The 123,126-nt window shown below is 42.1% G+C and overlaps 2 protein-coding genes across 2 annotated transcripts; one reads left to right on the top strand and one right to left on the bottom strand.

Moving 5' to 3' along the window:
* The first annotated feature begins 9,281 nt into the window (after positions 1-9,281).
* Positions 9,282-24,335, top strand: LOC110522135 (transmembrane protease serine 9). The gene is made up of 12 exons (XM_036975460.1): positions 9,282-9,417; positions 14,121-14,141; positions 14,271-14,433; positions 16,095-16,363; positions 16,551-16,699; positions 17,018-17,314; positions 19,188-19,212; positions 20,760-20,780; positions 20,910-21,072; positions 23,122-23,390; positions 23,578-23,726; positions 24,045-24,335. The coding sequence occupies exons 1-12, from the start codon at positions 9,360-9,362 to the stop codon at positions 24,333-24,335; spliced, it is 1,875 nt and encodes a 624-aa protein (XP_036831355.1). The 5' UTR covers positions 9,282-9,359.
* A 7,348-nt stretch (positions 24,336-31,683) lies between these two features.
* On the bottom strand, positions 31,684-98,707 carry LOC110522134 (heparan sulfate glucosamine 3-O-sulfotransferase 5). The gene is made up of 3 exons (XM_021600267.2): positions 98,139-98,707; positions 34,047-34,188; positions 31,684-33,935 (listed from the first exon to the last, which is right to left on the bottom strand). Exons 2-3 carry the CDS (start codon positions 34,151-34,153, stop codon positions 33,002-33,004), a joined length of 1,041 nt encoding a protein of 346 aa, XP_021455942.1. The 5' UTR covers positions 34,154-34,188; positions 98,139-98,707; the 3' UTR covers positions 31,684-33,001.
* Between the last annotated feature and the right edge of the window lie 24,419 nt (positions 98,708-123,126).

The following is a 123,126-nucleotide window of genomic DNA, read 5'->3' as shown; positions in this document are numbered from 1 at the left end:
TGGTATCCATGCAATACTTGCATTGCATTGCCTTCAGCGTCTGATACCAGCATTCGAGAGCCCCTTGACTATCTGGATGATACGGACTGGAGACCTGATGGGAAATACACAGCGTCTTTAACACATTTAAAAACAGTTTGGACATAAAGTTGGACCCCTGATCAGTTTGGATTACTTTAGGGAGTCCAAATGTAGAGAAGAACTTCACTAGTGCCTTCACCACAGTCTTAGCCATTATCGTATGGAGAGGAATAGCCTCTGGGTATCGAGTAGCACTGCACATTATTGTTGGTAGGAACTGGTTACCTGGCCTGGTTTTCAGCAATGGACCTACACAATCAATTATCACTCTTTAAAACGGTTCCCCCACCACCGGAATCGGGCAGAGCGGTGCTCGAGGAACTGTTTGATTCGCTTTCCCAGTGAGTTGACATACGTGATGTTTTACAAAATTGGACCACGTCCGACTTCAAACCTGGCCAGAAAAAATGACAAAGGACTCGGTTATAAGTCTTTATGATCCCCAAATGTCCGGACCAAGCCTGGTCGTGGGCGAGGGACAGCACCTGTTGTCGGAATGGTGTAGGAACAACCACTTGACACACTTCACTCCAGTCACTAACAGTGTCATGAGCTGCCCATTTACACATCAAATCACCTGCTTCCATAAAGTAGGTGGTCTCTCTGGTTTTAGCTTCCTCAGTGGAAATTTGCATTGCCCCCCCCCCCTCCCCTCCTACGCTGCTGCTACGCTCTGTTACTATCTATGCACAACCAATTAAATAAATCTACCTGCATGTACCTGTATCTACATAATTGCCTCAATTACCTTGACTCCGGTGCCCCCACATATTGACTCTGTATCAGTACCCCCTGTATATAGCCCCGCTATTGTTATTTACTGCTGCTCTTTAATTATTTGTTTTTCTTATCTCTTACTTTTACATTTTTTAAAATATTTTCTAGAAACTGCGATTTTGGTTAAGGGCAATTAAGAATTTCACCTGTTGTAACGGGGCATGTGACAAATACAATTTGATTTGATTTGATTAGCTAGTTCAGCGATTTTACACATTTAATATTTGTTTTAGCATGTATTAATAACATCAGTCCACTTTCTCTCCCCCAGGTGGCCATGCACAGCTGTTAAAAATGATTACATGCTTCATATCGGCTTTTTTTCTTGTTGCTTTTTTCATAATTTGAGGGATTTGTGTGCTCTAGTATGAGCTGTCTCCCCTCTGTCTGTCTGGCTTCTCCAGTGTGTGGCTCTGATTCTCTCAACAAAGATTGTGGGGAGTCAGGATGCAGTTGCAGGGAAATGGCCATGGCAGGCCAGTCTGCACAGATAGAGCAGCCATTTTTGTGGAGGCTCCTTTATCAACAAATAGTGTGTCCTGACTGCTGCTTATTCCTTCTTCTTCCTTCTTAAGCCCATTCCGTTTGTACCAAAACAGTTGGAGCAGACCACAAAATATCAAAAATTTACAATAAGTGTGTTTTAATTCAGTGTGACTATGAATCTACTGGTAAATATGTTCTTGTGATGTAAATAATTAAGTTGGCAAGCAAATGTAATTTTGTAATGCTACATTTGGTTGTTCATCAGAACTCAGTTCCAATGACTGTTAAATGCTTTTTTGTTTAGTCATCACACTTGATGATTAAATGGAAACATATTGTTTGTATATTGCGGGACTAAGCACACACCCCTGAGGGGCCCCCGTGTTGTGGGTCATTGTGGTGGTGTTGTAGCCTACCCTTATTACCTGGGGCAGCCTGTCAGGGAGTCCAGGATTCAGTTGCAATGGGAGGTTTTCAGTCCCAGGGTCCCGAGCTTGAAGGGTATTATGGTGTTGAACGCTGAGCTTTAGTCAATGAACAGCATTCTCCCATACAGCAGGTATTCCTCTTGTCCAGGTGGCAGAGAGCTGTGTTAAGTGCAATTAAGATTGTATCATTTGTGGATCTGTTGGGGCGGCATTCGAATTGGAAGAAAGAAGAAAAAGGAAGAAAGAAAACCACGGTGGAAGCAAGCATGGAAAGAAGGTTGTACTTAAATAGTATTCCAAGGATCTCTGTTTTGAATTTATAAGTCTGCTGGATTAGGTTGGTCCAGGTCTCTTGTGGTCTGCCCCCGAGGAGGGAGGCACTGCCTCTAAAATTAGTCTCTCTGGGGATAAAGAGAAGGCGGGCATTGTCTTTAACATGAGATAGAGGGGAGCACTGCCTGTAAAATGAGTCTCTCTGGGGATAAAGAGAAGGGGGGGCATTGTCTTTAACATGAGATAGGGGGGCACTGCCTCTAAAATGAGTCTCTTTGGGGATAAAGAGAAGGGGACGCATTGCCTTTAACATGAGATAGAGGGGGGCACTGCCTCTAAAAGGAGTCTCTGGGGATAGAGAGGAGGGGGGCACTACCTCTAAAACAAGTCACTCTAGTTGACATGCAAAGTTATGAGGTAGGACAAGAGGGAGTGTGTGTGAGTGAGTGAGAGCAGCTGCATCCACACAGGTGTGGTTTTCTGAGTTAATTAAGCTATTAACATCCCATTATGGTTAGGGTCCTGTATAAAAACACTGGTTGCCCATTATTTTGGCTACAATGGATAGTAGAAGAAATCGCAGTGACTTTGAAAGGGTGGTCTCAAAGGGGCATAGGGGGTTTAAAGTGTGTGTGTACGTGTAGGTATGTATGTTTACTCTTTAACTGTAAGGATGATAGAATTACAAATACACAATGTTAATTTAATTGAGAATAATTGAAAATTATGAATGTTGAATGAGGCAAGGTAGGGGAGGACACAGAGAGGGAGAGAGATAGAGAGAGAGTTTTAGAGTTTTAAATAATCTTTATTGGGTCTGCGGGCCCAACACACAATAAATACTCATACAAAACCACAGTTACACATCAATTAAAAACACAACACCAATTCCTCCTCCACAGTAACTAAACACAACAGCCTCTGAATACCCCATATACTCAAAAACAGATAAATATTGTTGACAAGTTTATAATAGGCAATCTCAACCCTTAGTCTCGCTGCCAACATTCCCTCCAGCATTCCCACCACATCCACAGATCCCTGTCCCCGAATACTGTTCTTTCGGGTCTTCCATAGGGCTAATTTTGCTGCCACTAACACAAAATTAAGCAACACAACTACTCCCTTTTGACTGAACCTGTACTTTGGCCCAAATATATACAGTTGGGAAGAGAAAACCTCTCCCAACGTTGAGAACCAATCAGTGATCAGTTCAATCATCCCGACCAACCTGGGACACAGTAAAAACAGATGTGCCAGAGATTCAGACTCGGCACAGAATGGACACCCCTCCCCAACAGTCGGGTCCAGGTGTACCAGATGCATGTTGGTGGCTATAGCTCCATGTATTATCCTCCATTGGGGGTCAGCTGTCCTCTTATCAATAGGCAGTTTGTATAATGATCGCCAACAGCCTTTTGGAGAGGCACGTGGACCAAGCACACCCGCCCACCTCGTCGATTTTACCCCTTCCAGGGAAGAGGCATGGGACACCTTTACACATATTCTGTACATGGCCTTCTTTCCCACCTCCTTGAACCCCCAGCTCCGGGGTATCGAAGGAAAGCAGCATCCCCACATCCTCCTCGAATGCCCCCATCACAGCACTAACAATCAGTGCAGGGAACACATAATCCAGACCCTCCTTCCACCGATCAGAATTGGAAGTGTCAGTCACATACTGCAGATGAAGCCCTGGCAAGGAATCGCAGACCTCATCGACGACCTTCCTCAGTAGGCGAGATGATCGGATCCCCGCTCTTTCTCCCAGCTCCTCCAACGATCTGCTCCTGCTACGCATCAGATGACCCAGCTTGGTACACCCCACGCCTAACAGGCATGAACATAGGCTGGCTGAACCCAGAACACGGGACTGGATGGCAGTGTTGTAAAAAATAGGCTCTTTTGACCCAGCTAGAACCGTCTCTGTACAACAATCTCTGGGCTGCTTCGAGCAGGAAAGCCATGATTCTAGAGGAAATGTCCACCAGGCCTTGCCCACCCTCGTGCAGTGGCAGGTACAGGGCTGCAGCTTTAATCCAGTGTTGTCCAGACCACAAGAAATTGACAAGGGTCCTCAGAAGCTCTTGTATCAGACCCTTTGGTGGCTGCAAAATCATTAGTCTGTGCCACAGGGTAGAGGCAGCAACCAGGACCCTTCCCCAAAAAGACAGCTGGGGCAGCACCCATTTCCACCTTGACAGTCTGGCACACACTTTCTCCGCTACACCCTCCCAGTTCTTTTTCTGAAAGACATCGGAGCCTAGAAAAACCCCCAAAGTCTTCATCCCATCTCTGCCCCACTGAAGTCCCCCTGGTAACCGTGGAGCGGACCCCGTCTGAAGCCCCCCTGGTAACCGTGGAGCAGACCCCGTTTGAAGCCGACCTGCCCACAGCGCTTCACTCTTTCCCCAATTGACTCTAGCTGAGGAGGCCCCCTCATACACCTTTAAAGCGTTTGAGAGAACCTTAACATCCTCACCCCCTGTAATAAAAACTATCACATCATCTGCATACGCAGACAGTGCTATCGTGGGACCCTTCATTACACCTGGCACAGAGAAATCAGTAAGCTTCGCTCTTAAAAAACAAAGCATTGGTTCAATCGCCAGACTATATAACTGCCCTGAAATTGGGCATCCCTGCCTGATGCCCCTTTGGACAGGGATGGGGCAACTCAAACCACTCCCCACCTTCACCATACACGAGGCCCCAGCATACAGTAAATTCATCCAAGACAAAAAAACATCCCCAAACCCAAAGGCTTTCATTGTTTTGAACAAGTACTGGTGGTCCACACGATCAAAAGCCTTCTCCTGATCCAAAGAAAGTAAACCCACATTTACATCAAACAGTTTACAAATGTCTAAAACATCTCTTATCAGAAACAAGTTGTCAACAATGGAGGGATCAGGTACACAGTAGGACTGGTCCTTGTGGATCAACAATCCCAGATACTCTTTCAACCTGTTTGAGAGACATTTAGAAACAATTTTGTATTCAGCGCACAGCAAAGCAACAGGTCTCCAATTTTTTATGAGAGTCAAATCACCCTTTTTTGGCAACAGTGAAAGCACCGCCCTTTTATAACCCTCCATTTTTCCCAAAACAACAAAAACCTGTCACAAAACATGACATCATGTAACAATTTAACATTAAAATACCAGTAAGGTGATGACCTTCGTGGACAGGACAAGTGAATATCAACAGTAACCATATGATGATCAGAGAAACCCACAGGAGTAATGGCACACTTTCCAACCCTACTACAGTATTGCTCAGATACATACAACCTGTCTAACCTTGCTGCACTGACACGACCTTCATTAATTTTTAGCCATGTGTACTGCCTAACTTTTGCATTCCTTACTCTCCACACATCAGAAAGCTCAAACTCAGTTAATAGGCCAGACAGGCAAGTGGCTGACCGCAGGTGAGGTTCTTCAGCGGTGCGATCAACAGTAAAATCCACTGTACAGTTCCAGTCCCCCCCTAAAACCATACACCCCTCTTGGTCACACTGTCTTAAGGTTTCCGTTATTTGATCAAATATAGCAATACGCTCTGTACCCTCATTAGGAGCATAAACATTAAAAAAAAAAAAAAAAAAAACCCATAACATCCACCTTGACCAATAAAACCCGACCCATGACAATCTCTGTTGTAGATACCACAGTCACCCCTAAGCCTGAGGAAAACAAAATTGCCACCCCAGCACTGAAATTAGTACCATGACTGAGTACATGCTGCCCCTCCCACCACATACCCCAGTCAACCTTATTTTCCTCATCACTATGTGTCTCCTGTAGGAAAACTACATTAAGCCTTTTCTGTTTTATTACTTCTAATACCTAAGCCCTCTTATTCCTGTCCCTTCCCCAATTCATATTGAGAGAACCTACCCTTAGTACCTCCATATAGAAAAGAGAAAAGAAAAGCAGAAGAAACCAGAGAAATCAAGGAGAATAAAGACACCCTATGAAGCATGATCATCATCATTATTTTAATCTTAATCTGACTACGTTTCCCACCACCTTTTGCTGCTGCAACAGCAGTAATAAATTTCCTCAAGCGAAACCGCTTCTTCTCACTCAATTGGTCTAACCCCACCGTCTTCTGTAACATCACAGCTGACCTCACAAACGTATCAACATCAAAATAATCTGCCAATTTGACAGATTTCCCAAAAGTCTGATCCAGAAACTCATTTACCTCCTCTAGATCATAAACTGAGTCCTCACCAGCAGCTGTCATATCAAAAGAGATATCCATATCATTCTCCTGATCCTCAGCTGAGACCACAGACAACTGACTCCCCTCTACCACATCCCTTTCAACACTCCCCACTTGCACCTAATCACTCGTACCAGGCATCTCCTCCACTACCTGGGAGTCTAGCTCCACATGAACCCCAGCACACTACCCCAGGTCATCTTAGGTTTCATTACATACAGTCAAGAAGAACTACTGAATATAAGATCAGCGTCAACTCACCATCAGTACGACCAAGAATATGTTTTTCGCGACGCGGATCCTGTGTTCTGCCTTTCACCCAGGACAACGGAATGGATCCCATGCAGCGACCCAAAAAAACGAGTCCGAAAAAGAGGGAAACGAGGCGGTCTTCTGGTCAGACTCCGGAGACGGGCACATCTTGCACCACTCCCTAGCATTCTTCTTGCCAATGTCCAGTCTCTTGACAACAAGGTTGATGAAATCCGAGCAAGGGGAGCATTCCAGAGGGACATCAGAGACTGTAACGTTCTTTGCTTCACGGCTCACTGGAGAGACGCTATCGGAGGCGGTGCAGCCAGCGGGTTTCTCCACGCATCGCGCCGACAGAAACAAACATCTTTCTGGTAAGAAGAGGGGCGGAGGCGTATGCCTTATGGCTAACGAGACATGGTGTGATGAAAGAAACATACAGGAACTCAAATCCTTCTGTTCACCTGATTTAGAATTCCTCACAATCAAATGTAGACCACATTATCTACCAAGAGAATTCTCTTCGATTATAATCACAGCCGTATATATTCCCCCCCAAGCAGACACATCGATGGCTCTGAACAAACTTTATTTGACTCTTTGCAAACTGGAATCCATTTATCCGGAGGCTGCATTCATTGTAGCTGGGGATTTTAACAAAGCTAATCTGAAAACAAGACTCCCTAAATTTTATCAGCATATCGATTGCGCAACCAGGGGTGGAAAAACCTTGGATCATTGTTACTCTAACTTCCGTGACGCATATAAGGCCCTGCCCCGCCCTCCTTTCGGAAAAGCTGACCACGACTCCATTTTGTTGATCCCTGCCTACAGACAGAAACTAAAACAAGAGGCTCCCACGCTGAGGTCTGTCCAACGCTGGTCCGAACAAGCTGACTCCACACTCCAAGACTGCTTCCATCACGTGGACTGGGACATGTTTCGTATTGTGTCAGATAACAATATTGACGAATACGCTGATTCGGTGTGCGAGTTCATTAGAACGTGCGTTGAAGATGGCGTTCCCATAGCAATGATTAAAACATTCCCTAACCAGAAACCGTGGATTGATGGCAGCATTCGCGTGAAACTGAAAGCGCGAACCACTGCTTTTAATCAGGGCAAGGGGACTGGTAACATGACCGAATACAAACAGTGCAGCTATTCCCTCCGCAAGGCTATCAAACAAGCTAAGCGTCAGTACAGAGACAAAGTAGAATCTCAATTCAACGGCTCAGACACAAGAGGCATGTGGCAGGGTCTACAGTCAATCACGGACTACAAGAAGAAATCCAGCCCAGTCACGGACCAGGATGTCCTGCTCCCATGCAGACTAAATAACTTTTTTGCACGCTTTGAGGACAATACAGTGCCACTGACACGGCCTGCAACGAAAACATGCGGACTCTCCTTCACTGCAGCCGAGGTGAGTAAGACATTTAAACGTGTTAACCCTCGCAAGGCTGCAGGCCCAGACGGCATCCCCAGCCGCGCCCTCAGAGCATGCGCAGTAGTTTTGGAATTGTTAGTTAGATTACTTGTTGGTTATTACTGCATTGTCGGAACTAGAAGCACAAGCATTTCACTACACTCGCATTAACATCTGCTAACCATGTGTATGTGACAAATAACATTTGATTTGATTTGATTTTGGCTGCTCTACCGCTGTTGGTCCACCTCTCCCTACATCAGAGGGCCCAGGCGTTACGATGACCACCTGCGCCCCTCCCTCGGCCTTCTCCCATTTCGGGCAAGCAAGCATGTCGCTTATGACCAACATCCCCACACTCAAAACACTGTTGACTAACCGTACTAGCATAAGCCATATACATTCTATTGTCATACTTGATTTTAAACGATAACTCTAAAGTCTGCTCCGGTGAGTCCAAAAACATAAACACCTGTCGCCGAAACGACATTACCTGTTTCAACGCCGGGTGTTTGCAACCCAACGGGACAACCTTAATTGAACTGGCGAACTTCCCAAAGCGCAATAACTCGCGCTCCAATAGCTCATTTGGAATAAACGGCGGTACATTTGAAATCGTTACCCTTGTTGACGGAGAAAAAAGAGGCGTAACTTGAATAAACATTCCTTTAAGAAGTACACCATGCTCAACCATCCGATCAACTAGACACTCTTCTTTAAGAAATACCACCACCACTTTATTCATCCGGGATGCATAAGCAACATTCTCATAGCCTACCTTCTCTCCTACAGCGACCAGAAACTCCTCCACCGTGACAGTAGCTTCAGTAACACACCTAAAGCCTTGCGGAAGTGACAGGGACGGCATCCCCATTCGGGCTGCCATCCCCGCCAAAATCAGGGTAATTTCAATACGACAAACTAAATACTTAATTCTACCACAACAAAAATAATAACCTTAAACGTGCACAGAAGAAAAACAAAAAAATGCCACCAAGAAATAGCAAACTGAAAGAAAGTTGTGAGTATCTAACTCTCCACAACACACTCACTCCTTCACTCAAACAATTCCCAGCATGCACCAATCACTCCCAGCATGCAGAGAGAGAGAGAGAGAGAGAGAGAGAGAGGGCCAATGACATGTGTCATGAGGCATGTGTCACACCCTGACTCAACAATTCAAGCTATTACCTACCTATGTACATACCACAGGAGGCTGCTGAGGGTAGGACGGCTCATAAAGTCAGAAATGGCGCTAATGGAATGGGTCAGTGTGGTGAGCCATTACCACAAGCCCATCCTCCTCAATTAAGGTGCCACCAACCTCCTGTGGTACATACCTCCTCCAACCAAAGGTATTTTAAATACAGGACACACACAAAGCCGTAGCAGCTAATAGGATGGAGTCGGGGTGGGTATTGTGTGCTGTTGTATTTGCGTTGACCTGCATGGGAAAAGGTAATAGAGAATTATTATTATTATTATTATAGACTAGCAGTCCACTTTGAGTTACTTTAATACATTTAGAGAAAACTCAACAAGTTCACACTTTACTATGAAGTACTGTACTTTTCCAAGTAAATTATTTTACTGTTTGACTAGATTCCTATATAGACATTGGGTTATATTGGGTTCTTTCCCAAATGATTAAAGGAAAGTTTAGACTGCATTAAAACGGTGAATATGTTTGATATCACTGGTTTTACAGTACATTACAGGAATATATTATATTTTGGACTGTGTGTATATTTGCTTTGTAATGATTACTGCCTCATTTTGAGAGAGACCCCCCCCCCCCCCCCCAAAAAAAGTTGAGTATTTAGGAAGTTGAAATTATCTATGAAAAGTAATTGAAATTATACGTCTTTTGAAATGATGTAATCATTCTTATACTGAACCTTTCAGTGTAATGCAAGTCTTGCACATAACACCACTTTAATCGATAATTAATATGATAGCCAAAACATTCTCCACAGCACTGTCCCAAGTGATATTACTGTTTAACAAAAAACAAAGTGGTTTACACACTGACTAAATCAAAGATTCTCACTCAAACTACCGTTATATCTACTCCTTATTATCAAAAGACAACAATATATATATACTTTAAATTGAACCTTTATTAACTAGGCAAGTCAGTTAAGAACAAATTCTTATTTACAATGACGGCCTACACCGGCCAAACCCGGACGAGCTGGGCCAATATTGCACCGCCCTATGGGACTCCCAATCACGGCCGGTTGTAATACAGCCTGGATCAACAATAGGCTAGTCTAACCCAGACCACCTTCCTGTTGTTCAATGTTGAGTTTCACCCACTTTACACAGTGATACTATTGGTTTAGATGTTAAATCAAATCAAATCTAATTGTATTTGTCACATGCGCCGAATACAACAGATGTAGACCTTACAGTGAAATGCTTACTTACAAGCCCTTAACCAACCATGTAGATTTAAGAAAATCCCTAAAAAGATAAGAGATAAGAATAAATAATTAACGAGCAGTACAGGACTATAACAATAGCGGGGATATGTACAGGTGGTGCCGGTACAGAGTCAATGTGTCAATGTGTGGGGGACTCCAGTGTCGAGGTAATTGAGGTAATTATGTACATGCAGGTAGAGTTATTAAAGTGGCTATGCATAGATAATAACAGAGTATAGCAGCAGCGTGGGGGAGAGGGCAATGCAAATAGTCTGGGTAGCCATTTGATTAGCTGTTCAGGAGTCTCATAGCTTGGAGGTGGAAGCTGTTTAGAAGCCTCTTGGACCTAGACTTGGCGCTCCAGCACCGCTTGCCGTGCGGTAGCAGAGAGAACAGTCTATGACTAGGGAGGCTAGAGTCTTTGACTATTTTTTATGGCCATCCTCTGTCACCGCCTGGTATAGAGGTCCTGGATGGCAGGAAGCTTGGCCCCGGGGATGTACTGGGCCGTACGCACTACCTGTAGTGCCTTGTGGTCGGAGGCCGTGTAGTTGCCATACCTGGCAGTGATGCAACCCGTCAGGATGCTCTCGATGGTGCAGCTGTAAAAATCAAAAGGGTCTTGTCAGCCTCCTGAGGGGGAATAGGTTTTGTCGTGCTATCTGCTTGGACCATGTTAGTTGGTGATGTGGGCGCCAAGGGACTTGAGGCTGTAAACCTGCTCCACTACAACCCCGTGTGCTCGGCTCTACTTTTCCTGTAAGTCCACAATCATCTCCTTTGTCTTGAGAAAGAGAATGAGACTAAGAACATAATAATGGGTGCTCCATTGTTATAACTGGAAATGCCAGTTTGCTTGTCTATCGTCTTTTCGCCCTTAGAAGGACATCCACTGAGCGGCACAAAATGGTCTATAAACAAAGGGTTGATATGACAAAAACCCTACCAGCATTAAGTTTCACCTAGTGAGCCAAGTATATTCTTGACCATTGGGTTGTTTCTGTGACATATATATATACACATATACACCCGTTGAATTATTCCCCATTTAGTCTTGAACATACTACACACGTTTTTCCCCCTCGAACATACTACACACAATACCCTATAATGACAAATGACAAAGCGAAAACAGGTTTACAGACATTTTTGCAATTGTATGATTTTTTTTTATGTCCAATCATTTGAATTTACCACACGTGGACTCCAATCAAGTTATAAAAACATCTCAAGGATGACCAATGGAAACAGGATGCTCCCGAGCTCAATTTCAAGGCTCATAGCAAAGGGTCTGAATACTTACAGTTGAAGTCAGAAGTTTACATACACTTATGTTGGAGACATTCAAACTTGTCATGGCTTTAGAAGCTTCTGATAGGCTAATTGACATAATTTGGGTCAATTGGAGGTGTACCTGTGGATGTACTTCAAGGCCTACATTCAAACTCAGTGCCTCTTTGCTTGACATCATGTGAAAATCAAAAGAAATCAGCCAAAACAAATTGTAGCCCTCCACAAGTCTGGTTCATCCTTGGGAGCAATTTCCAAACACCTGAAGGTACCACGTTCATCTGTACAAACAATAGTACGCAAGTATAAACACCATGGGACCACGTAGCCGTCATACCTGTAACGATTGTCGTTGGGAGAAGGAGAAGAGGACCAAAGTGCAGCATGGTACGCATTCATAATCATTTTAATAAATATGAATACTGAACAAAAACCACAAACCGACAAACAAACAGTTCTGTAAGGTGCAACAAAAACACTAAACAGAGAATAACTACCCACAAATCAGAGTGGGAAAACAGGCTGCCTAAGTATGGTTCTCAATCAGAGACAACGATAAATAGCTGCCTCTGATTGGGAACTATACCAGGCCAAACACAGAAATACAAAAACATAGAACACATAGAATGCCCACCCCAACTCACGCCCTGACCAAACTAAAATAGAGACATTAAAAAGGAACTAAGGTCAGGACGTGACGATACCGCTCAGGAAGTCTCCTAGAGATGAACGTACTTTGGTGTGAAAAGTGCAAATCAATCCCAAAGGACCCTGTGAAGATGCTGGAGGAAACAGGTACAAAAGTATCTATAGCCACAGTAAAACGAGTCCTATAACGACATGACCTGAAAGGCCGCTCAGCAAGGAAGAAGCCACTGCTTCAAAACGGCTATAAAAAATCCAGACTACAGTTTGCAACTGCACATGGGGACAAAGATTGTACTTTTTGGAGAAATGTCCGCTGGTCTGATGAAACAAAAATAGAACTGTTTGGCAATAATGACCATCGTTATGTTTGGAGGAAAAAGGGGGAGGCTTGCAAGCTGACGAACACCAACCCAACCGTGAAGCATGGGGGTGGCAGCATCATGTTGTGGGGGTGCTTTGCTGCAGGAGGGACCGGTGCACTTCACAAAATAGATGGCATCATGAGGTGGGGAAATTATGTGGATATATTATAGCAACATCTCAAGACATCAGTTAAAGCTTGGTCGCAAATGGGTCTTCCAAATGGACAATGACCCAAGCATACTTCCAAAGTTGTGGCAAAATGGTTTAAGGACAACAAAGTCAAGGTATTGGAGCGGCCATCACAAAGCCCTGACCTCAATCCTATAGAAAATTTGTGGGCAGAACTGAAAAAGTGTGTGCGAGCAAGTGTAACGGATGTGAAACGGCTAGCTTAGTTAGCGTGGGCGCTAAATAGCGTTTCAATCAGTGACGTCACTTGCTCTGAGACCTTGAAGTAGTAGTTCCCCTTGCTCTGCAAGGGCCGCGGCTGTTGTGGCGTGATGGGTAACGATGCTTTGAGGGTGACTGTTGATGTGTGCAGAAGGTCCCTAGTTCATGCCCGGGTATGGGTGAGGGGAAGGTCTAAACTTGTACTGTTACACAAGGAGGCCTAAAAACCTGACTCAGTTACACCAGCTCTGTCAGTTGGAATGGGCCAAAATTCACCAAACTTAGTGTGGGAAGCTTGTGGAAAGCTACCTGAAACATTTGACCCAAGTTAAACAATTTAAAAGCAATGCTACCAATTGAGTGTATGTAAACTTCTGACCCACTGGGAATGTCATGAAATATTTTTCTCTACTGTTATTCTGACATTTCACATTCTTAAAATAAAGTGGTGATCCTAACTGACCTAAGACAGGGAATTTTTACGAGGACTAAACGTCAGGAATTGTGAAAAACTGAGTTTAAATGTATTTGGCTAAAGTGCATGTAAACTTCTGTCTTCAACTGTATGTAAATAACGTTTTTATGTTTTTAATACATCTGCAAAAATGTCCAAAAACCTGTTTTTTGCTTTGTTTTAATGGGGTATTGGGTGTTGATCGATAAGGAAACGTTTTTATTTAATACATTTTAGAATAAAGCTGTAACGTAACAAAATGTGGAAAATATTTTGATAGAGCCACAAACTGTAAGATTCGCAGCTACTTAAACGGATAGCATGTCTCTTTAAGCCCGAGGTATTGAAACTTTTTCAGCAACTTTAGAATCTATACATTTAGATTTGTTTTCACATCAACAACAATAAATTCATAAAATGTTCATCTCTTATCAAATTATGATCATCAATAAATACTTTTACTGTATACATTTTATTTTTAAAATTATACTTTTATTTTTACTTTATCACGCTTGAATAGTGCTTAAAGCACTATAACCAGGTAACTGAAAACCCCTTTTAATAACACCAATCCACTCTCTCTCCACCAGGTGGCCATTCACAGGCAAATGGTAAGTTATTATTGCATGCAACTGCAGTGCTTCATATCAGCTACGGTATCTTCCTCAATGCTCTTTTTATGCTGTGAGGGATTTGTGTGTTCAATCATGAGCTGTCTCTCCTCTGTTTGTCTTCTCCAGTGTGTGGCATTGCTTCTCTCAACACAAAGATTGTCGGGGGTCAGGCTGCAGTTGCAGGTAGCTGGCCATGGCAGGCCAGTCTGCACCGCTCCAACCGCCATTTTTGTGGAGGCTCCCTTATCAACAAAGAGTGGGTGCTGACTGCCGCTCACTGCTTCCCCAGGTAGAAAGACATAACCTTACCCGTCCCCCAACCCATATATTATGTCATGGTGATATTTTAATATCTATATGCTGTCTTTGTCTATGTACTGAATGATCTATTTTAATAATGTATTAATCACTTAATTCAGAGAACTAATTGAAAGTATAATGTATTTTGGTAATTTTTTCAATTAAATAAATGTAACTTAATAAATATACCTGTAACTGCCAAAATACAGATCTTGTGCTGAGAGACACACATTCAAAACAGTTTGCGCATATATATATATATATATATATATGACAACATTTTGTGATATTGTAGTTAATTTTGGTGTTCGGCAGCATACAGCTGCTACGTGTTTATTCGGCTGTTCAAGCACACCATTTTATTTTTCTTGAGGCAAGCCGAAGTTTAGTAGCCGAAGTCTACGATTGGGTAACAGTAGGGATTCTTCAATGAAGTGTGTGTTGTCATGCAACGACAGACAACTAGTTTTCATTCACATTTTTTCCTTTGAGAAATACTGTGTTAAACATCTTAGTTTGATGTGAAATTGCGCTACTAAGCCCTCTTCCAAAAACTCAAAATGAATGACAGATTTCTTGATTTATCCTAGATTGATCAGGCTATTTTGAGGAAGTCTTAATGTATGTTGTTGCCACAGCGTCTCAAGAGGGACAAACAGTAACAGCATTTAAAAAACACAGACCATAACAGAATGTGCGTTTTAAACCATTTCACCTGCGTTAATATTGAACCTCATCAGTGTTTTTTTTATTCAATTGAGGGATAAGTGGCGTGCAACTATAGTTTTTCTTCACACAAAATATATTAGTGCAACACATTGGGCAGAAAATCGTTTTAATCAGATGACAACAGAAGTGCAGCGCTATTTGGCTAACAGCCACACAAGTAAATTAACTTACAATTAAAGAGCAATGTATTTTTTCCGAAAACGATGCATGAACATAATGTTTATAATGTTTATCATAGAAAGAATGTAGCCAGCTACATTTCCTAATGTTTTGCTTGAAGTTAGTCTTGCATTTTATGTTGCTACTACAGAAAAACTAGACCTGAGGAAAGTACCAGAGAAAAGTAGCCTACACATCAGTCAGAGCGCTGTCTGGTGATCCAATGACAAGAGCAAAGACATTTCATCTGAGTGGAGAAGTGCAACTGCAACTGCAGACCTTTTATATTTATGATTTTGAGCAAACCGAGGCCGAGCAGAATGTACAATAAGAAGCATTTTATATGCGTTTGCAAAATGCAGCAAGATATCTTTTCTGCTTTTTATATTTCATTTTCTGCTTGAAAAATACAAAATCCTGCGTTAATTCGGCCCCTGGTGATGGGATGTTAATTGCTTAATTGACTCAGGAACCAAACCTGTGTGGAAGCACCTGCATTCAATTGACTTTGCAGCCCTCATTTATTCAAGTGTTTCCTTTATTTTGGCAGTTACCTGTATGTGCTTGCTAGTTTGTACTGTACTTGTTTTAAAGCACAGTATTAATGGTTGTCAAATAAGTTGTAGGAGTGGTAATGACTCCAGTGAGGTGACATTGTCTCTCTAAAATACATCACTGAATTGTGTAAATGGCATCAGCAAGGACACTAATAGTCTAATAATCACATTAATAACAGTTATTCCCAACTCTCTTCATTCTCAGCACCAGCACATCCGGCCTGCTTGTCTACCTGGGCCGGCAGAATCAGCAAAGCATAAACTCCAACGAGGTATCCCAAACGGTCTCTCAGATCACCCGCCACCTGAACTACAACAGTGCAACCAGCGACAATGACATATGTTTGCTGAAGCTCTCATCACCTGTCACCTTCACTGACTACATCCAGCCGGTCTGCCTGGCAGCAGTGGGCAGCACCTACTACACTGACACTACTAGCTGGGTCACCGGATGGGGCGATATCAATAGTGGTGGTGAGATCTGATTGTCCCGATGCTGACTTTGCATTGACAAGCCATACATACCCTTTATATACCTGCACATATATCCACTTTTTTGCAAGTAAATGTTGTTCCAATACAGTTGCAGCAGAAAAGAAAGGATCAGAAATGTATACAACAGAATATCATCAAAGTTGATTTCATGGTCTCTCCTCCTCAGTGCCCCTTCCCTCACCCGGGACCCTACAGGAGGTGACTGTGCCGGTAGTGGGGAACAGGAAGTGTAACTGTCTCTATACTGGATTTAGTTCAATCACAAACAACATGATCTGTGCTGGTCTACTGAGTGGAGGAAAGGATTCCTGTCAGGTGATGCATGGCTGTGTTTCATTCCAGATAGTTGCAGAGCTAAAGCTGCAGTTTAGCTGCAGTTTGCAGAGCTAATATTCAATGGTAAGAAAGAGATGATCATGAATCAAACTCATGAAGACTTCTAAAGATCATTTCATTGTTCACTGACCCTGATGATTAACCTGGTGGCTCAGTTGGTAGATCATGGCACTTGAAATGCCAGGGTTGTGGGTTCAATTCCCACAGGGGACCAGTATGAATAAAGTATGCACTCACTTCTGTAAGTCACTCTGGATATGAGCGTCTGCTAAATTACTAAAATGTATCTGTCTACAGGGAGACTCCGGGGGGCCAATTGTGAGCAAACAGGGTCTGGTCTGGATCCAGTCTGGGGTTGTTAGTTTCGGAAAAGGCTGTGCCGAAGCAAATTTCCCAGGAGTGTACACCAGAGTGTCCCAGTACCAGACCTGGATCAACAGCCAGATCAGCACTGACATGCCAGGCTTTGTCACCTTCTCCTCCAGTGGGACTGACTCTGATCTCAATGTCACCTGTAATGCACTGTCCAGTGGGGCCACACTCTTCTCCTTTTCTCATCTTTCTCTATCTCTTCCAATAGAGGACACACTACAAGTGGATGCTTAACTTTACTCACTGTAAAGTTAAGCATCCAGAGGACCAACCATTCAGTTTTAAGAAAATAAAAAGATAAGTGATAAAAAATAAATTATTAACGAGCAGTACAGGACTATAACAATAGCGGGGATATATACAGGTGGTGCCGGTACAGAGTCAATGTGTCAATGTGTGGGGGACTCCGGTGTCGAGGTAATTGAGGTAATTATGTACATGTAGGTTGAGTTATTAAAGTGGCTATGCATAGATAATAACAGAGTATAGCAGCAGTGTGGGGGAGAGGGCAATGCAAATAGTATGGGTAGCCATTTGATTAGCTGTTCAGGAGTCTCATAGCTTGGAGGTGGAAGCTGTTTAGAAGCCTCTTGGACCTAGACTTGGCGCTCCGGCACCGCTTGCCGTTCGGTAGCAGAGAGAACTAAGACTAGGGAGGCTGGAGTCTTTGACTATTTTTTACGGCCATCCTCTGTCAACGCCTGGTATAGAGGTCCTGGATGGCAGGAAACTTGGCCCCGGGGATGTACTGGGCCGTACACACTACCTGTAGTGCCTTGTGGTCGGAGGCCGTGTAGTTGCCATACCAGGCAGTGATGCAACCCGTCAGGATGCTCTCGATGGTGCAGCTGTAAAAATCAAAAGGGTCTTGTCAGCCTCCTGAGGGGGAATAGGTTTTGTCGTGCTATCTGCTTGGACCATGTTAGTTGGTGATGTGGGCGCCAAGGGACTTGAGGCTGTAAACCTGCTCCACTACAACCCCGCGTGCTCGGCCCTACTTTTCCTGTAAGTCCACAATCATCTCCTTTGTCTTGAGAAAGAGAATGAGACTAAGAACATAATAATGGGTGCTCCATTGTTATAACTGGAAATGCCAGTTTGCTTGTCTATCGTCTTTTCGCCCTTAGAAGGACATCCACTGAGCGGCACAAAATGGTCTATAAACAAACGGTTGATATGACAAAAACCCTACCAGCATTGAGTTACCATAAGTTTCACCTAGTGAGCCAAGTATATTCTTGACCAGTGGGTTGTTTCTGTGACATATATATATATACACATATACACCCGTTGAATTATTCCCCATTTAGTCTCGAACATACTACACACGTTTTTACCCCTCGAACATACTACACACAATACCCTATAATGACAAATGACAAAGCGAAAACAGACATTTTTGCAATTGTGTGATTTTTTTTTAATGTCCAATCATTTGAATTTACCACACGTGGACTCCAATCAAGTTATAAAAACATCTCAAGGATGACCAATGGAAACAGGATGCACCTGAGCTCAATTTCAAGGCTCATAGCAAAGGGTCTGAATACTTACAGTTGAAGTCAGAAGTTTACATACTTTTTTTTTTACCTTTATTTAACCAGGCAAGTCAGTTAAGAACAAATTCTTATTTTCAATGACGGCCTGTTCAGGGGCAGAACGGGGCAGAACGGCCTGTTCAGGGGCAGAACGACAGATTTGTACCTTGTCAGCTCGGGGGTTTGAACTCGCAATCTTCCGGTTACTAGTCCAACGCTCTAACCACTAGGCTACCCTGTTGGAGTCATTCAAACTTGTCATGGCTTTAGAAGCTTCTGATAGGCTAATTGACATAATTTGGGTCAATTGGAGGTGTACCTGTGGATGTACTTCAAGGCCTACATTCAAACTCAGTGCCTCTTTGCTTAACATCATGGGAAAATCAAAAGAAATCAGCCAAAACAAATTGTAGCCCTCCACAAGTCTGGTTCATCCTTGGGAGCAATTTCCAAACACCTGAAGGTACCATGTTCATCTGTACAAACAATAGTACGCAAGTATAAACACCATGGGACCACGTAGCCGTCATACCTGTAACGATTGTCGTTGGGAGAAGGAGAAGAGGACCAAAGTGCAGCATGGTACGCATTCATAATCATTTTAATAAAGATGAATACTGAACAAAAACCACAAACCGACAAACGAACAGTTCTGTAAGGTGCAACAAAAACACTAAACGGAGAATAACTACCCACAAATCAGAGTGGGAAAACAGGCTGCCTAAGTATGGTTCTCAATCAGAGACAATAATAAACAGCTGCCTCTGATTGGGAACCATACCAGGCCAAACACAGAAATACAAAAACATAGAACACATAGAATGCCCACCCCAACTCACGCCCTGACCAAACTAAAATAGAGACATTAAAAAGGAACTAAGGTCAGGACGTGACAATACCGCTCAGGAAGTCTCCTAGAGATGAATGTACTTTGGTGTGAAAAGTGCAAATCAATCCCAAAGGACTGAAGAACACCAACCCAACCGTGAAGCACGGGGGTGGCAGCATCATGTTGTGGGGGTGCTTTGCTGCAGGAGGGACTGGTACACTTAACACAATAGATGGCATCATGAGGATGGAAAATTATGTGGATACATTATAGCAACATCTCAAGACATCAGTTAAAGCTTGGTCGCAAATGGGTCTTCCAAATGGACAATGACCCCAAGTATACTTCCAAAGTTGTGGCAAAATGGTTTAAGGACAACAAAGTCAAGGTATTGGAGAGGCCATCACAAAGCCCTGACCTCAATCCTATAGAAAATTTGTGGGCAGAACTGAAAAAGTGTGTGCGAGCAAGGAGGCCTAAAAACCTGACTCAGTTACACCAGCTCTGTCAGTTGGAATGGGCCAAAATTCACCAAACTTATTGTGGGAAGCTTGTGGAAAGCTACCTGAAACATTTGACCCAAGTTAAACAATTTAAAAGCAATGCTACCAATTGAGTGTATGTAAACTTCTGACTCACTGGGAATGTGATGAAATATTTTTCTCTACTGTTATTCTGACATTTCACATTCTTAAAATAAAGTGGTGATCCTAACTGACCTAAGACAGGGAATTTTTACGAGGACTAAACGTCAGGAATTGTGAAAAACTGAGTTTAAATGTATTTGGCTAAAGTGCATGTAAACCTCTGTCTTCAACTGTATGTAAATAATGTTTTTATGTTTTTAATACATCTGCAAAAATGTCCAAAAACCTGTTTTTTGCTTTGTTTTAATGGGGTATTGGGTGTTGATCGATAAGGAAACGTTTTTATTTAATACATTTTAGAATAAAGCTGTAACGTAACAAAATGTGGAAAATATTTTGATAGAGCCACAAACTGTAAGATTCGCAGCTACTTAAACGGATAGCATGTCTCTTTAAGCCCGAGGTATTGAAACTTTTTCAGCAACTTTAGAATCTATACATTTAGATTTGTTTTCACATCAACAACAATAAATTCATAAAATGTTCATCTCTTATCAAATTATGATCATCAATAAATACTTTTACTGTATACATTTTATTTTTAAAATTATACTTTTATTTTTACTTTATCACGCTTGAATAGTGCTTAAAGCACTATAACCTGGTAACTGAAAACCCCTTTTAATAACACCAATCCACTCTCTCTCCACCAGGTGGCCATTCACAGGCAAATGGTAAGTTATTATTGCATGCAACTGCAGTGCTTCATATCAGCTACGGTATCTTCCTCAATGCTCTTTTTATGCTGTGAGGGATTTGTGTGTTCAATCATGAGCTGTCTCTCCTCTGTTTGTCTTCTCCAGTGTGTGGCATTGCTTCTCTCAACACAAAGATTGTCGGGGGTCAGGCTGCAGTTGCAGGTAGCTGGCCATGGCAGGCCAGTCTGCACCGCTCCAACCGCCATTTTTGTGGAGGCTCCCTTATCAACAAAGAGTGGGTGCTGACTGCCGCTCACTGCTTCCCCAGGTAGAAAGACATAACCTTACCCGTCCCCCAACCCATATATTGTCATGGTGATATTGTAATATCTATATGCTGTCTTTGTCTATGTACTGAATGATCTATTTTAATCATGTACTAAACACTTAATTCAGAGAACTAATTCAAAGTATAATGTATTTTGGTAATTTTTTCAATTAAATAAATGTAACTTAATAAATATACCTGTAACTGACAAAATACAGGATAAAGTGTCTTAATAGGGTGTTGGGACACCACGAGCCACCAGTAGCTTCAATGTGCCTTGGCATAGATTCTACCAGTGTCTGGAACTCTTTTGGAGGGATGTGACACAATTCTTCAATGAGAAATTCCATCATTTGGAGTTTTGTTGATGGTGGTGGAAAACAAATATTCTATAAGTGTTCATTTGGGTTGAGATCTTGTGCTGAGAGACACACACACACACACACACCACACACCACACACACACACACACACACACACACACACACACACACACACACACACACACACACACACACACACACACACACACACACACACACACACACACACACACACACACACACACACACCTCTGAGACTCCTCTTCAAAGTCACTTCTAACCACTTCTAGCCATGGTAGCCAAAATAATGTGCAACTGGACGTATTTATACATGACCCTGAATGTTACGGTATGCTTCCCAGTCAAAACAGTTAATTTTGGTGTTCGGCAGCATGTGTTTATTCGGCTGTTCAAGCACACCATTTTATTTTTCTTGAGGCAAGCCGAAGTTTAGTAGCCGAAGTCTGCGCCCCTTCGTTGGTGATTGGGTAACAGTAGGGATTCTTCAAAGAAGTGTATGTTGTCATGCAACGACAGACAACTAGTTTTCATTCACATTTTTTCCTTTGAGAAATACTGTGTTAAACATCTTAGTTTGATGTGCAATTGCGCGACTAAGACCTCCTCGGCCAAAAACTCAAAATGAATGACAGATTTCTTGATTTATCCTAGATTGATCAGGCTATTTTGAGGAAGTCTTAATGTATGTTGTTGCCACAGCGTCTCAAGAGGGACAAACAGTAACAGCATTTAAAAAACACAGACCATAACAGAATGTGCGTTTTAAACCATTTCACCTGCGTTAATATTGAACCTCATCAGTGTTTTTTTTATTCAATTGAGGGATAAGTGGCGTGCAACTATAGTTTTTCTTCACACAAAATATATTAGTGCAACACATTGGGCAGAAAATCGTTTTCATCAGATGACAACAGAAGTGCAGCGCTATTTGGCTAACAGCCACACAAGTAAATTAACTTACAATTAAAGAGCAATGTATTTTTTCCGAAAACGATGCATGAACATAATGTTTATAATGTTTATCATAGAAAGAATGTAGCCAGCTACATTTCCTAATGTTTTGCTTGAAGTTAGTCTTGCATTTTATGTTGCTACTACAGAAAAACTAGACTGGAGGAAAGTACCAGAGAAAAGTAGCCTACACATCAGTCAGAGCGCTGTCTGGTGATCCAATGACAAGAGCAAAGACATTTCATCTGAGTGGAGAAGTGCAACTGCAACTGCAGACCTTTTATATTTATGATTTTGAGCAAACCGAGGCCGAGCAGAATGTACAATAACAAGCATTTTATATGCGTTTGCAAAATGCAGCAAGATATCTTTTCTGCTTTTTATATTTCATTTTCTGCTTGAAAAAAACAAAATCCTGCGTTAATTCGGCCCCTGGTGATGGGATGTTAATTGCTTAATTGACTCAGGAACCAAACCTGTGTGGAAGCACCTGCATTCAATTGACTTTGTAGCCCTCATTTATTCAAGTGTTTCCTTTATTTTGGCAGTTACCTGCTTGCTAGTTTGTACTGTACTTGTTTTAAAGCACAGTATTAATGGTTGTCAAATAAGTTGTAGGAGTGGTAATGACTCCAGTGAGGTGACATTGTCTCTCTAAAATACATCACTGAATTGTGTAAATGGCATCAGCAAGGACACTAATAGTCTAATAATCACATTAATAACAGTTATTCCCAACTCTCTTCATTCTCAGCACCAGCACATCCGGCCTGCTTGTCTACCTGGGCCGGCAGAATCAGCAAAGCATAAACTCCAACGAGGTATCCCAAACGGTCTCTCAGATCACCCGCCACCTGAACTACAACAGTGCAACCAGCGACAATGACATATGTTTGCTGAAGCTCTCATCACCTGTCACCTTCACTGACTACATCCAGCCGGTCTGCCTGGCAGCAGTGGGCAGCACCTACTACACTGACACTACTAGCTGGGTCACCGGATGGGGCGATATCAATAGTGGTGGTGAGATCTGATTGTCCCGATGCTGACTTTGCATTGACAAGCCATACATACCCTTTATATACCTGCACATATATCCACTTTTTTGCAAGTAAATGTTGTTCCAATACAGTTGCAGCAGAAAAGAAAGGATCAGAAATGTATACAACAGAATATCATCAAAGTTGATTTCATGGTCTCTCCTCCTCAGTGCCCCTTCCCTCACCCGGGACCCTACAGGAGGTGACTGTGCCGGTAGTGGGGAACAGGAAGTGTAACTGTCTCTATACTGGATTTAGTTCAATCACAAACAACATGATCTGTGCTGGTCTACTGAGTGGAGGAAAGGATTCTTGTCAGGTGATGCATGGCTGTGTTTCATTCCAGATAGTTGCAGAGCTAAAGCTGCAGTTTAGCTGCAGTTTGCAGAGCTAATATTCAATGGTAAGAAAGAGATGATCATGAATCAAACTCATGAAGACTTCTAAAGATCATTTCATTGTTCACTGACCCTGATGATTAACCTGGTGGCTCAGTTGGTAGATCATGGCACTTGAAATGCCAGGGTTGTGGGTTCAATTCCCACAGGGGACCAGTATGAATAAAGTATGCACTCACTTCTGTAAGTCACTCTGGATATGAGTGTCTGCTAAATTACTAAAATGTATCTGTCTTCAGGGAGACTCCGGGGGGCCAATTGTGAGCAAACAGGGTCTGGTCTGGATCCAGTCTGGGGTTGTTAGTTTTGGAAAAGGCTGTGCCGAAGCAAATTTCCCAGGAGTGTACACCAGAGTGTCCCAGTACCAGACCTGGATCAACAGCCAGATCAGCACTGACATGCCAGGCTTTGTCACCTTCTCCTCCAGTGGGACTGACTCTGATCTCAATGTCACCTGTAATGCACTGTCCAGTGGGGCCACACTCTTCTCCCTCTCTCCTTTTCTCGTCTTTCTCTATCTCTTCCAATAGAGGACACACTAAAAGTGGATGCTTAACTTTACTCACTGTATGTGAAAAGTACTGGGATAGTATGTTTATACGCTGAACAATAAGTGATGGGTTTCATTTAATATGAATCTACTGTATCTAGTAATACTTGTTGATTGTGATGTAAGTCATTAAGTTGGACAGCAAATATAATTGTGCTATGTGATTACATTTGGTTGTTTATCAGAGCTCAGTTTATGATTGTTGCTTGCAGTTATGCTTAGCTATCACACTCAATGAATACAACTTGTTTTTCTCCATTTAATCATGAAGTTATGTATATTTGTCCATCTTGAGTGTACTGTATCTGCAAATAAATACACTATTTACAGTGAACTACAGCTATTTACCATTGAGCTGAGAATGTCTCTCAACAATCTCCTATCATGTAATGGTGGGCAGGCAGGCAGGTAACTACCAGCAGTCTGCCCACTTCCTGTAGCGTAGAATGTTAACAGACTGATATATATTCCAGGGGTGCCTTTATTTAGACCAAGACCATAGTAAATTGTTGCGCTACTGTTTACTCCAATGGGAAAATGTTTCGCAAAGAAAACAAGAGTTTCTAGTGGACAAATTCAGGTAGGTCCCTAACAAACCATTCTGTTCGCTTCTGTTGGCTTCTATTTGGTTTGTTTGGTTCCTAGTGAATAGACCCCAGTTGTTAAACCCTCCTACCTGGATTGGGCCATACCAACTCACTTCTCCAGAGAGATGACATCATCTCTCTAGCAACACTGAACAAAAATATAAATGCAACATGTAAAGTGTTGGTCACACATTTCATGAGTTCAAATGAAAAATCCCAGAAATGTTCCATACACAGAAAAAGCTTGTTTCTCTGAAATGTTTTGCACAAATTTGTTTCCATCCTTATTAGTGAGTATTTCTCCTTTGCAAAAAGAATCCACCTGGCTGGGTTTGCGAGAGAGAGCTTTCAATTTTGTGCAGATGAGGGATATACATTGGAAAATAAATTATACATCTCATGATGAAACGGTTCCCAACCCTATACACCCACCTATGCGAACTGTACACTAAAGAAAATACCTTATCTGTTTTATGGGCTTACTGTAAATTTCCTAAATGCAGCGAAAACAGAAAGAGGAATGTGGACAGAGATCTACTAGAGCAGCACAGCCCCCTCAAGATGCTGAGCCTGCCTGGCAGGGTTAGTCTTACAAAGCCAAAGCACCCTGATGGGAGACCATAATATACAAGGAAATTGTCAAAGCTGCTAATGAGAACCTTGACGACCGTGTACCTAGCCAGTGGGGATTCCGGTGGGGTACCGGGGCGGCAGGGTAGCCTAGTGGTTAGAGTGTTGGACTAGTAACCGGAAGGTTGCGAGTTCAAACCCCCGAGCTGACAAGGTACAAATCTGTCGTTCTGCCCCTGAACAGGCAGTTAAACCACCGTTCCCAGGCCGTCATTGAAAATAAGAATTTGTTCTTAACTGACTTGCCTGGTTAAATAAAGGTTAAATAAAAAAAAATAAAAAAATAAAAAGGTAGTGGCAGGGCTGGCAACACTGGCTGCAGTAACCCATGGGGAAGGGGTCACACTCAGACAATCAGAAAGGGGGCATATTATTGTGACCCTAGTGGGTCTGACTGCACAGAGATGCTTGGGGAAACGGTGTGCGTGCGTGTGTGTGTGTCCCACATCTGTTGCTAGGGGGTAAGGATGTTTGGGACAATATAGGATGAATCACAATAATTGTTTTCTAAAATAAAAATAGCTTGACAAAAATGTAATGCAATGGCAATCCTGGTTATAGTTATAGGTAACAATCCTTTGCATGAACAGTCAACATTATTACGCATATTAATTGTTAATGATGGATATTAAGATACACAAGATTTTTGAAAATACACCGCAAGCGCAGTTATTAGGTGAGTATTCTGATCTTATCATTATTTCTATGCACATTTTCCAACTCCAAACCATATAAATTTGAATGCTTATTGGATTGAATCATTTTCAGGTGATATGTATCTGTGTAATGGGGGAGGGTGTCGTGAAAGTGAATAACACCTTTTATCAAGGTGTGCATAATGATTAGGGTGCTTCATTATCTCAGGTAAAATGGGCCAAAAAAGAGATTTCACTTACACTGAAAAGTCAAAAATTGTAAAAATGCCTTTCAGACGGATGCAACATTCTTGAAAGAGCTAAACTATTGAGGTGTGACCACCGGACAATTAAACCGTTTTGTTGCGAATAGTCAACAAAAAAACGCATGTGGACGAAAAGCCGCAAATAAACTGCAAAGGACTTGAGAGGAACCCATTATCCCATTATCCTCCATTGTCACCATATTCCAGAACTGCAACCTACCTGGTGTGTCCAGAAGTACAAGGTGTCAAGTGCTCAGAGACATGGCCAAGGTCAAGAAGGCTGAAACACGACCAACGCTGAATAAGATTCACAAGTTGAAGCATCAAGATTGGGCAAAGAAATACCTGATAACAGATTTTTCAAAGGTTTTATGGACAGATGAAATGAGAGTGACTCTTGATGGACCAGATGGATGGGCCCGTGGCTGGATCTGTAATGGACACAGGGCACCACTTTGAGTCAGGCGCCAGCAAGGTGGAGGAGGGGTACTGGTATGGGCTGCTACCATTAAGGATGAGGTAGTTGGACATTTTCGGGTTGAAGATGGACTGAAACTCAACTTCCAAACCTAGTGCCAGCTTCTGGAAGATTATTTCTTCAATCAGTGGTACAGGAAGAAGTCCTCAGCATTCAATAAGGTCATGATCTTCATGCAGGACAATGCTCCATCACATGCATCCAAGTACTCTACTGCTTGGCTAGAGAGCAAAGGCCTCAAAGATTCTCAAAACTGGACCTTGTCCTTTTGTGTGATGAGTTCAAATTTGATATTTTTGGATCCAACCGCCATGTCTTTGTGAGACGCAGAGTAGGTGAACGGATAATCTCTGCATGTGTGGTTCCCACCTTGAAGCATGGGGGAGGAGGTGTGATGGTGTGGGGGTGCTTTGCTGGTGACACTGTGATTTATTTAGAATTCAAGGCACACTTAACTAGCATGGCTACCACAGCATTCTGCAGCGATACGCCATCCCACCTGGTTTGCGATTAGTGGGACTACAATTTGTTTTTCAAAAGGAGAATGACCCAACACACCTAAAGGCTGTGTAAGGGCTATTTGATCAAGAAGGAGAGTGATGGAGTGCTGCATCAGATAACCTGGCCTCCCCAATCACCCGACCTCAACCCAATTGTTATGGTTTGGGATGAGTTGGACCGCAGATTGAAAGAAAAGCAGCAAACAAGTGCTCATCATATTTGGGAACTCCTTCAAGACTGTTGGAAAAGCATTCCAGGTAAAGCTGGTTGAGAGAATGCCAATACTGTGCAAAGCTGTCATCAAGGCAAAAGGTGGCTACTTTGAAGAATCTCAAATATAAAATATACTTGAATTTGTTTGACACTTCTTTGGTTACTACATGATTCTATATGTGTTATTTCATAGTTTTTATGTCTTCACTATTATTCTATAATGTTGAAAATAGTACAAATAAAGAAAAACCCTTGAATGAGTAGGTGTGTCCAAACTTTTGACTGGTACTGTATGCGCTTGTGCAAACATGCCTTTGTCTTTGCAGCTGTATGACCCAGTGGGGGAATAAACTTGGGTGGAGCTTTTCCTAGTCATCCGTTTGAGTTTTTACTCTGTTTGTTTAAAACCTAGCACCATCAAACCTCTGGCATTCCATTGAAGGATTAACACCATCATCAAAATTAAATGAACCAATACATGATTCCTGGCTGGACTGATTCTCATTCTTATTGAGGTCATCCTCTGCATTTCCCCATTGTCAGTCCAGTGATCCCAAGACACCTCACTGCCTGCTTCACTATGATCTGTATCTTCTTAGTCTTCGAGTGTACTTTTTCCTGTGCAATTGATTGCTGCTGTCACAAATGTAACAACCTTCCTGGTGTCTACTACCATTCTTGTCTTCGCCCCCATTCTGCTCCCCACATCATGTCCAATCTGCCCTGGAATGCCTGCTCCTCTAGGTGCCTCGATTGTTTCTGGGTGAGCTACTTTTCACTGCTTCCGTATAAGATTTTTCGCTCACTCCTCACCTGCTGCACTTCCACCTGTCTTTTCATCACTGAATAACTCCCACACTATGGGCAACCCCACGGTTACGCCAATTTATGCGTGATAGGGAAAATGTGGTCGGAAGGCTTGGTATGGAGGATGTGATGCAACTGCAGAGCCTCCGGAAGCATGCAAAGGCCAAATCGAGCTCTGTACTGCGTCGCTGTGCGCCTCTCAAATGTTTTAACAATGTGGAGGGGCTCCAAATAGCACCGTATAGCGCCACATTGACATGATTGGTTCACGGTAGGTGGGGCCGGGAGGTCCTGTATAAACACTATTGCCGTGTATTCATGGATGGCAAGGGATGCCAGGCTTCCCCAAAAATGTTTACCAAGAGAACAATTAAAAACATCAAATACGTTTTCTTTCGTCTCTGCGTTTCATAAATGTCCTTCCCAAGAGGCTGAATGAATTTCACTGGAGAAAACATCAGAGTGAGCAAAACAACGCCCCCCTGTGCTGTCTGGTCTAAACGAGTATGACATTGTTGCCGCCTGTAACATTGAAGGCAAAGGAAGACAGCGTGCAGAGAAAGCCTGGCCTCCCTTCACAAAAATCTATATGAAAAAAAATGGCAATCAGCGTTGAGCTAAACTGAGCGAGCTCAACTGTGAAAGGTTCTGGCGCACCAAAAAAGAAGTGTAAAGGGAAGCTAACTTGGATTTGGCGTCACTCCTATCAAATCCCATTGAGAGTAAATGTCATTAACAGAAAAACGTGAATTGTTGCATCTCGTGCTGTTGTCCAGCGGTGGCTAGCTAGCTAAAATGGCCCCTTTCCTAAATTAGCCATGGATGGAGATAGGGATAATGGACTTCTGGTTTTACTTAATTCTCCATAATGGCCAATGATTATAACTGCGATTCTGATCCATCCATTAATTAATACATTGTTGTGCCCCTGGCCTGAGAGGATGGAAGTTCAATATGTAGCTAGATGTAGAAGGCTAGAATTAATTAGCTAACATTGCCCATGAATGGAAGTTAGGCTAGCGAGCATGCATTTTAGCCAGGTAGCCTAGGACAACAAAAAACGAAAGCCGTGTACTTTATAGCACAATGATAGACCGTTTCGTAAACATGAAAGTGAGGAGGATGGTATTGGAGTTTCTCTACAAGTAGAGTGAGTCAACATGTTTTTCTACTTGAACGCACACACACACTCAGAAATCAAAACCATGGACATCCACATCATATTTAGCGTGGACTAAATTGTTTTGCTATCTTTTAGTTGTCACTGTATTAGACTAAGCAGAGGAAATTTGATTATTTTGAATTTGAAATTGTGCTTGAATAATGGAGGCAGCGTCTGTTTTCTTTGCGACTTGTGGTAACTCTCTGTGGTTCTAAATCCATAGATGTTTAGTAGTCCAAAAATGTCGGAAACATTAACTTGCTTGACCATGCTGTAGGTCATATAACTAACTGTATGTTACTGTACATGAAATATGCTTTGTGGACTTCACTGGGCATTGGTTGCTATCCGGTTTTGTGATAAAACAAAGGTGTGGTTGAATTTATTCTGCAGTTTCTCCAATAAATGTAACTAAGCACCACTACTGATGAACACAAACTCACTTCCTTGACAACTTCCTTCACAACAGCTCTGTCCAAAGCGCAAGATGTATGACTGCCGTGACTTCTGCAGAGGCCGTTTCGCTGTAAATGCTGCAAGTGATGTTGTGAGGCAAACTGTAATACCCATGACATGAACTGGAAAAGCAGTGAAGGAGGAGCGCCCTTGTCAAAGCAAACAGAAATCTGCACCACTCGATCATGTTGTCAACAAAGCAGCATGATGCATCGTTCAGAAACATACATCTCTTTTCTATAAAATATGTTAGAATGTTCTAACTAGTTTTCATTTAAGAAGGCAATGAACAACTATTTTATCAAAAGCAAACACTTTTGCATGCAAGAACACAGAATCCTTATTAATCTGCGTGTTTAACCTACTGTACATCACCTGTTTTGACCTAAATTCGTCGGCCAAAATGGGCCATCAGGCACAGGTCGTTTCCAAAACTAATGCAACCAACGTTAACCCGGTTCACCGGGGGAATTAATGGAATCCCCTCATTGAAAACTATGTTGCTGCTCATTCTGTATTTAGTTGATCAATCGGTAATCATCATGCAAAACCCTAGTCTTTCTCTCCATGTAGCTAGGTATATAATATAGACGTTTTCCTTATTGCCTGACCTTGTGGATGTGTATAAAACTCATGAGTCTTGGGCCTCTAAACCATGTGATGCAGATAATCTTTACACTGAACAATCTGGCAATGATAATACATTATAGAAAATAGAGCCTTTGAATGTTTTTTTGGTTCCCGCACTTAATTCAATGTTTGTTGATGCTAGTCTACGCTGTGTATTAAGTTGATAAAGTAGGCTAGCATTTGTCACATCACATTCCTCCAGTCACTAAATGATTATATAACTCACCCGACTGTCATTGTCCATCCAGATTATTTTCTAGTCTCTCTTCTTACAGAGGCGTCGAGAAGACACTAATCATTTATCACGGTTGTCTCTCCAAATGAAACTTGCTCAAGAACCGTGGAGGAGGTGAGGAGATGAAGGACCGTGGCATGTCATGGAAAAGCATCCCCAAAAAGGCTGAAGATCGGCAGAAGTGGCACTATTACATGGACTATATGTCTCCAAATTATAAGCATCTTCGTTATTGCACTGAGGATGAGCAACCTGCTCAGACTTTTGTGAGAGACAGGGTATTGAGTCTATTGCCACTGCATTCCTATAAGATTCACATCACATTCAACTGCACAGCAGGTGCCATTATTTACTTAGATTAGACTCTAAGCACAGCCTGACTCAAATGCAGTCGAAACAAGTCAGCACTGAAGCGTGGAAAGTAGACATTGAACCATCTCAGCAGCTAGTCTGTGACTGAGCAGCTGTTCCTGCAATGCAACAGATCAGAGAATACCACCTTTTATTTTACATTGACCCTCTAATAATAAGATACATGGAAATATGTATTTGCTGAGCTGTGGGCAATTAATGAAGGTACCAGGAAATATGTCTCCAATTGTGATTTAATTCAAATGACAGACTCAATAGAATGACTCAGTACTTACTGAAAATGAACACATCCAGGAAGTGTCTTTAAACCCCAAGATAAATGACGAGACAAAACAGAAATAAAATACTCAGATGACACATGTTTAAATGTTATTTTAATGAAATCCTTTTTTTTTTGTTACAGAACAATACACTTATGATACAGAGTGGCTATTTGCACATAAAACAAATCTGCTAATTGTAATAGAATAAGCATTAGATGGTTTGACAGTAACTAACAAATAACTTTTTACAATGGCTTTTGGCCAAGGGCAATGACAAACAATTTCAATACTGGGGGGGACAAAGTTACCACTCAAATCCCTTATGCAACATTTAAATGCTTGACATACAATACCAATTTTTTTTTTATCTGAGTCAGAATTTGGTGAGAAATGCTATGCTCCTATTCCCTCTTGACGATCTAGATTTCTGAGTTATATTGCAGATACAAGTGCTTCATGGTAGTGGAGAACATGAATAAATCTAAAAACAACATAGAAACAAATAAAGGTTTAAAGAATGATACTGGAATAATGTTTAAAGAATGATACTGGAATACATTAAAAAAAACAATGTTCATTGCACATATGAAACAACATCTAAATGAGAGGGAAATAAATGCATGACTATCACATTCAAAACGGTAAGAACATGTTGGCTTACGTCTTCGTCAAGGTTGTTTTAACATGAAACATTGTCACACATATAGGTTTATGAACGCTTTTCAATCTGTAAAATATGTGTGTCGATGACTGACAAGTCTCCTTTTAAAAGCCACACCGTTCTTAAAATAATCTCATGTCTATCTCACATTTGAGAGTATACCCTTCATTCAATATTGGCTGAGAGATGAGTGGGTCAGTGTTTTTTTGTCATGACACCTGTTCTGGAGGCAGCTCTGCAGAGTGGTCACTAGCTGGCACAGCCATAAAATCAGATTTTAAATCTAACCTTAACCCTAACCACACTGCTAATCCTAATCTTAAATAAATAATTATTATAATATAGCGAATTTTGACTTTGCCACTGGCCCATCTAGCGGAAATCGTTCAGTTCTGCCTCAAGGACAAGACTCACCCCAATAAATGTCAAACTGTGAGCGAGGATGGCAAAATGATGAGTTTATAAATGGGGAAAGTGTCAAACAGGTGAACTATTACACATGAAGATCAGGCGCAATAAACTGAATTGTTTTGTAACTCACAAACCATTTTTCCTCCGCCCCCCCCTTACATATTTACAAACAAACATACATTGATTCTGTTACATATTTGGTCACATTGTCATTCTCATAGGTGTTCAATTCAATCAAAGTGCTTTTTAATATCCTTTAATATGTTTGAGGTTGACATCTTAAAAATGTCAACAGAACAACATTAGTTAACACATTTATATAGACCTTCCCTTCGTTTCTCAGGGCCAGTTGAATGTCCTGCCAGTGATCTGATAAAACTTCTGATTGAAGGGGTGGAAGAACTTCCTCAGTTTGGCCACGACCGAAGGGTCCACCTCAGGGTGGATGCGCCCCTTGCTGCCTGCCAGGCACTTGTTGAAGACAATGTTAAATCGCAGGCAGTAGAATCCCCTGGTGGCATTGAAGTACAGATTATAGTGGCTGATCCTGGATGGTAGGTTGAGGAAGCGCTCGACGAGCTGCAGCTCCGGCAACGGGTCCGTGATCAGACGGTCCCCGTCCACAATGTGGAATTGTTCCACGGGGAAGTACTTCAGCCAGCGCTCCAAGTGCTTGGTGTAAATGCTGGTCCGTACCGCCTTATACTTTGTGTTCACCTCACACGTGTTTCCGTCAATGGCCAGCTTCTCAAACTTGTGGTAGGTCTTGTTCTTGCGCTCCTTGCCCTCCAGCACCTGTGTGTAGTCGGACACAGCTCTGGTGGTGGGCTCGCGCACAATAATCAACAGCTTGATGGAGGAGTTCATCTTGAAGATGCGTTCAGGGACCTCCTCTGTGATGAAGTAGGCGGGGCTCTTCTCAATGGTGATCTGATGGGGGAAGGAGAATGGCATCTTCTCCCGGTACCAGTCGATGCCACGGGCGTAGTTCTGGTCGTTGTCAAAGAAGTGGATCTCCTGCGAGGCCTTGACCACCGCCGGGTGCAGGTTGAGCATCTCCAGCAGGGCGCGCGTGCCCCCTTTGCGCACCCCGATAATGATGGCCCGGGGCAGCTGCTGCACCAGGTTGTGCAGGCGGATCTGCTCTTTGGTGGCATTGCCCTTGCGGAGCTCGTGGAGCAGACCACGCTTATACTGCAGGGTCCGGAGAGGGATCTGCTCCGGCAGGTGAAGAGGGCCCAGTCTGCTCTCTATGGGGCAAATAGGCTGCAGCCTGGAGGAGGGAAAAACACAGAAAGATACATTCTGTACTTAACATTCAACAGGCCTTGCTTTCAGACCGAAAACAAAATGTGTTAGCTACTATGGACACCAACCAACATACCTATCCAAGCTCCCAACCCTGGCCACTAGATAGAGGAGACTCCCGATAGCAAGGCTGCCCAGCACAAAGAGCTTCTGTCTCAGCAACGCCTGCTGTTTGAATAGCATGGCCCTCCATCAATCTTCAGGACTGCGTCTTCAGCCTGGGGATAGGAGAGCAGAGCACATAAACCACTAATCACTGGCAGTCTAATGTTTATTAACATACACTCAATCAAGCCTTACAAGTGATTAAGCCACCCTCACAGGATTCTGTAAAGTGCTGCATTGTCATTAGAGCAGACGTCTGCCTTCCTCAGTCATACCCACCCTTTATTTATTTCATTGTTTCTGCCTACTAACTCGGATCTGATTTGATCAAATGTATGACAGGCAGACCCACTCGGTGAGAGCCTCGTCACGGTATCATTCTCTTTCTTTTTTGGGGGGGAAAACGGTTTAATCTGTTATAATGGTATCATTTTCATTGAGTCAAGTGTAAATGCAGAATACACCATTCTTCCACTTTTTATTCTCACAAAAAGGATGACGGCATAGTTTGGTCCCAGACAACCCCTCAGCTGTTAATTAAGGAATATATATTAATTAGATCGGGCCTAGTTCATGATTCGTTCTCTAGATTACTGTGGATCCAATTCAATCATAACGTTTCTGAGGTGCTGTATGTAGCCTTTTGCGAAGGAAAACCCACAGTCTAGAATACACAAGTTGGTGCCTCATGAAAATATACACAAAATTATATATAAACGCAACATGCAACAATTTCATAGATTTTTACGGAGTTACAGTTCGGATGAGGAAATCAGTCAATTTAAATAAATAAATTAAGCCCTAATCTATGGATTTCACATGACTGGTAATACAGATATGCATCTGTTGGTCACAGACACCACAGATCTCATCACGTTATCTCTGTATATTCAAATTGCCATTGATAAAATGCAATTGTGTTCGTTGTCCATAGTTTATGCCTGCCCATACCATAACACAGCTCGCCCACACGACGGCATAAACATGGTCTGCGGTTTTGAGGCCGGTTGGACGTACTGCCAAATTCTCTAAAACGACGTTGGAGACAGCTTATGGTAGAGAAATTAGCATTCACTTCTCTGGCAACAGCTCTGGTGAACATTCCTGCAGTCAGAATGCCAATTACATTCTCCCTCAAAACTTGAGACTTCTGTGGCATTGTGTTGTGTGACAAAACTGCACGTTTTAGAGTCAACTTTTACTGTAATGATCAATCATGCTGATTAATTAGCCTTTTTTTTAATATGCCACACCTGTCAGATGGATGGATTATCTTGGCAAAGGAGAAACGCTCACTAAAAGGGATGTAAACACATTTGTGCATCGTGTCTCAGCTTCCTAAAGAAAAATCTGGCTTCCAAAAACAAAAAGAAAGACAGGAGAGAGAAAACAAAGGGCGGTAATGTCACCCAATTTTTCATTAAAGTAGGTGGGTGTAGTTCGCGAGTGGTGGAAATGAACCTGTTAGCTTAGTCCACAGTGAAATAGGCTACGTTTGCTCCCCTAACATTAGTTACTTAATATATTCACAGAAAATTCAGTGTGTTTACATTTTGCTCCTAATTTAGCCGGCATTTAATCAATGCAGGCAAACTTTTAGCAAGCTATTCATACTAAATCAGTTGTCCCTGCCCCTGTCTGGTGCCAGGCCCAACAGATGCAGCTTCAGGCTCAGCTACCCAGTCCCTTAGAGATGGATGGGAGTCTCTCCTGTCTGAGGCAACACTGATTGCTACGCAAATGGATGTTGCACCTCAATTTAGCAAGGAACACAGCCGCCCGAGGAAAAGGAAGAGATACTATGATGAGATCTCTCAAGAGGAGACAGCTCAGGACAGTGCAGCGACAGCGTTGCGGAACTGCTATGGACAACATCATAAGTGACTTGGACACCAGGTTCCACACCACTGCAAAAATTGTAGAAGAATTTTCTTCTGTTCTGAAAGTTGGGAAGATTAGTGAGGATAAAGTCCCTTCTGTGTGCCAACCACTGATCATGAAGTATTCCAGAGGTCTTACACCTGAGTTTCAACATGAAGTAAGACACCTGAACACTGTATATGCTGCCACTTTCCCCCCTAACTTGTCCCCTTGTCTCCTGAATGCAACTTGTAAGATGCTGCTGCAAAGCATTTTTGGAGAAGTGTGCATTGCTTTACGTATGTTTTGCACACTGCCTGTGACTGTTGCTGGTGGTGAGAGAGCTTTCAGTGAGCTAAAACTGAGGACAGACTTTGCAGTCTTGCCATGTTGTCCATTGAAAGTCAGTTAGCTCGAAAGCTGGACTTCAAAGACTTGATCAGTGACTTTGCTAGCAAGAAGGCTCGGCGCTGGGCTCTTGGTAAGTAAGGCTAAGCAAGGGCCAGTGATAACTGTTAAATGGCATGGATATGGATATTAGATCACTACACACATGATGCCCACAGGCTGAGAACAAGACTGAGAACAGACTTGAGAACAAGATATATCTCAAAGCAATGGCTGAATTGTCGTACAATATGTTGTGCACAATCAAGACCCCGAGTGGAAGAAACCTATTGATTTGGTGACCTCTTGACCTTTCCTCTAGCGCCACCATCAGGCCTTTTCATTTCCATTTTGTTTTCCATTTCCACTTTTACAGCTGCTTATTGTCTAGTTGGTATGTGTACTTAGTTCAAAAATCTGCTACGGATTTTATTATTTTGTTTGTCATATCATTCTATAGATGATAATGCTAATTTATTTTTAATTGAAGAGGTTAATGTATATTTAACTTATTTATTTTAAGTTATTCATTATTGTTAAGAGAATTTTCCGTTCAAGAATTGTCCCATTAAAATGACATTTGGACTGTAAAAGATGGCCTTTAGCACATGTCTTATAGAGGGGATCAGTCTGGCATCAAATAGTGAATTCCACTGTATGCAGACTGCTGCATGCATGTCTGCACAGTGTTATATTTTCACAGCTCACTGTCAGTAAATATCGTACAGTAGATATTGGATTACAAGAGAGTTGCAAAGCCTGCAAACGTAGAGTTATTTAAAGCTTTGAATGGGTCGATTGGGTTCTGGAGGTGTGTGGTTACAGCAATTGCGCAGGGTTGGTGTGGCCCAATGTGATATACTTTAATTGTGCTTATGATCAATTTCTGGGATCTTTTATTTCAGATCATGAAACATGGGACCAACACTTCACGTTTATGTTGCATTTATATTTTTGTTCAAACAGGATAGAAAAGACCTCCTTTGATGTTGCAATCTCAATTTTCTTCTCCGTTCATAACGTGTGCTGTGTGAAAATCATGTTGTGGCCTCCCGAGGGGCGCAACGGTCTAAGGCACTGCATCGCAGTCCTAGAGGCATCACTACAGACCCGGGTTCGACCCCGGGCTGTGTCGCAGCCGGCCGTGACCGGGAGACCCATGAGGCGGTTCACAATTGACCCAGCGTCGTCCGGGTTAGGTGAGGGTTTGGCCGGCAGGGATGTCCTTGTCCCTTCGCACTCTTGCGACTCCTTGTGGTGGGCCGGGCGCATTCACGCTGACTTCGGTTGCCAGTTGTACGGTGTTTCCTCCGACACATTGGTGCGGCTGGCTTCCGGGTTAAGCGAGCAGTGTGTCAAGAAGCAGTGCGGGTTGGCAGCGTCGTGTTTCGGGGAGGACACACGGGAGTTGCAGCGAAGGGACAAGACTCTAACTACCAATTGGGGAGGGGAAAAAGGGGGGAAAAAGTACAAAAATAAATAAAAGATAAGAAAATCATGTATGAAAATAAAGCATCTCCGTATGAAGCTGCTGCATTTGAACAAAACAATAATGATCAAAGGAAACAGAACAACCTGACCTCAATCCCCTACAACAATTCCAAGTAATTACAACGTGTGTGGTTTTTATTTCAGAAAGGAAAGAAATGTAATCAAGGTGTCTCTATGTTCTTTAGAGGAGTTGGGTTAAATGCGGAAGACACAGTTCAGTTGAATGCATTCAGTTGTACAACTGACTAGTAGGTACCCCCCTTTCCCTTTCTCTGTCCAGTCCAGTGTAGAGCTTCCATGACCGGCACTGAGCAGCCAATCACCAGAGATCTTACTGTTGATGCTAATTGTGTAAGATCATCAACAACCTAATCTGTCTCAGGGCATTTCCCTTGTTGTGATCAGCATACAAAAGAAAAATACCCTATCTTCATCACGTACGACATCATTCCTTTGACCTTCAATGAAGGTAAACGAAAAACCTGTTCCTCTGTTAAACCAACAGGGGGCAGTGTTTCATTATGTAAGAATGACATCAATCTACTCACTGACATGACTGGAGGTTTTTCCCCCTCATCAGTTCAGTTCTTTCATTCTGGCCCAGGTTAAGCATACTAGTGGCTGTCATTGGTTGTCAGACGTGTCATTAAACACAAGTTATATGGGGGAGTAGTAGAGCACTGCTATTCAAAGGTGGGCAGGCTATTGTCATTTGAATCTAGAGAGCGAGAGATGCAGTTTTGCAGGACTGCATCATGCTTCTGCTTGTAGGTAGGCTTTACAATAGAACGTATTTGCAACTACTGTTAAGATCAGCAAATGGAAGCCCAGTTTCTCCCTAATGAATAACCACTAACTGACCCCATCCATAGCCTTGAATACTTCCCCTGTCCCCGTGAACCGAGAGAGATCCAAGACACCAACAACCTATTAGTATGTGGCTGATATCATCCCGAATACAATACAAAGAAGGTAATATAACATATAACAAGCATGTGGAGTGGGCTTTTTACTCTTGCTGTAACTAGAAAATAAGTAATGCTGCCTTTCCCTGGCCTCTAAATGGATGCTAGCCAAGCAATTGAAATTTTAGCAGTCTAACAATACAGGAGAATAAACCCATTTAGCCAGAGGGCCAGTCCAGTCCCCTTGTTTGTGGATTCCCATTTGGAAATGAAATGTTTTTCATTAAAGGCGGTATCTCTGTGAGGCTAGGGAGCGATTCACAGATCTCCTAGAGTGCTTTCATTTCAATGGCTCTTTGATTTATACAGGGTGTCATTGGCAGAACAATGCCGGGTACTTACAATGCTGAAGTAGACTCGGTCCTAATCAATGTACTGTTTTTAAAAGTCCCGACCTCTACTTTTAGAGTACATTTAATGTACTCCCTTAGAATTAAGGACGTCCCTTCTCTCCCAACTATCTTCTACGTCTTGCCTGGTAAGAGACGGCAAAGTTGAACGTACATTTGACTCTATGTAGGAATTCTATGGGAAACATATCTCTACTACCCCCATCTCCAGTACTCTACCTAAATACTGACATATTTTAATTCCTTCTAATCGCCCTGGCTGTTGAATCCACAGTGTGAGATTATCATGTCTGAATTAATTGCCTTTTTCACATGAACCCAGACTCATTTTAGCACTGAAAAGATGTCTGAGAGACTTCTGGTCAAATTAGTTTCAGATTAGGGTAATGTATAGTAAATTGCCTTTCAGACAAGTTTTCTTGACTCCGCTACAGAATCGTGTTTGCGCTTATCAAGGCATGTTACATTTACATTTTGGTCATCAAGATGGTGTTTTTTCTATGAAGCCCCCCGCATCAGCATAAACAGTCAACATTGTATTATAATATATAGCCTATAGCCTTCATAAGCTAAATTAGGAGCTCAATAGTCTCAAGCCAATCGGGTAGAAGACTCACACAATGTGACCTAAATAAACCAAGATGAGCCTCAGAGATATTCTTTTTGAAGGGCTTGGAAGACAAAGAGAAACGTTTGAACAATCGGCGTGTAGAGAGAGTACAGGTACCAGTGACAGAGGGAAACAAAGACTGACATATGTTCGATGCCTTTGTGAGCAGGCAGGTCCTTCGAGAGTAAATTGGAATTGTCTACACATAAACAGCTGCATCAATAGAAAGTTTGAGAAGGAATCACTTTCACCTGGAGTTTTTTCTAGATTCTGGAAGCAAGTTTATGACAATTTTTTTTTTTTTTAAGTTTCTCAAGTTTACTTTTAGCAAAAGGTCATGCTCTGACTCCGAGTCAATATGCAGTTTACCAGACAACACAAGGCATTGACATTAATGCAGGGAAGTCTAGTCTTTGTGAAAGTAATCTGTCAGACTTTACATCAAAGCATGGATATCCATAATAATGCACTCTGATGTTTCAGTTCTCAGCTAAATAACCTTTTATTCAGTCATTTTTCCATTTCCTCTCATCTCTGCTCCTGACCTTAACTGTCTCGGCGCATCTTACCTCTTGAATGCTTATGCAAAAAGCTGGAGAGCAGGCAATTTTTTTTCTCACATTTATTTTGACTGACATGAGTTCTGAACATACCATACCCGTAGGCTGTAAATTAAGCCTATCATATGTTATTACTACAATTTGTCCTCTACAATTGTAAATAGCATGGAGAAGCTTACATTATATTTCCCCAAGCACATTTGAACCAAGTAAATGTTTGCTATCCAAAGGCTTGATAATAACACCCATTTCCATATAGCCTATTGCATCCTATGAATGAAAAAGCCCTCATATTCGTTACTGTAGCATGTGCTTATAGACATGGATACTACGCATAATCCTGTTGACTTATTAAGGTGCCCGCTAGGTTCTGCTTGTGATATGTACTCTGCTATGCTGCTGTTCTAATTCTCAGAACATTGCACTGTGGTGGTGTGCCAGAAATAGATCAGTGCTGCAGTTGGTCTCAGTGGAGTTCCGTGAGCTCATAGTAGAACACCTGATTGGCCGTTGTTAGACAAGCCGGCGTCTCCTCTCAACCCCTCTCTGGTCCTGCCCCCCCCCTCCCCACCCCATGAGCCCCACAGAGCATGACCACAAAGCTGCTGGTTCTGTCCCAAATGCCACCCTATTCCCTGTATAGTGCACTACCTTTGACCAGGCTGGTTACTACTAGAGGTCGACCGATTAATCAGAATGGCCGATTAATTAGGGCCGATTTCAAGTTTATAACAATCTGACTTTTTTTTTTTTTTTACACCTTTATTTAATCTTTATTTAACTAGGCAAGTCAGTTAAGAACACATTCTTATTTTCAATGACGGCCTAGGAACGAACGGTGGGTTAACTGCCTTGTTCAGGGGCAGAACGACAGATTTTTACCTTGTCAGCTCAGGGCTTCAATCTTGCAACCTTACAGTTAACTAGTCCAACGCTCTAACCACCTGCCTCTCATTGCACTCCACGAGGAGCCTGGCTGTTTCGCGAATGCAGTAAGCCAAGGTAAGTTGCTAGCTAGCATTAAACTTATCTTATAAAAAACAATCAATCAATCAATCATAATCACTAGTTAACTACACATGGTTGATGATATTACTAGTTTATCTAGCGTGTCCTGCGTTGCATATAATCGATGCGGTGCGTATTGTTGCTCCAATGTGTACCTAACCATAAACATCAATGCATTTCTTAAAATCAATACACAGAAGTATATATTTTTAAACCTGCATATTTAGCTAGAAGAAATCCAGGTTAAATCCAGGCAATATTAACCAGGTGAAATTGTCTCACTTCTCTTGCGTTCATTGCATGCAGAGTCAGTGTATATGCAACAGTTTGGGCCGCCTAATTTGCCAGAATTTTACATAATTATGACATAACATTGAAGGTTGTACAATGTAACAGCAATATTTAGACTTATGGATGCCACCCGTTAGATAAAATACGGTAAAAATACGGTTCCGTATTTCACTGAAAGAATAAACGTTTTGTTTTCGAAATGATAGTTTCCGGATTCGACCATATTAATGACCAAGTCTATGATTTGATAGAGCAGTCTGACTGAGCGATGGTAGGCCCCAGCAGGCTCGTAAGCATTCATTCAAACAGCACTTTAGTGCGTTTGCCAGCAGCTCTTTATGACTTCAAGCCTATCAACTCCCGAGATTAGGCTGGTGTAACCGATGTGAAATGGCTAGCTAGTTAGCGGGGTGCGCGCTAATAGCGTTTCAAACGTCACTCGCTCTGAGACTTGGAGTGGTTGTTCCCCTTGCTCTGCATGGGTAACGCTGCTTCGAGCCCAGGTAGGAGCGAGGAGAGGGATGGGAGCTATACTGTTACACTGGCAATACTAAAGTGCCTATAAGAACATCCAATAGTCAAAGGTTAATGAAATACAAATGGTATAAAGAGAAATAGTCCTATAATTCCTATAACAACCACAACCTAAAACTTCTTACCTGGGAATATTGAAGACTCATGTTAAAAGGAACCACCAGTTTTCATATGTTCTCATGTTCTGAGCAAGGAACTTAAACGTTAGCTTTCTTACATGGCACATATTGCACTTTTACTTTCTTCTTCAACACTTTGTTTTTGCATTATTTAAACCAAATTGAACATGTTTCATTATTTATTTGAGGCTAAATTGATTTTATTGATGTATTATATTAAGTTAAAATAAGTGTTCATTCAGTATTGTTGTAATTGTCATTATTACAAATAAGTAAATAAAAATCGGCCAATTAATCGGTATCAGCTTTTTTTTGGTCCTCCAATAATCGGTATCGGTATCGGGGTTGAAAAATCATAATCGATCGACCTCTAGTTACTACTACCTGGACACAACGGGTTTGAATCCGTTCCATTGATTCCATTCCAGCTGTTACATTGAGCCTGTCCTCCCATAGCTCCTCCCACCAGCCTCTTCTGACCAACAGTGCTTTTTGGTCGTCCGCAGCTGTGGAGCGTCACATCACATGGAAGCCATAGGAACTGTCTAGAGAGACACATTGTCCCAGATCCAAAACATCAGACCAATACCATTTTCTCAAATTCAAATCATCCATTTGTTAATATATAGCCTATGACTAACTACTCTCTTATTTCCACAACCTTCTAACTCAACAGAATGAAATGGGGGAACAGAATGTCTATGGGATGGAGAGGAACATTAAGAAATGGTAATGGTGCACACAGAGAAGTGATCTGGGGAACTATTTCCAGTAGGCACATTTTTCCTCAAACAAGTCATTGTTCGCGCCCATGAGGCATGCAGCAAATTGGTATATTATATTCTGAATCATGTCCCATCTTGAGTTACGCTCATGTAATGTGACAGCTGAATATTAGACCCCATATCCACTTACATTTGGGGCGATTACATTGAGTTGGGTGATTTACCTCCCGCCATTTATTTGTGTCACTACTGCTGACGAGGTGCCGAGCAGCCGAGTAACTACCACAAGAAATGACACAGTCTACTGGACACAGACATAGTCACGCGTTCTTCCATAGTGGACAGACGACTGGTATTGTGCAGTAGACTGACGGCTACTATGAACTGGTGCAAAAGACTAGTGATTTAGGACAAAACAAATTCCATTCCTATTCATCTGATTCGGTACACATTCATGTAAAAAACTTTATTGCATTCTCTCACATTTCTAGGTGTCTGTCTGTTAATTAAAAAATCCCAATAAAGTTTAATGGAGACAGACTGAGGCGCCATTGTTCCCCGTAATGCCCAGTAATGTCATTTGAGGACAACGTGGAGGGATGGAAGAGATGGGGGGGGGGGGGGGGGTTATTATAATTATAATTAATATTATCTGTATTGATCTGTATTCTTATGCACCGGGGAATGATTCTGCTGTTCTGTCTGCAGCCAACCTCCATCCCATCCTTTTAGCCATTTGTCAATTTTGTGACATTACACCTACTTTATTTATCACCAGCATGCTGCAGTGCCTTTGTCCTGAACTCTCCTCTGGCACCAGCGTGTCTGCATGCCTCTGTCTGCCCCTGGCTGCAGCCAGCCCTCACTGTACACAGAGTAGACACGCCCCCTCTCTCTCTCACACACACACACACACCGTGTCCAGTGTGTCAGCTCTGGCGCCCCATACAGCACTGACAGTGAAAGAACATATACTGTATGTCTACTCAGTGCTGCATTCTGTCAGGGTGCTTATCTCAACATCAAAGTCAACTTAAAAGTGCTGTTCGTGTCCTTAGAGAGGATCCCACTCTTCACACTCCAGCTGCATGTGACGGACACAGCGGTGAGAGAACGACCATGACCTGGGAAAGAGACACCAAAGAAGCCATCAACACTGGGATGTTATGATTTACAGATCAAAATAATCTGTCTGTGGCTGCTTTGTCTACATACTGTAAAGACCTAAGCCCACAATGGAAAGCTAATATCAGAATTATACACAGTGAACAAAACAATAGGACCACCTGCTCTTTCCATGACAGAATGTCCAGGTGAAAGCAATGATCCCTTATTGATGTCACTTGTTAAATCCATTTCAAATCAGTGTAGATGAAGGGTAGGAGATTGGTTAAAGAAGGATTTTTAAGCCTCGAGACAGCTGAGTGTATGTGTGCCATTGTGTATGTGTGCCATTCAGAGGGTGAATGGGCAAGACAAAATATTTAAGTGACTTTGAACGGGGTATGGTAGGTTACTTAAGACAGAAACGATAGGAGGGAGGTTGGTTGGGGAGGACGGGTGGGGTGTATAATGTGAACATCTAGCAATCCAAAGGTTGCGTGTTTGAATTTCATCACGGACAGCTTTAGTAACTTTACAATTGCTTGCTACTGTGCAACTACTTAGCATGTTAGCTAACCCTTCCCCTAACTTGAACCCTTTAACCTAACTCCTAACCCTAACGTTAACCCTAACCTTAATTTAACTACTTAGCTAGCATGTTACCTAACCCTAACCTTATCCCATAGCCTAGCTAACGTTGGCCACCTAGCTAGCCTAGCTAATGTTAGCCATAACAAATTGGAATTTGTGTAATGTACATTAATGCTTTATGAAGAAAGAAGATCATGTAATACACACAAAAAGTGAATTTCTTTGGTGTGCCTGTCACGAATTTCGTATAAGTAATTTGTGTCTATTTCACAATCAGCTGTAATAGTGTGTTGCAGATAAATACATCATATGGCACGTGGTTCCATCTGAATCGTTGTTTCAAGTCCAGTGGGCTCAGGCTGTTGTATTTGTATCATTTGAGGGGCGTTCATCATGAGCAAAGTCATTTATATAATTTGACTTAGTCTGTGAAAACCATTGTTGCATAAGTATTCACCCCCTTTGTTTAGGCAAGCCTAAATTAGTTCAGAAGTAAACTATGGCTAAACAAATCACATAATAAGTTACATGGACTCACTCTGTGTGAAATAATAGATGTCGGCAATACTTTTGAATGACTACCCCTTCCTCTGTCCCCCATACATACAACATCTGTAAAGTCCCTCAGTCAAGTATTACATTTCAAGTACAGACACAACTACAAAGAGCAGGGAGCTTTTCGGAAGCCTCAAAGGGCCGTAATTGGTAGATTGGTAGCAATAACAAATCAGACATTGAATATATATTTAAGCACGGTCAAGTTAATAATTATGCTGTGGATGATGTATTAAACTACCCAGACATCAAAGATGCAGTCGTCTTTCTGAACTGAACTGCAGGACAAGAAGAAAATTGCTTAAGGATGATGCCATTGGTTATTTTTGAAACAGCTACAGAGTTCAATGGCTGTGATGGCAGAAAACTGAGGATGGATCACCAACATTATAGTGAGTCCACAATAATGACTTAAATGGCAGAGTGAAAAGAAGAATACTAAATATACTGAATAAAAATATTCCAAAACAAACCTTTTCTCGCTGAAACGCTTAACACGTTCAAAAGTGAATACTGGAACAATATTTCTAACATAGAACGTGAGGAATGGTCAGAGGTGATTTATAGAACACCAATGTCAATTTTTTTGTTATTTTGTGATGTAATAAACATTTTTATAAAGTAAATATTGTAACTTGGAAAGTATACCCACTACATGCATGAAGTTTCCATACTATGCGTTGCGCATGTAATATGAAAAATGATAAAAGTGTTTTTGTTAAGAGGGATGTGTTTTGAGAAGCTATAAGAGATGCTTGTTTTTTATAACTTTGCACAGTGAGTAGTCACCGTCCCTGAGTGAGGTCAAAGAGCGTGTCAGCCTGCCGGAACAGCCCCTTTCCTGCAAACTGTATAATTATGGGTTAAGAAATGAAAATACCAGACCAGAAAGATGTGAAGCTGCAGCTTTGAACTTTGAATCTCATCACGAGGTGGAGATGATAAACTCAACTCCTGGACAATCACTGGTACGAATGATTAGCTGTGCTAAGTAAAGTTTCTTCTAAAGTGAATATAAATTAGGACCATCCTGTTACTCTGCTCAAACCATCGATACGTCTGGCTAGCCTATCTTCAAAGAAGCCTTTTCAAAAGTGAATGAAAGGAAAGTCTGTAGTTCTGTTCAGGATTTTACGAAACCGGATACCGGTCACCGGATACCGGACAACTACAAAGAAGGACAACAATAGAAGACTTGTTGGAACCATTTCAGACAATCAGAGTCTTACTAGCGTGCCCCGAAAAGGCCCAACCCCCTTTCCAAGGCTGCCCTGTTCACCGAGAGACCCCCGGCGAATAGATTCATGATTTATTTTCGTGTGCAAAGTTTATGGTTACTGTAAGTGAGAGGAGTTTCTGAATGTACCAATGTTAAGTGTCTCTGTCCCTCTCTCTCCCTCCATCTCTTCTTTCACAAGCATCAATGTCATTCCACTAGGGACCTGTTTTCAGCGTATTACGTCTCCAGTCAATAACCAGTGCAGAGTGTGTATGTTTATCCTGTGTTCCCATTTAATGAGCTAGTAAAAAATAAACACATTTGTATAGTACTGAATCATAACTACGGCTCTGGTTTTTGCAAGGAGGCTACGACTGTTCAGAATGATGATATGATACGAGGTTATTATTAATAAGTTGACTGTTTATAGATGTGATGGGTAAAGACCTTTTAGAGTTGAATTCAGGAGATGGCTCTCGTGGTGCCCCAGATCCTAATGAGTTAATTGTTACATGATTACGTTAATTGGGTAACAATTAAACATAGTTAGTTAATTAGATAAATAACAGTCTTCAGATTAATGTTAAAGTCAAGTCATGACAATAACCTACAACACAAAGCCAAAGTGAATATTCCTTAGTGGCAAAGTTACAGGTTTGATTAAATCTGCTTAACAATCTATGGCAAGACTTGAAAATTGCTATTTAGCCATGATCCAACACCTTGACAGAGCTTGAATAAAATAATGATGGGAAAATATTGCACAATACAGGTATGCAAAGCTTTTATGAGACTTAACCAATAATAAAGGAACTAATTGGTAGAAGTTCCCCTGAGTGTATTCTATCCCTTTAGAATATTCCATATGAAGGCCAGACATGAGGGAAGGAATGAAGCAGTGGGATGAAATAATAAACAGCATCACTGCACTGAACTCAAAATACAATATCTGCTTTACTGCTGACTATGGTGCGACCTTGAAGCAACAAATAAGACAGAACTCCGATGCAATAAACTCACAGCCTAGAGACAGAGCGGGAGAGAGATACCAAGGTTTATGCCTTCTCCCCTCAAGGCAAAGTCAGTATAGTGTGGCATTTACACTCCATCTCTGCATTGTTTATCTCCCCACGCCTTCTGAAGATGTGATATGAATGACACTATAGATCCCAGACCCTGATGAAGTACACCTTATGTGCACAATATTACAAAGAGACGTGCACACATCCTGATTTTGTCTATCGATGTAAACGGTAGATATCGCACAAAACATTCAAATGCATTTCTCTCTCATTGTTATCCGAGAGATGGCGTCACCCCTACGGACGCTCGTCCCTCAACTGAGATTAGAGTCGTCGCACATCTGAGGTCGACAAAGGATTGTCTCGTTCTATTCCTGTGACTTAGCCTATCCCACAGGGGACTGAGATGTCATTTACAAACGAGGCACAGGAGAGCGCCACACCTCCAATTAAAGGCGTCTGTTTGCTTTTACAAATCTCGGCAAACTACAGCCACCTGCATTCGCATCCACCATGTTTTCCCTTGATGTATTTTAACTAGATACCCTGGATCGTTATAAACACTGACAACTAACTAGATTAGGTATGAAGGACTGATTTACCTTTGTAGTTACGCTAATAGAAGAAGGCCTGTGATATTTTTTTTTGGGGGGGGGGCATGTGATCTCTGGCTGCCTCTCTACCTCATGGGGGAACCTGGGCCACATCAGACAGAAACACCTGCTAAGAGAGAGGGCTCTGGAGCAGCTGGCTTCCCCAACAGATGGACCTCCCAACCCACTCCCCAAAGAGGAGAGTCTGCTGTCTTTACATCTAACTAGCCCATACACCCTCTCCTCTCCAGCTCTGGAGCCTGGAAGGTTGGAGGCCCGGCTGTGCCATGCTGGCTCTGTGCTGATTCTGTGCTCAGTAAAGCAAAGCGTACCATCGGCAGGATGACGTCTGTCTGGTACACCACCAGATGAGCAGTGCTGCACAATCACAACCTCCCCAGGGTAGCCACTGCTGCTGCGTCAACCCCCCTAATTCAGTTCCATTATCGCTACATGCTGTTTCTTAGATGTACTGGGCTCTGCTCCCCCACTACTATAGCAAGTTAAGAGACTGGGCAGCCACTGCTAAAGCAGAGGCTGTCAAGTGGAAACAACTTAATCCAGATATCCAGATATCCAGGGGAGACGAGCTTAGTTCTGTAGAACAGTGTCGTGACTGCATGATTTCTAGGCAGATACGTCATCTAAACAAGGCACGCTGGCACAGGTTTATACTAGAGGGCTTTTTTGTTGGCGGGATGTAATAGGGGACAGGCCTGCATATGCCGTGTTTCAAGGTACATAGAGAGGGCCTTTATAATGCACACACGCACACCTTTGTGGTATTTTAATATTTTTCCAGTCAGCAAACACTTGATCATCTTGCAGATTGCCCATGATATGGCACAAGAGAGAGACAAAATAGCCATGAATCAAGCAGGGTGTTTTATCCAAATATGAAGGGACAGTCGCCATTAGCCTAGCGATGACAGGACCAGATCTTATCAGGGGCTTATGGATGCACACCTGGGTAAATAATCTCTGCCATCCACACACTGCCTAATAGAGGAAGCCTAGCAAGTTCATTGTGTCATATACAAATGATACACATGGTGCGGCTGGCTTCCGAGTTAAGAGGGCGGGTGGTAAGAAGAGCCGTTTGGCGGAGGACGCATGACTCGACCTTCGCCTCTCGAAGTGTGTTGGGGAGTTGCAGCGATGAGACAATCAGTGGCGACGCGTAATTCAGAAGAGGTGGGGCAAATAATGGTGGGGCGAATAATAATAATAAAAAATAATAATGTTTGCCTGTTTTGCATGTTATTTTGGCATTAATACATATCACATATCAGTTTTCAAACAATGTAAAAAAAAAAATCACTGAGTTAATAAAGCTGCATACAAACATGGTCTCTTTTTTGCTTTCTTGAATAATGCAGCTCCAAAATGCAGGTGTTTCAGCCTAGATCAGTGCTTTCTGTGGTGGTGGGGCAGCCAGCGGAAAATACGGAGCGTCGGGGTTGGTAATGTTCTATAGTTGCACCGTGATTGGCTCAGTGTTCTGTCACTCATAGGGACACTACGTCAGTTCAAAATCTAAGGGTAGAGCTCGAAAATGCAAGCCCCTTGGGTGCTGCCATAGACTTGCATTAGAAGTCCCCATCCAAGAATGCTCAAGGTTCTTGGCCACAGATACAATGATGTCAAATCACGTTATATCTACCGTAGCTTTGATTGGGCTGATCATGTCAACATCATACTTTCAAAATCTTAGCTAGCAAGCTAGACAAGTGTCAGGGAAAGATTACATACTTACCTGATTTGTTTGATATTAATAATAGTAAACGGTTATATACTTAACTAAGAGTAAGACTGGCCTGCTAATGCTGAGTTTTTATGGTGTCCACTCTAGCTTCCTGCTGTCACGTTCTGAACTTAGTTCCTTTGTTTTGTCTTTGTTTTAGTATGGTCAGGGCGTGAGTTGGGGTGGGCAGTCTATGTTTGTTTTTCTATGTTGGTTTCTTTGTTCGGCCTAGTATGGTTGTCAATCAGAGGCAGGTGTCGGTAGTTGTCTCTGATTGAGAATCATACTTAGGTAGCCTTTTTCCACCTGTGTTTTGTGGGTGTTTATTTTCTGTCTTTGTGTATGTCGCCAGACAGGAACTGTTTCAGTTTTCATTCGTTCACTTTAGTTGTTTTTTTTTGTATTTCAGTGTTCAGTTTGATTAATTAAATATTACATCATGAACACTTACCATGTTGCAAATTGGTCCTCCGATCCTTCTCGCTACTCCTTAGAAGAGGAGGACGAAATCCGTTACACCTGCAGTTAGTCTGGGCATCTGATTAAGGGAATAGGTTTTTCTAGGGATAGCTTGAGCTGACAATGACTTGGTGCTAAAATTCTAAAAGCTGGCATTCTATAGACACGATGTTTGTGTGTGACCCGAGATAGAGATGGCCTAGAAGAGTTAAGAACAATGTCTCACTGTCTCATCTTCCTGGCATCTGGGAAACTAAGCCGGGTTGGAAGGTAAACAACATCCCGTGCAGATAACCAGGAGACGGACCAAGGTGGCTTATGGGAAAGGTAGGAATGACTGACTGAGCATTTAGGGCCTATATAAGATCGCTGTTTTTTCATTATCAGTTAAGCTCTCGGCAACACAACCTAGGATGTGCGGTCGACGGTTTCATTATTGCTATAATTAATCGACGCCGAATAAAGACGATTGTTTTGAATAATTGACCAAGTCTCTCAAAGAACTGAAATGTCCACTACACAAGCAGTCACCATCATGAATCAAGTCAACAATCTACCGGCAAATCCTTTTCAATCCTTGTCATATGAAGAGAAATTATAGATAAATTGGCCATTGGACATAAATATTACACAACAAGTTGGAAATCGCAAATTCAACAATGAGTGGAACTGGGAAATTAAACTCGGAACTGGGAAATCTCAGACTTCAGAAAGTTCAAGACAACTGGGAATTCGGATTAATAATTGGTCATCCAACTCTGAATTCCATGTCGGGATTTCGGGCCTCTTTCTAGACCGCCGTGCCACCTTCCTGTTCAAGTGAGCACAGCACAACAAGGTGAGTCCAAAAAATGTATTGTATGCTGCTGCATAAATGATGTAATATGCCAAGAAAGTAATACTAAGTGTATGTTGTGTAGTAAGCTTTTAGTATTCCATGTGCCTCACCCTAATCAGTTGGTCCCTTTCCTACATCATCATTTAGTCTACTGTTCTGAATTGATGGTGCATGTAGCCTATTGCCTGTTTTAGAGAAATGTAATCATTGAATATTGTAAGTGCTTTCATTGTCTGCTTATATCTCCCTTTATTTATCCTATGGTTCTGACTTGGTGTACGGGGAGAATACTGTAAGAACAGCCCATGTTCTGAATTCTGTCGCTGTACATTTCAAAAGTGCTGAACAAATGGTTATATTGACTACGTCCGTCCTAGCTCGCCCATTAATCTCTTAATCGAAATTACAGATTGCCTCTTATCCGCTTATCGTCCCCTTATGCCATAGTTTGTACATCTCAATTGTCAGTAGAAACCACATTTATTTAAGCAAGTAAGCCATGTTTTTTTTTAAAGGCAGTAAATGAGGCTGAATGAACTGTTTCGCTGCCAGTGGAGGCTCTGCTGATATCCAGGTGTAGCAGTGGTAAGGTGTTGGGACAGCTTTATGTAGGCCCTAACAGTTTGTGGGCACCGTTTGTCACCGTTAAAGTGCAATTAATCTATTGTTTAGTGTTGTGTTGTGTAGTGGCATTGCTGGCATACACCCCGCCCCCCCCAAAAAAAATGTTTGCCCCGCCAAGATTTAGATGCTAAAATCGCCACTGTAAATGATGGTTATGAAACAAACCAAAACTTGTTTCTCACATGTTTAGCAGGTTGCGAACTATGCAAACAATGTTTCAACGTCAAGAATGAGAACGGTAAATAACTGTAATTAACACATGCATTAACATAAATATATGTTACCAAATGATGGGGATTAACGATACATTTACTAGGCCTACTGGTAACATAAGTAATAGGGAATTCACAAAACTAAACAGAAATTTACAAAACATAAATGTGTGCATCCGAACAGTGCACTGTGCACACGCCAACTTTCCTTTCCAATTCGCAAGTCGCTGCCTGAAAAAAAGAGATCTGTATATAATGACGAGATGCTAATTATCTCCACCCTAACAATGAGATTCGTTGTCCCAAAGGCAGGAGGGCAGGCTACAAGCTTAGGGCTGCATATTAATCACATAGAAACGCATTGGGCTTATCCTGGACAGATTTTGGTGAGAGAGAGCCCTCTCGCTTCACCTCTTCCACTCTGCTGAATCTATCTCACCGGAGAAAGCATCCGCGTGAGCGAAACGGCGCCCCTCTGTCTTACTATATGTATCTGATGCTGTCTGGCTAAAGAAAAAGTATGACATGCCATAGGCTACTCTTTCTGTGCAGACAGCATCATATGTTCTACATACTGAGACAGAGGGGCAAAGTTTTGCTCGCTTGGATGATTTAGCTGAGATTGATGCATCTTTCTGCCGGAGCGTGTCTCTGTAAAATAAATGATCAATATTTCAATATTTTGTTTGGATGGGTAAGGAGGTACGATAGGGCCCGATGACAGGGAAACACTGCTGGTTTGTCAGTCTGCTGTCTGTCCCACCTCTCAATACCGGTGTTATTTTTGTGCGCTGTGGTTGGCTGCAGTCAAATTTCTTCATCGTCTCCCATGAATGAATTTACACGTCCCATGTTATGTAATTGGTAAGGATGAGTTGAAATCCACTTTGTTATTGTTTTGTGGCATATTCATTTATTTTCTTTTGCGTGTTTTATAGGCCTGTACAGCCAGCAATGGAGTCAGGCGCATAGACTATTTACTGTGCTTTGATTGACAACCGAACAGTCAGCAAGTGTTGACTAGTTTATAAAAGGTGTCGAACTGATTGAATAAAGTCAATCTCATATATCCTTTTGCTATTCATAAATCATACAACGTAGTTATATGTCCACGGTACCGCGTTGGAACAAGTAAACCAAATATCTTGTTTCTATTTTCCTAGGATTCGAAGCCCATGTCAAGACTCGTCAGTGTAGCCTAGTGATGGGTTGGTCACGAACAAACGGCTCTTTTTGAACTGATCTTTTAGGTGAACCCGAATCGTAGAAAACCGAATCGTATCGATCAGAGAGCCGTTCATCTGTCTCCTTTATTTGCATATTGCTAGGCTACAGTACTACTGTTTTTTGGCGATTTATCTGCAGATAAATTATGAAAACATTTGATGAAGATGTTGAATCCTCTCTACAAGAACAATAGGTAGCGGAGAGAGACCCTCATTCTGGTCCAAAATATGATAAAAGAAAACAGATTGACGGTTTTAGGGGCACAACATTCTGAAATTACATTTTTGTCCCCCCCAGTTTTATCATTGGCATGTGATACAAAACAAAGGCAATGGTGTGCTTTAGGACACTGTGGACTCCTCTGAGCAGTCAAGTAGTGCCCCCCCACTTCTAAAACCAAAGTTGCACCACTAATAAAAACTAATGTCATGATACTTACATGGTATTATTAAAGATATTGATATAGGCTACTGCTGATTTCTGTGGCGCAAAGCCCATGTTTAACACCTGCTTCATTCTTCAGTCATATATGTAGGTCAATTCATGGACGCCTGACTTTGTGCACCCCCACTTTTATACAATCTGTCTGGGGATCTGGCTGTCCTCCCCAGGATGTCCCTGCTATTCTATATTGTTTCTCAAAATGGAATTCATGATAACTTGGCAGAACAACCTTTTTTTTCTTAGGTTTTTGCCACAATAAATTAAATTGAAAGAATTGACCAGATTAGTTTTCCTGACTAGACTACTAATCTACCGCCTTCCCTCAAAGTCCCACCCACAGTGATTGATTGACAGGTCTGAAATCCTACCAACTCTGTGACTCACAAACATCCTGCACCCTCCTCTGACAATCCCACCCACACTGATTGATAGACCAAATGGTTAAAGGGATAGTTCACCCAAATTACACAGTGTCCGCACTAGTGGAGCCAACAAAACACATAATTTCAAGAACAAACATCATTGTGGCAATTCATATTTTGTAGTAAAACTGTAAACATGACTTTAATCTCAAGAGAAGGCAGGTTTAATGTTAAAGGTTCTCTTACTTAGAAAATAGTCCTGATCGTCTAGGCCTAGTCTAGGGATGGGCAACTTTGATGGGAGTGGGGGCCACAAAAAATCTGAACTCCTCATGAGGGGCCGCAGTTGCTCGCAGGTCTGCATACCCACATCCATACCCACATTGCTAGCAAAAGATCTAAGTGACCCCACTCTTGACAGCAGAGAGAGAATTTTCATTTCGTGCAATTCTATACATTTTGCCATGGGTGTAGAGAAGATTTTTGCCATTTTTAAACTAATTTCATGCAATTCTACACATTTTGCCATAGGATGGAGAGAAATGTTTGCAAAAGCGGGGCCACAGCCGCTAGTTGCCATCCCTGGCCTAGACGATATCCAAAACAGTGTATTCAATCATTTAGCTGTGTATTTCAGATGGACTCAAGGCATTAGAATGTACCACCAAAATAGAGCTCCCCCCGTAACATCGATAGGCTTAAGCTACTACATGATACTAACATTTTCCCTATACCCATCATGAGGTTGCCATAACCTAGGCTATGAATTAAAGTTTACAACTGTGGAAAGGGACATTTCATTTGTTATCTTATATGACTGGAAAAAGACACAGGTCATCCTGTTCCTCCTTTTTCCACAATCATTTTTTTAGGTTTCACTATTTGTATTTTTAGGAAATTCACTGAGGAGGATGATCCTCCCCTTCCTCTTCTGAGGAGCCTTCACTGGTAGTAAAAGTAGTGCACTATATACGCAATAGGGTACCATTCAGAGCTTTCGCTCTCTGAGTCATGTGAAAAACACTGGGGACTGAGATCTCCTGAGATCTCCCGTCCATCCCAGGCTTTTGGGTCAGCGTTTCCTCACACTGCTTCTTCCTTTCTGGCAGCTTCACACGCAGTGCAACACCCAAGGGTATCTATACTTGAGAAGAGGGTCAGCACATTATATGAAGATATCCATTTCAGACATATTGCAAACGACAAGGTATCGGCTTGTAAATCTAGTAATGTAACTACCACTGTGGTAATGTATGTGCACACAGCTCCTTATTTCCTTTCAGTAGTGGGGGAGGTCTGCTTGGGTGCTCATGGGTAATGGACCCAGGAGTCATTTAGTTGGGGGGGGAGAAGGGCACCCATCTGGCAAGAGACAGCAACATGCACATGAACCTAATTAACCCACCCCACCTTGTGCTGCATATGCAGCAGGATATTTCCCAGAACCCTCGCTGTTTACAGCCATCAAGCTCCTTCTGATTCCCAGTGACAGGTCTGCTGCTCTGACTTGCATAAAGAATCCACCCCACCGATCTGTTTATCATTTCATCCACTCGGCTCCGCAGAGACCTGTTGGTGCCCGGGATTCTCAGGTTGTCCGCAAACAGCCCACCACAGCACACAGCAGGCCACCCCCATTAAGGCTGTAAACCCTTTCCTCAAGATGGATAGTCTTATTGCCTACATCTTTGATAGTGGACCAGCCACATACAATCAAATTAATATTAGCATTTGACACTTTTTTTCATTTGGGGTGGACAACAATGATATTGAATCAAATGCCCGGATCGATAGATTCAATCTCAAGTTTCAATCACACGAGCAGTTTGTTCGAGCAGGGAATCTAAATGGAAATTCACAGTGGGAAACTGGAGTGAGATCCCCATTGCTGTTCACTATACTTGAATGGTTGTAGATACTTATCCCCTGCTTTAAACGGACTGAAGCGAACACTCCTCCAGTCTCTGTAATGAGCTGATGATGAGCACCATGTTCTCTCTGTAATTGGGTCCTTGTTAGGGTGCACCATTCCAGTCCTCATCTGGTCTACAACAGTGAAAGACAAGAGATGTGAGAATACATTTAAAGCTATCTGTCTCTTTACAGTCTAATCACCACTACTATAACCTTGAACCCTTTACAGTTTATTCACCACTATTACGACTTAATCATGAACAAATGTAAAACTGGGAACTTTCCTTAAAGCCTATTCAACATCACTGACATAACATGCTTCCATACATGCATTAAAATGTTGGATGACAATAGCTAAATGAAATCCACATACACAGAGGGCACAAAGCATTAAGTACACCTTCCTAATATTGAGTTGTGCCCCCCCAATATCCCATTTAAAGGCACTTCAATCTTTTGTCTTGTCCATTCACCCTTTGAATGGCCCGCATACACAATTCATGTCTCAATTGTCTGACGGCTTGAAAATCCTTCTTTAACCTGCCTCCTCCCCTTCATCTACACTGATTGAAGTGGATTTAACATCAATAACGAATCATCGCTTTCACCTGGTCAGACTATGTCACGGAAGAGCAGGTGTTCATAATGTTTTGTACACTCAGTGTTCATAGCTACTGTAGTCAATGTTGGTCAGTTCTGTTTACATCATGTTGGTCAGTTCTGTTTACATCATGTATCGACTCGTTTAACTATTCATACTCACTAGACGCTCGTCCTCCTTCACCACACTTCATCACGTCGTATCAACGTCTCCAGTCAATCAGCCGATTGATCGTTCTGACCAATAACAGCGTGGAGATGGTCGTGGCGGGTCGACTGATTAGTGGAACTATCACACAACTGTCACACAAGACACTCTCTCTACCACTGAACACTGGAGAGATGCCTACTAAGGGGGCCTGGTGTGTTGTCGCCCAAGGTGGGCAGCTTCTATTGGTTTGCAACAGTCTAAACTCATTGGTGGCACTTTCGGATTCTTCTTCATGTGCCCGTTTCACCATGTTGCCAAACAAAGTCTCATCCTGGTGTCATTATGCATTAGCTTCATCACCAAAATAAACATCTTACTCTAAGAGGATTTGCCCATCAATACTAACCCTGTAGAGTCTGACTCAATAGAGGTCAGTGTCAACCAATGTAAACAAATCCACCAGCACTGGCAAAATTCTGATATATATATATATATATATATATATATATATATATATATATATATATATATATATATATATATATATATATATATATATATATATATATATATATATATATATATTTTGTAACAAATTCTGCATGATTTTTAATCATCTTCATCTGGTTAAACAGAATCACCTGAGGGATCCAAACAAAAATGACTTCCAATGGAACTCCCCTCGTTCCCAACCAATGGTGTCAATAAAGACCGTAAAGCAGTCAAATCCAACTGAGTCCCCGGAGAACACTAATGCATGAAATAACTGACTAACTGCTACTACTAAAAATGTATGCTAAATAGATGTAGACACGTTTTTATTTTCTTGGAATACCTTTCAACTAGGAATGAAATGTTTATTTGTGCTCCTGTCCAGGTCTGCCAATGCATGCTTTGAATTAGATTCGGGGTTGGAAAGTCGTTTCCACTACTTCTGACTATTTTTAGTCTGACGCAATCAAACTGAAATAAACATGATGTCCATCTACAAAGGCACTTTTTGTGTGTGTGGATAGATTGTGGGATCTATCAATGTAATTATCTACATAATTTCCAATCACCCATATATTGATAATGAGGGATGTTTGTGATTTGTGAGAACATTGTTTGTTTACGTGTTTCTGTGGTAAATCAATGTGTTAGCACATTGAGATTTTTCTCTCTCGCTTTTTGTGAATATGGGGCAGCCTCTGTTCCTCTATGAAAATCTATTAGCAGCATGATTAAAATCAGCTCACTTGCGGAATGTTAAACAGAATAAAGTAGAGACGAAAAAACTTAAATCTGTGTCCTAGTCCTTCGTCAGACGACGACATGGGCAAGAGCACCTCCTGTCCTATAACTTCTTCTCAACCAAGAGAAATCTGTCAGGACAAAGCCACACGGAGAACAAGTATTATCCAGATGCTCAAAGCAGGAGAGTCTATTGTCAATCCATTTGTCACAGTGTGGAGAGGTGGCTTTATCTCATTCGTGGAGAACAATCCTTTTTTCTTGCAGACAGACGGCGCTGATGATCCCTTTGACCATGCACTTGTTCGAGCAGAGGATTTGGACCTCAGTGGAAGACAAAAGGGAGTGAAGAGAGAAGATACTAGGTACATGTATTCCTCTGCAGAGTCTTGCACAAATTGGCCCTGCCTTTTGTACTGGTCAACGTTGGTTCCACAGCATTTGTACTGGTCAACGTTGGTTCCACAGCATTTGACTCCAGTGACTTTATGAATGACTGTGGGGAAAAAAAACCTTACCTGACTCCCCAAATAATATCCACCATAACATTTGCACAACGGAAGTGATAATAAACCTTCACAGTACACTGGGACACTAAAGCCATGTTAGAGAGAGGAGAGAAGTGTAGAGTCTCAAAATAACTAAAACCTTCCCTATTATTAGTATGCTCCATCCATTTCCAGACACATTTGCCATTTCAAGAATGTCAGTGGAGTGCAGAGGGAGGGAGGCAATAAAACATAGAAGCTTGGACGCTCCACTTATTACAATTCATTATTTATATGGCCACATTAGCTAGGCAAAACCCACCATTTCATATAGAGGGGTTCTCTTCAGCCAGAGCCCGGGCAGATGGGATCGAAAAGCCGCCTTGAGTACACGGCCCATGAATAATGGATTCAGTGTGTTGCTGTGCTGCTGAATGATAACGGCCCTCCTCCACTCTCTCTCTCGATAATTTTGTGTACGTGCTCTGTGAATCCAGTGCTTTCTAAACATATTTAAGCCATGCATTGACTGTTTGGTCTAAGGAATATCTCATCAAAGCCTTCTAGTGTAGCATAGATAAAGACCATCTTACAAACCATACCACTGTACATTACAGGCTCTGAATTGAATTAGAAGATGACACTAGTGGCCCATTAGGAGAGATTACAGTGTATACAGTCTACCAACTTATGGAGAGATTAGAGATCAACTCTCTGAATGTTCCATGTATTGGCGTGCAATGAATTATACTATGTATTAGAGAACGACCGATAATTGGCCGAGTCGGTATCAAACAGGTGTAAAAACAATACTCTTTGTAATTGAAAATATATTTCATAGCGATTTAGATGGTACAATGATTCCCTATACTATTCAGTGCTTGTTTTCTCACAAACTGAAATTGAGCGAACAGTGTCAAATTTTAGCAACCAGGAAATGACAAAGTAACTTCCACTAGATAACACAGACATTAAGTCGGAACAGCTTTCGCATTTTGACGACAGATGCCGCTCCGGTGGGAGAAATCAATAGTTGAATATCGCAGCCAATCACAAAGCTGGCAGGTAATTAATACAGTGAAACACTATCATTCCACTATTACAGCCAGATATATTATGGACATTTTCTGAAATTACAATGCAAAAATTCAAAAAAACTCCTATGTGTAGCACCTTTAATTAAGGGAAAGGGATACCTAGTCAGTTACACAATTTAATTAATTTATTTTGCTTTTATCCAACCCCTTTACCCAGTTTATCAAGAGATTTACCATTAGGGTCGGCAGGTAGCCTAGTGGTTAGAGTGTTGGGCCAGTAACCGAAAGGTTGCTAGATCAAATTCCCGAGCTGACGAGGTTCAAATCTGCTGTTCTACCCCTGAAAAAGGCAGTTGACCCACTGTTCCTAGGCAGACATTGTAAATAAGAATTTGTTCTTAACTGACTTGCCTGGTTAAATAAAAACATGATATCGGTAAAAACAGTCAAATGTATTGCTTGATTATAAAATGTATGCATTAATGCATACATGGCTCTCTCTGGGAAAGTCATCAAAATGGACAAATTTAATGATATTAAATATCGGCCTAAAATATCGGCCATTTGACCCCCAAAAACCGGTATCGGCATCGGCCCTAAAACAATCCAAATATCGGTCGTTCCATAGTATGTATCCAATTCCCTACGTGGGTGAGAGGATGCACAGTATAATCCTATGTGTGTAAACTAGACGAGGATTATTAAAAACAATATTTCTGGGCTGAGAATGGAAAACAAACACCATGCAGCGTGTGATTTCCCATCTGGGGTACAGAGCCTGCAAGCCATTAAACCTGTTCATTAATCACCTGTAGAAGAAGACCGTTAACACTACATGCTGTAATATACTTTCGAACCTGAAAAAAAATCTATTTCAACTCAAACTTTATTTCTGCCAAATGCTAGTCTCTTACACATAACCTGGTGTAAAATCTCTTACTATCATACTGTCTCCTACAATTGGATACCACAATGCAAAAATGTTCATCTTATCTAGATAACTCTTGCCGTTAGAATGCATTGACTGGACGTCTGAACAAAGTTGATTATCTTCGTGCCCTCGCAGATAATATTGCTTATTTTATTTAAGCTGAAAAATGGCTTGATCTTGATGCATTTTCTGGGTAGGTAAAATCAACTCAAATCAAGTAAATGCATTTTCTTGGTGAGCGAGATCAACTCAAAACAACACATTTCTACTTAAGATAATTCATCTTGTTTAAAGGTATTCTGACTTGTACCTAAGATCACTTATCTTGGTAGGACGTCAAGTCAGTGCTCCCGAGTGGCGCAGCGGTCTAAGGCACTGCATCTCAGTGCTAGATACGACACTACAGACACCCTGGTTTGAATCCAGGCTGTATCAGAACTAGCCGTGATTGGGAGTCCCATAGGGTGGCACACGATTGTCCCAGCGTCGTCCGGGTTTGGTCGGTGTAGGCCGTCACTGTAAATAAGAATTTCTTCTTACCCTGTATTTAACTAAGCAAGTCAGTTAACATTAGAATTAATTTGTATTTTTTAGTTAAGCGATATCTAGGCAATATCAACATTTTTGCATTGTAGGTCTATGGCATGTGAAGAACACTGTCATAATATTATGTCAGAAGAACAGAGTCATAAAACTCTTTCGCAGGTATCTGTGCTGTCCTTCAATACATTCTCTTAAAATCTTATACAGCACTACACCTCTCAAGCAAAATTATGACAATAACCTCTACACACAATGTAATTATGCCAAAGTATTAAAGGCAAAGGCTGTGTTCGAAGGGCAGTGGTTTATGTATCTATTTTGCCACCGTGTACTGTACCTTCGCCCTGGTGGCGGTAGTTTATCATGTATACAGCGAAGGTGACTGTGGAACACCAGCGTGTCATCTGGCCACACGCTGGATGCGTTTCTCCGATGACCTCACCCAGTTCCCCTCATCATTTATGCATTGCTCCTGTCTTTTAATATCAACTTCAATTATTACCCGATACAGCCAGGTTGCCTAGCACCGGGATACAAAAGCCACATTGCCTGGAGAGAGCAAAGCAATGGCCCTTAATATTGCTCTGAAATTGGGTTGCATCATCACCATTCCACTGCAATTTGACACACATCCGAATGATCAGAAATATGGAGATGATTACAGGCGTTTTAATTGTAATGCTTTGTGTCAATAGAAATTACTGAGGTGTAGCAACACTTCTTTCAGTATTGTTTGGTTGAATCTAATGTATTTTGTAATATGGCAATATGGCATATTAATGCAATACGTAAGGTTAAATAATAAATACAGTGCATTCAGAATGTATTCAGAATACTTTTTCCACATTTTGTTACGTTACAGCCTTATTATAAAATGGATTCAATTGTTTTTTCCCCTCAATCTACACAGAATACCCCATAATGACAAAGCAAAAACAGTTTTTTCAACATTTACAACATTACAAATAAAAAATTGAAATATGACATTTACATAAGTATTCAGAGCCTTTACTCAGTACTTTATTGATGCACCCTTGGCAGCAATTACAGCCTCGAGTCTTCTTGGGTATGACGCTACAAGCTTGGAACACCTATATTTGGGGAGTATCTTCCATTCTGCAGATCCACTCAAGCTCTGTCAGGTTGGATGGGGTGCGTCGCTGCACAGTTATTTTCAGGTCTCTCCAGAGATGTTATATTGAGTTCAAGGCCGGGCTCTAGCTGGGCCACTCAAGGACATTAGGAGACTTGTCCCAAAGCCACTGCATTGTCTTGGCTGTGTGCTTAGGGTTGTTGTCCTGTTGGAAGGTGAACCTTCATCCCAGTCTGAGATCTTGAGCGCTCTGGAGCAGGTTTTCATCAAGGATCTCTCTCTACTTTGCTCCGTTCATCTTTCCCTCAATCCTGACTTGTCTCCCAATACCTGCCGCTGAAAAACATCCCCACAGCATGACGCTGCCACCACCATGCTTCACCATAGGGATGGTATTGGCCAGGTGATGAGCGGTGTCTGGTTTCCTCCAGCTGTGACGCTTGGCATTCAGGCCAAAGAGTACAGTCTTGGTTTCATAAGACCAGAGAATCTTGTTTCTCATGGTCTGAGAGTCCTTTAGGTGCCTTTTGGCAAACTCCAAGCAGACTGTCCTGTGCCTTTTACTGAGGAGTGGCTTCCGTCTGACCACCAGGTTTTTTGTCCCCTCTCTGACCAAGGCCCTTCCCCCCTGATTGCTCAGTTTGGCCGGGCAGCCAGCTATAGAAAGTCTTGGTGGTTCCAAACTTCTTCCATTTAAGAATGATGGAGGCCACAGATTTCTTGGTGACCTTCAATGCTGCAGAAATGTTTTGCTACCCTTCCCCAGATCTGTGCTTCGAACACAATCCTGTCTCAGAGCTCTACCGATAATTCCTTCGACCTCATGGCTTGATTTTTGCTCTGACATGCCCTGTCAACTGTGGGACCTTATATAGCCTTTCAAAATGATTTCCAATCAATTGAATTTACCACAGGTGGACTCCAATGAAGTTGTAGAAAGATCTCAAGGATGATCAATGGACACCTGAGATCGATTTCAAGTCTCAGAGCAAAGGGTCTGAATACTTATGTAAATAAGGTATCAGTTTTACATTTTTAATACATTTGCAAAAATTTCAAAAATTGTGTTTTCGCTTTGTCATTATGGGGTATTATGTGTAGATTGAGGAGGGGGAAGAAGTATTTTATCCATTTTAAAATTAGGCTGTAATGTAACAAAATGTGGAAAAAGTGAAGGGGTCTGAATACTTTCCGAATGCACTGTATAACTAGCGTCTTTAACAACCTGAATCTTATTGTTTGAGGGGGAGGTATGGATTTTCATGAAGAACCCCCTGACCAGCCCAGTCTAGGTGGGATCAACTCCATTTGCTTATTAGCAGAGACTGATGGATCCTCCTTGATTCCCCCTGAAGTGTGGAGTAATGGGGTTCATATCCACTCTCTTTTCTTCTTAAGGGAACCAACTGACATTTCCATGCTGTACAGCACACCGCGATAGCAACCCAGCAAATCTGTACTGCGGCTCCTATGTTAGTCATTTGTGCTACATCAAGCTTTCACAAAGGGGCCAAACTACTCTCCTACAGTGAAAGCACGGGGCAACTAACAGGCCTTGAATGTACACTAACCTACAAAGCAAAAATGCTTCAGCACCAGGCCCTTGTGGGAAATGGGCTCCAACAAAAGAATAACCTCCATTCCGACAGGCAGGCATCATCTACAGAGTAATTCTCTGGTTCTCCAACCTTTAACCAGTCTGCCGTTATACATGGTGAAATGATTAAAGTCCTAGTTGTGTTGCCGAGGCGCGGCTCTTGTTGCATTGCACCGGGAGCAGCTATTGATTTCAGCGTGTCTTCTGCCTCACAGAGTGTGGCCCTGCAAGCTAAAAGGAAACACCATCAATGCACAAATAAGCCTGCCCAACGATATCTTCTATTGTGTTTGGATGAACCACCGCAGCGCCTGAACGTGAGAGCGGCACAGCAGTAGTGCAGACCCTTGATATTTCTGCCGGGACATTTAGGGCACAACAGGATGGCCAATGGCCGCCTTTGATAGCGCTAATTGAACACTTCAGGTCTGGGGTCTGCCATTTGCATAGAATTAGAGGTAATTGCATAATTACTGTTAGTGCCATTTGCTTGTGGCCAGTCACTTACATCGGAGAGTGGCGGTGTCAGTGAGGTCACCGGAGGTAATACACTTAAAACAAGGCCAAAATGATGACTCTGCGGATGAACTGCAGATGCCGAGGCTGTCCTAATATGGACACCGTACACCTGTATGGACCTAGGGAGGGCAGGAAAGGACAAGAAGCAGACCTGGCCATAGCCAATGCTCCAAAAGGATAGCTAACGATCTTATCCCTCGATCGTGATTCAGCAGCCAGCTGAGCATAAACAGAGCAGAAAATGCAGACTTCATAATGCCATTGTCCTTCAGCTGGTCTTGTCTAAGCGATAATGATTCAGCTAATGAAAATGGAATAAATGATGTATGTTTCTCTGTCAATACAATTAGCCTCAAGCTGTTGTCACATTTCCGCCCAGTTTAGTAGGCCTAGCACAGACGGCACATGAAAATAACTTGACTGAGGGGTTTGGGGGGGGGGGGGGGGGGGGGGATCGGAATGCTCAGGTTCGAATAATTTAGTGTGTATTTGATTCTTTCCCCCATAATTGCTCTCATCTGTCACCACGCTCAGGACAGCTTACAGAACTCCATTTAGATCCCTTCCTTCCTGCTTCTTAGTTGTTGTGCAAAGCATTCTGGGTAAACGTGAGATAAATCCCTCCAGTTTCAAAGAGAAATAAGGAGTGTCGATAGGTAGGCCTCCGTCTCACAGATGCCTGTACTTTATGACGGATGACATGAGGACGGAAGAGAGAAAATTATTTCTCCGGTAGATCTGGGAATTTAAATTCCTGCCCCCTTCAGTCGCGGGGCTAAATCCGTCGTGACGGGTGATAACTGAAACATGCTTGAACAGTCGGAAATGTGGTTCCAGAGCTATGCCGAATGAGCGTCTGTGAGATGAAGCTTATCTCACGTTCTTTCGGCGGATTCCACACACTTAGCAAATTAACTTTATACATATGCAGGTAAGTCAGAACTCAGACTGTAAGCGTTTCTCTACAACGCGCGCAGTAGAAATCATTCCCCAGCTGTCTGCTACACAGCAGGGCTGCTGCAGGGCCTTGCTTGGATTAGACTCCAGTGGGAGAAGCTGCCTTCCTTCCCTCCCATCAAAGTGCTTCTCACTTCCTCCAAGTTGTCAAACTTAGCCTGTCTTCAAACTTTCAAGTAGTTACACAACAGAAGGCTCCCTGCAAATTGATGAAAGCTCAAACTAAATCCGCTCTGCATAAAGATGTGGGTTGAAGATATTACTGAAGTTATGGAACAATACTTATGAGTCAAAAGTTATGGCCAAACTGACAAATATACTGAATACAATCTGATCAGAGGTTTTTTTTCAACACATCAAAACAAACTTTGTAGAGCTCATCTGTATCACGTTTTGACATGTAGCCAATAAACATGTCACCACTGGCTAATAGTAAACTGATTATACACTACCTTTTATTTGATATCTGGTGAACAACAACAACACTACTGGCCAATAAAGTGTTAAGGCAAGTCGTGCAAGCTGATATGCGCAAAGTTTTATTTACGATAATAGATGAATATATTTGTTGTTTCCACATGCCAGCAGTTTTAATTTGGTGTTATTTTAGTGTGGAACTGTCACTTAATCTGAAAATAAGCCTACAAAACAGAAATGTTGCTGACACATCAGCAGAGATATGAGAGGTGGGCTTAATCGTGCAGCCAAGGAATTGTGTAAACAGAGACGTTTCTTATCCTATACTAAAAGAGAGTAGGGGAGGTGAGAAAAAGAGAGAGTGAGTGTAAAAGAGAGAAGGAGGAGGGGGGGGGGGGTAGAGAAAGGGAGGGAGAGGGGAAAGAGAGCAGTAACAAGGGAAGATTGACAGATGAGTGTGGGGGAGATTTAGTGGCCTGTCACCCCCCAGCCCAGGCAATGCTCATACCCCACGACCACTCACTGTGTGTGTGTGTGTGTGTGCGCGCCAAGGCAAGCAGCAGGGCTTGCCAACCATCTCCCTTCTCAACTGTTGACAAGTGAACACGGAACAGGACAAAGTCACCACCAAGGACAGGTAACCTGTAGCGACATAAAAAGTAACCTAGACCAGACAACGGGGTCATCTATTCCTGCTTCCTTCCTGTTCACTACACACGTTAGGCAACAAAACATGTCCTGTGACCAGACAACTTTCACCTACAAAACATGTGCAGTATTCAATTACCAAACATGAACATACATCTATCCTGTCACCTGCTTGGAGTTTCATGATTCTTTCAGGACTACATCTAATATTAATGGTGTATTGTTTTTGTAATTATGAAGGAACCTTGCTTGAGCTAAATTAAGCAGAGACGACAACCACGGGAAGCCTTTGACACGTGGAACTGTAAGACAACACACCATAGTAAAGGTCTGTGAGTGTGAATTAAAGGACTGCCACATCTGTTTACCTCACACTCAGGGAGAAGCTCATTCACCTCTAGCAGGCATAAACAAATAGACCGGCAACAGGGCCGTAGTCAGGTTCTGAGTTTTAGTGACGTGCGGAGGGGGATTTTTATAAAGTTGAAACTCATTTACAGCATTTCGATGCAATTTAAAAACTCTAAAATGCTATTTGGAGAACGGCAAAAACAAGCAAAAAAACACATTGGCTGCTGTAGCTTCATTCACCTCAGTCGATCTACAAACGCATAACCTATTAGCTATACAATTAGCCGCTACACATTAACTCAGAACCGGGATTAAAAAATATAATTGAATATGTACAGAGGGATCTGTTAGCAGAAAAAGCATTTTATTAACAAAAGGTAAACAAATATGTTTGCTTTACAGAACTTTTTTTGTTGCCGTTTTAGAGGAAAACTGCTGATACACAACCAAGTTTCTAAATTGCACCTTGTGTATTCTACTATTCTAACTCTCAACAGTAAGTTGAGACCCCGGGTTCCTAATTTAAAAAAAAAATATATATATATATATATATATTACTGCCCTGACTGGCATACACCAGTGCATTCGGAAAGTATTCAGATCCCTTCACTTTTTCCACATTTTGTTACGCTACAGCCTTATTCTAAAATGGATGAAATGAAAAACATCCTCAGCAATCTACACACAATATCCCATAATGACAAAGCGAAAACAGGTCTTTAGACATTTTAGCAAATGTCTTACAAATTAAAAACAGACATACCATATTTACATAAGTATTCAGACCCTTTTCTATGAGAATCTAAATTGAGCTCAGGCTGCATCCTGTTGCCATTGATCATCCTTGATGTTTCTACAACTTGATTGGAGTCCACCTGTGGTAAATTCAATTGATTGGACATGATCTGGAAAGGCACATACCTGTCTATATAAGGTCCCACAGTTGACAGAGCATGTCAGAGCAAATACCAAGCCATGAGGTCGAAGGAATTGTCCGAGACGGATTGTGTCGAGGCACAGATCTGGGGAAGGGTACCAAATACATTTCTGCAGCATTGAATGTCCCCAAGAACACAGTGGCTTCCGTCAGTCTTAAATGGAAGAAGTTTTGAACCACCAAGACTCTTCCAAACTGAGCAATCGGGGGAGAAGGGCCTTGGTCAGGGAGGTGCCCAGAACCCAATGGTCACTCTGACAGAGCTCCAGAGTTCCTCTGTGGAGATGGGAGAACCTTCCAGAAGGACAGCCATCTCTGCAACACTCCACCAATCAGGTATTTATGGTAGAATGGCCAGATGGAAGCCACTCCTCAGTAAAAGGCACATGACAGCCTGCTTGGAGTTTGACAAAAGCCCCCTAAATTACTCTCAGACCAGGAAAAAAAGATTCTCTGGTCTGATGAAACCAAGATTGAACTCTTTGGCCTGAATGCCAAGCATCACATCTGGAGGAAACCTGGCCCCATCACTACGGTGAAGCATGGTGGTGGCAGCATCATGCTGTGGGGATGGTTTTCAGCGGTAGGGACTGGGAGACAAGTCAGGATCGAGGGAAAGATGAACAGAGCAAAGTAGAGAGAGATCCTTGATGAAAACCTGCTCCAGAGCGCTCAGGACCTCAGACTGGGGTGAAGGTTCACCTTCTAAGAGGACAATGACCCTAAACACACAGCCAAAACAACACAGGAATGGCTTTGGGACAAGTCTTTGAATGTCCTTGAGTGGCCCAGCCAGAGCCGGGACTTGAACCTGATCAAACATCTCTGGAGAGACCTGAAAATAGCTGTGCAGCGACGCTCCCAATCCAACCTGACAGAGCTTGAGTGGATCTGCAGAGAAGAATAGGAGAAACTCCCCAAATACAGGTGTGCCAAGCTTGTAGCGTCATACCCAAGAAGACTCAAGGCTGTAATCGCTGCCAAAGGTGCTTCAACAAAGTACTGAGCAAAGGGTCTGAATACTTATGTAAATGTGATGTCAGTTTTACTAAAAACCTGTTTTTGCTTTGTCATTATGGGGTATTCTGTGTAGATTGATGAGGGGAAAAAACTATTTAATTCATTTTAGAATAAGGCTGTAACGTAACAAAATGTTGGCAAGGTCAAGGGGTCTGAATACTTTCCGAATGCACTGTACATCTGCACTGTGTTAAAAGTGTCCCAGCACACAAGAATAAAACAGAACTCATCACTAGAACATTGGACATTAGCATAAACACAAGCACTTTTTGCAGGGAAGATTCAGGGGGAAATAATTCCTTTATAACTGCACTACTTTTATACTGAACAAAATATTAACGCACCATGTAAAGGGTTGGTCCCATGTTTCATGAGCTGAAATAAAAGATCCCAGAAATGTTCCATATGCACAAAAAGCTTATTTCTATCATTTGTGCACACATTGGTTTACATCCCTGTTAGTGGGCATTTTTCCTTTGCCACAATAATCCACCCACCTGTCAGATGTGGCATATCAAGAAGCTGATTAAACAGCATGACCATTACATAGGTGTACCTTGTGCTGGGCACAATAAAGGGCCACTCTAAAATGTACAGTTTTGTCACACAACACAATGCCACAGATGTCTCAAGTTTTGAGGGAGTGTGCTGACTGCAGGAATGTCCACCAGAGCTGTTGTCAGATAATTTAATGTTAATTTCTTTACCATAAGCCTCCTCCAATGTCGTTTTAGATCATTTGGCAGTACGTCCAACTGGCCTCACAACCACAGACCACGTGTAACCACGCCAGCCTAGGACCTCCACATCCAGCTTCTTCACCTGCGGCTTCTTCACCTGCGGGATCATCTGAGACCAGCCACCCAGGCAGCTGATGAAACTGAGGAGTATTTCTGGCTCCCATTCGTGAAATCCATAGATTAGGGACTAATTAATTCATTTAAATTGACTGATTTCCTTATATGAACTGTAACTTAGTAAAATCTTTGAAATTCTTGCATGTTGTATTTATATTTTTGTCCAGTATACTTACATAATTTAATTACTATGCTTTAAATGCCACTTCTGAAACAGTCTCGGCCCACCAAATATCTGGACACCCTGGAAACAAGAGGTTTTAAGTATGATTCAATTTGTCATTCAGACACCATTATGTAAACAAATGGGCCACGCTAGTGTGTTGCACATAGTGTGAACAACCTTGTGATTACTGTAGCCTTCACCTTGAACCCAAATGATCATAACAAAAGCAACAAGCTTGCCTGGCCTGCTAGCTACAGCCATTCTCCCAGACAATAGGAAGAGTCTGTTGGCTTGGAGCCCGAGTCTCAGAGAGAAATTCAATACAGACATAAAATCCCCCCCCCCCCCCCCTCTCTTCATATTATGTATTGATTCTCTCTGGCTTTGAGCCTGTCCGTAATTTATTCCATGCAGACTGATGCAACGGGACTATACTCAATCACAAGAATATTATAACATACATTTGGAAAGGGGGGCTCATAACAATCAATAAGAATCATACGCTGGTCTCGCTCCGCTCCAGCCTTATAGAGTAGGAGCAGAAGAATGGAGATAGGAGGAAGGCAGCCAATGTTGTGATTATAGAATACTCTGACCCTGAAGGTCACGGGGTAAAAAGGTCAAATCCCTTGGGGGGGAGGAGGGGGAGGTTGTTGTTGGTCTGCCCTCAAGGAATGCACAGTACTTCAATCACTTAAAATAGTCATATATGATAAGGGCATGTATAAGGCCACTGAACTGTGTCCTCCCTCTGGTATCAATGGAGAATATTCCTCTTGTAAGATCCTCACACCCTGCCAGTAACCGCGCTTATACACTGTTAGAAACGGGAATGTGTTTGCCAAGCGGCGCAGAACAAATATTCATTTAACTTATGCAAATAGGCACAAAGAGTAGATTCATTTTAATAATTAAAAAAGCGACAGCTCTGCATGCAACAGATTGCTGGGCTTGTGAACTCGCCGCGTCTTGCCCCTCCCTAATTATGAACCACAGTCTTGTGTTTTGATGAGGTAGAACAGAACCTGTGAAGCATGCACAGCAATACAGGATACGCCGTAGATCACAACGTTCGCCCGTAGAGACGATAACAATCTTCACACCGCTCACTGGGGCAGCGTTGATTTCTGCTGTGAACAATTTCCATCTCCTCCCCTTTCTTCTTCCCTCTCTCCACTTCCACACTATCTCCCTATACAATACCATTACATGTAATTGAATGTAGAGCCACAAAAACATGTGCACAGGCAGCGGGCTTTACGCCGAGGTAATAAACACGGCAATCCGTTCACCTCCTTATCTCTTCCCCACGTGCGCCTCCATATTCCCCCCCCCCCCCACCTCCTCATCTTAGAGGTAGTGGAGGTGGTATTCCTCAGAGCAGTTCCCTGTCAGTAGGTTTTACTGTCTCCTCCAAGAGGAGAGCGGTAGAGAGGGGTTATCTGCAGGGCCAGTGGAGAGGTAACACAGGAGGACAGGAGATAAGAGTCTGTCTGTCTGTAGGGGGTGAGGCTGTGTAGTTTTCAACCCCGCTGCTGTGTTTGTGAACAGGACTCTTCTTCACCCCAGTCATACACAAACACTCTGAAGCGTTTACATGTTAGTCATGTCGCAGACGCCCTTACTCAGAGCGAATTAAGTGCATATATTGTCATATCGGGTCCCCCGTGGGAGTCGAACCATGCGACAGGCGCACACAAAGATACGCTGTTTTTATGAGTGAGTTCATGTTTATGTTCTTACTCAGTACTGTCAACACTTTGTACTCAGCACCTCTTCCTATTTCCACTCAGCACTACAACAAACACTGCAGCAGTAGTGAATGAGTAGGAAAGTATATCTCTAGGCTTGCGTTGTTGTTATTATTAGCGGCTTGGGTCTTTTTTAATATTGGGGAACATTTCACTTTCTCTGTACATGAGACTAACAACAGGAACTTGTGCATGAGGCGGAAATAATGTGGTGTGACTCGAGTTTCACCATCATCTGGAAGACAGTGTCCCTTAGTGGTAAGGGAGAGCGGAGGGACCCTCTCCGCTGAGACTAACTATCAGATGCAGGCACCAATTATGTAAATGTATGCTCACTCCGCTGTGCTTTACAAGTAACACAACAACAGATATATTACCTGTGTGATCATATAGCCTACCTCAAATGTTTATATATATATATATATATATATATATATATATATATATATATATATATATATATATATATATATATATATATATATATATATACATACATACATACATACATACATACATACATACATACATACATACATACATACATACATACATACATACATACATACATACACTGGACAATAATTGGTTTATAATTGGTTAATGTTGCATAGGCTTATGTTTTTTTTAAGTCATACAAAAAAAAATCTGAGAGGTAGATCTCGGCTTGCATTCTGACTCAAAGTGATCTTGACCGGTGTGGAGTAAACAATCAGAGCTGCAGTAGGCCTGAATAGACTATTGCCATATATGTATCTGTGCCATTTACTTTGAACTGGACTGTGTTTAAAGCATGAATGGTCGTTAGTAGATGCACTTGTTTTGAGATCAAAGCGAGAGCTGCATGTAGCCACGGGTGCACATTTTGTTCATATCCTTTGCTAGTTATTGAGTTATTAGCCCCGTTATAGATCATTTGTAGTCAGAAATGGGGGAGTGGTTGCTTCCTACAAGAGCACAAAAGGAGTGCATTTCTATCCATCTTTGAAAAAGCAAGTCAGGTGAAGAGCTTTTTTTTTCGTCTTAAAGGGGCAGTGTTGTATTTTGAGACAGGCTTGAATAAGCTAAATAGCCAAAAGGCAGAGGGTAGCATAATTTATCTGATTCTCTGTCATAACAGTACGATATATGGCCAATGTTAAAACTGTAACTTAAAGTCGGTACAGCCTCAGTGTTCACAGTAAACACGCACTTGGAAGTTGCACAGAATTTTCACAACGTTTTTCACAACCACAAATCTCAGCAGACCTGAGATTTGGTCAGTGCAGAAAAACATTTGAGGGAACATTGCACCTGACCGCACTGGTGTCCAGCGTAATGCCATTGCTGCACTGTTGATGAGAGCGTGCTGAGAGATGACTCTAGCTCAACGGGCAGCAGCCCTCTTCCTGCTAATGCCTGGGAAACAAAACGCTTACTTATGTAGACTCCCATTCAGGATCGTTACTATCAGCAGCATTACCAAGATTCATTTGACAAATACATTTGCTTTGGTAGCACAGCCAGCCCCTTTCTCACCACCAATACTTGGGATCTAGTGTTTAATGGCCTCCGGCATTAGATCTGCTGATCAGACATTTGCATTATAAAGCAACTCTGTCAGTGGTGCAAATTGAGAAAACATCCCATTTGGTTTTATCGTTCTCATCCATCTTCCTGCTCATTTGAGAGAGCACCATCAACGCACCAGCAGCAGCAATCCTATTTGCAGGACTGTCTCTAAACGTTCCCTGCTGGTCTCTTAGTGGTGTTTGCTTATTTGTTTGAATGTCTTTTGTGGGACCCAGCAGTCAAATGATTAATGATAACAAATGGCCTTAGCATCCACTCCGGTCTTATCCATCCTTTACAACTGCTAAGGATTTTTTTACACTAGCTCTAAATCAGGGTAGGGAAAGGGAAGGGAGAGGGCAATTCCACAGTAACAGAGTGATGACACTCAGATTGTTCACTTTATAATGTATGCCAAACAAAAACCAATGATTGCAAATTTAAACAAACTATTTATGCACAAGGACAACTGAAAATGTTACTCCCCCCCCCCCCCCCCCCCCCCCATAAAAAAAAAAAAACATTTACCTGAAGAACAGTGCAGATGCAAAAGTTTGGTAACAGAATGGCTGCACAAACAGTCAAAACTGTTAAACGTAGTCCTTGTGCATAGAGTTGTATGGATTCACTTTGCGTTGGTTTTTTGTTTGACATACATTTTAAAGTGAAAAATCTGAGTCCCAGCATCACTCTGTTACTGTGGAATTGCCTGAGCCCAAAATGCTAATCTGCTAATTTAGAACATGATCTGGCGTTAGGCCGAGATGGAGACGAAGAAAGGTTGGGTGAGAAACTGCAGTGTCACCACGTGAGTCCACTTTTAGCCCTCCTGCATCAAGTTAATGTATTTATGTGCTGATCCAGCCGGGGGAAATGTCCTTGAGTGCCGGACTCTAATTATTAATGGGTGAGAAGTTCCACACTTTATCCCAGCCAGAGCTGCTTAGAAGCACACGCTGGGGATGTGCCCCAAATGGCTGCCTATTTCCTACTTATAAGTCGTCCACTGTATAGGGAATAGGGTGCCATTTGGGATGCAACCTGGGCCTGGGCCTTGATCACCCTGTGCCAGAGCAGGGTCCAAGGACCTCTCCACAGCAACATAAGTCATAAATCAACTCTGCTTTGAGGTCATTAATATGGCCATACAATAGGGCTGGGAATTGCTAGGGACCTCACCATACGATATTATCATGATACTTACTGTAGGTGCCGATTTTAAAATATGTATTGCATTCTTACAATTCTAAATTGCGATTCGATAATGCGGTCATAACATTTTGTCAACCAGTTATTTGCCATGCAAAAGACTGCTGGTCTCACGGTAATTTACCGATAATTAACATAAATAAGTTTAGCATCTCCAAGCCTCCACTCATACAAGCTGCATTACAAGCAGCTGATGCACGCCTTTGGAACATCTACATTTAAAAAGTCTAATAAATCAATTTAATATACACCATCACAATAATTCATTAGCTATTTTAGCCAGGTCTAAAGAAACGTTATGATTAGAAGAAAATGTATTTCAGAAGAAGAGAATATGAGTTGGCCTACTGTATGTTATCTGGCTAGGCTCCACGCCATAGGCTGTAGGCTTGTTCATTTAGCTGACAAGAAATCTTTAAGTTCCATGCCATTCTATAGTAAGAAGAATATAATTGATCTTAGCGGAATAAAATAGTATATTTTTCCCATTCCGGAGCGTGCATTTGAAGTGGCTATATTGAGTACAACAATGATCATTTGAAACAGGTCCTATCCGCTAGATTGAACCTTAGAATGTCTTAGAAATTAAAACATATATGGGCTGCATGAGGTGATAATAGCCTATTGATGATTTGACAAAGTTTTGCGCTTTGTTCCTTACCTCAGACTGCACAGCTGTTCTCTCATCGAGTGATCATATTTTCACCCATCAGACTATTCTCAATTTAATCTGGTCTTTACTAATATGTAAATTAGTATTATTTTGGAATGGCCCATTATCAAATGGGCAGCGGGAAAAAGACATGTCATCCATATGACTAGCGAATGGAGGCCACGCGCTTTCCCGCTGGTCTGTTTCTCAGTGATGCGGAGTAGGCTACTTATGTTTTATAGCAGAGCTCTGCTTAACATGAGCAGCTGAGAAATACATATAAGAACCTTTATTTCACTCCAATGCTCTAGCTGCGCGACAGGTGATATTCCGCTCAAACTCTGTGTGCCATGGGCTCTCCAACCCAGTTCCTGAAGCTACCCAGTGTTTAATTTGAGGAACCAAGTTAAGGCTGTTGGGCAACATCGATAGTAACATGTTTTCGCAACGAGAGATATTTCACCAAACTGTTGAAAGCCCCTCTGCGCGCTCGAGAAAGGAATAAAGGAGAGAGAGAGGAGGAGATGGAAACGCATGGTGCCGAGATATTCCGTATCGCTAAAGGTAATGTGTCACCCAATTAATTATGACAATAAAAACACGCCCTAGTACTAGGCTATTATAAATTCACTATAATTGTAGGCTAACTGTAAGCCGCCCTGCACAATCAATGAACCAACAGCATCGCCTAGGGCTATACATTATCTCCCAGACTCATGGATAGAACGTCTGGAGCCTAGCATAGGGTAACCTCTCCATCCAGTATGAATAATAATACAGTCCACACTCAAAGGCAATTGCTCAAAATGTGTTTTAATTTTGGAGTATAGGCTAGACCAATTATGTACCAAAGACCTCTTAAATCCGTTTTGTGTTAGGTTCTTCTGCCATGCATAATGTGTAATATGTGGTAGGAGGAGATTAGCATGACTCAAAGGTGACGTGGAATTTCACTGCAGTAATGACTCATGACTGCCGGTGTGATTTTTTTCATTTAACCTTTATTTAACTAGGCAAGTAAGTTAAGAACAAATTCTTATTTACAATGACAGCCTAGGAACAGTGGGTCCTATGGGACTCTCAATCACAGCCGTTTGTGATACAGCCTGGATTCAAACCAGGGTGTCTGTAGTGACGACTCTAGCACTGACATGCAGTGCCTTCGCCCGCTGCGCCACAGGGGAGCCCACTTTTCCCTCACCATTACCTAACATTTATGTAGCATACCACATTGTAACAACAATCTACAGGTATGGACACACACAGCTAGGAAATGTGATTATTTTGAAAATTGTATTTATGCATTGCAAATTGATAATCAATATTTTAAGAAACACTGAGTATACAAAACATGTTATTTCCATGACATAGACTGACCAGGTGAAAGCTATGATCCCTTATTGATGTCACTTGTTAAATCCACTCAATCAGTGTAGATGAAGGGGAGGAGACAGGTTCATTAAAGAAGGATTTTTAAACCTTGAACTTTGAGACATGGATTGTGTATGGGCAAGACAAATGGGCAAGGCAAAATATTTAAGTGCCTTTGAACGGCATATGGTAGTATCCCGTGTCAAGAACTGCTGTGTTTTTCACGCTCAACAGTTGCCTGTGTGTATCAAGAATGGTCCACCACCCAAAGGACATTCAGCCAACTTGACACAACTGTGGGAAGCATTGGAGTCAACATGGGCCAGCAAACCTGTGGAATGCTTTCGATGCCTTCTAGAGTTCATGCCCCCAAAAAATGAGGCTGTTCTGAGGGAAAAAGGTGGCGCAACTCAACATTAGGAAGGTGTTCCTAATGATTTGTACACTGAGTGTATTATCAATACATGAACTTGGATTGATCATTTATTGTGCTATAAACATTAAAGTAAAAATACGTTTTTAGGCCAGAGATTCTTCAGATACCATTACCAAGCCATGACATAGATTGCTCTCGGATTTGAATATTCAGAATAAGTATTACATCAATGAGTTGGCAATTGCAGCTCACTCTTGCAAGACAAGACTCCCACACCAGAAACCAATGATGCCATAAGCCAATAGATCATAACGCGCCAGGGAAAGCGCTAGAATAAATTGCAATAACCTTTCAAAAACTAGCAGCTTTTAAAAGTATTAATTTCTACTCCACATAATTGGATAGGACACCCAGGTGACCGGTCAATATTTTTTTATGGGATTGCCCTGTCAGGAGTGAAGATTGTCTTTGGAGGCAGAGTGATCGTTTAGTGTGAAGTGACAGTGAATCTTGGAAATGGGTCTCCTTAGAACATTATTTGCCATAAATTACTGTGCGGAGCTCTGCTCAAGGTCAGCTGTAAAACTGACAGCCTTCAAACAGCAGCACGGACACAGTGCAGCAGCTGGCCGAGGCTTCATCTCATCAGCCTCCCGGTTTATCAGCTGTTGCCAGTGCCACACGCTTACTGACCAGCAAAAAGAGTAGCTCTTAGTAGCTACATAGTTTCATACCGATACCTTTAAACTGGGGCAGTAAAACACAGGGCAGTTCTTTATGTGGCCAGCGTACAGACCCATAAGGATAGCCAATTACCTGCTGTGAATCATAAAGACTAAGTGGCTTTGAACTTCAGCTTGGGTTGGTCTACGTCCAGTGGCATGCTGTACTTCATGAGAGATATTCATGGGAACAGGAAATACTTTACCAGTTTTATTTTACTGGGTATATAATAAACTATAAACTTTGTAGTAGTAAACCCCAATCGGGGCTGTATCTTCAATGGCATCACAGCACTAGTCAATGGGATTAAATCCACTGACATACCTTAAATCCATTGTGATAGATACCATAGATAGGACATCAGAAACCAAAGACAGTACAACCGGGGGTCCTGTCTCCGAGGGGACTGTTGTATAGCACGTGGGCATCTGATGTGGGTGATGTGTTCTCGGAGCAGGACCTGCGACATGCGATAGCATTGATCATTTCCACATGGCGTAGAGTCAATCAAACCACACTACAGCTGCAGCCTTGTCACTGGTACTGTCACAACGACAGAGGCAGGGCCGTGAGAGCTGCCATGCCCCGCTTTGAAAGTCCGACTACCATGTTCACTGTGTCAACCCCGGACTGACTGACTCCCTCTCTTTCCTCTACCATTCTCCACTCGTTCTTCAGTTGGCTGGCAGCAACACATCTGTGATAGCAGCACTCACACCCGGCAGTCTGTCTAGCAGAGATAGCCTCACTCTGAGAAACCCATAATCATTCCATTTTCATCCTTCATTCTCTCTTTTATTTCTGCTGCATCAGGCTTTGTAAGTGATTTATGCTAATGATCTGAGCTCAAGGAATTTTCTCTGACATAGAAGTGGCCAATCAAAGTCAAATTATGCAAATGCTATTCTGCCTCCCGTGTTTGTTTGTCGATTATGTTAAAGTATTCGGTTTTCTGGTAAAAACTAAAAGCAGGTATGTGTTTTAAGAAATCTTTTTTTTTTTTTTTTTTTTTTACATCTAAATGTCAGCATTCAAGGCAGAGCTTATGCAGTTGTAATGGCAAACACCGGAGAGTATGAATCAATAAATGTGAGATGTGGCTGATAAAATTGTCAGGCCAAGTCCTCGGTGTCTACGTGTTAATTACTCCTAGATAGAGCTGATCTGGGAGATCTCCCACTCATTGTGTGATTCAGTCAGTAATCTGTGTCAGTGTACAAAATACATTCATTAGGGCAACTGCTATGGATCAACCAGCACTGTGAATCTCACTGCATTAGCTGCTCCTATATTGCGGCATATGTCTTGTGTAGACATTTTGGGCTATTGGTAAATATGATTCCCTATTTACAGCAAAGAGCAAAGCCATCAGTAGTCAGCAGCACCGTGGCTCCCATATCATTCAAATGTTATGCACCACTTGAAGTCACAACCCAACGGCATAAAATCAGATGTTTACCCACAATGGGGATGGGGCAGCCTCAGAGAAGATACAAGAATGAGGGCACACAGGAAGCTTGACGGTAAGTGAGTAGCAGCATCTCTTCTTCTTCTTCTTCTTCTTTCCCACGGCAGATGAGAAAGCTTTTAAAACGCTAGCTGCAAGTGTTCATTAGAGATAAGGGAGTTTTCACTGACAGGCAGACTGACAGTAGAGGAAACGAGGCTGGGAGGGAGACTCCGTGGGTGTCCCAAATGGCGCCCTATTCCCTGAATAGTGCACTACTTTCCACCGGGACCCATACGGCTCTGGTCAAAAGTAGAGGACTATATAAGGAGTAGTGTGCCATTTCCACCAGGCCGTTGAAGATAGATGTCCTGACGACGTCGGGAAATGCCTTCAAAACAGGCCACTAGGGGCAACAGTGAGCGCAATTACAATCAAGTAGGCTAGGGTGCTGTGGACAGGGGTGATGGATGGATGTAACCCCATGACCTCGGATCAGAAGGTTGTGTGTTCGATCCCAGTTGTGAACCCTGTTTCTTTTTTTTTTTTAACCCTATCCCAAAGCTTAACCCTTTAGTTTAGCCATTCATTCATAATGACTGGCTAAACTTAACCCTTAACCATTCGAAATGACTGGCTAAACTTAACCCTTAACCATTCGAAATGACTGGCTAAACTTAACCCTTAACCATTCGTAATGACTGGCTAAACTTAACCCTTAACCATTCGAAATGACTGGCTAAACTTAACCCTTAACCATTCGTAATGACTGGCTAAACTTAACCCTTAACCATCTGAAATGACTGGCTAAACTTAACCCTTAACCATTCGAAATGACTTAACCCTTTTTTTTATTTTTATTTAACCTTTATTTAACTAGGCAAGTCAGTTAAGAACAAATTCTTAACCATTCGGGAATGACTGGCTAAACATAACCCGTAACTTTGAAATGTGATGTTTGGAGAAATGGAACAATACAGAGGAGCAGTAGTAACACATTTTTTTAGAGCAACTTCCAATTTGCCGTTTGGAGAACGTGGATGAGCGTCTAATTCCGCAGTGAGACTGTGAGAGCTTTTTGGCCATTTGGGATGCATCGTCCACCGCCACTGGATGCTCCGTTTCTCACACATTTTAGACTCCGTAAGACTCAGCAGTAAGCCGGCCTAACGATAGGTTCCTTTTTGGTTTGCTCTTCCAGCCTATAGAAAGTGGCAACATAAAGTGCTCTTTAATGAAGTTAAAGCTAGCCTAACCACAGATCATCACGTGCATCAAATTGCTAAATCTTCTCTCCGTCCCGTGGCAAAATGTGTAGAATAGCAGGAAATAAACTCTAAAACTGCTGCTGGGGTTTACTCATAGCGCCTCACCTCCCAGTTGAAGTGACAGTCTGTCAGATGTTCTCTGCCACAGCTTCTGTTCCCTGCAGTTCAGCGAGAGACCAGTGGCAGAACTCTAAAGGCGGTTGGTTGAGGGAGAGGTTAGGGCCCGCCAAAAAGGCTAGGGCTCTGACTGCATGTGTGGGTATGGATGTGGGTACGCAGACCTGGGAACCACTCCTGCCCCTCATGATGAGTTAAGGTTTTTGTGGCCCCCACCCCCGACAAAGTTTCCCATTCCAGATCGAGTGCACCAGAGTCACTGGCATGTCACAAGCCCACATTCATTTCCCTGCACGTAACATCACTTTTCTAAAACACTTCATGAAGCACCCTAAACATCATCATTTTGCATATTTATTTCCCAGACACAAAGACTTTGATATGCAGCACTGTCTGCATTTTCCCCACGTTCTTTTGCCTGTTTGAGTGATACAAACCCAGCTCTATACATCCAGACAGTATTTTCCATGTTTTGAACTGCATTCCACACTGTATCTGTCATCCTACCTGATTTCCCTGACGAGATCCAATTAGCTTGTTTTCTCTCCTCTTTGATCACTTGAGCTGAGATGTAGCAACATGATGTCATTCTCAATTGATGAGATGATCTTGTTTGTCTCTTAGCGCAAAAATAAAAAACGTCAGAAAAGCTTCTGGGTTGTCATTGTATAACTAGGCCCATGATAATTCCACATATCCATCTGATCACAGATTTGACATCTAACTTTGTTTTACAGTGAATCACTCTGAACGGGAGATCTATGCCTGCCAACTCTCTTTAAACATATTCTGTTTTTTGTTTTTTTATGAACACCAGACAAGCTTAATGAGCAGAGGAAGCAGACTGGTGAATGTGTTGGAGGAGGGAGCTGGTCTAGACATTGCCACAGGCAAAGTAACAAGCAAGTGCTAAACTTGGCTTCAATGGCTCTGAGCCCAACGAGTAAACAGGTTCAAGAAAAGAACATCTGTCTGTCAGACCTCAGTGCAGAGAGAGAGAGAGGGCAGAGAGAGAGAGGGCAGAGAAAGAGAGGGCAGAGAGAGAGACTCCTCTTAAGTAAAGCTATAGTCTCACACCTCCAGATGACATCCCGGGGCCAGCTCTGGTTGCAATCTGCTCCAAGAGCAAGTGACATCCATAAAGCTGACAACCACCCTACAGGAGAGACTGGAGGGGATAGAAGGGGCAGAGGAGGGGAGCCATGCCTAAAATATGAAGGCCCTCTTAATGGAAGCCTCCTGTTATGAGGTGGCAGGGAAGGGGAGACACACTGCACTTCTTCTTCTGGCAGGCTGTGGGCCCATTTGGCATGGCCGCCACTCACTGTTGAGGCGGTGATAACTGTAGGTTGTTTAAATCATCAACTGGGAGGCCCTGCAAATGGATATCTACAGGCCAAAGGATGAATGGCGATGGGTGACCATAATGGGTGACCAAGCCTGATCGATACAGCAAACACAGCACTGCAATATCATAAACAATCTGCCTCAAGATGCAGCAAGCAAACTGCACATAAGAAGTAATTTCCTCTTATGTGATGATCAAGCTCACCGAATTATCGTTTCGATTACACAGGGTTGAGGCAGTGACTCAGGTGTTGCGAGTAAAGCAAACACGACTGTTTTCAAGGAGGGACCCCGTCGAGAGTTCGTTTCTAGATCCTTCAGCTGGGAAGAGTTTTGTCAATCAGTGGGATGTGAAGAGTGGAACTTTTCACCCAAAAAGTCCCCAATGAAGTGTTTTGACGGTGAGCTTAATAAACCGTGAAGAAGTCATTAATAAGTCATGCTTTGCTGTGTTGACAAATAATGAAGAGTGCATCAGCTGGGGCCACGGAGTACATCAAATCACACACTCAGCCAAACGTAACGCCAGAGCCAAGGCAACAGCTATTCCCATGAAGTAGCTAGGCCTTTTTGTGCATGCTGTGTGCTCTGATGCATCACTAGCTAAGGAACCCAGCACAGCAGAAAATGAAAGCTCAGGTGGGTTAGAAGTGCTAGAAGTGTGGACAGCTCTGTTTCAGTTGTTATTGTGTTGTCTGGAAGGTGAACGTCGTCTCTGAGGCAGGGCACCATACAGTATCCAATCAAAGCTCAACAGAAGGATCTAGCTCTTCATGTATCACAGGAGAGGTTGTTGATGGGAACAAGTGACATCAAAAGGAAAACTTGTTTTCGGTGAGATGGGATACACGAGACGTCGACTTCAATGTGGAGGTCTCTGAGATATATGGATTGTTATTGTACAGTGCAACAGCCTTTGTAATAAGAGCCTGACAGCTGCTCCCTCCCAAGTCCCAATGCCAAGCTATGAACCTTGAATATTGAGTGGATTTGGCTTCATAAAACATGGCTGCTTTTATAAAAAATTTAATAGGATTCTGCGGGTTTTTACGGCGGCTCATCTAACCATGGCCACTGTTGCCATTGGTTTATTTACAGCGAGGTATAAACATGCATTCCAATGATAACAGAGCTCATATAAACTTTGCCTCATAACCCGACGGTTGATAGTCATCCATTTGCTTTGAGTTGCAGATACTGTACAACAATATCGCGTATACTTTTCATGGCTTTATCGTGTCTAGACAGAGCTGTATAACACATATCTCATATCAATGTGTTTATTTACAACATTCTCTCCTTGCATTGGGCGCCCAGTGCAGAACTGCCTGACAGGATATATTATAAATGCAATACGTACATGTAGAGTTTTACCTTGGCCGTGGCTTCCTGGCCACGGCTCTCGAAATGCGTTTGACCTCCCACAGCGTGGCCTGCATCAATCTTCCCAATGCATGACACTTCCCTCCTCACTGACCACGCTCGCAGCAGCCGGCCATTATATTCATGGCTTGTTATCAATAATCTCCTGTTCCGTGAAATTGTGTTAAGAGGCTGCTACCGATCCCACAAATCACGGAGCAGCAAATCCATTTTGACACAGAGGCACGTCTCTGGTGGATTTAATTCTGCTGAACAAATAGTGTGATGCAGCGTTTTTCTGATACAAACGGCAGGCCTTTGAAAAATTACTCAGATGAGTAGCACTACGAATGAACAACTTGGGAGCTGCTCGGGGAAATATTTGGCGTAAAAGAACACCTGATATCCAAAATACAAAAAGGGCATAGATCTCAATATCAATACAGGACATCATTGAGTAACTCATACCTCTGTTCCCCTCATACATAAACTGACTGGAACTGAAAAACAGACTGTAAACTATAAACTGAAATGTTTATAGTTGAGTCTGAGTTCTGGAATGATTGCTTTCCCTGCTCCTCTCCTTGGGCTGAATCAGCACCACGGACAGCAGCCCTAAAGACTTCTTCACTCAGCCATAGATCCCGTAGGATACTGCAGCCTGTCCTACACAGTCCAGGAGGGAGGTCTGTTCATCCATTCCTCCATCCACGCCACTGACTGAACTGCCAATGGTCTAACACTGTAATGTAAATACATGTATTCAATAGTATTTAAGGCTATGCCCTTTTAATAATTATTATACTGTATGGCTGCTGATGAAACCGATACATATTGCTTGAAGAGGATGTAATGAATGTATGTAGATGATGCAGCAAAATTGAAAACCCCCGATAGGTAGCCTAAAGGGTGAGCTGCACGAGTTAATGATGTCACAGGTGGGCTCATTATGTGGAGCGTGAAGGTGTGAGCCCCATAAGGCAGGATCAGTCGAGTGGGAAATGATCATACCTCTGGGACTGTGTGTTTGCACGGGCCACATATTCACCATCATGGATCACAAGCTAAATATAAATCTCTAACTCTTTAGAGAAGAGCTTTACCTGCCTCTGGACAAATAGCCAGAGGATATATCAATATGTCTACTCGCTGTTACCGATATTACTCAACAGTTCAGATTTGCATTTAAAAATCATTCAAAAGTCTCTGATCTCTCCATTGGAAAGGGACAGATAATTCTCTGTCCAACCCAGGAAGAGGCAACAAGATAATTGGAAACTCAGACGTTATGCTGTGTAGCGACAGATTATACTCCCTCCCACTACAACTGGTATTACACGGTAACTGAGAGCGTGTAGGTCCCAGAAATTCAATCCCCAGAGTTACCAGTGGATTAGCTTTCCTATCAGTACAGTCATACGACAGCTGAGTAAGGGGATTGAGACTGCTTACAGGGGAACTACTATATCTACATGTCCTGCTGCATATATATGCACGCATACAGTGGGACCTCATTAATATCAATGTAAAAGCATAGCGTTACTCCAGAGACCGATGTGCCAGGTCAGTGGTGTATGCAGGACATTGCTCTAGGTCAGGACACTCATCTATTCACTAGATCTACTGATCCAGGCGATAGCTGGAGCTCCAGAATGGATGGCCTCGCTTGCTGCAACTCCCCCCAAACCCCCACACCCCACCCTCGTCCGTCTCCCTACCTTCCTCCCCTCCATCTCCAATGTGCTCGCGACGCTGAGGCTGCACCTAATCATGGGAGAGGCTTGGCTGTCCGCTGCTCAACGGGAGTGGGTGTCGGAGACGGAGAGCACCTATAATCTGTCAATGCATTTGTTGACCCTGAGGTCATCAGCTCCGTTGCTCAAAGCAAACTGTTATTCTACAGGCCTTTCTTTCTGCTGCCCCCCCCCCCCCCCCCCCCCCCACCCCAAAACACAGAGAGAAACATGACAGAATGAATAATATACATCTATGTGCATGCATTGTGTTAAGACGAACAATATGTGTAAGTTGTGGAGAATACGGGTAAGTTGTGGAGCAATTAAAAACAGTGTTGTGCTTGAATGTGGACTTTTCTGTACAATATAGTTACAGCGCTGCGCTCGTTGTTGCATTCACGTGTTTTGGCGCATTAGGTCAGATTTCTGCTTATGATGGGAAATAATAATTAGCATTGTAGCTTTGAAAGAAAACCCAGCAAATGTGATGATATATCATTTTTGGGAATAAAAACACAATAGTATGCTGCTGAAAGGGCAAACGGGTTGGCTCATGCAGTGAAGTAAACAGAGAAAGCAGGAACTCAGCAGAACAGCTTTGAAGACTGAAAACACCAGTCCCTCTGTTTCCTTCAACACTTATAATTGAGCCCTGTGAGATTTGACACATTTCAGGAAAACGCCATTTGAGAGAGAGAGAGAGAGACCCGGTACAACCATTCAGTGGCACCCAGGAAAGGACTATATACCCATTTTGAGTTTCCTCGCGGAAACGTGCTTACAATGTGCAAACGTATAAATGTCAAAACAACAATGACGGGGAAACTCTGAGATGTTTACGTAACACCCGAGGCAACGGTAAGAAGAAGCTGTTCTATGCAGCTCCGGGAGGATAAAAAAAGATGTAGGTTACATCCCTGAGGATGTACTGTACCGTGCGTGGCTTGTACCAGGCCCAACTCCCACCTCATTCTATCCTAAAAAAAAAGTCATGATGCATTGTGTGTGCATCTGAGAGAGCAGAGGTGTACAAGAGGTGCACTGAAACAGTTTCAGCTGTTTTTACACTGAAATATTCCGGAATTGAACACTGCCGTTGAGAGTGCTTGTTTCCACTTTATTCGATTAAGAGAATAACCACGAGACGACCTTGCACATTAATACTTGAGCAGGTGCTCCAAAACGTAGAGAAAAGGGGAGCATTTGTAATTGTGCGATCTGACAGTGAAAGACATTAAGTGAGTGTGTTCTTGTCGAGCGAGGGCACTGCACGTTCTGACATCAGTCGACATCCAGGCCTGGAGAGGGTTCAGACACAAATTGGCCGAGTGAGAAACATGAGTTTGAGCAAAAGTAACAAGAGTTTTTGCCTCAGAGTACTTTAAGTCAAGGTCCCTGAAAGTTCTGCTCAAGGGTTATGATCTTTTGCTAGTAATAGTGTTTGCTGCAGCGTTTATTTTTCTGGCTTTGAAGAGATTATGCCTGAGACACTAGACATTAGAGGTCGACCGATTATGATTTTTCGACGCCGATACCGATACCGATTATTGGAGGACCAAAAAAAACCGACACCGATCAATCGGTCGATCTAAAAAATAAAACAAATATTTGTAATAATGACAATTACAACAATACTGAATGAACACTTATTTTAACTTAATATAATACATCAATAAAATCAATTTAGCCTCAAATAAATAATGAAACATGTTCAATTTGGTTTAAATAATGCAAAAACAAAGTGTTGGAGAAGAAAGTAAAAGTGCAATATGTGCCATGTAAGAAAGCTAACGTTTAAGTTCCTTGCTCAGAACATGAGAACATATGAAAAAGCTGGTTGTTCCTTTTAACATGAGTCTTCAATATTCCCAGGTAAAAAGATGTAGTTATTATAGGAATTATAGCACTATTTCTCTCTATACGATTTGTATTTCATATACCTTTGACTATTGGATGTTCTTATAGGCACTTTAGTATTGCCAGTGTAACAGTATAGCTTCCGTCCCTCTCCCCGCTCCTACCTGGGCTCGAACCAGGAACACATTGACAACAGCTACCCTCGAAGCAGTGATACCCATGCAGAGCAAGGAGAACAACTACTACAAGTCTCAGAGCGAGTGACGTTTGAAACGCCATTAGCGTGCACCCCGCTAACTAGCTAGCCATTTCACATCGGTTACACCAGCCTAATCTCGGGAGTTGATATGCTTGAAGTCATAAACAGCTGCTGGCAAATGCACGAAAGTGCTGTTTGAATGAATGCTTAGGAGCCTGCTGCTGCCTACCATCGCTCAGTCAGACTGCTCTATCAAATCATAATCTTAGTAATAACATAATAACACACAGAAATACGAGCCTTAGGTCATTAATATGGTCGAATCGGGAAACGCTAATCTCGAAAACAAGACGTTTATTCTTTCAGTGAAATACGGAACCGTTCCGTATTTTATCTAACGGGTGGCATCCATAAGTCTAAATATTCCTGTTACATTGCACAACCTTCAATGTTATGTCATAATTGCGTAAAATTCTGGCAAATTAGACAGCCCAAACTGTTGCTTATACCCTGACTCTGCATGCAATGAACGCAAGAGAAGTGACACAATTTCACCTGCTTAATATTGCCTGCTAACCTGGATTTCTTTTAGCTAAATATGCAGGTTTAAAAATATATACTTCTGTGTATTGATTTTAAGAAAGGCATTGATGTTTATGGTTAGGTACACATTGGAGCAAGGACAGTCCTTTTTCGCGAATACGCACCGCATCGATTATACGCAACGCAGGACACGCTAGATAAACTTGTAATATCATCAACCATGTGTAGTTAACTAGTGATTATGATTGATTGATTGTTTTTTATAAGATAAGTTTAATGCTAGTTAGCAACTTACCTTGGCTTACTGCATTCGCGTAACAGGCAGTCTCCTCGTGGAGTGCAATGAGAGGCAGGTGGTTAGAGCGTTGGACTAGTTAACTGTAAGGTTGCAAGATTGAATCCCCGAGCTGACAAGGTAAAAATCTGTCGTTCTGCCCCTGAACAAGGCAGTTAATCCACCGTTCCTAGGCCGTCATTGAAAATAAGAATGTGTTCTTAACTGACTTGCCTAGTTAAATAAAGATTAAATAAAGGTGTAAAAAGAAAAATGTTTTTTAAAAATCGGCCAAATCGGTGTCCAAAAATACCGATTCCCGATTGTTATGAAAACTTGAAATCGGCCCTAATTAATCGGCCAGTCCGATTAATCGGTCGACCTCTACTGGACATTATCTTTTTTTTCCTGTCACGCAGAACTGTAAACATCACTAAAATCTAGGATCCTGGTTTTATCCATTTTAAATCCCGACTCTCCCAAAGGCATTGTTCTAACATATCTGATCTAAGAGCACCTCATTCCCCTGCCGGGCTTCAGACAGGCCCGCAGTCTATTGCATTAGTCTAATGTTGAATATCTTATTCAAATACATGCAATAGGTTCCTATAGTATATTCAAAAACAGCTTCCTCAACAGAATACGTTCTCTTATACTGGTGACACGGTAGCACTGGAGTCAGGTCCGTCAAACCAAAGCCAATGCCGATGTTCTGACAGTGTTTTAGGGCTGTGACGTGGATGCTAGCTCTGACTGTCACTCTATGTGCCCATGCCCCGTGGGCTAATTTATGACTAAAGGAATGCTGTAAGACCCTCGCTCTGCTACATGAGACCAATAGAATATTCATGGGATGTTGCTCTTTTGACAGCAGAAACTTTCCAGTTTCACAGCCTTCATGGCCTCCGATACAATTCCTATTAATGCCCCTCGGGCTGCTACAGGGTGAACTGAATGCTCGATCAGACAAGACTGTCCTGAGAATCTAATACACTTATGAGGAGAGAAGCCTGCCCTCACTCAGAGAGTCAGAGAGCAAACTGGCTATCAAATGAATCAATTTCAGAGGCGCTAGCAGAAGAATATTCCCAAATCATGTGGACCAGGTCCTTGTGTTCGTGATGCTGCCTGCAAACAAAATCAATCCCACTTACGATCGTTGATCCACTTAAACACCGCAGATCAAACATGAAGATGTTGTTATGGTTGAAAGGATGGCTGTTCCTAGGCAATTAGAAAAACATGTTTAGATGAAGCAACCCTGGGTCAACAGATAATACATTTCTCAGAAAACATAATTTAAGTGGGTAGCAGGGCGTTCCAACTCTATTCCTGTGAGAAGTTAGACTACCCTAGAGACATCCAAACGTGCTAATTTCGATCTAAAATCACCCTTGGTTGACTCTGGTCCTGTGAATTATTAGATGAACGTAACCCAGCCTCCAGCTTGACACAACAAATCTAGACGTAGTGGGCCAGCCCACTGAACAGAATATCCCATCGCCTTCATCGTCTTATTCCTCCATACAGCAAGTAATTAGAATTCAACATAGAACTTTAACACTCTTTACATTTACATAAAAAAACTTATAGCCAAAAGATGCTAACTAACTAACTCCTTTACAATCTTTTCACTGTGTCTCTAGTGATGATAAGCTCATAACAGCAGCACTTTGCCTTTACACAACTGTGTCCCACACCGCCTTGTTACATTCAATTATTCATGTAAATAAAACCCTTCGTCTGACCGGAGGCCCTGGGCATTACATATACCCCTGTGACTGCACATTCCCTACACAACCTAAAGTCAACTGAGCAAATGCCACACTGTATACATTTTTTAAGTATCTACTCCTCTCATTAAATCCCGTAAATGATTATCCTGTCGGTTTCACACCAGTATTTTATTTCACTAGTTTCACCAAAGCATTAGTCTCTTTTAGTGAGAGAAACCGATAATAAGAAAAATAGAACTATAAACTCACACCGCCTTAGATCTGCTCTGCTGCCTAATTTATTCTCTTCTGGTATCAGTGTGAAGGCTATCTGGGTAATTTTGTGTTGCCTGCTGTTCTTCTTTTCTAAGTGCCGCTGTTTAGACCTTAATTACAAGGGCCCATCTCTATAAGAAAGGGGGGTAATTGAATACGGTGTGGGTCATAACATTTAATAGTATGACTCATCATTAACACTTTGGCAACAGGGATCGATACAACGTGAGTGAAAATAATACTTGAAAACAAGGCTCCACCAGCAACTAAGTGCTCCATCAGATAACTGCCGCCTATAACTCACAGTGGAGAGAGACTGGAGAGAGACTGGAGAGAGACTGGAGAGAGACTGGAGAGAGACTAGAGAGAGACTGGAGAAAGAGAAGGTCCTGCTGCTGTGTGTTTTTCTCTGTCAGGGGACCGATTCAGATTACTCCTCACCACTGTCATTCGCCGTGGCTCAGCCAGGCCGCACTAGACTGACTGACACCCAGCACTCAAAGCCCCTCTCCCTGTCTCTCCGTGTTTGAGGTTGACCTCTCCTGGCTGCCACTAGTAGTGTCTCCCAGATGGATCGATAAGCTAGGCAGATGCCTTGATGACTTTGGCTGTGGATGCAAACTCAGGGTTGAATCAGAGCAGATTTGTAGTACACTGCTCCCCCAAGAAACTTGAATCTCACTGGTTGTGTATCTCAATACTTTTTGATTTTAATAAAGTTGTCAGCTCCTCCATTTTCATTTGCCTGGATCCATCTATGCCATCGCAGGTCATTTCCTGCTGCAGAATAGCAATATTAAACTCAACATACTTGAGCTTGAAGCCAATTCCGCTGTATGACTGCCTCCGAAAACACTCAACGGAAAATTGTCAACGCTGATCTTTTCACAAGAAATAGCCTCAGCAATCCTGGTGAACCCGAGAGGAACGAGTGGTAAAGAAACAAGGTCCACGGTACACACTACGCTCTGCCAACACTGCTAAGTATTTCATGCTTATTGTTTCCGTCCCTGGGTGCTAAAGATTTTGAATCTTTAAAATGGTACAGTGCAGTAAATCTTGCAGCACACCATCCACAGCCCTGCAGGGGATGCATAGCCCTGCCAGAGACAGTGGTTGCCAACGCCCTGCCAGAGACAGTGGTTGCCAGTGGTTGCCAAGGCCCTACCAGAGACAGTGGTTGCCAAGGCCCTGCCAGAGACAGAAATGTTATAGGGAGATGCAACCACTAAATGATAGCGGTGGATAGCAGCTCAAAATTAGTCACGCTTTTCTATCACTTTGTTTTGCATTCCGCTGTCAGACTGTGTGGCCCAAGTTACGTGTGTACTCTGTCACTTTATAAAAAAAGAAACTGACAGACATCCTTAAAACTGTCATCTTTGCCAAGAATAGGATGTTGTTTCAGTAGCATGAATCAAGACAAATCCTCTCAAGTCCATATAATAAACACTAAACCAGACATATGACTTGCTGGTATTGTTTTTGATGCCATTTGTAAGGTAACGTTAGTTCTTATATGTTGATGGTGAAATCCTTCAGTATTCCATTAGGTTTTCCTTCGGCAGCATTATTTGACAAGCATGAAACAGCAGAGTTGAAGAAGAGAAATGTGGTCCCTTTCCCCGGCCCTCATTCCCGGTGGCCATGGTGGGGAAAGTGCTTTCCGTGAAATTGATGAACCTGACTGTCATTTAGTTATGCCTGCCATTAGTCTACCCTAATTCTGGTCAGAATGACTTAAGTAAATCAACTTTTACGCTATGGCATCATTTCCAAGCACATCAATAAACCTTTATCTTTTTTATGGTCAAGCTTCGGCAGAGACGCAGTAATGCAAAAAATATATATAAACTGCTGAACCCTGATGTAACTCGACACGCCACAGAGGGGGAAAAACCCATCACATATAGTCTGTCTGTCTGTCTGTCTGTCTGTCTGTCTGTCTGTCTGTCTGTCTGTCTGTCTGTCTGCTCTGACAGACAACAAACAGACGCTGCTCTCATCATTTTTGTCAACAGAGAGGTCAGGCTGGAGACTTGATACCCTGGACTCAGCCGCAGAGGAAGATAGAACTTGATGTTTATCAGTTAATTCACAAGCATGAGACAGCATGAGCCTTAGAAGGGGGAAGGAGGGCTTTAAATATATTTTTTAAATGCACAACAGTTTTTTGCTAGATCTAAACTTTTATTTAAAACTAATGCTGAAAAGAGACACTTTATGCTCCCGAGTGGTACAGTGGTCTAAGGCACTGCATTTCAGTGCTAGAGGTGTCACTACAGACCCTCATTCGATTCCAGGCTGTATTTCAGCCGGCCGTGATTGGGAGTCCCATAGGGCGGTGCACATTTAGCCCAGCATCGTTAGACACTGCAGCAAATAAAACAGAATTAAAACATATGTCTTGTCCAGGACCGGAAACTGGAAATGTGATATTTTTGAGTGATATTATGATTGTAGATATGAAACAGACAAAGTAGTTAAAATGCTATCAGTTCCAGTTTAAACTTTAGGTCACCGTTTACTTTGTGTGCTAAACATGAAATGCTTTTTGCAATGGCGAAGTAATAGTGGCTCTCCACTGGGTGGGCCTGTGTCCATCCAGGCCCATCCACGTCTACGCCCCTGATGCAAACAGCACACGATGACAATTGCACATCACAAATCGTCTACTCACCAACAGTTCGGACTAAACTTTTTCAATACCTGGTTTAAATACCCATTGTTGCCTTAGTTAGCATTTACTGGTAGGTAGAATAAATTGAAAGGTCTTTCCTACCCTACCGGCTACATGCTCCATGCCAAAACCAGGTGATAGCTGAACACTTGCTGCCTGTAGAGGATATTCCGCTGAAACTAGGCGTGTATATTTCACGTGCTTTGCGATTGTGCAGCCTACTTTGTGCATCATTTCTCTATTGTACTACATAATTGATGTCGTATACCTCCACTACATTACTTTGATATGCATTAGTAATGATTAAGAAGTGAATATACGCAATATCCACTGAAAAGAAAGTGGGCATACAGTTTATACCTGCGTATACCCTCCACTACACACTGGCTCTTTGTGTTTTACAAAAAAAGTGCATTCTCCTACATGAGTGCGCTGGTATTACGGTTGCAGTCCTTTCAGAATCACCAACCTGCCACACACTGAAGTCCTATAGGTTCGCCACTACGCAAACATGTCTATAACTGATAAGGCCTTAATAGCCTTATCAGTTACAGACATATTAATGTTTCAAGAAAAGAGTGTATATATTTGGCCTGGCGAAGCCGTTTTATGCGCTGACTAAATGGAAGCTGATAGTTCTGAGTTTTTTACTCTGCTGCTCTAGGGAAGAAATGACGAGTCCTCACTGTCCGAGACCGAGTCAAGACCGAGTACAAATGTATCAGACACAAGACCGAGACACTCAATATGTGGACTGAGACCAGTCTTGAGTACTACAAAACCGCAGATAAGATTATACTATTTAGAACGAGCAACCAGCACACGAACGAAATTGTGCAACAGCGAGAAGGCAACATGCATGCAGATGCAGTAAGTGAAAATACATTATCTATGTACATCCAATAAGAGTCGAAAGAGGGATACACTAGCTATCCCCTTTTTGTCCATTGAAATAAGATCAAATTGATCAGAAATACAGTGTAGACATTGTTACTGTTGTAAATGACTATTGTAGCTGGACATGGAATATTATTTTTTATGGAATATCTACATAGGCGTACACAGGCCCATTATCAGCAAAAATCACTCCTGTGTTCCAATGGCACATTGTGTAAAATAATCACATTTTATCATTTTAAAAGGCTAATTGATCATTAGAAAACCCTTTTGCAATTATGTTAGCACAGCTGAAAACTGTTGTTCTGATTAAAGAAGCAATAAAACTGGCCTTCTTTGGACTAGTTGAGTATCTGGAGCATCAGCATTTGTGGGCCCAAATTTACCTGAATGTCAAGCCCTGCAAGGTCATGCTAATTTAAAAGATTGCTAGCCATTATCATCCTGGCTCTGTATGGAACGCAGCTACATTATAGAACACAGGTCAGGTTATTAACTTCGGAAGAAATGGAGCGACCTCATCGTGTGCTGGTGCCATCAACTGAAGAAGTTGGTTGCACCAGTGCCACAAGTGGAAAAAGTTGGCGTAGAGCCCTTACAATTTTAAAGCATGCTTTAAAACTGTCAAATGTTGTCTCCGCTACATGGCAAAATATGTATAATTGTAGGAATTTAGCTATTGTGTGGCCAGTAGAAGGCCCTCTAAAATGGTCGGCCACGCCCACTTCCAAGCCAAAGCTCTCCCTACACTAACTTTGCAACCACTGCTGGAAAAAATCCTAGGGGAAACACTGACCTGCATTGGACCTTCCATTACACTGAGCGTACAGTACAGTACACACATTATTCCACGTCACTCACTGTACTGTATGCTTCAGCTCAGAAAATCTGTTGTTCTTTACAGAAACACTGCTAGAGGTGCAGTATCATGGCTTAGCCTACAACAGAGACTAGTGGAACGATAAGGCTTAAGGCAGTGAAAAACAAATGAGCAGTGAGAGCTTGCAACAGGGAGGAGGAACATGGCGAGGAAGCGAGTAGGCATCACTCAGAGACGAGTCGGCGTAATTATTTATGCATTCCAAAGTCAATTACACACAGTACAGAGCACTGGTAGTAAATATGGATCCATGCTAGGGGTAATATACTGCATTTTCATTCAACGGCTTGAAAACCACAAGTACCGCAGAGGGAGAGCTGTAACTTCCATTGTTTTTCATCCGAACACAAAGGAAAATAGATACAATATCTGATACCGTGCAATTGTTTATGAAACCTGAAGCAAAAGCTACCCGACAACATATGACCAATACTATGGTGTGCATTTTATTTCAAAATGTGAAATGAACATTTAAAAGGGAAGCTCAGCTATAAAAAAAAAAAGCTAAGGGAAAAAAAGGGAAAAAAGGGGAAAAAAGTAAAGTACAAAATCTAATGTAATCAAACATAATGTTTCCAGCGGTACACCGTCGGGAAGGGCGTCTATACGGCATCAGACGCATCCTGAGAATCAAACCCATATGGCTAATGGATGTGGATTACGATATTGTTTTCAAAGGCGCTAAAACGCGCCGCCGTCCTTCAGATGTTACACAGCCAGACCTCCGCAAATCATTACAGGGAGGTGTAACAGAGCACACTTGATCAGACCCAAGAGGAACCGAGTGCAAGGGAAGAGCAGATCGGTCTGTGAATAATGATCACGGTCACCTTCGCTATAACTCACCAGCCACAGGAAGACGACTTAGATAGGGGTGTCAGGACAGAGGAGTGACAAATTCCCGCGCCATACGCAGCAGCTTTCCATCGCATACAATAAAAAAAAGCACCCCTTTGCCTCTCTCTCTCTCTCCCTAATTGCATTGCAAGCAAGCAATTAATCTCGATTGTTGTTCAGCAAACACGTCTGTTCAAATTGGCATCGCTGCTAGTTGGTATTTGACCATTATTAAGGATCAGGATTGATGACACAGTGCTTTATAGGGGTAGATATCCACTACTGTATGTGTGTTATATTTGTTTACTTAATGAGAGTCAGTAGTCAAGGTCAAGTTAGATATTGCTTGGAAACTATATACACTGAGTGTACAAAACATCAGGAACTCTTTCCATGACAGACTGACCCCTTATGATCCCTTATTGATTGTCCCCTGTTAAATCCACTTCAAATCCGTGTAGATGAAGGCAGGGAGACAGGTTAAAGAAGGATTTTTAAACCTAGAGACAATTGAGACATGGATTGTGTATGTGTGCCATTCATTAGGCTGAATGGGCAAGACAAAAGATATCAGGGTATGGTAGTACGTGCCAGACGCACCAGTTTGAGTGTGTCAAGAACTGCAACACTGCTGGGTTTTTCATGCTCAACAGTTTCCTGTGTGTATCAAGAATGGTCAACCAACCAAAGGACATTCGGCCAACTTGACACAGCTGTGGGCATTGGAGTCAACATGGGCCAGCATCCCTTTCGAAGGCTTTCGACACCTTGTAGGGGCTTTTTTTTCTGTGAGATCCAGCCTGAACTGTGTGATGTAGCAAGGAGTTGTAGTTTCCAACAGGCCAAAATTATACATAGTTTAGTGCATAAAATGTGGTAATTAACTACAATGACCATAATCCATTGCACATTCACTTGTCCAGTCTGTGTTTATTTTATACCTGCTACAGAAGAGACAAAAGAATGCTTGATTGTGAGGTTATATAGAGAGCAGCTGTTGCTTAGTGAGGGCGCTCTACCTGAAAATACATGATCTAAGTGATTGATAGTCAGTAGTCAGCAGTCCTAAAAGTATGTCTTATTTACTTTTAAGAACTACTAATACTGATTTTGTCTGAGCAGTTCTACAGAGATGAGATACTTGGAATGAAATAATAAAGTCATCAAATTAAACAAATGTACTATACACAACAACTAAAATATTTTATTAAAGTCAAATAATGTGAATAAATGATGGTTAAGTGATGAGCCGTAATGGACTGTCACTACCATCATGGGACTTTTATTCAGATTTTTATTCTGTGCTGTTGCAGCATTCAACCCACATAATACATATTGCATTTAATTTAAAAAAAAAAACACTCAAAAGCCGAAATTGCAAACCATGATTATTTTTTATAACCTAACCGAAACTTCCTCAAAAAGCACTATAATTGCTCAGCACTAGTGTACATTCAAGTACTCCTTTTGTTGCCAAAATAAAATGTAATATAGCTAACTTTGGCTTGAGGTTTTGAGAGAATCACTGTAAAGGACACTGTAAACTCTGAGTGAAAGGCTATTCTCCATTTCTCGCTCTCTTTCTTTCTTGAGATTTTTACAGTGCTTGGCAAGCTCTCCAGCCAGCCACGTTGTTTCATCAGCCAGTAGCAGGATGCTCCATTTTTTTTCTTCCAGAAGGTCAACGGAGACTGGCCTGCTTTCAGCTCCTGCCTGGGAGTCCTGCTGCAGCCCTACCCAGTGGAGTCATTAAGATGAATGCAACAATATAGTGCCCTGGCTGTCTCTTGCTGTCGGCCATCATGGCGTTTATTATCCCAAATTAGGCTTTTGACAACACAGCAGCCCCTAACTCATCCCTGTGGTGCACTGTTGCCTATGTGGGGGGGGGGGGGGTGAGTGGATGGGGTGCAGAGTGGAGAGAGACACTCGTTTTATGAGGTCCGTCCTTGATTTAAAGTTTCTGCAGTTTTTCTGAAGAAGTGCCAGAGGAGTAGAATATCGAGCTCTCTAGTGAAGACTAGTGGTGCCCACATTGTACGTGCAAGACTGAGCTGGAAAACACACAGAGGCAGATGGCTTAGGGAAGTTATGCAGTTGTCTTTTTACCCGTGTTGCGCATTGAACAACATGGCGCTGCAATGTGTAGATTCTAACGTGGTATTGTTCCGTGTGGTTTATGTCTGTTTCCACTGACTTTTACAGATGAGGTTGGAGACTTAACTAATTGCAAAAGCCCTATTAGAAAGTAAATGCAGAGTAATGGTGACAGGCTGATCTACACAGCAAAAAGCATCTGTAGACAGTAATGAAAGTAAATCACCACAGAAGACGAGAAGACACAGAGACGAACACACAGAACAAAGAAGAGCTTACACACACACAGAAAGAGAGAGAGAGAGAGAATAGTTTGGTGCAAACCAAGTGTTGATGTTATGCATGATTTGGTGCTTGTTGCATTTTGGTATCACTTTAAACTCATGGATTCCATTGGCATAGGAAGTATATGATAAGAAACTAGGGCGCACTACAACCACCTAAATCTGTGAGGGATACATTATAGGACACTAACGCTTGTGTGTATAAAGCAAAGACCCTCTTAGAGCAACATCTACCCAATCACTAGGAGCCCAGATTAAAAATGTGTTTTAAGATCTGAAAATGTCTGACATTAAGAGCTCTATTTGCACATCATAGAAATCAGATTCTATTTGGATTTGCTATAACAAAGATGCATGTCAAAACTAATGTATCTCAAAATCTCTCTTTATGAATTTTTGTACCATCAACATTTTTTATGAGCTGCCTGTGTAATGCATTGAGTGCCCTCCGTCTATATTACATAGTACAATATACTGTACAACTTGCTATAGGCATTCATAAAGCAATGTGCAGCAAATAACAGCATAAACACAGGTTCAGAATACATAATGTCCCATAAACAGGTGACAAAGTTACAATTGAACTTTGTGGAAACATCCTTGAAATTCTGTAGGTTATTACATAGTTATTAGATGTAAATAGAGTATACTATTTATCCAATACAGCAGTGTTTCCCAAGTGTTTCCATTCCTAGAGTATCCCCAACAGTACACACATTTGGTGTAGCCCTGGATAAACACACCTCATTCAGCTCATCAAGGGCTTCATGATCAGTTGACAAGTTGAATCAGGTGTGCTTGACCAGGTTACAGCAAAGAAATGTGTACTGTTGGGGGTACTCCAGTACCGGAGTTGGGAAACACTGCAATACAGAACATAACTGTGAACTTAAAGACTGACATGAGGGAAAGATTGGCATGTAAAACTTGTCAACAAAAAAAACATGGGCAAAAAAAAGAAGACGCCTAGCTGGTCAGTTTTAGCTCTGTCCTGACAGGTGAAAATATGGAGGGAAATGCAAAGACTTATTGTTTACCCATGTAAAAAAAAATCATACATTATGTTAACTAAGTTATAGAGACTTGTTCAAACTTTGGGATGAAAACGTAAAATATATCCATTCAGCCGTTGCTTCCGTAGTTAGGCTACCTGCCCGCAGAACACAGCCTAGTCAGAACATAGCGCTGTGCCTAGTTGGTGGAATGAATGACACGTACATCATTATTTTTTTTAACCAACAAAAGGTTACTGTAAACCTACCTGTTAGGCATCCTCAACGGGACACGGCTATCCTCTCAGCGGCGAAATGCACAAGAAGAACCGACAAGATGCAGTAGAGGTCAGAAAGCGCCCCCACATAATCTCCTGCGGGCTAGAGCGGGTGCTTCTCGGTCTCAAGCACCTACACGCACTGCCGCAAGAGATGTCCCGGACCGACTCGTCGAGAAGATGTTCTGGTAACCTACGTTTCTATATGCGATCAAACTATTCTAAACAGTCATCCTGATGGTTCCATACGGAACACATGTGCACACAAATGTCGGCGCCAAGAAGTCAGGTGTAGGTAATCTGCTACTAATGTAATGAAGTAGGTTGTGACATCTCGTGGACCTCTGTGGGGAATGGTGAATCTCAGCGCTGGCCCGCGGAAACTGTAGACGGGTAAGTGCGTACCCACTGCTTTCAGGGCACCTTGACAAAGCACTGTGCAGTTGGAATATGCGCGTTCAAGCTTTTGAGTTCCAAAATACAGTAGGAGTGCCCACCACAGCCGTCCACCAGTAGCAGCAGACTTGTGACTGACGACTGATTTTGAGAGTTTGGGCGTTTCTTGGAGGAGAGAGGTGGATGCGCAAAAGATATGCAGCTCAACTCAGACAAGAGAGGTAATGGTCGGAGCTAGTGCCGTACGTTTCTTGTGAAGTAGGCTACTGTAGCCTCTGTGTCCAAATGTCAATCACGTTAGCCCACCATAAAAATAAAAGGATTTGGTCCTTTCAAATAAAAATCACCAGCTTTGTAAAATTTCGGTTTTAACTATTTGGAATCATTTCAACTACCCATAATTGATAACTGGGACAGCATGTGTGTGTGTGTGTGTTGACAAGGAGAGGTCATTGAACCTCCATAAAACCAATTGTACCACTTGATATTTTAAATACTATCCAGGGGCTTTATGCTTGCCACTCGAATTACATTATATAATAGGGCAATTAGCTGACAGCCCGTATAAGAGGCAGAGAATGCCCTAACTAATTTGTCACTGGAGTCAAGATTCGATAAAGATTAATTGAAAGATGGGGGGGGGGGGGGGGACCAATGTCAATAATACTTGGGCTCAAATGACAAGATAGGGTTGTGTAAATTGGCAGCGTAACTTTGACACCAGCACAGTGCCACAAACATCAATTCATTTATTAGTGCAAGATCAACCTCCTAACTCAGGATTATATTGATAGCCAGGCTCCTCAATTAGCCTAGTTTGGTCACAAAGGCTATTTGAATGTATAGTCTGGATGTCAGAGCTGCCAGCTGGTCCTGCATTAGAACTTTCAATTATTCAGTCATCCCAGAGCAGATTGAATCTGTCAAGCGTAAGACAACATGGCTGGTTTCTTACTGTGCTGCTGGGGAAACATGGGATATGTACTAGAGAGTTGGTAACAACTTTTTGCAGATCCAAGTTTGACTAATAAAGCTTATGCGGGTGCCGCTGCTCAAGAGTTTGTTAGCTAAGCTACGTTAATTGTTTTGGAGAGCAGCATGTGTTATGTTTTCATTGCAGAGAAGAACCATCAATTATTTAGCCGTTTCAACTTTGACTAACCACACAGCACTTATCTGCACATAAAATAAATACATAATGTTATTCCTTTTAACAGGTTCGGGAATGTTTGGTCCGTTCACTAATGCACCAAATAAAGTCAGGCTATGTCAAATGCAATTATGGAAATTATCAAAAGTTGAAGAATGTGTGAAAAGCCATAAAACAAAATCTGGCCATAAATTCACTAAGAGACATCATGTGAAGCTTAAGACATTTAATGGTCTACAATTACCATATTGTCCATTAGTGATATTAGACTGAAGTTTTACTTATTGCCTGGTATGATTATTATTCCCATATACTAACAAGATTGCTCCTGTCACATTAACAGAACCACTGACACTATGAACATAAGTCTCCAAATATTGTTATGTGATATACACTGAGTGTACAAAACATTCGCCCTCTGAATGGCACACATACATAATCCATGTCTCATTTGTCTAAAGGCTTAAAAATCCTTCTTTAACTTCTCTCCTCCCCTCCATCTACACTGATTGAAGTGGATTTAACAAGTGACATCAATAAGGGATCATAGCTTTCACCTGGTCGGCCTATGTCATGGAAAGACAGATGTTCATAATGTTTTGTACACCTCAGTGTATATCATTTCAGATTTAGTATTTTTCCCATACCCACCTCCTTTATCAGCTACTAAAAACAGTTTAAAATCTACAATAAGGCGGACATCCACATACTGTCACGTCCTGACCTTAGATCCTTTTTTTATGTCTCTATTTTAGGTTGGTCAGGGCGTGAGTTGGGGTGGGCATTCTATGTTCTATGCTTATGTATTTCTATGTGTTTGGCCTGGTATGGTTCCCAATCAGAGGCAGCTGTCAATCGTTGTCTCTGATTGAGAACCATACTTAGGCACTCTGTTTTCTACCCTTGAGTTGTGGGTAGTTGTTTTCTGTCTCTGTACCAGACAGGACTGTTTCGTTTCTTCCGTTTTGTTCGTTTTGTTCTAGTGTTCAGTGTAATTAAAATATCATGAACATGTACCACGCTGCACCTTGGCCCTCTCCTTCTTCCACCAATGACAACCGTTACACATACTGTACATACATATATTTGCTTGTGCAGAAATGATCTGAGTTCAGTGTAGGATGATGTAATTTCCTTTGTCTGCTTGCAGCTGGTTAATCCTTCATAACTGGATGAAGAAAGCCACAGTGGAGAGGCGGGGTTGTGTCCCGAATGCCACCCTTTTCCTAGTGCTCTACATAGAGCTCTGGTCACAGGTAGTGCACTGTATAGGGAATAGGGTGACATTTGGGACACACACCGGCGGTGTTGTACTGTGCTGTACAACTGTGTCTTTGCTGTAATCACTCTGAAAGGAGGGCCCATTAATCCAGTTGGGCGGGGTGCTCTCTTCTCACTCAGTGGCTCTCAACCTCCAGTCGTTTAGGAATGACTTGAAATTAAAATGGAGAGATCTTGTGTGAATGGGGTAATATTGCATCTTGAATCAAGAGGCTAATCACACTGTACATGGCGCTGAAATATCAGGTTAATTTCATGTGCTATATTTTTCATGTATGATCATCATCTGAAGTGCCTGAAATTAGTGCTTCCTATAACAAGGGGGAAACAAGGTAGTTATACACTTTAGAATTAATGGTCCATGTATCTTGATTCAATATGGACTCAGATGTGACATGTGATGCTAGCTTTCTCACATCACCCTTTCAATTATACATTTGACAAGTGGTTCCAAACCTTTTTTTTACTGTACCACCAACCGTTTTTTGCTCTGCCCGTAGTACCCCTGAACTACCCCCATGTTCATTTTACCAGTAAGCCTATGGTCTCATGGGTCTTCTCAAGTACCCCCTGTGGATAGGCCAAGTACCCCAGCGGTCCTAGTACCCCCTGTGGATAGGCCAAGTACCCCCAGCGGTCCTAGTACCCCCGGGCTGGGAACCACTGCATTAGACCAGCACTGTAATTCAGTCAAAAATGAAAATCATGACATGTCAGATAATATTTCAAGTTTAAGTTCAAGTTTATTCGTTTTTGCACTTCAAAACAGATGTAAGAGGTCAAATTGTTGTGAATACTATGGTTGTTGCCATATTGACTTCCTCACATGCATAGAAATCCATATAGGCTTCATGTCAAATTCCCCAGGACAAGCTCTGTTAGACACCGACAGACAGAGAGAATGGCAACCAAGTTGTAAATATTCATGTGTGGCTCACTAGCTGTCAGTTGTGTACCTCTACAGCAGCTCTTGTCAGGCCATTGATCTCCCACACATGACATTCACTTTGACTGACCGCACTGGCACTGCTCTAACCTCAGTCATGTGAGGAGAGGAGAGGGGCTCACACTCCCACCTGCCTGTTGTCTGTCTCCGAGACCACAACTATCTGACCGCTACAACCACAGAAGGTAGAAGCTACTCCTAACCACTGATATAGGATCAGATACTGTATGTTCATATGCTCTAATGGGCAGGATTGAGAATAGACTGATTCTACTGTAGATTTGTGGCGCAGGGTGACTTCTACCTCGAGACCTACAACCATTCTGTTCTATATCCTGCCCTATGGACAAGCTGCTGCACCTAGTATTACGTTTTTAAAAAACACTCCATACAGTGTCAGCACATCTACTACCCCTGTTGCAAAGTAGAACCATATCTCAAGTAATGTGGTATTATATAAATCTATACTTAAGTCTTTGCCTAATGTTTAATATCAGCCAAACTCTTATGTGGGGGATCCAATAACCTGCAGCGACAGAGTCACCTCTCATGATGTCTAATTTCAGTCCTCCGTGCGCAATTTATTTGATCTGTTTTAATCGTATAAATGTAACAATAGCGTTACTCCTCTGGGTAAAGACTGTCACGGGGGAACTTAAATCCGATTAGAATGCCTAACTGCCTTAAAGCATTATTATTGTCGCTAACAAAATGAACCCCTCGAGAGACATTATTCTTCACAACACCACTACACCGCACCATAGGCACTTTAATTCCTGTGGTGTGTCATCAGTTTGACCACGTGATAGATATACCTTAATAATCCACAACGACACACTGTTGTAAATACTGTCTATATGTGCTGTATGTCCAATGTGTGTATACACTGGCACTTGAACGCACATGTCCTATACAGTATTATTTTTATAATGAGATTCATAATCGATTGCTATCTGAAATGACCACGGACAGATAGTATGTATCCCGAATTAAACAGGGCATAATCATACAGTAGTGTGTGTCAGTTGTCTGTATGGTATCGGAAACCCGTATCAATTCAATTGGGGCGGCAGGGTAGCCTAGTGGTTAGTGTGTTGGACTAGTAACCGGAAGGTTACCCCCGAGCTAACAAGGTACAAATCTGTCGTTCTGCCCTTAAACAGGCAGTTAACCCACTGTTCCTAGGCCGTCATTGAAAATAAGAATTTGTTCTTAATTAACTGACTTCCTGGTTAAATAAAGGTTAAAAAATATATAAAAAATCAGGACAGCTCTAACCCCTAATGCTCATGTTGCTTCCTCCTTCCCCGCTCCACCAGCCCTGATACTGGTCACGCGTCATGAACTCTTGAGATGTGCATGTGTGTGTCAGTGATGTACTGGCAGGCGTGGGCCGAGGCCTGTTTTCTGAGAAAAATCCGAAATGGAACGATTTGTCATTATCCTCTCGGGCTGATTCTTCCTACGTTCCACCAGATCCAACTCTTAATTGCCCCCAAAGAATCCATTCAAATAGAAACACTGCCAAACTGTGTTTGACTAGTCCACTGTTAGGTCTGTGGACTAGCTACAGTGGAGCCACAAAACAATTAGGCTTTTTTTTTCTTCATAGAAATCATTCTTATAGGATGATTTCCCAAATGGTGCTGTGTTATCTCACATGTACCATGTGGGCTGAGATAGCACAGACATACAGTATACTAGCTATCGATAATGATTTTTTCCCCTTTAATTATAATTTGCTGAACAGGGACAGACCAAGCTATGGTACATAAAGGCAGGCATCAACAATTGAGAAATTCTAATGCACACAGCGCTGGCCATGGTCCTAGCGGGACTGGAGGTGCTCTGTATTTTCTTCTGGGATATTTGCTTGACATCACTGGTGGGGATTTTAGTGTCATGTCATTTTCATTTATTGTTGCCATGAATGCAATAAGTTGTATGTTAATTCAAAGTCTCTGGCAAGTTCAGGTTTCCTTTCCAAGATCTCATCTATATCCCATATCTTTCAACGGGGATTTCAGTTCAACGATTTTAATAACATGCATGAGTGGCCAGGCATTTCTTTCTTAAAGAAATAAATAGTTGCAATGATTTTTCTTTCTCCCTTGGCATTAGCAAGCAATCAATGGCCAATTGCCTATTTAATGCTTTTCTTCAGGATCCTGTTGAAAGTCAGACCCATTTCAAGGTATCCGCCCCAAACTTCCTCCTTGGCTGCCCCTACATTTTCTCTTTCCATGCAACAAGGAGCAGAGAAGTGGGTACAAATAATACAGATAATGTTTGCTGAGTAATGATTTCACATCTCCTTACTTATACCCCATTATTAGTTAGATCAGTATGGCAGTGTACCTTTTATTTTCACTTAGAAGGAACGGTCACACTTTATTTGGATAGTCTGGATAGTTCATCTGTAAATACTCTACAGATGGTCGTACTATTAACAAAATATCTGTTGATAAGCGAATTGCTTGTTAAGGTTACGGTGAAGGTTAGGGTAAGGGTTGAATTTAGGTTTACCATAAGGGTTAAGATTAGGATTAGGGTTAGTGATTAGTTAGTTAAATGTTACTTATAGTCTGTAGATAGTAAGGGTTGGAACCGGTTCAGGGAACACAACTGAAAACTAGGAAAAAATAAATACATTTTTCATGGAACAGAAACGGAACCGGGAACAAAAGTGATCCAAACTGTTCCGGGAACAGAACCGTTCGTTGAAAAGCATGGTTAATTTAACATATCAGGATTTTATTGTCCCACAAAAAAAAACGCAACAAACTCCTATGCAAAGCACTCACTCTGTCACTCAGAAACGTATTCCAGTGTCTGCCTGCAAGCTAAAAATCTTTGCAAGTGTGTGTGTGTTTAGGCTACCTGCCCCTCCCCCCTTCGAAGTATAGGCTACCCTACTGATGTTACAAGCGTAATTCAGAAGATAGGGAGAGATTTTTAGTTAGCTAGAGAAGAAAGGAACTTTTTCAAGTTCCATTCTTCTAGAGAAAAACTGAACTTCTAGAGAAAAACTGAACATTTTCAAAACTAGTTAAGGATACTATAGGCCTACTGTAGTTATCACTTTTCACGTTGGATTTATTAACTACAAAAAGGTAAGAAGTGTTTTTAATTCTGGTGCAACTCTGCACACACAATCGTGTTAGCTAGCTAGTTCAAGCTTGTTAGCCAGCTAGCTCAAAGGACATCCATAGAAGCCGCTCTTCCTCGGTATAATTCTGTGGACCTAATTCAGATAATGCATCTTCTGCTATAGGCTACACTTGTCTGTCCATCACGCATTAAACAACTAGCTTGCCTGCTCTTTCCACACTGATTGGAGAAGTAATTTTTTTTTAAACTGTTGATTTCACAGGTTAAAAAGGAACAGAATGGAACCAGTACTTTTTTTGGTTCAAACCGGTTCAGAACTTTCTTTTGCTGGTCAGAACGGTGGAATGGAGCAAAAAACGAAACAATTGGAAAGTAATTTTGATTCCAACCCGTGGAGCATCTACAGATCGACTATCCAAATAAAGTGTTACTGAAGAAACATTACCCTGATTCCATTTCAGCATGGAGTGGAGAAAACCAGAGTATTTCAGCAATTTGAGCAGTGAAATCAATTTGTCCTGATGTGAGAGGGGCGTGTGGGGGTATAGACAAGTATGAAATGACCCGCTCTGTCTTCTCCTTTAATAGGAAAAGTGCAGCAATTGGCAATGCCCTTTTTGCAGGAAATGTGGCCCCTTTTGGCATTTATTAAGAGGAAAATAACTTGAAAATGGGATTGTCTCAATCTATAAACCATTTAACTTAGTCTTACTCAAACCAGTTGTGTTGTTAGAATTGGAAAATCTATTTAAATATCAAATATTTTATAAAATGCAATTATTTGACGGTTTGGTGTCGGCAATTCTGTGTTGCCATTCTGCTTGTAATTAAGTAATTGAAATGTACATATTGGTGAGATTAATTACAACCGCATGCTCACACCCAATGGAGTCTGCCCTCCAACCCCTCCTGCTGGGTATCACGCCTCCAGAGGGGACCAGAATACATATTTGCAGGTCCTCAAAATGAATATTCTGATCGGCCTCCAGATCAGTCAACAAGACAGAGACCATGGGCAAATTTGGAATTCTCATGTCGATTTACATTATGTTATCACTTGGATTTAGGGCTCTCTTAGGGCTCTCAGAATGTAGCTTCCCGAGAAAATTGACTGAGCGGTTCTTCTGAGGGAAAACAGATCTGTCCTAATTGCGTAATTAAAACCATTATTTGGACATGAAATTAAGTCAAGCAGTGACAAATTAAAAGGTGTCTCTAAAATGCAGTGGTCTTTAGGGGCTGCAGACAGAGACCTCTGGATGATTCTCTTGCTCTGTTGCAGGTCTATTATTTATAACATCTTAAACTGCAGTGGAATGAGCAATCAGATATTTGCTAAATTAATGAATCAATTTGCTAAATTAATGAATCAATCAGCTTAGGATTCGTTAGTTATTTCCAATGCAGAACCTTAGCCCTTCAAAATCACAACAGCATTCAAACCTCTGTTCTACCTCTTAACTAAACCCTAATGAACTGGTGCTGTATGTGGCTTAAACCTTGGTTCCTACAGGTACCATTACAATTCATCCATTCACCTGGTGTCACACACCTCTAATGGGACTAAGATGAATGGTAGGCCACGTTCCTCATGGACAAGCCAACCTCCAGGGAGTGGACAATGAGGAAGAGAGATTGAAGGCAGACCAGTGGCTCCATCCCTCAGAGGAGGTACTCTGGGAGCGAGAAGGCCATAGAGGAGGCTCCGTCCTTGACCACCGCAGGACACCTGAAGTCACCACTGCACCTGAAATGGAATCAAAACTAATGGTGCAGGTCTTTGTCTTGTGGGCGAGCTGTAGTCCTCAACCTAAAGGCCTCCACCGGTGCTTGATGAAGACAGATGAGCACTAATGTGGACTGTTTCGGGGACACCTGGGGTCATCCCTCAGACGGCCAGGTAGAAAGCGTCAGGACGGTGAAAGGCTGATGTCCTTGGGCTGGTGCTGGTGCTGAGTAGAGGCTCTGCATCTTTAGGGATGGACCCTCGCTCTGACTGATTGGGGATGGAATGAAGGACATGATGAGTTGCCCGTGTTTTTCATCTCCTGTCCTGAGCCAACGTCTTGATGGATGACCGTACCTTTCCCTCATCGAGTTAGGGTTTGGTGGTGAATCAATAGTCTGGGAGCAGATAAACCTGGAGAGGAGGGGATCTCATGAATGACAAGCTGCTCACACACAGGAATGATGTTCAGTCTTCCCTTCCCCCGGACAAGACAGTGAGGAGAGTGACTGCCTCTATGATTACATGAGGAACATACACGTCACGCACCAAACCTGAAACCCATCCTTTCTTAGCTTAGAGGGCTTGGCTACCAGACTAAAAGAATGTGCTCATACTTCAAATGAGTCTCTATCCCTATCCTCTCCAAACTCATCCGCTTCTATTACCTTCACCTTGTGCCCATCTTCTGTTTTGGCAGCGTTCTGCTTTTGCAAGCATTTTGTTTTATGACTTCTCTTTTATTTCCTTTCACCCAACGTCATTTGTTAATAAAACCAGTTTATGTGAGAAGGTGCTGACACGTGTTTACGTTTGTTGAGGAATGATGCCTCACGACTAATGATAATGATGCAGCTTTCTGCTTAGAGCAGCTCAAAATGTAATTGACACAGGAAGAGCCTTTGCAGACTGCCTAATGTTGCTTATGAATGCATCATTTGTAGAATGCAGACAACAATTATACCCTTTCAAGGAGACCCACTCCTAATATTGAGTGTTCAAGTGCAAAATAACTTACATTTATACTGAAAAATATATAAATGCAACATGTAAAGTTTTGGTCCCATGTTTTATGAGCTGAAATAAAAAATCTCAGAAATTGTCCATACGCACAAAAGCTTATCTTCCTCAAATTTTGTACACAAATGTGTTTATAACCCTGTTAGTAAGCATTCCTCCTTTGCCACGACAATCCATCCACCTGACAGGTGTGGCATATCAAGAAGCTGATTAAACAGCATGATCATTACACAGGTACACCTTGTGCTGGGGACATTAATAGGCCACTCTAAAATGTGCAGTTTTGTCAAACAACGCAATATGTCACACCCTGATCTGTTTCACCTGTCTTTGTGATTGTCTCCACCCCCTCCAGGTGTCGTCCATTTCCCCCAGTATCCCCTGTGTATTTATACCTGTGTTCTCTGTTGGTCTGTTGCTAGTTCGTATTGTTGGTCAAGTCAACCAATGTTTTTGTGTCTCAGCTCCTGCTTTTCCCAGTCTCTCTTTATCTCGCCCTCCTGGTTTTGACCCTTGCCTGTCCTAACTCTGAGCCCACCTGCGTGACCACTCTGCCTGCCCCTGACCCTGAGCCTGCCTGCCGTCCGGTACTGTTGCCCCACCTCTGGTTAACTGACCCCTGCCTGCATTGACCTGTCTATTGCCTGCCCCTGTTGGGTTATTAAACCATTGTTAATTCGACGTTGTCTGTATCTGGGTCTTACCTTCATACCTGATAGTACGAACTGGCCCTGACTGACCCAGCAGACCCGGGCCAGCTGCTTAATGCCATCTCCTCCCAAGAACCTCCATTGGTAGGCACGAGGAATTGCTTCGTGCTCTTATGGAGGGGGTCCAAACGTCCAAAAGTTTCCTGACTTTCCTCCAGAGTCACCGAAGACGGCCGAAGTCCTGTTTCCCAAGCCTATGCAACTAGGCAGAGCTGGGCTGTCGCCAGCGGAACAGCAACACAGGATCAACACAAGGAGCTGTCTGTATTGCAGGACTTTTGGTCATTTTGTGTCCTCTTGTCTGGTAAAAGACCAGGCTCACCGGTAGGAGTGAGTACTCTGGTGGGCCATATGGAGAACTTTTCTGCTTCCCTTACTTGCACCCCTTTAAAAATAAATTGCCCCCTTTTCTAACCAATTGTTAGTAATTACTATCTTGTCTCATCGCTACAACTCCCGTACGGGTTTGGGAGAGACGAAGGTTGAAAGCCATGTGTCCCCCGAAACCCAACCAAGCCGCACTGCTTCTTAACACAGCACACCTCCAACCCTGAAGCCAGCCGCACCAATGTGTCAGACGAAACACCGTGCACCTGGCTACCTTGGTTAGCGCGCACTGCGCCCGGCCCGCCACAGGAGTTGCTGGTGCGCGATGAGACAAGGACATCCCTCCGGCCAAACGCTCCCTAACCCAGACGACGCTAGGCCAATTGTGCGTCGCCCCACAGACCTCCCGGTCGCGGCCGGCTGCGACCCAGAGTCTCTGGTGGCACAGCTAGCGCTGCGATACAGTGCCCTAGACCACTACGCCACCCGGGAGGCCCACTTGCACCCCTTTTCATGTCATTCTGCTGTGGGCAAACCAGTCCAAATCTCTCATTGGCGCCTTCTGGTGAACCAGTTGTTTGTTAAGGTGGAAAAGTGCGAGTTCCATCGCTCCATCATCTCATCTCGTTACATCATCTCTGCTGGGAGTGTCCAGATGGATCCCGAGAAGGTGAGACCGGTGTTGGATTGGCCTCATCCTACATCCAGGGTGCAACTGCAACGCTTCCTGGGGTTTGGCAACTTTTATCGCCACTTTATCCTGGGTTACAGCATCCTGGCCTTACATTTACATAAGTATTCAGACCCTTTACTCAGTACTTTGTTGAAGCACCTTTGGCAGCGATTACAGCGTTGAGTCTTCTTGGGTATGCTATAAGCTGGGCACACCTGTATTTTATTTGGGGAGTTTCTCCCACTCTTTTCTGCAGATCCTCTCAAGCTCTGTCAGGTTGGATGAGGAGCGTTGCTGCACAGCTATGTTCACGTCTCTCCTGAGAACCTTCACCCCAGTCTGAGGTCATGAGCGCTCTGGAGCAGGTTTTCATCAAATGCATTCATCAAGCATTTCCTCGCTCCTGACTAGTCTCTATGTCCCTGCCGCTGAAAAACATCCCCACGGCATGATGCTGTCACCACCATGCTTCACCATAAGGATGGTGCCAGGTTTTCTCCAGACGTGACACTTGGCATTCAGGCCAAAGAGTTAAATCTTTAAAAAAAATGTTTACCTTTATTTAACTAGGCAAGTTAGTTAAGAACAAGTTCTACATTGACGGCCTGCACCTTTTGGTTTCATCAGACCAGAGAATCTTGTTTCTCATGGTTTGAGAGTCTTTAGGTGCCTTTTGGCAAACTCCAAGCAGGCTGGCATGTGCCTTTTACTGAGGAGTGGCTTCCGTCTGACCACTCTACCATAAAGGCCTGATTGTTGGAGTGCTGCAGAGATGGTTGTCCTTCTGGAACGTTCTCCCATCTCCACAGAGGAACTCTAGAGGTCTGTCAGAGTGACCATCAAGTTCTTGGTCACCTCCCTGACCAAGGCCCTTCTCCCCCGATTGCTCAGTTTGGCCGTGCTGAAAGCTCTAGGAAGAGTCTTGGTGGTTCCAAACTTCTTCAATTTAAGAATGATGGAGGCCGCTGTGTACTTGGGGACCTTCAATGCTGCAGATGTTTTTTGGTTCAGTACTCTTTCACAGATCTGTGAAACCACACAATCCTGTCTTGGAGCTCTACAGACCATTCCTTTGACCTCATGGCTTTGTTTTTGCTCTGACATGCACGATCAACTGTGGGACCTTACAGCATTGAGCCTTCTTGGGTATGCTACACACAGGTGTGTGCCTTTCCAAATCATGTCCAATCAATTTAATTTACCACAGGTGGACTCCAATCAAGTTGTAGAAACATCTCAAGGATGATCAATGGAAGCAGGATGCATCTGAGCAAAATTTTGAGTCTCGTAGAAAAATGGGTCTGAATACTTATGTAAATGAGGTATTTGTTTTTTATTTTTAATAAATCAGCTTTGTCATTATTTTATTTAACCCATTTTAGAATACGGCTGTAGCTTAACAAAATGTGGAAAAAGTCAAGGGGTCTGGATACTTTCCGAAGGCACTGTAGGAGCCATTGGTAGGGAGAGGATATGCTCAGTATGGCCTGGGCCAGTGCAGATGTTTTTTCAGTGGCGGAGCAATAGAGTTGATAGTGATCTTCTAACCCTGGAAAAGAGACTTGAACCTTGACACGCACACAGAGAAAAGAGTATAGTTTGCAGATCTGCAGGCCATTTAAACCCGCTGAATTGCATAATTTCACCGTAATGTCTTGGAAGTTCTCAGTATATCAATTGCATTAAATGTAGTGTATGTGTCACGCGTTCATTTGATAGCATATTGGACATTGTTAGTATTATATATTTAGATGTCACAACATGGATTGATACTATGAAAGGCCATTGGCTGGATGGATGGGGATTCAGTTGTCATTACATTGATGTTCAAAGGGAGAAATGGTGTGCAAGCACTAGTTAATGTTGAAGATCCTGCCATCTTTCAAGTAGGCTGACTTAATGTCATCTGATCTCATTTCAGTAGTGTATGAGTGGTGGAGGGTAATTAGCTTAATAGATGATTGGACCTTCAGAGGATTTCACTAGTCGAGGAAGCCATTGAGATAACAAGTGCGTGCTTGTGTGGATCAGAGTGCTTTGGTCCAGCATGTTCACATACAGTGCCTTGCGAAAGTAACAAATCCATTTTTCAGTTTTTGATTTGTTAAAAAAGTTTGAAATATCCAATAAATGTCGTTCCACTTCATGATTGTGTCCCACTTGTTGTTGATTCTTCACAAAAAAATACAGTTTTATATCTTTATGTTTGAAGCCTGAAATGTGGCAAAAGGTCGCAAAGTTCAAGGGGGCCGAATACTTTCGCAAGGCACTGTAGTACTAGGTTTTAGGAGCTTATGCATGGTAAATGTCTCTAAGTAAAACACCTAATAAAATGTATAAAAGCCCCTTCGTCTATGATTGGTCAGCAGTAGGGATTCTTCAATGAAGTGTTTGTTGTCATTCAACGACAGACGACTAGTTTTCATGCACATTTTTTCACTTGAAAAATGCTGTACCAAACATCTTAGCTCGATGTAAAATTGCGTGACTAAGGACTTCTCGGCAAAACGTCCAAATTAATTACAAATACATCTTGAGATTCCTTAGATTCATTCTGACTATTTCGAGGAAGTGTACTGGCTACGAACAGTTTTTGAAGCGAAGGTATTTTAAGGGACTACTCTAGCACAGACCTTCACTTCACCTAACCGAGTTCTGCTAGGAGCAAACCGAACATATGTATGCGGACGCCTTGAGTGTAACTCCTGCTCAGACTGGAAAAATGGCTGTTGATTGCAGTTGATACATTTCAATAGCATTATGAGCAATGTTTCCTCAAAACATTTTTGGCACTGAGCAAATGTCAGGTCTGCTGAGCGCAAGCTTGAGCTTTGTGACAATTCTGTGCCACTTCCGGTTACAGTTTTAACAGTGGCCAAGTAGGCTGCTGTGGCTATTTGATCATAATGTAGGCCTACCAGAGCGGCCTACTATCAAAAACAATGTAGAAAAATGCATCTCATAACATTTTAATGTGGAAATAGCTGTTCTATCAGTAGCAGCAAATGTGTGGAGTTCAATGTAGGCCTACATTCCATGAGACTTTTGAAAAAAACGTTGACATTATACCTGTTTATCCACTTGTCCTTTAGACAAGGAGGTGACTGAAAATGTTGTTATTTGATGCAAGAAGCCACTTTACTAAATAAAAATCATTATTATTTCCATACCATTATTACAGAGAAACAGCCTAATTATGCTACCCTCTGCCTATTGGCTACCTAGCTTATTCAAGACCATCTCAAAATACAACACTGCCCCTTTAAGACATAAACAAAGCTCTTTACCTGACTTGCTTTTCAAAGATGGCTAGAAATGCACACATTTTGTGCTCTGGTAGGAAGCAACCACTCCCCCATTGTTGACTAGAAATTACACGGAACAAAAATATAAACACAAGTAAAGTGTTGGTCCAATGTTTCATGAGCTGAAATAAAAGATCCTGGAAATGTTACATATGCACAAATTTGTTTACATCCCTGTTAGTGAGCATTTATTTTTTGTCAAGATAATCCACCCAACTGACAGTTGTGGCATATCAAGAAGCTGATTAAAGAGCATGATTATTACACAAAAGGCAGCCACTCTAAAATGTGCAGTTTTGTCACACGACCCTATGCCACAGATGTCTCAAGTTTTGCAATTTGCATGCTGACTACAGGAATGTCCACCAGAGCTGTTGCCAGATAATGTAATGTTAATTTCTCTACCATAAGCCGCCTCCAGAGAATTTGGAGGTACGTCCAACCAGCCTAACAACCGCAGACCACATATATGGTGAGCGGTTTGCTGATGTCAACGTTGTGAACAAAGTGCCCCATGCTTGCAGTGGGGATATTGTATGGGCAGGCATAAGCTATGGACAATGAACACAATTTCATTTTATCAATGGCAATTTCAATGCACAGAGATAACATGATGAAATCCTGAGGCCAATTGTCGTGCCATTCATCTGCAGCTATCACCTCATGTTTCAGCATGATAATGCATGGCCCTATGTTGCAAAGATGTGTACATATTTCCTGGAAGCTGAACATGTCCCAGTTCTTCCATGTTTGGGATGCTCTGGATTGACGTGCACAACAGCGTGTTCCAGTTCCCACCAATATCCAGCAACTTCGCACAGCCATTGAAAAGGGGTGGAACAACATTCCACAGGTCACAATCAACAGCCTGATCAACTCTATGCGAAGGAGATGTGTCGCGTTTCATGAGGCAAATGTTGGTCACACCAGATACTGACAGGTTTTCTGATCCATGCCCCTACCTTTTATTTAAAGTATCTGTGACCACAGATGCATATCTGTATTCCCAGACATGTGAAATTCATAGATTAGGGCCTAACAAATGTATTTCAATTGACTGATTTCCTTATATGAACTGTAACTCAGTCAACTCTTTGAAATTGTTGCATGTTGAGTTTGTATTTTTATTCAGTATAACTATAACTGGGCTAATAACTCACTAACTAGCAAAGAATATTAACAAATGAGCAAAGGTGGCTACATGCAGCTCTCAAGTGCATCTACTGACCGCTAATGCTATAAACACAGTCCTGTTCAAAGTGAATGGCACAGAGCTATATATGGCAATGGTTATTTGCATATAGGCCTACTGCAGTTCTGATTGGTTATGGCGCACCGGTCTGTGTAGAGCATGGGCCTGAGTCAGTCCTGTCAATGCAATAGAATCCTACTCCAATGAGCTCTGCCTACCAGAAAATCTCTTGCACAGTTAGTTTTGTTTTGGTATGTTACATTGAAAGTGGCAAATATTGCGTTGATTTGAGAACAATTCCCACAGTAGAGCAAAATGTTGATAGTCTAACTAAAGGGGAAAACTCTAGAAAGTTGAGTGAAGTTCAATCTCGTGCTTCTCTGGGCGGGCTGATATTTCTTCTGCATGGCAGTGTGAGTGGAGCTGTGCGCAGCTTAGAGGGATCATTGATTATGACCAAACATGTACTAAATACATCATAATTATATATTCTTATAGGAACATGTTCACTAATGAATGCCAGAAGTGACCTTCAGTACTTGACGGTCTCTTTAAGTTGTATCATTATGTAACATCTGCACTGAGACAATGACCGCAGTTTCTCAGCATTGTCACTCTCATCCATCTGAATATTATATTATCGAATTTAAAGATAGAAATAAATAACAGGCATGAGTTGTTTCAGTATTGTGTGCCATCATGTTTGGTGCATCATGTTCCGCTCCGCCGGCCCCTGTCAGTTGTCCCTCGAGTTATTGGCTCTTAACAATATTGAAGAGAAATACGGCTTAGGAAATTGGTAGTGGGGCAACGGAGCGTGGCAATCAAGATCCATTTCCTTTTACTGTGGCCTTGTATATCAAGCAGCCACTCTGGTGTAGCCTGGTGGGCCTCGTCACGACCTTGTGAAAAGTGGGAGCCGTGTGTGGTATAATGTTCCATTTTGACCTGGACGGTTCAAATGAGCATAAAACTGAATCAGATTTGACAGTGTGTCAAGACCAAAGCATTTGTACCTTAAGGACCGGGTTGAGTTCACACTCCTTGTTTGACCAGTGCTTTTAGTGTTGTATACTGCCCAACTACTTCAGTTGCTGGAGGTGATGTGGTGTAGTTTGCTACAAATAAATAAATGTTCAGAACATTGGCCGGAGGAGAGTGCAAACAGTCATAACCAACGTTCTGGAAATACTTACCCTGTGGGGACATGAGAGAGAAACAGTAGAATGTCCTTCTTGAGAACAGAACCAATATCAAAGGCTTGATAAATGGTGCAGGTACATGTACTACATGCACCGGTTACACAGAAATATACAAGACAAAAATACTGGTGACAGGTAGTAATGATGAAGCCCTTCGCTGTCTCTTTGCCTCTGTGTGTAGTAGCAGGCACACTCCATCTTTCATGGAGCCCTCATTTGACAATCTGATAGCAGGGAGCTGTAATGTGTTCAGGGGTCACCCCATGCACATTTATCAAGCAAATTCTAGAGGCCATTGTAATGATAACAGCCTCAAACTGATATGTCACGATTAAATGTATTTTTTTTTAAATTGCGTTTTCAGGCTGGACTTCTTGGCAGGGTTGTACCCAATCAGATTGAGCAAAAAACAAAAGATTATACATTATTATTATAAAAATACTCCTCAGCTTCCCAACAAATTTCTGCCCACACTCCGGCTTCTTGGATTTGTTTTGCAAAAGCAAAATCCACAGCAATCAACAAGCTTTAAACCAAAATAGGGATTGTTGTGTCTAAGTGGGTGTGAGACTGATCACCCTCAATACATATATTTTAACAAGGAATCTGTAAAAGTTGTAAAATAAAGGATGGAGAGGTACAGTAAGTCATTGAGGTTCATAGAGTCCTTGTTCATGGTTCCTCTTAGGATCTAAAATGAGATGAAAGACAGAGATGGCACTGGCCATCCCCATAAATCAAATGAGTGGCATGTCTGACTTGATGTTCAATTAGCCTGTGAACGATGTCCTTGATCAGCGGCTGTAAATTCATCTGATGACTCCACACAGCTTAGAAAAGTCCCCACAAAAATGAGTTAAGTGCCAGTGATGACGGACAGATGCAACACACGCACATGCACAAGTGCACACACGTTGAAAAATGTAAGTTGTAGAGCCACCTATTGTTGTTGTATGCCCAATTTTGTACACACCGACACACTCACTAAGAATGTAACATTCACATTCCCGAGAGTGTTGCATCTGTTACAACATCTCCTCAAATTGTAAGCCAATTAACCTGCGTCGTCAACCATCTCCATAATTCATGAGTTTATTTGCATTTTCATTAGCAAAGGGGCGGAGAAACTCGGCTCAGCTTTTAATTGGCTAAGAGAAGGAAAGGTTAGTTCAGGGAAGAGCCTGCAAATTCTGACTCCCATTGAGAGTGGCATATGGCTGAAATGCCGTCAAGTTTCTAGATGTTTCATCGTACTGTAAAACTTATAGAAATAGTAACTAAACATGAGAGTGTTGTCATAGAACCCTTCTAATGATTCCATTCAACTTGTCCCATACACAATGTAATTTAACACTAAAACTAGCTATCTATGTTGAAATGTTGAAGATGTATAGATAGCAAGATAGTGTAACTACGTTCATTTGGTTAAAATATTTAAGGTTACAACTGTGTTGGGTCATCCATACACCGGTAACCAACATGTCATGACTGTCCACGAGAATCTAAATAGGTCAGTTCAGGTTTGCAATGAATAACTTCACTCAGATCTCAGACAAAGAACTAGGTGGGATTAACAACTCATGTCCTGTCATAGATCAAGGGGGCAAGATTCAGGTCTCCCTCTCCAATATTCACCAAAGAAATGCACTTTGTTTCAAGATTATTTTTCATGCTGAAACTCTAACATGTTCAAAAGCAACTACTGGAACAATATTTCTAACATAGAACGTGGGGAATGGTCAGAGGTGATCTATAGAACACTAATGTCATTTTGTTTGTTATTTTGTGATGTCATTAAAAATGTTATGAAGGAAATATTGTAACTTGGAAGTATACCCACTACATGTACAAAGTTTCCATATTACACGTTGTGCGTGTAATATTACAAATGATCAGAGACTCACTAGCATGCCGCGAAAAGGCCCAACACCCTTTCTAAGGCAGCTCTGTCCACCGAGAGAGATCCGGTGAACCAAGTCTTTTCACGTAAATACATTCATGATTTCTTACTCAAAGCGGGCGGCGGTTTGTGTGCAAAGTATATCTTTACTGTAAGTGAGAGTAGTTTCTGAAAGTAACCCATGTTAAGTGTCTCTGTCCCCCTTTCTCCCTCCCTCTCCATCTCCTTTGTAACAAACATCCATGTTTTTAATGTATTAAGTGTGTATGTTTATCCTGTGTTACCATTTAATTAGCTAGTGAATAAATATTTTATTAATTTATTTTACCTTTATTTAACTAGGCAAGTCAGTTAAGAACAAATTCTTATTTTCAATGACAACCTAGGAACAGTGGGTTAACTGCCTTGTTCAGGGGCAGAATGACAGATTTGTACCTTGTCAGCTCAGGGATTCAAACATGCAACCTTTCGGTTACGAGTCCAACGCTCTAACCACTAGGCTACGCTGCCATAATAGTACTTTGTGTAGTACTGAATCATAAGTAAGGCTCTGGTTTTTGCAGATGCAAGGAGGTTATGAATTAATGATGATATGATACGAGGTTATGATTAATAAGTTGACTGTTTATAGATGTGATAGGTAAATACCTTTAGAGTTTAATTCGGGAGATGGTAACTCTTTAAAGAACCGCTCTCGTGGTGCCCCAGATCCTAATGAGTTAATTGTTACATGATTAATTTAATCAGGTAACAATTAAACATATTTAGGTCATTAGATAAATAACAGTCTTCAGATTAATGTTAAAGTCAAGTCACGACAAGTATGACGTGTATATTTGAAGTGAAGTATATGATGTCATTGAAAAAATATATACCATTGGATTTATTGTATAGTAATGCAGGAGAAGGCAACCAGCACACTGAAACATCAATGAATGTAGCGTGCTGAAGATGAGACATTAGTATTCACATTCACATACACACTGGCTGGCAAGGCGAGGCGCAATAGACTAATGGATTTTGTTTTGTCACTCAGTGGAAGTGGAAGTAGCACGATGAATTTCCAAATGGTAATTCTTTATTAAAGGAAGAAAATGGCAAGTGAATCTTATGACTCCATGCTCATTAAGTGTTGTCAAAATGCATCATTAGCTGAATAAAATGCTGAGAGTGTTCCCCATTGTGCATTCATCAAAACATCACAGGCTATCTAGTTCAATCAAAAATAATTAACATCCAACTGGCACCATGAGAAGTGGATGTGTTTTAGGGCCATTTATAATGTAGGATTGAATGTTGTTGATGCTAACATGAACAGGCTCTAATATACTTCCTATTGTTGTAGCAACAATAAAAAGGATGCTGATAAGCTACTATGATTTTAAGATTTCACACAGGTGGATCCCAATCAATACAAAGAAAATGATCAACTAATCAAGGTTATAAACCAACACAGAACAAATGGTAAAGCAATGACCATTTTAAAAGGTAAACCAGCAAGAGAGCATGGCATTTCAGTTGCCGGTACATGCCTTTTCTAAACTGTATATCCATAGAGATCCTAGACGTCCCTATAGGGATTATATATGTAATTCTATGTGTACATCACCCAGACCCCTCAAGGACAAAGATGATGCTCATGTTTAGTCCTAGTTAGACCAGGGGCTGTGATCCTGACCATCCGAGGACTACGACTGTGAGGGTTGGAATATCCACTTAAGTCTAAGCCAATCTTCGATTTGCATTTCACCGAAACATCACTTAACATTTCACCTCGACACTTCAACTCCTCAATGTTATAAAAAACTGACACATATTACCTACTAAAGGAAATGGGACCAGGAAATGGCCTGTAAATCTTAACAAGCACCCTCTCCCAGGAAACATGCTGAGGAATCTTAAACTTGGGTCTAAATATTATTATGACTCAATAAGAGGAACTACTGTATGTGGCAATCAACCAAAGTGCTAATAAACGCAGATAGAAGATATTATAAACCATTATCCAAAACAGATATTATGATCGGAAATCAGTTCTTTATGCTGATTGGCTAAGAAACGCTCCTGAAATGATAACGTGAGATTTTATTGGCAGTCAGAGTGGATGGACCATTGGGTTTCTGAATGCCAAGGCACATTTTGTTATATAAAGTGGATATAACTTTTTATTGTAATATGCCAATAACTATCATGCCATGCTATCAAAAACAACTACCTGAATATCAAGAAATGATATTCCAAAAACAAAAGATGGTACAGTATATAAAAGTATACATTTTCCAGAAAACATTTGTTCTCCTCTTCTGTTCCCCAGACAGCCATGCTTGTCAGTTATTTTTTGTTGAAAGGGTACTCCGTTGGACCTGGCTGTCACATCTTACGCTCTCCTCTCCCCAACTCTGACATCTCAGTCACTTTCATTATCCTCAACGGGAACTTTGTAAGGGTTCACTTTGCTCTTCCTCTAAATATAAAATGCAGCACTCTAACAATATGTATATTGATATTGTCATAACTGAATGTCATTGAATGGTTGCATTTTATTCCTACCACTTCCATTCAAACAGCCATATACAGTCAGGTTACAAAATGATTGGCACCCTTGAAAAAAGATGAGCATATTGTATGCTTAATTTTTTGGGGGAGATTACATTATGTTATACTAGTACAATTGCTCAGATTTTTTAAATATATTTGTTTTATCAAGTAATACTTTTTTTCTCTCAAAAAGATAAGGGTAAAAATGTATTGGCACCTCTGTTTTCAATACCTTTCAATACGTCACCTGTATGGAGGATAACAGCACTAAGCCTTTTTCTATAATGTTTTATGAGTTTGGAGAACACATTGGCTGGGATTTTAGATTATTCCTCCATACTAAATCTTTCCAGATCCTTGATATCCTTCATCTTTGCTTATGGACTGCCCTCTTCAATTCAAACCACAGGTTTTCAATGGGGTTCAAGTCCGGAGACTGAGATGGCCATTTTCATGTGTGCTTGTGGTTTCAGCCGCCTTGCTAGGCACACCAGCGGTGGGTTTGGCATCGAAATAAGGATGCATAAGAAGCCCATACCTACTGTAAAATATGGTGGAGGATCTTTGATGTCATGGGGCTATTTTGCTTCCACTGGTCCTGGGGCCCTTCTTAATGTCAATAGCTTCATTAACTTTACCCAATACCAGGACATTTTAGCCAAAAACTGCACATTTTTTTACAGCAAGACAATAAGACAGCAAGACAATAACACCAAGCGCACATCAAAATCCACAAAGAAATGGTTAATTGACCACACAATCAACATCTTGCAATGGACATCTCAGTCTCCGGACTTCAACCTCATTGAAAACCTGTAGTTTGAATTGAAGAGGACAGTCTATAAGCACAGACGAAGGATGTCAAGGATCTGGAAAGATTCTGTATGGAGGAATGGTCTGAGATCTCAAAACTCATAAAACATGTTAGAAAAATACTAAATGTCTATATCCTCACAAGGTAAGTTATTGAAAGGTATTGAAAACAGGGGTGCCAATACTTTTGACCCCTATCTTGTTAAACAAAATATTTTTCTCTTAGCAATTTTACGAGTATAAATAAAAATGTAGCATACAATATAGCTCAGTAGTTGTATTATTTATTTTGTACCGTCTTTTTGCCTCATCGTTATCAAGGTTGCCAATCATTTTGGATCTGACTGTACATCTAGTATTCTCCTTCTTTAAAGTAAGGAATGATGGCCGTGTGGATTCCGAAATTATGTGAATCCATTGTGACAGCTTTGACAGTGATGTGAGCGTTCTTAGGGGGGGTTAATGGAATTGTCACTATGTGTGGGCACGGTGTATCCCTCCTAAAAACACCACAGTGACCCACGTGTCATTTAATTTGACCTCCTAGGTGACACTGGAATGACAGGGTTTACAGAGGGAAGGAGAGAAAGCTATCTGAACCGTAACTGTCACACTGTGAAGGAATACTGATCCTATCTGGAAAAGCAAACACAAGCACTTTCCAAAAATAGAACGAATTTTCTGTTTTTATGTGATGCGATAGCTGCATATGAAGATGTCTTGGAGGTATTTGTGTTGAATCCTTTATGGTGGTGTGCAACTGCAATGTTGTACTGTTATCATCAGAAAGACAATGACTGCATCGTCTCAAATTGAGAATCAATGATAACAATAAAACAGGGAAGGCTAATTGAGTTCAATCTACAGGAAGTTGGATTAATTAGAGGGAAGAAAAGTAGCTTTCTAATTGGACTGCTGTAGGATTAGGATTCTCTGGACTGTTGATATTCCTGTGTGGTTTTATGGAGGTAAATTAAAACAGATACACAGCATTGGCAAAGCTGAAAAGTTTCAGGAAAATAAACTACTTGGAAACATTCATTGAAGCCTATGAATAAAGAGAGTATCAACGAACACAAAGTGTAATACCTCATGTCCATTGCAATATGTTTATACCTGGACTGAAATCTATGAATGTATGTATGAAATGATTTCTGCCAAGCAGGAAAATGACATATCCCCTAAATTCCTTGCCCTGTTGATTTGGTATATTTTCCCTGATGTAATTCCCATATTTTGATTCCTACCTATCATATGGTTAAGGACAACATAACTCTGTGGCCCTGACATCTCCTCAGGGAGCCTGAGTTGACCAGAGAGGTGACTCTAATGACCCGAGAAAGCCTGAGGGTCAGAGTCTCAACTCCGAGACCTCTGTCTCTTCTGTCTGTTCTGCTCTGGGTGTGTCTATATACACACAGATGGTTGCCGGGAGAGATGGAGGCGCACAGTTACAGTCTCTGAGGAAGTTGCCTACCACCGGTGGAGCCTGAACTCTCTCAGACATCTGATCTGAATCCAATCACGCCAACAGTCTGTGTGTGCTCTCCGCTAATGAAAGCTAGCCGCCCGCCCAGGGGACAGCTCTCTCTGTCCACATGCATCTCTAGTGCAGATCCACTATGCACCATCCAGATTCTTGATGGTGCATAGTGAAAAAGCCCCCTGGTCTCAATTCTCCAATGTGCCCCGCTCTCCCACAGAGAGAAGAGAACGATTGACAGAGTGGCATTTTAAAATCATGGTCATTACCATTTTTATACAGGTCCTACGCTATAAATGGTTCCAATTCCTCTGTGTGTTGAGAAGACTGGATTTTTCGTTGAACTTTTATAGTCCAGGGGACTGATTGGAATTACTGTATATTACGTCCTCAGACCTGGGCTGATTGTAAGAAATGCTGTGTTAGCCACATGGGCACTGCTTTTTTTTTTATAAAGGATGTGATCTGCTTGTTCTCAGTGATTGGCAGGCCAAGAGGTAGAATACAGTCGCTAGTGAAAGTCTACACACGCCACACATTTTACTGCCTTAAAATGTCATCTTTACTGCCTTAAGGGATTGCGTTCTAATTTTTTCATAGCGATCTTACACACCTACCTATTTTCAAAGTGAAAGAAATATATAGACACTTTTCCAAATTATTATTTTTTTTTTTAACGAAGATGTCTTTCTTTGCGTATGTCTTCAACCCAGAGTTAATACTTGGTGGATGCAACTGTGGCAGCCATTACAGCTGTGAATAATAGGATTCTATTAACTTTGCATATAGAACATATATCCATTGTTTTTGTCAAAATTGCTCAAACTCAGTAAATTTGGTTGGGAATCATTGATGAACAACAATATTCAAACCGTGTCTCTGATGTTCAAGCAGATTTAAGTTAGGACTGAGACTGGACCATTCAGGAACTATCAAAACCTATTGGAAAGCAATTCTGGTATGTCTTTGACATCAAAATGTGTCTAATTGTGCTGCTGAAAGATGCCAATGTATCCCAGGGTTAGGTTTTCAGAAGACTAAGTAGGGTTTTCCTCTAACTTTTTACATGGGCTTTGTTCCTTTCAGATTTTTTTTATCCTGAAAAACTCCACAGTTCCTGCCAGTGACAGACCTACCCATAACATGAGGCTGCCACCACAATACTTTAACATACAGAGGATTAACAACATTGAATTCACTCCACAT

Source organism: Oncorhynchus mykiss, chromosome 4 (assembly GCF_013265735.2).
Source record: "Oncorhynchus mykiss isolate Arlee chromosome 4, USDA_OmykA_1.1, whole genome shotgun sequence".
NCBI classification, from domain to species: domain Eukaryota; kingdom Metazoa; phylum Chordata; class Actinopteri; order Salmoniformes; family Salmonidae; genus Oncorhynchus; species Oncorhynchus mykiss.
Note: the sequence above shows the minus strand (reverse complement) of the source record. Positions and strands in the feature narration are given on the sequence as shown.

Excerpts from the sequence above, each read along its gene's own strand:
- LOC110522134 (XM_021600267.2), bottom strand. The coding sequence starts at position 34,153 with ATGCTATTCAAACAGCAGGCGTTGCTGAGACAGAAGCTCTTTGTGCTG. Across the intron at positions 33,936-34,046 it reads AGGGTTGGGAGCTTGGATAG|GCTGCAGCCTATTTGCCCCA; the intron begins GTATGTTGGTTG and ends TCCCTCCTCCAG.
- LOC110522135 (XM_036975460.1), top strand. The coding sequence starts at position 9,360 with ATGGAGTCGGGGTGGGTATTGTGTGCTGTTGTATTTGCGTTGACCTGC. Across the intron at positions 20,781-20,909 it reads TGGCCATTCACAGGCAAATG|TGTGTGGCATTGCTTCTCTC; the intron begins GTAAGTTATTAT and ends TGTCTTCTCCAG. Across the intron at positions 21,073-23,121 it reads GCCGCTCACTGCTTCCCCAG|CACCAGCACATCCGGCCTGC; the intron begins GTAGAAAGACAT and ends CTTCATTCTCAG.